The 109,268-nt window shown below is 39.0% G+C and overlaps 6 protein-coding genes across 6 annotated transcripts; 3 read left to right on the forward strand and 3 right to left on the reverse strand.

Moving 5' to 3' along the window:
• Nucleotides 1-363: 363 nt before the first annotated feature.
• tmlhe (trimethyllysine hydroxylase, epsilon) lies at nt 364-7,937 on the reverse strand. The gene is made up of 7 exons (XM_084730848.1): nt 7,529-7,937; nt 7,272-7,448; nt 2,622-2,901; nt 2,350-2,469; nt 1,286-1,522; nt 980-1,118; nt 364-610 (listed from the first exon to the last, which is right to left on the reverse strand). Exons 1-7 carry the CDS (start codon nt 7,668-7,670, stop codon nt 479-481), a joined length of 1,227 nt encoding a protein of 408 aa, XP_084586974.1. The 5' UTR covers nt 7,671-7,937; the 3' UTR covers nt 364-478.
• A 7,559-nt stretch (nt 7,938-15,496) lies between these two features.
• On the forward strand, nt 15,497-30,960 carry mpp1 (MAGUK p55 scaffold protein 1). The gene is made up of 12 exons (XM_084730849.1): nt 15,497-15,836; nt 22,393-22,521; nt 22,613-22,691; nt 23,804-23,889; nt 24,004-24,072; nt 26,195-26,391; nt 26,541-26,644; nt 26,735-26,815; nt 28,060-28,140; nt 28,229-28,431; nt 30,007-30,081; nt 30,178-30,960. The coding sequence occupies exons 1-12, from the start codon at nt 15,714-15,716 to the stop codon at nt 30,352-30,354; spliced, it is 1,404 nt and encodes a 467-aa protein (XP_084586975.1). The 5' UTR covers nt 15,497-15,713; the 3' UTR covers nt 30,355-30,960.
• Nucleotides 30,961-34,937: 3,977 nt separating this feature from the next.
• vamp2 (vesicle-associated membrane protein 2) lies at nt 34,938-49,063 on the forward strand. The gene is made up of 5 exons (XM_084730850.1): nt 34,938-35,315; nt 41,202-41,304; nt 41,875-42,033; nt 42,516-42,567; nt 44,259-49,063. Coding segments are annotated over exons 1-5 (333 nt in total). The 5' UTR covers nt 34,938-35,313; the 3' UTR covers nt 44,276-49,063.
• An 8,788-nt stretch (nt 49,064-57,851) lies between these two features.
• On the forward strand, nt 57,852-66,654 carry pcolcea (procollagen C-endopeptidase enhancer a). Its single transcript, XM_084730852.1, has 9 exons — nt 57,852-58,062; nt 60,740-60,848; nt 60,946-61,204; nt 63,557-63,681; nt 63,804-63,940; nt 64,433-64,752; nt 64,848-64,925; nt 66,049-66,219; nt 66,309-66,654. Exons 1-9 carry the CDS (start codon nt 57,974-57,976, stop codon nt 66,437-66,439), a joined length of 1,419 nt encoding a protein of 472 aa, XP_084586978.1. The 5' UTR covers nt 57,852-57,973; the 3' UTR covers nt 66,440-66,654.
• Nucleotides 66,655-67,988: 1,334 nt separating this feature from the next.
• Nucleotides 67,989-73,107, reverse strand: tmem88a (transmembrane protein 88 a). Its single transcript, XM_084730853.1, has 3 exons — nt 72,575-73,107; nt 70,170-70,480; nt 67,989-68,516 (listed from the first exon to the last, which is right to left on the reverse strand). Exons 2-3 carry the CDS (start codon nt 70,461-70,463, stop codon nt 68,232-68,234), a joined length of 579 nt encoding a protein of 192 aa, XP_084586979.1. The 5' UTR covers nt 70,464-70,480; nt 72,575-73,107; the 3' UTR covers nt 67,989-68,231.
• Nucleotides 73,108-78,891: 5,784 nt separating this feature from the next.
• On the reverse strand, nt 78,892-108,340 carry LOC146318738 (uncharacterized). Its single transcript, XM_084730854.1, has 22 exons — nt 108,170-108,340; nt 105,314-105,453; nt 101,904-101,959; nt 100,558-100,681; nt 98,450-98,506; nt 97,232-97,451; nt 96,853-97,098; nt 95,324-95,482; nt 94,953-95,237; nt 91,045-93,629; nt 90,831-90,957; nt 89,228-89,333; nt 88,219-88,424; nt 85,820-85,971; nt 85,659-85,727; nt 85,415-85,563; nt 85,215-85,329; nt 84,190-84,377; nt 83,333-83,474; nt 83,130-83,256; nt 82,877-83,047; nt 78,892-81,179 (listed from the first exon to the last, which is right to left on the reverse strand). Exons 4-22 carry the CDS (start codon nt 100,674-100,676, stop codon nt 81,156-81,158), a joined length of 5,247 nt encoding a protein of 1,748 aa, XP_084586980.1. The 5' UTR covers nt 100,677-100,681; nt 101,904-101,959; nt 105,314-105,453; nt 108,170-108,340; the 3' UTR covers nt 78,892-81,155.
• Nucleotides 108,341-109,268: the final 928 nt, after the last annotated feature.

Raw genomic sequence — 109,268 nt, forward strand, 5'->3', positions numbered from 1 at the left:
AGTACGATGCTAAGACATTCTGTGTGTCCAGGAGGACAACCATCACAGAGCAGCACTCCACTGATCTGAGTGGACAGACAGAAGCCTCTCCACAGTGAACCACACATGAAAGCCTGCTTGGAGTAACCAAGACTGAACTTTTTGGCCTCAATCTTAGGCGTCATGTCTGGAGGAAAATAGGAACTACTCATCAGCTACACAATACCATCCCAATGTTGAAGCATTGTGGTGATCAGGGTCTAAGGATCTGAAAACTTATGTCAACATGAAATTTCAGTTTTTCCTTTTTAATAATCTTGCAACAATTTCAAAAACCCTGATTCTCACTTTGTTCTATGTGTCCCAAACGTAGGTATAGATGATTTTAACATGAGTAACATAACATAAGGTTAAGAAAGTGAAGGGGTCTGAATACTTTGTGAGAGCACCATAGGTTGACTGATGAGGCACAGAAGTGAGGGGACCTTCATGTCGTAGGTCAGGCCTGCAGACCGAAGCAGCGTGCAGCGCTGAGGACGTCGTCTCTGGTCAGGTAGCAGCCACAGAGCTGCCTCAGGCCAGTGAAAGACTCTCTTCCATGCATGACTCGCCAGTTATCTATGAAAACCACCTCATGAGGACAAAAGAGAGCAAAATCCTTAGATTACACTGAATTACACATAGAATTTATAATTATCTGTCGAGATCATTTCCATAAAGATGCCAGACACTTTAAATAACAATCTGAGCCCGTCTGTGGCAAAGACAAGCATGCATACCTTGCTGTTGCATTACTCTGTGGAGAATGACACAGCTAAAAAAAACCTTCTCCCATCAGTTAACCACCAGTGTATGTGGTCGTGAGGAGTAAGTCTGACAGTTAATATAAAAGTTATATTTATGATGATGATGATGTTGTAGTGCACACTGACTGACCAAAAAAAAGACTGAATTGCTTGATGGAAGTTGAAATCTGGGCAAGAATTTATCAATGTCTTACTTTCCCTGGAGTCAGTTTCACCCACAGCTCGTTCTCTGGGCGCCTTAGTTCTGTAGTTAACTCTCGATGTGCCACGTACCATCGCTGAACAACGTCATGGGGGACAGTGTTGATCACTGATCGGTCATAATTGTTGTATCTGATGAAAAAAAGATGTAACATACTTGTTGTTGGGCATTTCATTAGACCTTACAAAACCACAAAATATTCCTTTAAAGCGACATTATAGATGGCATTTTAAGAGAATCATTGAAACATCTGAACACAAGACTGCACAAATCTGAGTGAGACGACAATCAAACGTACCGGATCAGATACAGCTCACTGTTCCAGGGATAAACGTTGAGCAAGGGGCCGATGCCTGTCATGTGGTTTCGGTGGTTGTCAGTGTTTTCGATGTACTCGTGGCGGATGGGCACACGGGCAAGCAGCTCAAAGTTTTCAGGAGACTGCTGACGTAGTTTTTCAGCAGCGTAGAAGCCATCCACAAGCAGTGTCCTTCCACCAGTTCCCTCGTGTTTGAGGCAGTGGAAAACTTGGATTCTGCAACCACAATCAATATATCGCCTGTTTCTCAAAGATGGTGCATGATTTGCTAGAAAAAAAATATCCAAAATGCTTCTTGCGTGATTCTGTTGAATAGTCAATTCTGATTGGTCAATTATGGTACTCTACGATCTGATATTTCTCAATAGCAAGTCATAGCTATAAATGACAAACTGTTATTATGGACACAGTTCTGATCATGGCAGACTTTTTCTTAGTAAACAGATGAAGTAATGTTCAATGAACTCATCATCACCCTGCATCACCCTGTCAGGATTTATTTTGCTATAATGACGTCACTTTACGTCATTCCTTACATATTTTTCTTGGCTATCATTTAAAGGACCAGTGTGTGGGATTGAGTTGCAACTAGTGGTCAGGTTGTGGATTGCAAACAACTGAATACCATACCACTCGTCTCACCCTCCCCTTCTAAGCATGTGAGAGAAACAGTAGGTGTTCACAAAAAAAACAAAACAAATTTTTTAAAAAAATTAAAGACTGTGGACCAGTGTTTGGTTTGTCTGTTCTATGTTACTCTAGAAACATGGTGTATCAGCATGGTGGCCTCAATTGGAAAGGAGCTGCACCCTCTGTAGATATAAAGGGCTCATTCTAAGATACAAAAAAACACAACAATTCAATTTTCAGGTGATTATACACTAATAAAAACATACTGATATTACCTTTCCTCCATATTCTGCCAATCGATTCCCCTAAATTTCACACTGGCTCTTTAAGACATATCAAAATTAAAACTCATAACAAAAACTGTTGACACTGATATCTGTGGATTATATTTCCTTCATGTCTCCTGGACATACCCACATGGTTCCTGAAAGTATGAGGTGTCAGTGTGACGGTCCAGAGCCAGCTGGCTGTAGGCAGTGTCTCCTCTTGAAAAGTCTGAAGTGAAACACCACATTCTTCCATATGTAGTCTCCCTTTAGGATCAGTAACACACACAGAACACAGGCTGATTAGGACTGAGTGGACGCAAATGTCACTGAATGTAAAGAGCTAATGCAGAATAGCAGCATGAGTTGTGTTCCACTGTAACACAGGCTGAAAAGGCCAAAAAAAAAAAACTTGGTACCTGATGAGGCTGACTCTCTGAGTAAGTGCCTCTGTGGCCTCGACTGTAGTCGGGACGTCATCTACAAAGGCGATCCCATACAGAACATAATTTTGAAGAAACTTCTTTAGTTCGTCATCGCTGCTCATGAACGTGTCCCATTTAGCAGATGGTACGTTTGCCTTTTTATAGATGTCCGAATTCCAGAGGACGCGAGGCTGCACAGCACTCTGCTTCTTTCCTTCATAGCTGTTCTTAGCCAGCCAGCTGAGGCTGTACTTCGACACATGACCACCAGGCCCTGACAGACAGAAACGCAAAATATTGTTATTAGGTACAATTAATGGAGAATTTCATTTAATATTAAGTATGTCGTTGACTTGGTATAAAAACCACTAACGTTTATTTTTATATTGTTAAATACTAGCAACTAAAAACATCTAAATTGATGATTACACAATAACCTAAAATGATGAGAGAATTAAAGTCAAAGCATTTTTTCTCATCTTAATTCTAATATCTTAAAGCCCTACCTTTGTAATTAATGTTTCCATGCTTACATTTTACATATGCATGAAATCCCTGAGAGGCAAATGAGGAAAAAAAAATTCTGGTGATTCATTTTTTGTCTGATTTAAACTGTTTTCTTTCATGTGGTTATGACTTGAGAACAGTTTTAAAAAGTTTTGTCAGCATAGTTTAATTTTCTTATCTGTGAAAAAAAAGGTGGAAACATTTTTTTGCAGTGGAATTGTTTTTTGTCATGAATATTTTTGAAATGTTTTTTGTTGTAATATTCATTTCAACCACAAGAGGCAACAGCGCAAAGCTACTAAATCAGACTAAAAGCATTCATGATTTCTTCCAGGAGAGTTTGAATGCCTCTATGCAGTGTAAACAGTGTTGTGAGTTAGTAACATTACTGTCTTGTCTCTATACTGACCTGTATATCTAATGCTAGTGGCAGATTAGTACACATTTCTAACCAAAAGAAAGATATGACAGTAATGTTATATAACCTCCTGACAGAATATAAGTACCTCATGTTTAGATTGCATGGAGAAACTAAAACTCACCCGGAAAAAGACATGAATGGTTTTAGTCCCATTTAGAACAAACCCCGTGTGGCTGAAATGAGTATTACAACAACAAACACTTTTTTCACCTACCAAAACTTTTTTCATCTATTTTCAGATGGAAAAAAAAGTATTCTTACAAAACAAAATGGGTTCTTATGTCACAAACACAAGACAGAAAACAGTTTAGATCAGACTTAGACAACACGTTGCCAGATTTGTTTTTCCTCACTCACCTTTCAGAGTTTCTGCTCATATGCCTTAAGAAAAGTGTTAAATTAAACTGCCAAAAACAAACTGACACACAGCATGGCAGAAATGGAATATTTAAGGAGCCCTGGTTAATTTGATGGTCGTCGTGTTGGTTTACGTATGATGGGCAGAGGAGACCAGGCAGTGTTGTAACACTGGGTTAGTTGTAACACTGTCAGTTTGACCACTAAGAAAAGAGCAGCAGTGATGTCACCAATGTCATTCCCTCCCATTTCGTTTTTGAGCTCACAGGAGAAGTGACATGTTTCTATGAGCAACATTTTAGATTTTATAACCAAAAATCTCATGTTCATTTTTTAGCAAAGTTCTTTTTGCCTGGCGTTCATTGTATTGTAGATACTATGGTCTGATGCACATAACCAAAAGCAGCAGTTTCTCTGGCTAAATATGATGCTTTGTTTTCACGCTACCATCAAGTCCACATGCTAAAACAGCTAGCTATGTAATGACTGCTTGGGGTTGTGGGAATTGTGCCAGTTCCTTAAAATGAAGATGATTTCTGCATTACGCATGGAACACTTTATAAACTCAAGGTCAAAAGAAGAGTGAATGAAGCGAGTACTTTGTTAGTTCTGGGCCCACAGTGCCAGATTCCCGGGAGCAGACATCTACAGTTGCCACAGCTGTGACAATCTTTATATGACACACACACACATTCAGAATCACAGTCCACACACACACACACACAAAGTGTTTTTATGTCACTTTAAAATGGATAGTGTGGATCTCAATTCAGCAAATTACCTCACATTGTGACATCTATCCCCAGCTAGTGGTACTGCAGTACTTGTATTTGACTTTAACTCATATAAACTGTGATTGTGTAGTAGATGTCCAATTGAGTTTTATTTGTAGCAGGCAAATATGAGTATTGTGTATCAAAGTTTGAGAGATCTATCATGAACAACCACTGAGTTACTGATGCTCAACAAAAAGTGTTACTACCATCCCGGGTCTCCCCTAATTAACACATACACATTGAAGAGAGAGAGCAAGAGCAACTGGGATGTCAACGGAGGCCCACGGCTCAATTCTGCCCAGGGCCCCCTGGTGGGTTAATCCATTAAGTCTGACTAAATACTTTGTACCACCAGTTTCTCTAAATCCAACTGCTGGATTAGTCAAGTACAACAATGGCTGAGTTCGGCTGAGCTGAGTTTGGTATTAGTGGCTACTTTATAGTGCTTTATCTCAATTACACAATGAGCATGAACAGAAACATAAAACAGCTCATAAAAGGTTACTATCTATCTGTACACACAACCGATGAGTAGATTAGCCAACCGAGCATGTGAGGGCCAATGGTCATCATAGGGTGTGACCAGCAAAACTGCTGACCTTGACTATACACCACAAACAGGGAGAGACACAACTGCCAGAAAGCCCACAGCAGTATGTGCATCATCAACTGTCCTGGGGCTGACAGGTTCCCGTTTGTCAGTTTATATAAGGTCCAGTGCCACTCTTGTGCAAAAATAAAAAACAGCCCAGTCCAGCAGCCCACAGGGAGGCATCAGTCAGTCTGAATGCAGCAGCAGAAGACACACACACAGACAGACAGACAGACAGATGAGCAGACAGACAGACAGACAGATGGGCAGACTGTCTGCACTGCTCCCCACTTTAAAAACTGAATGTACCAGCACTATAATTATCTTCCTGCTCATGTTAACATGACCCGAGCTGAGCTGTGGGGGTCACAAGGTGAGGGGGGGGGGGGGGGGGGGGGTGTCAGGGTGTGCACATGAGCAGCTGGCGAGACCCACTGTAACACCTGTTCCCTTTCCACACCTGGCTGCTGTGGGACTGTTTATTCCTCTTACTACAGAAGAAGGCAACCAAATCCCTCATGGCTTTTTCACCTCAGTTTGCAGGAGTAGGCAGAATATTAGGGATGGCTCCAGTTTAACCTGCTGGAGCCTCTCAAGGGAGCAGCTCAGGGAGGGACGTCTAGGAGGTAGTGCTGAGTAAAATAGAGGAAAAATGTTTCACAATAACACGTATTATTTCAGTGGATATCAACAATTATTTATCATTTTTAACTGAAGAAAAAGGGTGGAATTTAACCAAGTTATTTGGAATTTAACCACCTTACGCTGAATCTAACAACTTTATCAAGGCACACAGGTAATAGACTTAACAGACTACTTTTTAAAGGGATCATTATGTGGTAAGTGCGCATGCAAAAATGAGTACAGTACTGTCTAATATAATTAATTAATATACAAGCAAGTTGTTTCCCCTCATCCTCTCCACCCCAGACCCTGGGAAAGCTCTGCAGGCTGCAGGAGCACCGCAGGGGCACTGCAGGATGCATGAAACATTGTGAATTGACAATAATGAGTGACAGCAAGTCCTACAGTGTAAGGTGATCACCTGTTTGTAACTGTCAGTTATCTCACAAGTTAAGCCTGTTGTCCATTAAAACATTGTTCAATTTAACTATTTTAAACATCTAGTCATTCTAATGGGTTTTAATGATTTCTTAAACCTCATAAACAGACACAAACATTCTGCATTAATCTGAACTCTAAAAAAACGATGAAAACCAAAAACTTACAAAAATAAATAAATGTGACAGTGTCTGTTAAAAGCCACATGTTGACTGTAGCAGTTTCTTAAGCATGTTGCAGCAAATATCTTTATATTGCATACAGCTGAAACTATCTTATTTCATGACCTGACTGTACTGACAAATAAAATACTACATTTAATATCATGTGCAACTCTTAAGTTCACTATTTGGTGCAATATAACTTTTTATTATGTCTTATAACAATCCCAGCATCACTTTCAATGTAACTGCCAATACTACTTTTATTTTTTTAGCTTACTTTTGTATTTAACTGTTTCTTTGCATTTTCTCCTGACACACTTTAAATTGTATATTTCACTTTATGTTAAATACTCTACCGTTGTTATTCTTATGTTACTGTAATTTTTGGAGCACAATACTTTTTTCTGGGATTACTGAATTTGTGTCTTATCTTGCACAATAAACACTTCATGACAGTTTCCATTTATACTCATAAACAAACCAGCTGTGCTTCCTGCCAGTTATGGCAACGTGATTAAACTGTTTATTTAAGATCATGCACCAAATAAGCACAAAATTAAGTTAAGTCTTGCAATACAGCAGTTGATATTACACAATCGCCATGAAAACTTGGCATTTACATACCACTAAAGTAACGTGGAGTCTATGGAGTCTCTAGTCTCTAATAGTCCTGGGGACATTTCGGAGACGCTTTGCTTGAGATGACCTCAGCAACGCACCCTTTTTATTCGCAGGCACTTAATCATGTAGAACTGACGGACTTACACGTGAGGACGAGATGGTCATCTTGCACACTCGTCGCGTCAGGACGGACGGTCAGGTCTATACTCGCGGTGTCCAGGTTTCTCTGGTTGGTCTTGGAGTTGTACGAAGAGGCAGAGCGGCAGTGATCTCGCAGCCACACGTAGTTAAAACGCATCGGCGTCCCTCCATAGTAGAGCTCTGGTGGTTTCACAGACAGGTGTCAATGAGGAGGTTCAACCACAGATAAAATAAACTGGGTTGAAATATAATGAACTCACCGAGACAGTCCTCAAGTAACCGAAACGTTGCGGGTCGCGCAGAAAACGCTCGGCTCTGCATCTCGTGTCTCCATGATGCGGCACACAGCATCTGAGCCTGGTTCAACGCAGGTCGCAATTTTCTATTTAACGTGGCCAACATGACGACCCTAAACTATTTTTCAAACCAATAAAACAGAATCAACCCCAAACTTTGAATAACCCCGTTGATTCACGTTACGAAGTCACCGCGCGGTCGAAGGCGTGAACGCTGCCTGAAGTACAAGTCGTTAAACATAAAATTCCAAGATCAATAATTAAACGCGACATAGTTGATCTGTGATTTCAGTTCCCTGATGTAACGATAAGCTGTGAGCCATCCTCAACAGACTGGAGTTGGTGGAGCACTTCCTTTAACTCAGCACCCGGATGATTACAAAGCGTGACGCTCGTAGGCAGTTTAATAGGTACAACTAGTACCAGCTCACAGGCTCACAGCTCAGTCTTACAATAAATCCTCCTTTTGTCATGGTTATCATGTGCTGACGGTGTTATAAAGTCAATCTATGATTATTTTAGAGGTTGGAATTTTAACAACATTGTGATTTTTATTTATTTATTTATTTATTTATTTATTTTATTTTATTTATTTTTTTTACACAATAACTCAGATACCTGCTCTCTACTCTTTACTCAACTATATATAACGAAGTACATTTACTTGAGTATTTTTTTATTTGTTTGTTTATTTAATTTTTGTTTGTTTGTTTGTTTGTTTGTTTTGGAAACTTCTGACTTTCACTCCACTACATTTCAAAGACAAATATTGTACTTTTGACTCCACTACATTTGTAGGAAGGTTGTTGTTACTTTTTGACTGAGCACATCCTTGAAGTCAGCTGTAGCTGGTTTTTCTTTTCTAAAATATAATTGGTCACATGCTGTGTTCCTCACAGAAGGAAACCAATCACAGTAGCTCCTCTCAGATGGGACTGATGTAAAAGCAGAAATACGTCCAGGTGCACTAACAAGCACAAGCAAGCTCTCCCTCTTTAATTCTAACAAAACTCGGTAATGTAGATGGCAGGAGAAAGACAAAATTAAATCTCAACATGTTATTATAATTATTAATTATTCCAGGTAGCTTTTAAAGTTGGATTGTTTTTATCGGGGTGAAAAATACAGCATAATTCATGTATATCCTGCCTCTGAAGACAGAAAGAAATCTCAGTTATTTAACAGACATGGAGAACTTCTTACAGTTAGCTTCAATCTGCTTTAATGCAGTGATTTTAATACAATTACATCAGAAAATGATAATAGCTGTCCTTTTTGTTTTTGATTTCATTTCTATGCTGAAGTTTTTACAGGTGTTTCTATAGACTTTGTGTAGCAGAGTGGTTCTACAAGCAGGTCAGTGCATCATTAGATGTTTCAGAGACTTACAAGCATAGACATATATACTTAGACGCCGCATTGAGCGGGTTGGACCATTGCTGCAATACGTCAGCGTGCCTTTCTACAAAGTGATTTAACCTTCCTCTTGTGTTAGCTTTCCGTTACTATCTCTTATGTTAACAGGTCAGTTTTGACCCGTGTCTTGAATCAGCCATAAAATACCCTAAAAACAATTATTTATCATCCAATTTGTTTCTTATCTCTTGGTTACCTTGTTAGGCTTCTTTATCCATGAAAAGATTGGTTTTAATTTTTTTGTTGTGTCCCCCTGGGCCTTTCTTTTGACAGCATACCCCTCGTTTTCAATAGAAAAAAACTGTTAAATGAACCTCAAGAGAATTATATAAATAAATAAAAGGTTGTTATGTTACCTGACTGTTACTGAGGGGTATTAGAACACATCTCTTAAATGTTTTGACCCATATATATTTACTTCAAGAAAAAGGCAAAAAACAAGTCTTTTTCTTTTCCAAAATAGAACTTAATACCAAATTAAAAAGCAGAACTAGTGTCCATCCATCCATTTTCTGTAACCGCTTATTCCCGAAGGGTCGGCGGGGGCTGGAGTCTATCCCAGCTGACAATGGACGAGAGGCAGGGTTCACCCTGGACAAGTCGCCAGTTCATGACAGGACTGACACATAGAGAAAGACAACTACACACACCTACGGGCAATTTAGTCACCAATTAACCTACCATGCATGTCTTTGGGAGGAAGCTGGAGAGAACCCACGCAGACACGAGGTGAACATGCAAACTTTGCACAGACAGACCCTGACCCAGCCAGCTGGGAGATTTGAACTCAGGCCCTTCTTGCTGTGAGGCAGCAGTGCTAACCACTGCACCACCGTGCCGCCCCGCCAAGCTAGTAATAATACAAAATGTAGATTTGCAAGGTCAAACAAACAAAAACCAATCAAGTAAATCAAACCAACAGAAATCAAGTACTAGTTCCATAAAAACTCTGTGTGCAAGAACATGCATGTGTATTTGTGCATTTTTAGATGCATGTGTGGCAAAAAGTGACACTAGTGTGTTGTTTGCAGAGCTATTTTTTGCAGAAGAGGCACAATTCATTTGTACTAGGTCCGTAAAAAATCTCTCTGTGCAACAACATGCATGTGTATGCGTGTGTGTTTAGATGCATGTGTGGCAAAAAATGACACTTTTAGTGTGTTCTTTGCAGAGATATTTTTTGCAGGTGAAGCACAATGTGTTTGTTGCATGTTTGCATTGTTGCATGCTGTAAACTGGAGATGTGTACTCTGCAAGTCACCAACCCTAAACTGAATTGGCCTTACGTACCTGGACATGTCCGTCTTTGTTTAGTCAAACAGGCAAAGAGAGAAGCCCCTGTTGGCTGATAGTTTGTTTATGATCTCAGTTTTGGCACTTATTATTTTTTCATAATCTTATATTATAACTGGGTAGAAACCAACCCTAACAACACAAAGGTCATAATTTTAACCGTTAAGCAGAATCGAAAATGGAATTGGAATTGCAAAAATCTTATCAATTCCCATCCCTAGTGTTGATTATTATTTTTTTCTTTTAATAAAAATTCAAAAAACAGATTAAAGCTGCAAGCACTATTGTATGGGCCCTCGCACCCCTGCGCCCGTTGCGGTCTGCCTGTCTCCACTAGGTGGCGCTATGACTATGTTATGATTGTCATGTGTGCAGGGTGAGACTTTTATCAAACATGTGATGTTTGGTGCTCATTGCATCATATAAACGAAAGTTATAGCAAGTTTGTGTTTTATGGTGAGTCATCAAAACTTGACGGCCTGCCGCAGCCACACGGAGCCACACTGATCAACACTGCCCAAATCTTTTAATAACTTTTTATGACAAATTAGTCTAGATAGCACAAACTGATTTTGAAGTCAATCACATTTCTGAAGGATTTTGTTAAAATATGAGGTGTGTACAACGCCAAACTTGACCACGAAAGTAAAAATGGCTGACTTCTTGTTGAGTTTAGCCAAGAGACTCCTATCTACCAATCTCATATCCTAAGTTCAGGCCTGGACTACTATTGAACATGAGAAATTTCAGGCAGATTCAAACCAAACAACATAAGTAAATGCAACTTCCTGTGTTCTGGCAAAACATTGACCTTTGCTGTGCCGTCATGACAACGCCATTTGACAATACGTCAAGATCTTCATAATATAGCATTAGCAAGGTCTTATGGCTTTTTTGACAAGATTTTAGTATGATAAGGTAAACCTGCTTAGAGGAGCACGTCAAAGTCTAAAACATTTCATTTCCTGTTGCCAAGAGGTGGTGTTATGACGATTGCAAAATGTGTAGATGTGTTCAGGGTGGGACTGTTATGAAACACGTTAAGTTTGGTGCAGATCGGATTATTCAAACTAAAGTTATACCAATTTTGTGTTTCATGGCGAGACATCAAAATACCACACCAAGCCACATCCACAAACTTGTCACGGCAGGGTCGGGCACCCGTCAGACGTTATCTGGACATAGGAGGTACCGGCCAAGCCACGACTGTCGTGGCAAGACATAAAGAAATGTACGCCATGTCATGACCACGCCCCCCCAAAACTCATTGCAGCAAGGTCTGGCGCCTGTGAGACGCCAGCTGGACATATGAGGCGCCAGCTCATCTCTGACGCACCTATTGTCACTGTCAACTCCAGGTACCAGTTTGTCTTCGAGTTCACAGGACAAAAGGGCCTAACCAGAATCAAACCTCACAAAAGACACAGATACAGGTTTTAACACACAATACCGCTGGGTAATTTTTCACAATAAACAATTTCATGTTAGTTGAAAAGCAAGAAATACACCCTCCTGAAACAAACCCACACTGTCAGTGTAAAATTCCAAACATTACATTTAAGAACACAAAACTAGGTCAGTCCAGTTCCATGTAATTCAGTTCAATTCATATGGTAATATAAAAACTTCCCGCTAATGCAAACCTGGAAGTATACCCAATAAGAGAATCTCAGATCAATGAAAGATCTCGCAAGAGTGATTTTTGCCCATACCATGATTTTTCCACAACCCCAACCGAGTGTTTTCTGCCCTTAAACGCACCACATTAATAACAATAACATTTTTATATTTTAAATAAGATTAGAGCGTACAAGGTGCACAATGAAGAAACAAACACAAATCTTGCAAGGGTTCCACAAATCAAGGGTTCCCCTCTAGATTTTACAACAGTTCAGTTCAGTTCTCTCTCAAAGAGAAAATCAAACCACAAAAGTTTCTGAAAGAGGTCAAGCTGATTGTTGATCCTGAAGAAGATCACTTATCATGGCAGGAAACGCCCAAGTGATAACAGTAACAGTGACTCTGTTCTATTCAAGTGTCCCAGTGAGCCAGTAAGCACAAGAACAGGGGCCTAAAAGTGAAGCAGCTAAACAGAATTCAGTCATGATTTCTTTTTTTAGTTGCAACTGTACCTTTCCTATTTTGACATGACAAATATCTTCTGTGAAAAAGGCCCATAATTGCACTGCTTAAATAAAAATAAGGATTTTTTGCGTTGTCTGTGTTAAATAGTGCTGAAGGTTAACAGTTAATGTAAGAAATATGTGTATCTATGTTTTCTGGTGTCCCATCTCTGCTAAAAAATACTACTGCAGGAAACCATTGACTGACAGAGGTGGGAACCCCTGAGGAAAAGCAGTGGGCAGAAGAGATTAACTGGATGTGACATGACAGGAGGACATTAGTGATGCAACAAGACGCTGATAAAACAGAGTAAGTAGTTGGTAAATCAGCTGTGACAGAAACAGAGTTTCCTGTGCACCTGATTGCATGACAGGCATTTTCTACTTTGGGGAACTTATTGACCCGTACCTTCACAGGTAGCTGTTGTCACAGGCTCTGGTTTTGTTTCCCCTGTTTAGGTTAGGGACACGTTCATGGAAATAAATTTCAGCACAGACCATTTGGACTCAGGAAGTGACGGGCCGAGCCACGTTAGTGGTGGATGACTGATATAAACCTGCACACTGGCTCCCTCTGCAGTGTCCTCTGGAAACTGGCTGTTTATCAGGGAGCTAAAACTTACCACCTGTCTGAAAGCCCCTTTCTTCCCTGTTTCCTTTCTGTTTTGCTTCCCAACAAAGAGCAGCAGGGCTCAGTCTTCTGTACTATGAATGCACCTGAATCCAAATATGTTATTCTGGAAAGCATGGATGGAAACAGATATTTCTTCCATCCAGTTTTTCTTGTTATGTCTTCTTGTAATAATTTTTTCCTGAAGAAACTGCTATTTTTAACTTCTATTTAAATACATTTTTACACTTCATTTTAATAGTATAGTATTATTATACCATGTCATAACATTAACACATATTCTAATACTGTGAACTGCAGTAAGATCAAGACATTATGACACACGAACACAGCATCATTGCATTTTAGATTTTTCCCTTCAACTGAGGGAAATTTTTGTAACTCCACTGTAAATTGTTTCCATTTATAATGCAAAGACGAATTTTCTCATTTATAAAACATTTTTGGATTGTCTAATGAAGTAATCTTGAATTAGTTCAGTTAAAAGGGTTGTGGGGTTCAGTGCATACAACTTAATTTAGTTAAAAATAAATAAATAAAAACGTGAGCAAGAAAGATGTAAAAGCACAGTATGAGGATGTGGAAATATATTTCATAATTAATTATATGCCAATATTAAATCATTTTGATGTTTTGATGACACAAAAATTGCAATTCCAGTGAGTATTAGGTTAGAAAATGAAATATTTGCCCAATTTAATGACTTCCAGCATAATCTATGCCCATTCCTCTGATTTTGTTATGAAGTGCCACATAAAAAAACATGCTACACAGACACAGAGATGATTTGTACATATAGGCTTTTGCATATGCCAGACATAAATCATGTGTATTCCCTCTCCTCTGGTAATGGAGGATTAGGCTTTTATGTTGTTTCACGAGTATAAAGTGCAGGTTGTGTAAATGCATTTTTAATCTGAAATAAAGGACTAGAATCATTAGGGGAAATAAACTGATTTTTATGTGTAAATTTGTACCCATATTCTAATAGTTGTGCTGTTTATTTTTTGTTTGTTTGTTTTGTTTGTTTTGTTTTTTTTGGTACTTTGGGCACCACAGGACTAGTAACATCTAGTTTCATTATATTGGATAGAAGGTGCAAATCTTTACAGCTGATATCTCCAAAACCCAGCAAGTCACAACAAAACAGCATAGATGGATAAATAGCACGACAGGCCAGAGATAAAATATGTATTTTTTATTTGGGGGTGAACTGTCCCTTTAATGTCACATCTGTAGACTTTAGTATACATTCATGGGAATATATTATATGTTAAGGACCCCAGGGCTAATATTATAGGGACTGGTATTGATTTGAGGAAGATGATACTGTCGTTAGTTGGAGCTAAGGTCCTTCCACCTCTCCTGCACACAATAATAATTCTTTTCCTCACGCGCACCTTTCACCTTTCACCTCTCTCGCGCACTACATTCGCCTACATTCGTTTCCTCTCGCAGTTTTCACTCGTCTTTTGCCCGGTTTAAACTGTTGTCACTTGGCGCGAGAGTGCGTGCCCGAGACGTCACTTAATGAATGATGTAATCGATGTGTTCTCCTATCGATGCCTGTTGTATTGTGTTTAAACTATCACCAAATCTTAACGAATGATGTGCTGGGAGCAGCGTCAGTAGGACTCCGTTATTTTGCTTCCTTGTAGCCTGTTAGTGCAGCCCTGCTGAGGACGCTGCAGCAATGCTGCATTCAATGACTAACGGAAATGCTCATGTTTCCGTCGAGCGTTCATGAACAGCTGGAAGAGGAAAATATGTCAGCGGATTTGTGAGGAGATTAGGGCTCATACAACATAGCGGGCCGAGAAATTTTGATTAATAACACGTGTATCACTATACTTCAATTCCTATCAACAGTTACTGTATGCTTCCATTATTCCCTGCCGGCTGGCTCTCACACTTATGAAAATGAAATAGGCATTTAAACTTACTTGGAGCAGATTGTGAAACCAAAGGGACATGAGACTGCATTGTAGATATGAAATAAAACAATTAGAAAACATTTTTAAAAAAGTAATCAAAAAAGGCAGAGCAAAACAACCATAAATTCTTCCAGTGTTTCTTTACTAGGCTACTACCAGTTACCACTTAGTTCTTGTACTTCATTACTTGAAAATGAAATAGGGACTTAAAACACATGCTTGGACATATGCTAAAAACCATAGGGGTTCCCTAATTTTTTCATGCCTAAGCCCTGCAAATAATTAGCATTAGTCCAGGGGTCCCCTTTGGTAAAGTGTCTTTAAAAATCCATTGAAAATGCTTTTATTAACTATGAGAAATAGACACCGTGGAGAAAAGAAAAAAACATGTCTGTTACGTGGTCCACTGTGCTTTAATTTCCGTGTACAAACAGTTCAACGCATGGTAACGCAAACAACTTGAGTGCTGGTATTTCGGAGCTTACAGGGGGTCGTGAAGGCAGCATGAGCCTGCCCCTCCGAGCAGCAGTCAGTTACATGTTTACTTGCTTTGTCAGCGGTGTCCCCACAATCTCGTGTACCTCACCTGCTGCTGATCAAACCTTGGACTTTCATCTAATCACAGGGACACTTATTACACCGTCAGGGCTGCTTATCTCTGGCAGGCTTTTGTGACCAGCCTCTTGCGGACCTTTGAGCGGGGGCACATCGGGTTCACGGTTTTTTTTTTTCTTTCTAGCTAACAGGGAAAGATGACGTTAAAATCCAATAAAAACGAACCTGCCGTCATACTGGAGTCTGTCAACAGCGTCCGGACAGCCCTCTCCGATCTCTACCTGGAGCAGCTTCTTCAAAACAAACCAAAGTCTGACAAGGTACGGTGTCGTTTTTTTTTTTTTTTTTACCTTTTTTTGCCCCCCCAGATTTAGGTACTGTACATGTTTGCTTCCGGGAAGCAGAGATGGGGCACATGACCGCTGTTTGTTTCTCGACAAGATCTCTAAAAATAGATCCAGTTATGTTTTCATAATCCTGTTTACAGCAACTGAATGAGCTGGTCTCTTAAACAAAGAGCTGTACATGTAGACCTATGTATCTCTCCAGATCAGCTGGTCTGTGTTAGTGATCACTGCATTGCTCAGTGTTGCTCAGTCAGCCTGAGTTGGGACCCAGTAGACGCTGCATTAGCATTTTCACTTCTGCATTTCCATCAAAACTACATATGGAATCATTCCACAAATTGAGGAAATAAGGATACAACACACGTCAGGGTTTCTGTATTTTTAGCTGTGATCATGAGACAAATGAACCTGTTAATCAGACGTATGGAGCAGTGGATCTCAACATGGGGGTTGGGACCCTGAAAGGGGTCTCAAGAACATTTCCAAGGGTCATCAGCTGATCTTTCAGAACAGAGTGCTGCAGAAATGGTGTATTTTTGTAGGCCAACTTGGATGTTAGCGCTCTGGTTCCTCCTGTTAAAGTCAGCCAGATAATCTTCACAAATTAACAGGATTTTTATGATTTTTGAGCTGTAAATGGAATTACGAGATGTAAAAAGTTAATGTTCGATTAGGAAACTCTGCTATGGTCGTGTGGCTCAGCGTCATCTCCACTAAGTGGCTAGTATTTGGCGTGCTGACATTTAATGTCTGCAGCAGCCTCTCATTTAGCTACTTGTTGTTAACCACCGCATAAAATCTTCACAAGTCACAGTGTTTTAACTGACACATTTTATATCGGAGAACAAAATGTGAAAACAGTTTAAGCTTGTGTCAACCACAGACCTTTTTTCAGGCAAAAAATGGAAAACGCATACAAAAAAACACGCTGGCTTCAAGATGAGGGAACTGGAAGTGCTAATATGTTAACTTAGTTCAGGATTTTAGGACATTCAGCATAAGGGACAAGCACTCAAAAAATAAATATAACAGCAGCTACACTAATGATTAAAACCAGCCTATAAACCTGCACTAAACTGACAAACACTTACGAGAAATATCATTTTGTAACATAAAACAACAAACTACTCACTAGGCATGATGGGAAATGAGGATCTTGTTTTAGATTCTAGTTTTATAGGGGAGCCACTGGTATAGATAGAGTCATACAAATGATATTATATTAATCCCATAATAATCAGGTCAACATGTTAACATGTTGGTAGTAAAGTCATCTTAAAGTAACCTCAGCAGGCCCACTTTCTAGGGCAATGTCATGCAAAATAAAAGAAGACAGATAGATGATCAGTAAAGCTAATGTTAGTCCAGTGCTGTTTACTGTTGCCTACAGCTATTGATGAACTGCTGCTGAGGAATTAGTGTCAACAGTCAGCTGAGGCCACAGGTTGTTTACCACATCACAGTGTACCAGACTGTTGTTTTAGACATAAACTTAAAGTTAAGGCTGGATTATGTTGCGAAACCTCTGAATTTGTCTTAAAACCTGGCAGCGCCGTACATATTTGACCATGAAGGAGTTTAAAACAGTTGCATCTTTGACAACCTCCAGGCCTCAGTTTTGGCAGCCAGTAGTACCAAGGGAACTCTTTGTCCTAAGCTTCTTCTCTGAAATTGAACAGTCAGCACCGAGTTACTGAGGGAAATGTTGAGGGGAGGAAACTCCTTTCCTGACATCAGCAGTTCAGTTCAATAGCCTCCAGCTACAATCTTGCCAGTGTGTTCTCCTGCTCGATGCTGATTTGTGAAATCAGTGTCTTGAAGAGAGGTCACGTGGTCTGTTATCTCACAGTGCAGACTGCTGTGTGTAACGTTGTATATTATATTCTACATGATATCTGGCTGATTTACTGATTCTTTATCTTGAGTTTGTTAATGTACCTGTTCCTGCTCAGTCTTGACTTATGCTCTTCTGGAAACTCCTCCAAATACTTCAGGCTTACAAAGCACCAGCCCTACATTGACAGTCATTCATGCATTTAAACTCGAGTACAAGCACACAATTTTTCACTGTCACTATGTTATGCTTGAACTGAAGTCCAAATCTTAAGACCCAGACAAGTTTAGGCAAGTCAGAGAAGATCAAGCACAATATGGAGGACTGAACGTCTTGTTCAGGACTGGTTTTCAACGGTCCCTCCAGCTATTACTGTATAATCTATAGATTATAAATGTCAAACATTTGTTGGGTCCAGCTTCTTAAATATAAGAATTTGCTTTGTCATTTATCAAAGTAAATGATAAATGGGTTTTGGATGGATGGTTGGACAAAAGAAGCAATTTGAAGATAGGGTTTTGAGAAATTTTGATGAACATTTTTTCACAGTTTTTTGGTATTTTATAGGCTAAACAGTTATTGAAAATTATCGTGAGATTAATTTATAATGAAAATAATCATTAGTTGCGTCTTTGTTCAAAGACATTGTGGTTTAACATTTTGGGTTTGTCTGATGAGCACATTACCCACACTGTTTGTTTCTTTCTAAAAGATAGAGTCTCATCTAGGTCAATTATTGATCTCCTACTGTGTTCCTTCAAGAGATCAATACCTCTTTGCCCGTTGGCAGGAGACCCACCCTAAATCCAACAGGGGGAAAGGATTAATAATTAATATCTCCTGATTGAAAGGCAAATCATCCCATGAGAAAGAGAAGATGAGAAAGAGTCTGATTGTATTATAATGTAATCAGTCATATTAGATCATGGTTCCATATGGAGAACAGTAAGTAGAACAATAGGTACAGATTTGTAATGTCTTATCCAGAGATGCACCCGCCATGTTCTGTTTGATCTATTTCAAATTCAGCCTAACGTCTTCTTTAGATAAGATTAGCAAATGAACAGGAAGCACTCAGCTCTTTCCTGACTGCATTTTGCCTTCCACCCGCCTCTTTGTTTATCCTGTTGTATCTCCACACCCACAGCTGGCATTCAGGTCTCTGAAAGGTCTTTCTGACCCCTGTTTTTACAAGTGTGAACTGTTAGCAGTGACTGGGACACATTGTGACAAACCAGATGAACAGACTTCAGTCATGTGTGTTAATCTCCTCATGATAGTGTGAGTGATAAGAGCTGATGATGAGATACATTTAATTAAAAATGCCTTTCAGGGCCAGTCCTCATCTGTTCAAACATATTTAACATTTAGTCTTGCAACAAACTTCCTCTGTCTCTGAATATGAGAAATCTATCAGTATCCTTCCGATAGCTTCAGTTGTTCAGTAGCAGATAATCATGGTGATCATGCTCGACCTTTAGATTGAATCTTTGTCAGTTTCCTTCCTCCTCGGTTCTGAAGGTCAGCACTTTGTTTAAAGTTTCCTGCTCTGCGCCTTGAGGAAAACAACCCAATATTTGTGAATATAGGTTTCACTAGAGTTGGAACCGATCCAGTATCAATATTGGCACAATGAACTTATCTGATATGGGACTGACATCACTGATCAATGTACTGATCGAGACTCCATAGTCTGATGTGAGATTGTGTCCGACTGATACTGGATGTTTGGGGCTGATGCCCGTATTAGGAAGCAAAAAAAAATTGTACATCGATGTATTGGTTGATGTTCTTTATACAGAACATAATGTACAGAATAAAGAGTTGTGACAAAGATATGTAATGGTGGGGGTATTTTATCGTTGAACAATAAAGTTATTGTCCAGAATGACATCAGGGGAGTGAAACAGTAAACTTTCACTGGTATTATTAATAATTAGAAATAACAAAAAATAAAAAGCACAGAGCAAGATAAATGTATATATTAAACCTGAATTAAGGTTTAATGTAATTTTAAATCCATTGCCAAATGTTATAGCACAAGTTAATTCATTAATTGGTAATTTAACAATTCTACAAAGATATCCTGTAGTTCCTGTATTTTCTTGTCCCCTAAAATTCTGTGAATTCGACGTTCAGGCAGAGACTAAACCCACCATGACTTTCCATTAGACAGTCTGTAACTTACTGAGCTAGTAACAGTTAGTTAACTCAACATGTCCTTAGGTTGAAGGTAATTTAGTATCTATATATCTATATTTGGTTTTGGATAGAATTGAAATAGTGGAATGTGTGTCTCTGATAATGAGATCACAGTATAGATCACAGTATAGTATAGTTTCCCTAAATTGGGAAGAACAATTAATAACACATATAATCATCCAGGTGATACAATTTTTGTTATTTGAATGTATTTTCAGGATGTTCATACGGTAGTCTTGCGATCACAAACATATGGTCTCACATCTTTCATTTCCTGTTGTGTTTAGAGCAGGTCCAGGAGGAAATGTTTTGCTCCAGGAATAGAAATAATAAGTAAGACAGTGTGCAGTGTTTTCTGGGTAAATATGCATGTGGTGATTTTTATCTGCAGCAAAATTGCTGTACAGACTCCTTTCCTCAGAAGATGTAATTTCATCTGTTCACCAGGGGACACCATCCAAACACTCCCTCCTGGACTGGTACTGTACAGTCGTGACTTATAACAGCACGAGGCTGGTAAATAACTATCATGTTGCACAGAAAAACAGCTGCTAGACTTTCATGACTCGTGGATTCAGTCATCTCCTGACTCACTGTCAATAACAAAATAAGAAAATTGTATTCATCCTCTTTGTTATTTATCTTACTGATTAATATGTTTTACAGATCTTACCAAGAACACATATTTTTAATAATTAAGAGGACATAAATATAAACATACAGTATAAATTCCTGCCTGCTGTTCTGCACAGTATTATAGGGCTGAGGTTAAAGGCGAGGAGGAGGAGGAGGAGGACGGCGATAATGATATTTATTGGTTTATTGTAGTGCTGATGCTGGAAGATAGATAATATTTTTTTTTGCTGAGGTAGCGCTGATGTGTCATTTTCATGCAGAAAGTTTGTGCTGATGCAGGTGATTGTATCTCTGATGTCACTTTAGTGACCAGTTTATGTGCCGTTTGATATTGCGCATTCATTGTTCTATTACACAAGAGAGTGCTTTCCACACAATGCCAGTTTTACTCCACAGGGAATCATTATATGGTGTCTTATCTTGTGCTTTATACATTTAATGTGATTCTTCAATGACAGCATTGTCTTTATTTGTCAGAGGAGCTCTTTCTCATATAGCTTTAAAAATATGCAGATCTTTCTCTCTGATTGTGATACGGACTGGAAACAATCTTTGACACTCTAGAAGAAGCGGCACGGAAATTTTCTGGGGATTTCCTGCTTCTGAACTCTTCTTTGGGTTCATTTAAGTGTCAAAGCACAGCATGAATCCATAAAGCCAGACTTTGGTCTCTTCTTTGATGCCTGTATCAAATGAAAATTCACTCAAACACTACACTTTATAAGCTCATCTTCCCGTCATTAATGCTATTCTTTGATGATGATCACCTGATGAGACTGGTGGTATCCATGACCACATGAACCTGGTGGAGCAGATCGCTGGACGTGGTTAATGAGGTGTTAAAACACTGGGTTAATTTTCAACCTTGAACATATGTTGAAACTACAAATGAAACGTAGCTGTTGGCACACATTAGCAGAAAGCTTCCACTGCAGGTATTGGAAATGCCGGTGTGATAATAATGATCTGATCAGTCCAGATGAATTGACTAGGCCTGTGCGATGTAGCTGGAAAATGTGTCATGATCAAATGTTTAATTTCAGTCAATATCAATAATTATTCATTTTAATTTTTAATTGGCCATTTTTAATAAAGAATTTAATTTTGTTTGCAACACATGTCGCATACTCATCACTCTATTATCAAGGATTATGATAGGAATACGTATATGAGCCAGGGCGTATTCATTTATTGCATTTAAGTGAAACTAATGAACATTTTATTCAACAATTATCTTACTGCTATTGATGACGTGTCTACTGACTATACATGTCAATATTGTTTTATTGCATATACTCAGAACTGAAATTTTTAGAACAATGATCTCAATTATCTGCATAAAGGAAGGTTTACACTTAAGTTTCAGCAACTGAGTTTAGAGTTTTTACTTAGAAGTACGTAAGCACAAAAACAAAATCAAAACAAGCAAACAAAATCATCGGCAAACATTTTTCTAGTTTAAATTTTTTGAGCGATAAACGGTGATTTAAATGAGTTGCAATGATTAATCAATTATTATACTTATCAATTAATTGGTTTGAGTTATTTTGTAAGAGATAAAGTCAAAATTCTCTTATTCCATCTTCTTAAATGTGAATATTTTCTATTTTCTTTACTTCTCTCGGACCGTAAACTGAATATATTTGGGTTGTAGGCAAAAAAAAAAACCTTTGGCTTTGGGACACATTGATCATCATTTTTCTCTATTTTATAGGCAAACAACTATAAATCTATTAATCGTGAAAATAACTAACTGATTAATGGACCATGGAAATAATCGTTAGTTTCACCCCCAGTTGATTTGTTTTTTATGCGAGATAAAACAATAAATGTTCTATCTTTTCTTTTTTTTATCAGGTGGCTATGCAAACCTACGAGAATAAGGGCGCTGAGGTTTACACCAATGGCAGTGCTGCACACATGAACGGCGCAGAGCTGACCAGGATGAAAGAAGTAGCGTTTGAAAAGAATCCCTCAGAGCCAATGGTACACCATCTGCCTCAACACACGCACATGTTTTATAATTTCAGACCTGTGTTGGTGATTCCTCCTCACTGACCGTGCTCTGTGTCTACAGGGGGTCACTCTGAAGCTCAACGATAAACAAAGGTGCACTGTGGCCAGAATATTGCATGGGGGTATGATCCACAGACAAGGTAATTAATCACACATTCATTTGAGTGTTAGTGGGGGAGTGTGTTGACCCGGTGTGTATATGTGTGTGTTAGAAGGAAAGTTTCCTACCCAAAAGCTTTGTCGGCACAGCAAATCTGAGTTGGCAGTAGTTCCTGTGTGTACTGGAGAAGGTCTGCCTCACATCCTTATCAATGGCTGTTGGATAAGAGCACCATAAATATCTTCCACGTCAGCTCATTAAAATATTTAAGTTAAAATATTTCACACAGTTATAAATCTGTATAATATCTCTCTATATATGCTGTAGATAATATCTGTCTACTGCAATGGTCATTTTGACACATGGATCTGTTACATGTCTTGTTTTTTCTTGTCCTTTTCAATGTTCTTACTCAAACTTTAGATAGGAAGTGTTTATTTAACAAGCACATTAACTTCCCAAAATCCTAAATACACTCTTGCAACTTTAGGATAACCATGAAGCTGTCCTAATTTTACGTTTTCAATGTATAGTAGTAGCAAACTTAACTAGCTAATGTTATTGTTTGCTAACACTGGCTAACAGTAGAGTTCATTACCAATAGTTAACAGCAGTGCTTATTAACAGTAGCTAATGTTAGTGTTTGCTAATAGTAGCTGACCTTAATGTTTCTTAACAATAGAGTTTGCTAATAGTAGCTAATGATAGTATTTGCTAACAGTAGCTGATGGGAGTGTTGGCTAACTTGTTTGATGTGAATGAGTGTTGCAGTATGTTACCAACAGTTATAAAGTTGTTGTAACATTTCTGCATTTAAATGTCTAAAAACACTGGACATATGTTATATATTTTTGTTGAGTTTGTTGCTATAATACAGGATATATCACGTGTCAGAGAGTGAGGAAGGAGGTCAGCACATGTGACTAAACCTAAATGTATCTCATCTATGAACATGATTTTTGACTGAGCCATGACAGATGGATTTTCTTTAGCTATGGTGGTTGTTTAAAAGTGATGATAACGACTCCTATGGTGCTACGCTACCTTAGGAGGTCATCAAACTTTATCTTTTGTTCCTGTTTTAATGTGAGAGAGACCCCTAGCAACATATTGTGAGTTACAACACTTCTCCTTGTTTCTTCGTTTCTCCAGGGTCCTTACATGAAGGGGATGAAATCGCAGAAATCAACGGAAAAAGTGTGACAAACCAAACTGTAGATCAGCTACAAAAGATTCTGGTAAATGAATGCCTGTTAACTCAGACTCCAGCTCTAAAGTCAGTTAGATTCTTTATATAATTATTGCATTTGTACAGCAAAATATGAATGAATGTGTGTCATCTTTACACACAGAGAGAAACCAGCGGAGTTGTCACAATGAAGATCATTCCTAACCTGCAGAGTCGATCCCAAGCCTGTGAGGTAATAGCATGCACAGCAGAATACAAACTTATCTTTGGGCTTGTGGTGCGTTTTGCTTTTATTGTGAGTGAATTTTGTTTTCACCCCAATCCTTTAAATTTGCATGAATAAACCAAGAAAATTGTCTTCTCATTCAGATCCAATGATAACTTCTAGTGATATAATCTACAAATATCTACAGTTTGATTGCTTTTTTTCTTTCAGTTTTCCCCTCTGCAATTTATTTCTCAAAAGTATTTTGTTCTTTATTAGGTGAATCTTCTGTTAGTCAATGAACAACCCAGGTGAATATAAAATTAGTTTAAATCCAAAGAACATCGCTGGCAGTAGTTTTTACTAGTTTTGACTTGAGACACTGTGGTAGTGTGTTTCATCCTGCCATCTACTGGCCACAACACGTCACATTTTGTCCGGCAGCCATTCGTGTGCCTCCCGTGGCACAAAAATGGCTACTGGCTATTGATTTAACAACATATATGAATTTAAAAGAGCTTTAATTTAATGACCACAAAGAAAATGACATTGCATTAATTGATGTCACTCTTATCTTAATATACTTTATCACTGCATTAAGTTCTGTCTTTGCTGTGGTCAGTGATGGTAGTCTATTAAAAGCTTGTAGTCCATTAATATGTAGGCTTGGTTAATCTGCTTTTCATACTTTAATGCTGAAAGAACATTATTTTTGGTGATCCATATCACTCCAGTCCTGTATACTCACTTGTAGTACACAATGAGTGTATTAATTTTGTTTGTTTACCACTGGAGTGACTTGGGGAAACCATAAATGTTCATGAACTCTACTAACAACGATGATAATTTACCCTGTGGAGAATAGAAACATGTTCCTGCTGTGATCTTTAACAGTTTGATTAAGGTTTGTACATAAACTGATCTCTCTCAAAACTGAAATAACAAATCCCACGAAGCTGCTCATTTGGATATTAAAGGGTAATTCTGTTGGTTTTTTTTTTTGTTGGTTTGTTTGTTTGTTTGTTTTTACCTAGGCCCTATTTTGGTGTCTAAATGACTAATAAGTGCACATTTTTTAGAATTTATCTAGTCAGCTCAGCTGGTAAGCAATAAACAGGCTGCAATGGCTGCAACGTGATTGTTGGGGGTGAATAGACCCGTCAGAATATGTCTATTAAAAGTCCTTGTCTTTTTCAATGACAGGCTCAGACTGTGTCTGAGAACGTTATGGAAAGGGTCGTGACAGAGATAAATCTTATTGGTAGAGTAAATTCCTTTTTGTTTAACTGGAAACACCTGCTGTATCACTCTATTCAAAGCTACCTGACTCCATTTTACCTCACGGAAGATGGGAGTTGCTTTTTGTTTGTGTTATTGTGTGGCTTTGGTGTTTTAACATCTTAGTTTGGATCTGACAACATCAACATCAGTATCAGTGTTTATGTCTGATGCATGAAAAAGGTTTTTGAAAAATATAACATAGGCTAATGCAGATTGTTTTTATTTGTTTGCTTTATAGGCAGCATTTTATGTATATTTGATCCTTTTTTAAAATTATAATTTAATACATGCATGTATTTTGCTCAATTTGTGTTTTTCATATATGTAGTTATTCATTCACAGATTTAAAAACAGCAGAATTATCCTTTAACAGGATATCAAATTTGTAGTCTGTTGATTTTCCAGACAGCTGTCCTGTAGCTGGGCCTCATTTGGTTTTAAATTTACCTTCATTTTTCTCTCCTATATGTTTTCTGCAGATAAGCTACAGGAAGTAAATTGATGATAAAATAAATTAAACCTCACACCTCAACCTGGGAGAAAATGATTCACAACATGAACTGAGCTGTCCGAGATCATATCATGAACCTGTAAATTCTTTTTAAGGGTGAATTTCTCAATTAACATTTGCAGAATCCAGATATGTGTTAGAAAGTCCCACGATGAATATTTGTTTAGCTGAAAGATACTTTTAGCACATGGATGTCAGAGATTTCACAGCTGACTGAGGTGATGGGAGATTATTGGACACATTGGTAAGGTGACGATCTACAGGTTATCAGTAATGTCCAGATACATTACACCAAACACACACTGCAAATGTTATTTTTCCTCGAGTGAATACACCATATGTTCTGTTAATCTCCAGATGTACATGAGAGCCCAGTTTGACTACGACCCCGCCAAGGATGACCTCATCCCGTGCAAAGAGGCAGGCCTGAAGTTTCAAACCGGTGACATCATTCATATCATCAACAAGCAGGATCCGAACTGGTGGCAGGGCAGAGTGGAGAGCAGCGCCGCTAACTTCGCTGGACTCATCCCGTCCCCAGAGCTGCAGGAATGGTAAACAGCCCTGTCATACTGTGTGATGATGGGACCTGTCACACTTACCGTGACGTGACAGAGACTGACATAATGTTGTGTGTCACATGAGAACAGACCAGAGCAAAAATGTTCCCAGCTCAAGCTAAATCTCTTTTTCCCGCCCACAGGAGGGTGGCGAGTAAAAGCAAGGCCAGAGAGGGCAGTCAGTCCTGCAGCCCATTTGGAAAGAAAAAGAAGTGCAAAGACAAGTACCTGGCCAAACACAGCTCGAGTGAGCGAACCACTGGAATCATGTTTCCTGACATTTCCTCAGTTGTACTGTAGCAGGAGTTTGTCTAACACAAAATCCCTTCTGTTGCAGTTTTTGACCAGCTGGATGTGATTTCGTATGAAGAGGTTGTTCAGCTCCCTGCTTTTAAAAGGAAAACACTGGTGCTTATTGGTAAGCGTCCTAACTGGGTTACATTATTTATTAGCTGTATCAAGTTATTAAAAGTATTTCTGGTCATCCACACTGATCCACATGTTCCTGAGAAATCAGCTGGAACTTTCCCCTCACAATATATCTCAAAGTCCATATACTTTAGTGTTACAAATCTTCAAATACATAGAATTCTAATACAACTTCCAACTGTTTAAAGGTAGTTTTATTATCTCCACCAGGCTTATGCCTGTGGTTGAATCACAATTTGTGACATATTGTTGCTCTCTCGACCTTTGACTCCTCTCTCCTCTTAACTGGCTGGTAGGGGCTGCAAGTCATCAACAACTGCTAGGCTTAAATTTGGCTACTACTAGCTAAGCCTTGTTTTAACTGGCATCTGACGTCCATAGAAAAGATTTTGTTTCATATTAAACCGGACCGTCTGCAGATTAAATCCAGGCCTGATATGTTATGATCCACTAAAATTTGTCACAATACAAGCTGAGTAAATCACCATAGTATGTTGTGCTGTGCATCAATAGGATCACCATACTGAGGTGTTCAAAGTCCGCTGGTAAAAAAAGGAGAGATGCAGACTTAAGTACAAAATCAACTGTAATTCACTTAATTCACCAGTTTTCATGAAATATGGTTTGTTATAAATGTGAGAAATTCAACATGATAGTGGTTACTTAGTGGAATTAAATTCAGTTAAGGGGATGATCTAATCAGCTTTATGCCAAAACATTTACCTTCTGAATAGCCACAACCTCCACTGGAAAATATAGCCTCTAACCTTTGAACAGGCAACATCAAGTGTAAATTAAAATATTATATTAGCTTTTGTGCACTTCCCCAGAAATTCAGATTTCTGTATTATATCTACATTATATCTACATGTATTATGTTGCAAAGCCATCTGTTTTCTTTCATAAATAAATAATGAAATGTTTTGTGGACTGACAAAATAAACTCGACCCTCAGTTGGCATAAGGGTGAGTACATAATCACTCAATTTTCATTTTTTGGTGAACTATTCCTTTAAAGAAAACTTCATTAAAATTGTTGCACACATCTGTATAAGAAAACTCACACTATACTGTACAAAAAGCAAATCTCTGCTGGTTGCATCTGCCAGTTGTGGCATTGCAGTAGGTGCTTCACTATCTGTTACCTGGTAGAGATCTGCACTCTACTGTGTGTGCTATTGTAGTAATGTGTGTTTTTTTGCAACTACAGATCAAAATGTCTGCTCTTTTTAGGTGCACCTGGTGTAGGAAGGAGCCATATCAAAAATGCACTATTGACTAGATACCCCGAGAAATTTTCCTATCCTGCACCACGTAAGTAGACCCATAAACATTCTTTCTTTCATGAGCTAAGTTTGCATTGTTGTCCTTTTGACTAAATCTTTAAACTTCTTCTACACAGACACCACCAGGCCCCAGCGTAAGGACGAGGAGAACGGACAGGAATATTATTTCATCTCCAATGAAGCCATGACCAAGTGCATCTCCGGAAACGAGCTCCTGGAGTACGGCAGCTTCCAGGGAAACATGTTCGGTACCAAAATCGAGACCATCCAGAAGATCCACGACCAGGGCAAAATCGCTGTGCTGGATGTAGAACCACAGGTTAGTATCCATCCTGGAGACATAACATTAAAACTTACTATTATTTTAACATCACCCAGAGTCAGTTACAGGTGGCTTTTATGCATCTTTAATCGTACCTTTTTACTTTCAAACCATTTACCCATGGCTTTTAAGAGGCAGGTTAAGGCTGGTGAACAGGAAGTGAGATGTTTGAAGTATATAACCTTATTTCTTTCATTAAAAATTAATTTGTAAATGATGATTACTCTTTGTCTCTCTTTGGTGAAGTACAAGGTCACCTACAGCGAACTGCTGCTGATCCCACTAATAACAATCCTGTTAGGGTAATTTTGTTATTTTTCAACCTCGACTTTATTCTCCCATGTCTTTCTGTCTTTGTGTCTGAGTAATGGGGATAAGAACTTTTGAAATCAGTCCAGTATTGTGGGAGAGTGCTGAAGGGAAACTAAGCTTGTGGGCAGTTATCAAAGCAAGTCCACTAAAAGTACTTGTTTTGCCACTGACAGGTTCAAATCATGTCTGACAACATTAAGAAAAGGATCGCTACAGAGATCTTTTTTTAAAGAATAAGATATGTTTTGTTTAACTAGAAACAGCTGTTTCATTGATCTCATCAGACTAACCAGACTCCATTTAAAGAAACAGCAATTTTATCAATTCAACGGAGATAAAAAAAAAATCTCACCAAAAATATCTTAGCTCGTCTTTCAACAATCACCAACTCTGGTTTGGATGAAATAAACCTTTAATTCACTGCATTAGATGTGAAATTATTCTGGTTGTACACACGGTCCAACCTTTCCTTTGCTCCTCTCCTGATTTGGTTTATTTTCGACCAAACAACCACAGTTGGTGATTGCTGGAACAGTGAGAAGATGAGTTAAGGTGTTTTTAGTGAGTTTCATTTTGTTTGTGTCTAGTCTGAATGAAGATGAAGATAGCGATGATAAAATCACCATCTCTGCAAAGGGAGTCTGCTGAATTTAATGAGAGCAATAAAACAGCTGTTTCTAGTAGAGATCTCTTCCATAATGTTGTCAGACACGTATAATAACAATCTGAGCCTGTTGGTGGTACAAACACTTGTAATGTATTTTCTTTCCCAGTTGCTCATAAGAATTTGTAATTGAGTTTTTCTTCTGCTGGCTGCAGTGCTCTCTCTCAGTACTCGACCAGTTTCAACTATTGTTTTCCTCATTAGTCACTTAGACAAAAAACAAGTTACCCTTTAAATACTGCAAAATAATAATTCTGGAATAATATATTGCACCTTTCATATCAGAAATGCAGCCCAAAGTGTTTTACAACAGAGAAATTACGTGTACCAAGTGAGTCATTTAAAAAACACAGAATGAACATAAAAACAAGTATTATAAATCACCAAAATTAACATAAAGTTAGATGAAAAACCATTAATAAAATAAGATAAATGAGAATAGAATACAAATATGTATACAATATACTTGTATAATACTTTACAATTAAAGATGTATCACTCGTAGGTAAAAGTTATCCCTTTGCAGGTTCTTTCCATGTATTTAATGAGTCTGACTAATTCTACTTTTCTTTTCTTTTTTCAACATTTTACTGCAGACCTTGAAAGTCTTGCGGACTGCTGACTTTGCACCTCTTGTGGTGTTCATCGCTCCGACCAACACAGCTCCCCAGGTGCTAAATCTTTACCCGAATATACTCTGAATACTTTGAAACACCAAATACACACATCAGCCAACAGCTGCTAATCCTCTCTGTCTTGTCTCCCAGACGGAAAACCTGCAGATGATCCAGAAAGAGTCGGACGCCATTTCGGCCACGTACAGACACTTCTTTGATGTGGTTCTGGTCAACAACGATGTGGATGAAAGCGTGAAAGGTGTGGAGGAGGCCATGGAGCGCGCCACCTCCACCCCGCAGTGGGTGCCTGTATCATGGGTGTACTGACGGATGTCTGGCGCCAGAATAATACCTTTTGTTTGTTGAAAAGCAGTGCAATATCACTCCTCCTTACACAAAACCAGTTAGTGATGTCCCAGGTGTGTATGGGTTTACTTTTTGGTTCATGTTAATCGTCAATGAGATTTTTTGCACAAATGCATCCAAAAAATAAGCAATATGTAGAAAGGTTTATTTTAGAGAGTTGTGAACCTCACCAGGGATGTTTTATTGGGTTGTTTAGATGTGTGTGCTTCAGAGTTTTGAGTGGCTACTGGATAGTTTTGGTGATTGTTGGAACGTGAATAAATGCAAAACAGGACCATAACTGTGAATGAAATCCTCACTTTTAGATGGATTTTATCATGTGAAGCATTATTTCTGGATCCATTGTTCATGTTTTTCTGTTCGCATTAGATTGTGCCATGAAATCGAGATTCTGTAACTGTTTGTTCATGCAGTGAGTGTAACACGATACTATGATAATGTCATATACACAAATACCTTTGAGTCAGTCATTAACAACCTCACTTCTCGTCTCATCAAAATTGTATACCTCATGGGGTACTGTAAAGGCACTTTTAAACAAAAAATAAATTTCCCAGCTCTGTTGCAGCCGTTTTGTTGTCTGTCTTTTATGTGGAGACCTTTTCCAGAACCCTTAATTAAAACTTAAGCAGGAAATTGAAGAAATCCACTTTAAGTGCACAAATAAATCCTCCTAGATCCACATAAGACAGGAAAGTGCAGGACAATGTCAAGGAGGAGCACATCCACAAGATTTAAGAGAAATATGAAGATTGATATTTATGCTCTTGTATAGTAATAGAGAATATTTTGCCAGTTTGTTCAAACTAGACTTTATTTAATGTTTTCTGTCTATGTGTTTATCATGTCTGATCAGAATATTCCATGCTTTAAATCTTGCTACTGACATTTTATTTTGAGCTGTGGAGCAGAATCGTGAGGGCTGGGCTTGAGAGGGGGGTCATTTCTGCCTCAGTTTTTTAGAAGAAGTCTTGGCTCAAGACTTTGATCAATAATAGATCAGGTCTCGTCTGTTTGAGCTGTACAATACAAGAAGTCTACCTGTACAATTCTTCCCTCAGCCACAGTGTGGGAGAATAGATACATGTTATACATGACAATGAATTAGTCCACAGCTTTGCACAGTTCCCTGGGCTCATCGCCATGAATATGCACTTACCTGAAATCCAAATACATCATGTGAAAAATTATGTTTTGCATTCTGTTAATTACTAATGACAAGTGCACAATTATGTGTATCTGAAATCATTTGATCAGTAAGAATTTGCTATATTTAATAAGTATTTTGAATAGAATATAAACAAGTTAATATGAATAAATGGATAAATTCAACATGTCACACTGAAGTGAAAGCATCATAGAGTGACACTTCATTATTGGTGTTTGTTGAAGCCTTGGATAGATCTGTAATAACACACATACAACGACTTGATTGAACTTGAACTGATTTTTCATTCTTCTGAATGTTCTTACGCAGGAACTGACAATATAAAGGCAGGGAAACAGTAGACAGTACTGTTATGTACATACCAAATGTTCAGTAAGTTGTAAACAATACAAATAGTGCAAAGAAAGTAAACGATCAATGGATATACATGGAGTAGATCATTTCAATATGTACTGTATGCATGTATACGTACATCTATATTTTATACAAACAGTGACAGAGCCTGACATTTGACTGTTATTAGCATTTATATTTTCTCTATATTTCCAGCCCCGACACTCAGCAAAAAGAGGAATGATGAGGAAAATTTTATAATTGGGAAAAATTCCAGTGTAGCCTACAAATCTAAGAATTATTTGTATGGACCTTTTAAAAGTCAGTGTCAAAGATTTGCAGAATTAATAGTGTGATTAAAAAGACACCAGAAATACAGTATAAGAAAATCTACAGCAGCAGCAGCAAACAACACTGGTCTGTTGCTTTCATTTCTAAATTCTCCTAAAGGTGCCAGTATGCTTGTGCAACATGCCAGCTGTACATTTTCCAACACATTGAGGTCACAGCCGTGAGAGGGGACAGAAACCTCTGCACTTATTTGTCAGTGATGTTAGCAATGAAGCAAAGCTGTCCTACAGCACCACCATGTGGCCTCTGAGGAGTCTAACATCACCCATCAACTACAAGACTAAACCTACATCTATTTTAAAACCACATAACATGTACAAAGCTCGCACATACAGTCTTCAGATAGCAATTCTGTGGCAAAATAATTCAGCTTATAATGTGTGTATTAAATAACTGCAGTGAATATATGTAAATATATGGGTTATATAGTCCATCCTCACATTCATGTTTGAATATTTGTATCTTGATTTGAACAGCATGTGGAGTTTGATGTAACTTTGTTTTGAAAGCTCCTGTATGAAGAAAATGTATTATTTTTATTTTTAAGTATATAAGCATCACATATATATGTGTAGTAGTCGTGTATTTGGTTCACTGAGAGTTCATTGGTGAGATTGAGAGCGGATGCAGACACTCGCTCACATGAGATTTCAGCCTCTGTAATTTACTTGCACCTACTGGACTAATGCTGCAGAGAAAGCCAATTGATGTGTCAGGTGAGGTCAAGTTGGGTTTAGTGGGTTCAATATGTAACTGTGTTTGACTGATTGGATTTATCCTGACAAAGGATTCCTCCAGAGTTAGTTACCAGCACAACAGTAAACATTCAGGTGTACAAAACAAATATGCACTGTGAAGTATCTCTCAAAATCAGCATGATTATAATACAACATCTTTTATGAGACACTGCATTCATGCATTTAAAAAAACAGTGGCCATTTTTTCCCTTCATAATGTAGATGAATTTATTCCTGTTACAGACGTGTTAGTATAATTTTTACAGATTAAAAGGGGTCAAAGATAAAACTTCCCGAGGCCTGCTGATTTACAGCTTCTTCACAGCTGCCATTTTTACATGAAACAGCAAAGTAAACACAGGTGTTACCAAACAAATTCAGATTCAGTTCCATTCAGGTCAAACAGGGCCAGGGTGCTGCTAACATGCATGTAGGCTGTGCTACACAAAATATAGAGGGACCTTAATTAGTATCATTAATAACTCCTGTGTTTACCCTACTATTTCATATCAATATGACGGCCATGAAAAATATTGATTAGATCCAATACTAAGTGACGGTTGTTGCCACTCTTTTCAGGTTTATGGTACAGTAATTCAATTCTGCTCATGTCTTTCTGGCACTGCCTGTGAAGATAACAGATACAAGACTCTCAAGAGTAAAATGGAAATTAAATTCACACAAACAAATTAAGAAAAAAAAAACTTTAATTGACATTTGTATGTATCTCCTCATTGGCTTAGCTGAAAATAAATTTATAAAGGAAAATGTGACAGTAAAGTACTTCAGTGGAGCAGAGGTGTTCTGGCCTACAAACCTATTTTTTCTGTTAAGTTTATGATGCAGAAAAGATCATTCTCACTACTTGTTAATTATATTGCATTTGCTTTATCTGCCGAAATAATGGCAAAATGTTTTTTTTTTTTTTTTTGTTTTGTTTTTTTTAACCACATCATGCAGTCCTGGCAAATTAAAAGATATTTATGTATGATTTCTTCAGTGGCTTAGCTAAAAAGATGGTATGGCCTGCTGTTGTGGGTCATCATGCACTCCCATGCACTTTTTTTTCTGGAACAAAAAAAGTGAGTATGATTAAATTAACAGTCTATCCTTCATTCATTTTATGATTCATAAGTTTTGTTCTTATTTTTCCAAAAATCCCCAGCAGAGTTATGATATGTCTGTAGTATTTGTCAGTTTTTTATTTTTGTTTTCATTTCAGTCTAGTTTCAGTTTAGTTGTTGTTGTTTTGTTTGTTTTATTTTGTTTTACTGTAGTTTTTAGTGGGTTTACAGTATTGTATTAGGTTTTTATTATAATATTTTGTATTATAATATGGGGGTATCTGTAATGGGAAAACAGTTCAGAACAGATATTACAATACAAACAACACTGTGTGAAGGTTTTTTTTTCTAAAGTGTAGTTTTAATTTTATATCATTTAACTATTTGCTTTTTTTAACATCTATTTTAGTTTAGTTTATTAGTTAACTAGTAACCATGGTCCTAAGGGCCCCAAAGGCCAAGCTAAAGGACATATGCCTTCAAAGACCCCAGATCCCTATACACTTTTAGAGTACCATGCTAAATGTGATGCAGATACATGACAGCTTGAGAAAACAGTGGAACCCTGTTGCTCAAACAAAAGCTCGGTAAACTGCTTTCAGGTGGGTTTGCTCTCCACTACATCCCTTTCCATATTTACTATGAATGATAACCAGGCGCCCACTGCGAAGCTCGCCACACCCCCTTTCGAGGAACGCCATTTTGTTGACATCCTGACTTGCAGTCAAAATAAACTCTTTAAAAGGCGCTTTAAACCCAAGCATGACCATGACATGTACTACATGTGAATGAAACATGCGTAGAGCCCCAATAACAGCGTCTCTTGATAAAAAAAACCCCGCTGTCCTGGTCGTTAAATCGGTGTGTTTGAAGTCTCCGGCCACCCATTTCAACATGAAACTCGCCGCGATTGACGTCACCGAGCCATCTTTGTCCACCTAATCCAGGCGGCTGTTTATTACACCTTCATTACTGCACCGACTCTCACAGCGACGGGCACTGTGGTAATAATAGCCTGCAGGTGCCGCATCACTGTAGAAATAGGACGAAGAAAAGACGGTTTTTGTAGCGAGGGGACACACCTCACAGTGGCAGAGTTCCTCCTCGGCTATATAGGCAGGGAAACGCCACAATAAGCAACCAAAGGGTGCCAGAGGGTAGAGAGGAGCGCAGAAGGCAATCCACATCCATCTGCCAGCCACTTAGCAAGCGCTAACATTTCCAGTCCGGATTTCTGCACAGCTGTCCAGCCAATACTACCAGGAAAATGTGAGTATAACAAGCTCTATTTTTTATATAAAATCCTAATTTATTAACGAATTTTGTCTGATTCTGGCAGCCTGTTTGGGGATTTACGCTGTCTGAATGCCCTCTTGCGCGTCTCTGCCATTAAATACTGAGCTCATTTCGCTGGGTGTCGTGTTAATCAGTATATCACTGCTATATTTTGCTGCTTGCATTTGATTTTTCAGCTCTCTTTCTCCGATAATATGACCTGAAAGTGAATGTGAGAGGCTAACGCGTCGGCCTAACCTTGGAGCAGACGGTGGCATCGGGTTTATCTGTTATTGAACGCATAATTAGCCTCAATTTTCGTATTTACACGGTATATAAGCTCCGTGTTTGTCGCGTCTTTTATTTAATCGCCTCATCCTTTTGGTTGAGCCAGCACGCGCACATTTTTATCCAGTTTGGACTGGTTTGGTTTTGAAAAGGACACCGTCTGTGCGATTACCCACAGGCTAATTAAACCACATTAAGAAAGCATCTCGTACAATAAAGCCATTTTGTCTTTACTGGACATTTCTGGGCCTTATTTTTTATGTCGCTTATTTGTAACCGCAGGTGGCCATTATTAGAGCTTTATTCCAGAAACAGCAAGGACATGATTCTGGACATTTAAAGCTTCGACATTATTCGACGGATACTCCACAGACCTTCTTATACACGATGATATTATTAGCTCTGAAGTAAGCTTAGGCCTAGTTTACGTGATATTTGCAACCTACAGCGGGGGGTGGGGATAGCCTAGCCTCCTACTGTATGTCGTCGATTGTCGTGCGAGGGCGGACAGCTATGTATCTCTCCATATTTCAGCCCGCTTGCCTCTTCAGGGCCAAACTAATCCCGTAAAATGTTTTTTTCTTCTAAATCTTTGTGTGTCCTTTTCTGTTATTGACGGCACATAAACCAAATATATAAAGGGCAGGCCAAAGAAAGAAGGAGGCAGTTAAAACGATGAAATAGCTTGCTGCCAACACATGACATGTCATTGAGCAGTGGCAACACGTTTGTTAACACCCCCTCTGTAGGATATAAGTTATATTTGTCGCCAGCATTTGGTTATAATTGTTCATCCGAGGAGCCTCCCCGCCCTCGATGTGGTAGGCTTTCAGTGTATTTACAGGCCCTGTCGTGCTCGCCGTGAAACGTGATGTCTTATAGGACATTACGGAGGCCTGGTGTGTCTGTGAGTCTCGCGGTCAGGAGTAGATGAAGAAAAAAGGAGCGAGTGTTATTGTGGGTTAGGTTCCGGTTGAGGAACATCAAACAGACTGGGGTAGTGAGGCTGGGATCAGACTAGTTTCTGGTCTGGGCTGCTGTGGCGCTGTCCAGTGCTGAAATGTCGCTCTCCAGTGCTCAAAGTCAGACAGCATGCTTTCTCATGTCAGTCACCAAACATGCTGAAAACCATCAGTTTTATTTATTTTAGTGGTCACTTTAAATCAAATGCAGAATGATATGACGATATTCTTTCTTTCTTTCTTTCTTTCTTCAATTTAAAAATGTATGTTTTCAAAAGTTGTGAATAAAAACCACAAAAATGTATATAAATGGAAGAAATGTGGTCTTGTTCTTAGAAATATATGCATATATACTAATTAGTGAAACACTGGCTTAGAATAAAATAGAAAAAATAGATTTTCAGTTGCAAAATATAAATGCAAATAAGTGAGAACTGTATAAACACTGCAATCTTTTTCATGAATGTTTTTACAGATATTTGTCTTTATTTGCCATTGCAACCTTGTACGCCTAGTGCATGTACACCACAGCACATCATGAAACCAAATGTTCCTCAAGGTTCTACACAGAATTACAAAACAGACTACACGGTACCAACTAAGATTACACAAACCAAACATGACTATATGTATATACTACACAGGAGTACACAAAGTGCATTCATCGTGCAAACATGTAAGATGTTTTTTTTGCACCCAGTGTGACGCCTGGGTCTGGGTCACACACTTAGTATGAAGATGTCCTCCATCCATCCATCCATCCATCCATTCATCCATCCATCCATCCATCCATCCATCCATCCATCCATCTATGTATCTATCTATAGGACACATAGTGTGTAAGATAAGTGTTATTATTCTGCATGTCATCAGGGACCCTTGAATATCTTGCCCAAAGCCCTTTAATGTCGCACGAGCAGTCTTTGGAAACCACAGGGCGAGACTATTTTTATAAGCTCTCTGTCTTGAAAGAGGGTTAAATATATTTAGCTTTCATACCAAATCTGACATTAGCAGTGGACTGCAGAGAGATTAATGTGATTTCTTACCAACCCAGCATGTTAGGTTAGCTGCCCTTTTCAGATCAGAGGCATTTTTTACTTTTTTTAAAATGTCTGATTGGAAAATGAATTCCTGTTCTGCTGTTTTTTTGTATTATGCTGTGGGCATGGGCTGAATCTCTACCTCCACACACAAATTCATCAGCAGGGAGAGACAGTTTTTGTCAAAACGCCGAGATGCATGGGCTAAGCAATGATTGACTGATTTTATTCAACAACAACAAAAAGAATAAATACAGGATATGGACACCATGGACATTTTTTTCAGACTTTGTCAAGGATAAGAAAAGAAAACTAGTATGATTATTTCAATTGTGATCCAGGAGAGTTGTTAGCAAGTGACAAACTGACAGCACATACATTAAATTCCTCTATATTGCAGACACCACACAGGGAAAAATACATTAAGCAATAAATACACAAATTGGGTGGATCCTACCACAACACATCTCAGCAGTATATGAGATAATAATTTAATCTAACCTGTCCCTATACTGCTTTTTTCACAGCAGTTTTGAGCTAACCTTTTAGAATGGTATCTTTGTTGAGATTTTGAGATACAACAAGTTGACCAGGTTAGATTCACCACCAATACCTGTTGACTGCATCAGCCAAATCAAGAAATATACCAGTAAACAGGATATGACTATACCATGTGCCACACTCAGTGGAGCACGCAGAGACCCAGTTCAGTTTATCATTTTCAATTAAAAGTGAAGATTACCTATCAAAGCAGCACCGATCAGAAACAGTTGCCCCCCCACCTGGGTGTGGAGCTTCCAGTTTGTCGCTCCATCTAACACAGTGGGCGGTGTTCACAGGACGTGGAAGCTGGTGAGAAATCTTGTCACTGCACTAACAACTCTTCCTGATTGCTTGGGGTGCCAGTTCAGACGTGATGATAGCATGAACCTCCGCACACATTACACTTCTGTGGTGGTACTTGTTACTGGCAAGTGAAAAGAAGCATACAGTAATTACATAGATGTAGAGATGTAATTAAACAGTTTAATATAAGGCTGTGAATGTGGACAATTCTTTATCAGATTCTTGCACCAGTAGCTGATTAGTGAACATAATGCAACTACAGAATGATAATCGCCCTAATCTCAAGTAATAAAATAATATATGTTTTCTACTTAAGAAACAATAATAATTCACCATTATGTATATCACAGTTAGTCTTGAGTGTTTATATTGCCAGTGTCTGTGAGGGCTCGTTGGCAGCTGATAGGGACCACCAGCACCATCAGGCCAACTATTCAAAAGGATTTGTTGTTGTTAGAGGATTAGTGATGTGTGAGCGTGTAAAGGTGACCTTTATACACAGTTTTGCCTCACACTAGCAGTGTAGCTTAGTTACAGCTTTAGCTTCATCAAAGAGTATGAATTCACAATTTCACTTTCTAATGTTATTGGGGTTTTTTTGGATTAAAAAGTAACAATAAAGCATGATAAATTATGCACACTGAGCTAAATATTATTTAAATCACAATATGGCCAAATCACAGAAGCTGCAATTTTTAATAAAGGGTAAATATGCGACAAAAGAGCACCATAATGAAGTTCTGTGGTGCTGCAGAGATGCTCTGGCTTGCAAATCATCCTCTCCTGATGTGAGAAAACATTTCTGTTAGGTACAGACCCCAACACATGTAATTAAAATAAAAATTGTGATGCGAAAATGATCATTCCCACTAATGGTGAATCATATCACAACAAAAGCAATTGCAATATTTGTCAAAAATAATTATAATATGACTTTTTTACCATATCATGCAGCTCTAATCTGCTGCTTCATGAAGTTGCAGTATGTTCAGGATTTCATTTTAAGCCTATGTGAAGACTTTTAATTGATATTATTGATTGACTAAGATAATCATAAGTTATTACCAAATATTTGGTGCAATCTTGTTGTTTATTTTTTTTATTATATTTAATCAACCATTTTGTTTTTATGCTTGCTTTGTGCCTGCTGTCCATGCTGCATTTCAGAGATTATATTTCACTTAAGTGGAACCTGTATCTTTCAAAAGAAATTCAGTTTTCCATTGATTTACCTTGTGGATAGGACACAAACAGAATAAAACAAAATAAATTGTAAATATTTTTTTGCAAAATGTCATTAGTTAAGAACTAAGCTTCATTCTTGTACTATAAAAAGTCCCAGTAGGTTTAGAAAGTCAATGAATAAAATTACCCATGTCTAGACTCTTCTCTTTCAGCAACTTCTTTTAATGAAACCTTTGTACTAATGCATTTCAGAGGAAAAATACATTTAATAGTGCATTTCTAGGATGTATTTCCCTTTTTAATGTTGACAAGTCTAGCCTGTCAGTGAATTAGGAGAATAATGCATAGTTGGCAAATCTGACAAATTTGGAAATTCTGCCAATTCTATTTCAGGAGGTTGTTGCTCAGCTCCTACGTGATGCTGTGCTCTGTGTTTTTTATGAGTCTTAAATCACTAATGATTTTTCTGCATTAGATATACAGTTGTTTTATAGTTTTTGCTGTGTAGCGTAAAGCTGTCACTCAAATATAGATTTTTGTTCATCTTTCATTGTTCATCATTCATGTAACAGGATTAGAATTCATCTTGCAAAAAGAAAAAAAAAGAAGCATAAGTGATTTTGAAGTCTTTGTAAATGTTAAATTAATATGTACAAGTTACTGTATATATATTTGTTATATTTCTGATGCATTTGTTTCTCCTGATGCTAAGAACAAAGGTACAAGTACACATTAACACGAAGAAGAGGCATTTTTCATGGAGCTTTCACTTTTCAGTGTAAATGACACTCTCACTTAGACTGCCTGTCTCTCACTGAGGTCATTATGGGTGCGTACTAGTGCAGCCAAAAGAATAGGTCTATGTAGGTCACAATACAACATGACATGACAAATCAACTTGACTTCAGCAAAACCTAAAGCAATTAATTCTGTTTGTGTTAGAAGATAATTATCTGGACTCTCCAGTGCTATATATGGAATAACGTATGGAATACTAAATTTCTGGAACACAGGAAATTTTCAAAATCCTTAAAACTTGATCTGATTCTAACTTAAATCAGAATACCCACATATGAATGTTAGCACTTCACATATTCCTGATAAACAGCAAAGTACAAATAACGTCTCCATCACATTGTTACTATCGCAGAATGCTCCCAACACTGTTTAATCCACAGCAAAACTTCACACACTGAGCAAATATTCTGACATCTGAGTGAATTAAAAACAACAGATGGTCCCCCAAAAGATAAATTTGTGAGCACACCAAATTAAATATTTGTCTTTTTGCTGAGCCATTCCTGTCATTGGCACAAATGAACTTTCAACTGAGACAGACAGAATCAGACACATAATTACACATTTAAAATATGGTTGAATATGAAAATGTGTCAACTTTAATAGCTGATAGCATTCTTAATATCTTAATATCTATAACTGCTGTCTCTTGTTTTGCAAGGGGATAAATCATTGAGTTATAATTGTTAAAATAAAACTCTTGTGTTGGTTTGTATGATTTATATAATGACTGACTATTTGTATGTTTTTATCATTAGGTCTGCCCCAGCTGGAGCCCCTGCACCAGAGGGAGGGAATCAACCTCCTCCCAACCTCACCAGCAACCGTCGTCTGCAGCAGACACAGGCACAGGTGGATGAGGTGAGTGCTCACCTCTCTGCAAACCCACAGTCATGTTGTCAGGCTCAGGCATTCACAGTTTTAGCATTGTTCCTTGTTCAGTTATTGGTGATTGCGTCCTCTGTGCTCGCTAGAGCTGCAATGATTAGTCAATTAATCAATCTACTTTGATAATCAATTAATTGTTTCAGTATTTTCTAAGCAAAGTGTCAAACATTTGCTGGTTCCAGCTTCTTAAATGTGGGTTTCAGGGTTTTGGACTGTTGGTTGGACAAAACTTAATTGACTAAATGATTAACCGATTAATTGTAAAAATAATCAGCAGAGTAATCAATAATGAAAACAATCATTAGTTGCTCACATACTATACAAATCAAATTTTAGACAGAAAAACACTATCATTGTCAGGAATGGGATTGACTAGTCATTTATACAATGCTGAACCATAATTTGAGGTGAAACTTAATAAATAACTGTCAATGATCATCCATAACTAATAGTACAGCCCCCCCCCCGCCCCCACACACACACACACAGGCATTCTATCATAGTAGCTGATTACACCACATTGCTTTGCGTTTCTTTCCCCAGGTGGTGGATATCATGCGTGTAAACGTGGATAAGGTTCTGGAGCGTGATCAGAAGCTGTCAGAACTGGACGATAGGGCTGACGCCCTGCAGGCTGGAGCCTCTCAATTCGAGACCAGCGCTGCAAAACTGAAGAATAAATACTGGTGGAAGAATGCCAAGGTGAGAACATGCAGACGTGCTTACTCTGATAGCAAAGACGTATGTATAAAGGCTGCCCGAAACTGTCTTGTTTACAGGCAGATGAAAAAAATGAAAGAAAGAAATGTCTCTAGGATTGTGTGGCCAATCACAACTGTTGATTTCTGCTACTTCTGCTCACAGAAATAATTTTTGCTGCGTCACTGGGCATTTTAGGGTATAAATTCAACTTATACTATCTACATCATCATTGGATTACATAATGGAACATCACTGCTGGAATTTTAGGTCTTGAGGTTAATTTAACTGGGGATTAGATGATGTTAGAAATTCACTATATGTGAGCTTATATAATAATACAGGCAGGCAGGTGAAATTTTAATGTAATAATGAAATTTTGTCTGGGTTGCATGGCCTTTGATGTGTTTTTGTCCTTTTCAGAATTTGTTTTATCAATAGTCATGTGTGGAAAAAAAAATGACACACTTCTTTACTGATTACAGATGATGATTATCCTGGGTGTGATATGCGTGATTGTCCTCATTGTCATTATTGGTAAGAATCCTCCAACTTTTCTGTACACATTGATTTGTCTTTGTTATCTCTATAGAAGTAATCAGTTTTAATACTTTAAATAGTGTAAACATACTGTATATCAGAGGTGTAGACTCACATGACTTGGACTTAAGTCATAAATTTGATTACTTTAGAAATCAACTTGACAAAATCAAAATTGCAAATCTACTTGGACTTAAACACCTATGACTTGTGACTTCACTTGGACTTGAGCCTCTTGACTTGAAAATACTTGATACCTTCCTTCAATCCCAAAGACTTAAAAGAATATTATTTCAAACTGTGCCACAAATCAATTAATTTCCCTTCATTTCAACTAACATTAACACTATTCATTCCCAGCAAGCTGACACTTACTTCCCCATATCCATTTTGTTTAACCAATCTGACAGCGTCCAAGTAAGCTGCAGGAGAGAAAAACGAAGGACTAACTTTGTGTTAATTAGCTCCAGTTACAAAAAATGATACCAAAGATAATTTTGTTCATGTACACATACTAATTATTTTTTAAATGATTAATTAATGATTAATCATCTAATAAAAAAAAATCATTTGATCTAAAGATTTTTCTTTTTTATTATTTGATTTAACTAAGCACTGTGCCAGTCCTTTCACTGAACTGGACAGTCAGTATTTTTACTGAAGCACTTGACTTAAAATGGTCATGACATGGATTTATTTCATCACTGGAGTAGTACACAGTTAAGATAATCAATGGCAAATGTATTTTTGCATCAGTGTGGGGCAAGGACAATAATTGCTGTAATGACAGTCACCGACTGTAACAGCAGTTTGTAATTTGAGTCCTTTACCATAAAGCAAACAGAAAGTATAAAATGGATGAATAACACCATGAGATGACGCACAACGTTAGCAGTAGTGCAGGATTTACATTTAACATTAGATGAAGAAAGATCTAGAAGAGCAATTTAAAGTGACTACTACTAACAGAAACACATGCCACGTGTTGATAGTCCTGACATATACTGCTTGGATGCTGACAAACAGTAACCAGGACAGTGCTGTCCTGTCTCGCTGCATTTGTTGCTGCTGCCGCTTGACAAAGTGCCCTGATGGTTTCACTTCAGGTGCTCGTATAGAGCAGTTGTATGAATCTCACGTCAACACATTATACAAATTGACGTGTTTTTGTAATCAATTATGTTGATTACGTCAACATATCACCCCTGCCCTAGCACAAAAACTATGCAGTGGTCAGCAAGAATTGAATTGCAGTATACAAAATATGCAGGTCCAAAATTAAGGACGGAGACACAGCAACTTCCAAATTTGTTCAACATATGAGATTGCAAAAAGAATGGTAAGTTGAAGCTCTTCTGTAAAAATGCCATTACATTTGGTGAAGAAAGCATTATGACTTAAAGATGATAAACTCAAAGTTTAAGACTTGGGACTTGAGTAAAAAGACTTGAGACTTGACTTGCAAAACAATGACTTGGTCCCACCTCTGCTGTATATAATGTATAATACAGGGGATGTCTTTATATGAAAAAGACATGTTACTGAGACTAAAAATCATATTCAGTCTTAACAAATCTAAGAAAATTGTTGGTAAATGTTGATTTGATAGATTTTTATGCTGATGCATGACTTTAAACATTATGATTCAAACTTCCTCACCATTCCTTTTCCTTTCTTTCTTTCTACAGTGTACTTCAGCACCTAAGAAGAGTTGCTCCTACCCCAGTCTAATCCCAATTTCCTTGCTACAGAAAAAAAACCCTCAAATTGATGACAAAATTAACCATGAGAAAATAATTTATTATATATATCTCTCCTGATTAGCCTCGATATAACACCCCTAAACCCTTCAGGGCCCCATGGCTCCCCCACTTCCACCACCTCGCCTCTGGACCCCTTGTCAATATTTGTCCTGTGAGTGTGTGGCCCTGTCTCCTTTCTGGGTACTCTTGGCTTTTCTAACCTGCCATACCGAGAACCAAACACTTGTGACCATGCAACAACAGAAAAGGAAACAACGATTGGCGATAATTGTTACATAACTGATATATATAGTTCTTTGTAGAGTTTTATTCTGATATATACTGTTTTGTAGGTGTGTGTGCGTGTGTGTGTGTGCATTTTGTATTTTTTAATTTTTGTATTAATTTTACGTATGCTTCAGCGTTAAATACTGCCTATTAATCAAAGTGTGTATCTTGCATGTTATCATCATCTGTCCGTCCCCTGCTTACTCTCTCTTTTTGGTGTATTTTTGCACAGTGGAGTTAGTCTCCATCTATACTAACAAAATGCAAGTTAATTTTCCAGTCCATCTGTGTCAATAAGACAGTCCAAAATAAGCCAGAGATCTAAAACTTGTACTAAAAAATACATCATCAAGTTACAAAAATTTTAGCTACTATATAGACAAAACTGCCCTTGAAAATGCTCTTACTTCAGCTACAGATTTCTATAACTTGATGCCATTAAAAATTCAAGTCTTAGCTTCTTTGCTGGCTTTCTGAGAGAGTTAAAGCTCACTGATATTGATCAAACATACAAATAATGCATGAATTGTTAAACTAATCCCTCGTAATCATCATTTCCAGTCCTTTCCATCTGAGTGTCATTTCTCTTTCTCCATCTCTGTTGTCTAATAATTTCCATCTGTAATGTCTTTAACCCTCTTTCTGTCTCTCAGCATGCTTGAACACCTCAATTTCTTCTGATGATTTCAAAACTGCCATAGTACAGTTGGACCAATGTCTGTAGATGTTTCTTTTTTTTATTTAAATATTAACGTAGTGTCTTATTTCGAAAACATTCCTTCATTGCAGTCTAGTGCAAATGGTCTTACCGTAGCACATGTAAGTGTAAGTATCTTTAAGAAAAAAAAATACACGCGCGATGAAACTTGTGTCGGTCGGTCATACAAACCATAGGAGAAAATAGTTATAGTTAATAGCTGTAAGGGTCAGTTCTGGATAGACAGGATTAGACTGTCAATCTGTCCAAATTCTTTTATTTTGTAATAACAATGATAATGATGTTATCCTAACATTACACTTACAGGATACTGTGGAGATGTCAAACTGTGGATATGGGCTTGCAAAACAATTGTAAAATAGGGCCATTATATAAACTGACAATTGATTAATTTCCGTAAATGAATTTTTGCTGGCCCTACATTTAACCTACATGGACACTGAAAAGCCTTAGTCTTCAGTCACTTCTATTAGTTACTGTTGAATATTTCCAGTCAGACACACCCTCACACTTTAAGCTTGTGTTGGGGAGTGAGTGACTGGCTGCAGAATCTGTTTAAAATGCACAAACAACCTTGTTTTTGATGGCGCTGTCTGGCTGGTCTATAGCCTGGCCAACGGAGATCCTCGTGCAGCAAAACCTCTCCACATGAAGAGCACATTTTTCAAAAAAAAAAAAAAAAAGAGACAATTCAGCCTTATTTTGCAAACCCAGGAACAGAGACAGAGGCTAATGAGAAAAATTCAGTTGTGTTTTAGTTCAGCAACTTCGGGGGAAGGCTCAGAAATTCACAGTCAAAAGGTTAGCGACAAGAGACATGAGAAGCAATTATTCAAAAAAAAAAAAACTAGACACACTCCTTTGAAGAGTGTTTTGCTAACTAGCGCAGTGGTTCTGTCTCAGTGTTTCTCCCTATAGTTAAGACCTTTTTTCTTTTTTAAATATAATAGATTCTATTTTTTATTATAGTATATTTTTGTGTGAAACAGACAGGTAAAGAGGAAGTGTGTGCAATCAGTGCTATTTGCTGCTGATGGCAGCAAGCTCCTCTTTACCTCTGTCTGCTGTGTTTTTTGTAATTCAGCTCCGTGCGTTATACACTGCCAAGCAACAAGGGAGAGGCTTCTATTGTTATTTCTTTCATTGGTGCCCTCGCTGGTTTGGTCTTTGTTTTGGCATTGACTCCTGTGCATATTATACCTTATGGCTACTTTATGAGCAGGAGAGCAGGGCAATGATGATGATGCACTTGTTTTTTAATGCTCTGTCAAACTAAGGCCTTGTACACATGAACATGAGACAACAAATTCAGGAGTGTTACATGTGGTCGTGGTAAATCTAAGCTCCGAAATAATTCAATCAAATCTCTGTCTCATGAAATGAAAGAATGACACTAATGCCATTGCTAACAATCCTAAAATGTATAAATTTAGCTTAACAGTAGGCTACAGTCACTGCAAAAGACCACGAAACCACCTACAATATCAAAACAAGTGTGTGTAAAGCCTTAGTTGCCTCTTTTCAACATGACTTTTTATCTTCCCCACCAGCTGAGAAGACCAGCCTGCCCCCCTTTTGCTCAACTCACTGATTCTGAATCCTACAGTGTGTATGTGTAATGTGTGTTTGTGCCTGAGTGTGCGTGTGCGTGTGTGTTAGAATAGCTCTGTCTTGGGAATATCCCCAGTTTATCCTGACAGATTAGGCCGCTTAAATCTCAGAGTGAGGGCACGTTGTTTCCTTGACCACTGAAGTACACAAGCAGAGAGGTTACAGATCTGCCGGCTTCCAGTTCTTTTAGGAAGGACCCTAACCAACCTTAGCAAACCCGCTCCCCTCTGCTTCCCCTACTGGTTTTTTCCTCCAAACAGAGCAAAAGTAAAACTGCAGACGATTACCAAAGACCAGATTTCCATGCTTATGCTGCCAATTGCCATCAAAAACAAGTGGAGAGAAACAGGTTTATCCAAACAATCCCGGTCTCTTTTAAAATAGCTGATACCCTTACCATATTTATCCACAATTTAACTATCACACCCTGTTTATATGGTGTGTCAGTTTGGCTTGTGAGTGTGCCATTCTAACTTATGCAAATTAAACCAAACCATAAGGACCGCATGTTTCAAATCTCAAATACAGACCAAGGAAACTAAGTTTAGTTTAGCTTCCTTGATACAGACTACCCCAACATGTGTATCCAGGTCTGGTAACAAGTTTTTAGACACATGATCCTATAACTAATAATAGCACAACTTCTTTTTTTTTCTGTCTCCATAGTGCTGCCAAGTTCTCAAACGAAAAGACATAAACTATAGCTACTAGCTACATAAATCAAGAAAAACAAAAAAATCAGCATTGTTTGGTGTTGTAATATGGGGGCGTTTTGGGGAGTAGGGGGTCCTATATCCTCAGGTTTAAGGTATTAGCAATTTACCAAAATATATATGAGGACAAAAACTATATTATTAACTGAAAAATCGGGTTTTTGGCAATAGAAGATCAGGATAGGGTTACAAATGTGGTCCTTTTAGCCATCCTGCAGGAGTTAACCACACAGTGGACTTGAAGTGAAATAATACTACTGATTGGGGTAGGACTTCTGTGTTAATCCATAAAATCAAACTGTCGTGAGCGCTCAACCAATTTGATCACGACAGTGGAAATGAAGTGAGTGCTCTCTTTTTTCTGTTGCTTTATTGTCTGTATGAAAAGAAGTGCGCATATATTTTAACACCGTGGCACTTTTTCTGTTGTGATTTGTTCATTTTTTTCAGTGGGATGGGAACTTGATTCAGTGAGAAAGAATATTGTCTTATGTCAACCTCAAGAATTGTTCAGTGATCTCAACTTAACACTGTGTTCAGGTCATTTGGGGATGGTCCAAAATGTGAGTTGCCAACATAGAAAAAAGTGTTCAGACCCGTCTTCCAGGTTTGAAAGATAACTTGTGAACTTGTGATTCAGACTTGGAAGGAAACAAGCAGAGAGAAAGCTACCAACAGATGATCTAATCGTTAAATACGGCATCATGTAATATGTACAGAGTTCAGTGTCACCCCCAAATGGCACGAATGCAGTGATAGGAGGGAACCTGAGTCTCTGAATGTTCACTGGATGGCTATAAACATACAATATTCTACTTATTATATGTTAACATGTTTTATTTTTGAACCAAATATTGTGTTTTTTTTCTTTTGCATCAATTTAGTAATAACTCCAGATGTCACTGAATTGTTTGTGTGTAAGCACTGATGGGTAAAGGTAAAGAAAAATGGGAAGTTAATGGGGAAAAAAGTATTTTTACCTTCAATTGTCCAGAATGCTTAGAATGATTCTACAGTTTACATCAGATTGCCGTTTGTATCTACAAGATCTATTTTTTGTTTAAATCTGTTTATTTTTGAGGAAAGATTTTAATTTCTCTTTGGGACTGGGGTTTCCGGGACGAAGGCCCATATTGCCCCTGGTCGTCTGGCCTTACAGGAGGGACAGGACTGGACGATCATGGGCAATGTGCTCAAGCTTTATTTTATCCTGTTTCTTTTTTTCCTTTGCTTTTATTTATTGATAGATTTATTGTGCTGTCATTTGGTATGGGATTAGAAACTAAGCAAGGTTGACTCAACGTAAAGGAGAGGAGACTGAATGAAAAACTAAAGTACATAAAATAATTGTAGTGTAAATCTATCAATGTCTTATTATATTGATGAACATCATGAAATATATGTATATTGGAAAAACAGTACCTATGACAACTTGTACTTTTGTGTGTGTGCTTCATGTGCTCTGTGGATGTACAACAATGGGCAGATGCAATTTTGACTGCAATTCTGGGACCTTATCTGACCTGTATGAATAAGTATAAATTTATTATCAATACAAAGATAAACCTCTTTCTTTAATTTATCCTCACTACATGTGTTTCTAATATCTAAAATATAGAGAACTGGAGCCACAGTAGTAGGGTTGCTCCAATACCAGTAAGGAACAAGCCTAATATGCGGTATCAGTTATTGGCAAGTATGCAATCTATGCGCCGATCCAGTATTGTAACATTTATAAGCTCCATACCTTGACTCTGCTACTTCCCAGCATCATATGATATCTATACAGGGTTAGTAGTAGGGCCCGACCAATACAGGATTTTGGGGGCCAATGTTGATAACATATTAGGGAGTAAAAAAAATTCCAATATTAATATATCTACCGATATTGCAATCATCCCTCAAATGTGCCTATGAAACTCTTGTGGTAAAGATAGTAATGAAGGCAGGATTTGTTTTGCAGTTTAACAATAAATTAAATTGTCCAAAATAATATCAGGCCACTGGAACAGTGAACTTAGGTATATGGAACTTTCATTAAGGAAAAAAATATCTAATTTACATAAAATGCTGCTTTTAAAACTAAAAAACATTATGCAGTATGTTCTTATATCAGCATATATTGGACTACATATACACCCATACCGATATAGACCAACAAGCGTACGTGCGGAATTTGCACAGCACAGATGAACATTACTGAACCTTTAATATGGCTCAGGCATTAAGGCTAAAAGCATTGTAGAGGGCCATATTATGGGCCCACAGTCGTGCAAAATTATGGAGCAGTGTTTTAGCCAGCTGGTTTACTCTATTGTTAATGACAGTTATAATAGAGTCACTATCAATAAAAAACGGTCGTAGACACCTAAGTCTGCCGTAAAGGAGCAGTAGTTTGTATCCAAACCGGAAGTGTCTAGAAGGGAACCCAAGACCCTCGAAAGATCTCGCGAGAATGATCAATTAAATTAAATTAAACCCAAACCGTTACATTTTTCTAATCCAAAAAATTGTTTTCTTCCCCTAAACCTACACAGAGGTCAACCACAAAGTTGTAACATTGTAAAACATAATTATTGTGTACAAATAAGAAGTAACACTTACAAAGCTCGCGAGACCTTCACAGATATGGGGTTCCCTTCTAGATTGGCGACTCCGAAAGCTCATAACTTCTCATATTCCTTGCTTTTCTTTCGCTTTAATTTCAGTTAATAACGAACACTCTTCATTCAGTGTATAAACCGCCACATATACCCCTTGCTAGCTGTCAGAAATGCGAGTGCACACGGAAAGGAAGGCCTCATTTTGAGCATTATTGGCTATTTTTCTTACTTGTTAAAGGACAGCTGACATTGCAGCGTTGCGATTTCTCTAATTGTATTTTTCCAGTTGCTTGGTCAGCGCAAAATACTTTAAAAAAGCGTTAATTCATCTGCGCCCACGTCAGACTGACAACCTGTCTGACTATATTACTTTCAAATTAAATAATTTGTTCGTGTACATCACACCGAACTGTCAGCTCATATTAACGCTAAATGATATTAGCCGAAGCCTACAAGCTATCACTATGAAACTGACTGTTTAGTCTGGTTATATGACTTTGCTACTAGAGGACATAAGCCGTTTTGTGAGGTCGGAAAAGCCTCTTCATAGAAAGTAATGAAACTAGAACTAGAGCTGGATACGGTGATAAACCCACCTCTCACACAGCAGCTCCGCCGCCCAAGTTGTAGTTCCCAGTTTTCACCACCAGATGTCGCCATGACAACAGTGAGCTCCAGTGTGTCCCGACTGACATCAGTGTTCGGAGCACGAGCGTGAGGTAAATACAGATGCAGCTCAGCTGTAACCTTTAGTTTAGCCACATTGTTTCCTGTCATTGTTTGACAAAGCTTATCTGAAAACAGGTGAGTCAACTCTCAGCTTCATTTCAAAGAGGCTAATGAACTGACCATGAAGCTTACTCACACTACACCCCTGGTTTAAGAGTGAAAGATGTCAACTAATGCATCATAAATATAACATCTCCATTACAAAACATCTCTGCATATAAACATTACATTCCTGATTAATGGATCAGATGATTGAGTTCCAGAAACTTCTCCAATAGGAATTCACAATATTTCTCACTGTAGGTGTGCATTAAAGATGAAAACTGAATATAAATGGTGCACTGTCTGACTGACTATATAGCATACTGTGAAATATGTATGATAATGTACATTAACATGAACCCAGCCTAAATCTGCCTATTCATAAAGAAGACCCAAAACCCATTATTTTACACAACACTAACAAAAGCTTGCTAAGTCACTGTGCAGCACATCCATGACCACGAACTAGTTAGCTACATATTGCTAAAAGATTTATCTGAATTATTATCCCAAGTGTACAGACAATAAACTGTGACACACCCTCCACTTCCAAAACCACCAGCAAAAGTGTTCAGACCAAACAGCCATGACTGTGGCTACAGGTAAGGGCAAATAAGAGAAGACCCAAAAATATTCAATGCTCAGGTTTTCATCAGGTCTATTAAAGACCTGGGTTTGTGTTCAGTGCCCAGCTAGCTAGTGTGACCAAAATGTGTTGGTAAGAGATATAGAAGAGTATTTTAGTAAGAGAATAAGAGAATATTTTCAGAAATATTTTGTGGTATTTGAATGTTGAAAAGGTTTTTATTTTATGAAGGTAGCAAAAGTACATCACTGCAAAAACTTTTCCTTGACCACAGATTTTCTACCAGTCATTCCTGTAGTTAACAAAGGCGTGCATGACTGCAGATGTCTGTGATTTCTGCTCTGCTTTTCATTTTTGAAAATAGAAAGCATATTTGTGTCTATTCCTTGAGAAAAAGAGCTTCTTCATCACTTGTTCCACTGTGAAATGGACTTTCTTTACTAGTTAGGTATGATATTGTCATCATAATCCTTGGATTTACTGGCAAATGATGATGTGTCTCCTGAGCAGTTGCCATGAAAAGTGAAGCAAGGCTCACAGCATTAAGTGTGATACTGTGATTCAATTTAGCTGTTAGACAAACACGTGTGTCCACAATGTTCTTTGGGGTCCTTATTATGAGATTTCACATCAGTGTGACACCCTTTTGATGCTAAATGAGGTGCTGTGAGCTTTTTAACACATTGTCCATCCGCTGAGCGCACAATATCACATTTTCCCTTGGTGGGCACAATGATGTGTGTCCAGGAAAAAGCTATTATGCCTGATTGAGTTCCCTGTTTAAATCTGAGAGAAGCAGATTTGCTCTGTCAGATAAGTTGGATGTTGTTGGAAACTCATAACAAGTGTTGATGTTTCATACTGACTTGATGTGATTTGATTTTATTGGACCTCTTCACACAGTTTACATTATGCATGCAATGATTCATAAAAAATTTAACACAATTATTGACTCAGACATATCATATACATACATCCATACAACACGTACAACACATATACAGTGACACATGTACTGTCATGTACCTACATATATTTGTCTATATTCATATATAATGGCAATACTCTAAACCTAATGACAATACAATAGTGTGATGTTAACTACATCTTGCAATCAACAATCTAACTGCTGTGCTGTTTTTGAGTGAATTATTGTAATGAATTCCAAAATTAGTTATGAAGATAAAGTCTTTATTTTTAGTAATACATAATATTATTTTTTCTCTTATTCTTACTCACCTGTTAACTTGATGTTTATCATGTGTCAGAGACCAAGCAGTGAGGCAAAGAGGAGAACAGGAATTTGTTGAAAAACAGGGTTTTTATTTACCCCAAAAAATGCCAAACAATATAAACCAGGAACTTAATAACTAGGCCTATAAAAGAGGTCAACAGAATATAACTAGACTCAAAATGACAGCAACAAAACAAGGTGTTAACTGAACAAACTGCTCTAACAAAATGAAACATGAGGGAACATATATACTGGCTTGGCCAAACCAACTAACACAAACGGGGAAACCAAAATGGATATCCACTAAAACTAATACACAGGAAAAACTAACTAAACCCAAACCCCCCTCTGACATGGCTGGAGATGGTATGGCCTGATGAGCTGGCCACAGGATTTAACAGGTTCCACCCCTTGGCCACACCTTTTGCCTGTCCAGGAGGAAACCACCCCCACCAGCATGGTAACTCAAAAGAAGACAACAAGAAAAAAGAAAAATGATTAATACAACAGAAAATTACTAAATTTAACCTTACAGTGTGAAAATATGTGCACTCCATTTAAACAGTGTAAAGCTAAAGGAAAATAAAGAAATTATAACTCAAATAAACAGTAGTGTGGACCTGAATTGTTTGGGGTGTGGTTGACTGCAAATTAAATTAACCTGTGCATTGAACAAAGAAGTGAGGTGAGTGTGTGCATGGTTTTACCCTCAACTGTCCATTTGTGTGGCCTTGGCCATCACATCATGTACTAATTACCCTAATGCTAACTGGCCTTTTAAAGTTTAGAATTTTTTTAAAACTGGCACTTGAGCAAACATGGTACCTTGGTCTACTTTCTCCTTTTCCTGTAAAAGTGACATTCAGGGTCACTTCTTAAATTAGCTAATGTTAGCAACACACTAGCTAACTAGCTAGGTATTGTTATCAAAACTCTAACTCTAAGCTATCTAATGACCGATATAGATAAGCTGGCTAGTATTTTGCTAATATTAATTATCGTAAGATGTGATTATGTCGCTTTTACAGGTCCCCCAACATTTGAGTTTCTTTCAACCATTGATGATCCTTGTACATAGCATAGTCACGTACGAGGAACAGGAAAAAAGAAAGCTGACAAAGGTACAGATCTCGCTCAGCTGTCATTGGAGCACAGAGCGGAAATGGGTGGGACTTAGGAGGGGTCAGTTAGTGCATTTCACACGCTCCACTACTGTGGGCTATCCCATTATGATATGAAGCTGACAAAATCATTTTTCAAACCCACAACTTAAGAGCATTCTTGATTTAGTGCAATCTCGTCATATTTCTCTGAGCTGCATTGCATCACACTGTGCAGCAATAATTAATGTGACAGTAGATTAGACCAGATATTACTGAGGAATGTCTTTAGATAAAACCATTGTAATTTGTGCAGCAATTCCTGCCATTTTCATCACTCTTTTAGAAAGATCTGTTTCTGTTTGTATCTTAACTCCCAATAACATGACTTATGTAACCTCTTTAATTTGAGCACTATCAAATGTTAAGCACCGTAGCTTTAATTTCTTCCTCGGTCTTGCAGTACATATGATCATATTCTTTGTTTTATTCACATTTAATACCAATTTATTGTTTCACATCCATTTGATGACATTCAAAATCATATGCTAAATATTCGTGCAACTAAGTTTGTGAATCTGCTACTTCAGTGGTCATTGAATCCTTCAGAATCATGCTGTGTGTGCACTTGAGTTGGCTAACACTAAAGGAAGATCATTTGTGTATACAGTAAAAAACAGTGGTCCACGGCAACTCCCTTGTGGGATGCCACAGGTAAATATACTTAGAGTTTGGAGTCTTGCCTGGCTCTATCTGTAATGTTCTTGAAGGGCGTCTGTGATTAAAAGCAGGATATAATTATTTCCAGTTAAATCTTTATCTCTGTGCCTGTGTTCCTGCTGAGGTCACATGAAATTTGGCCTACAGTACTGCACTGCATAATTGGAGGATGCATCTTTTTTTAAACTGTGGAGAGTGAATATGGGAAGAACCACAATTACAGACAGCAGATGCGTCTACAATTGTTAGGAAATCATCAGTTTCGGTCCGTCACCTTCTCAGATGGATTCACAGAACTGCATGCATTCATTTTCTGTTTTCCACCTCTCCAGCACAGTGTCACATTTAATAGAGTTTTTATAAATCTTGGACATAATAGAGGAGTAATTTGCAGAGGGAGTCTATGAATTACAGTCATCTGTTGGCTCAGGGAGACACGGACATGACCTAACTCCAGGGTTCATTCAAAAACAACTTCTCACTTTGTTAGACTGCCTCTCTGTCAGATCGTTTTAGGTTTGTTTTCCATTTTGTCTGATTTCTCCAACCCTTTCTCCCCCTCGCCCATCGGTCTCCCACCTCACAACAGCCATCCACACCCCCACTGCTATCCCCTCTGACTCTCCAAAAGGAATGCACGTCCCACTTGAAGGATTCGTTAAGAGTTATTGCAGAAACCTACACCCTCAGCTTGGATTCCTGCTAAGTGTAAAGGTCACTGTTACTCCCACACAAAATGGCAGTGACTGCGCAGTTGTGCACACTCAGACGCTGTCCGCCCCCCAGCAGACTCTGCACGTCATTGCATTCCTGCCTCTGCTGCCTGTTATCTGGACTTTGGGTTAACACAAACACAGCACAGCAGGACCAGGGAATTCTCATTTCTCCGGCTCACTATGAGCACCAAAACTCAGCATCTGTGGCACCAAATCTATTGCAAGCAGTCTGAAAAAAAAGACTGTAATTTGATCTCAGTGTAAAAAGTCAGCTTAAGTCATGCCACATGTAACAGGAGGCTCGATCTCTCTGAAAACTCTTCTTTGTGGTTTTATGAGCTGTCCATCCTGCTCGCCCCAGCTTTGATCAAGATGTTGCAGCTTTGTAGTTTGTAAAAGTAAAGCATTATTGTAACAGCATCCCCCCCACAGGCCTCAGTAATGTAGGCCAGAGGGTTGGCTCATTTGTTAATCTTAACAGAGAGAAGAATACTCCCCCCTCTGGAGTGTTATTCTTGCCTTGGTGGATGGTGGGGGCAGTAGATGCTCTCTGACTCAGATGTTATGGAGACAAAGGAGTCCCTGGGGCTTGGGGAAACACAGTAAGAGTAAAGAGACCATTTTATTTTATGAGACTTAATTCCTAAGTTCTTTTGGATCCTTTATGTATACTCAACAAAAATGTAGATGCAACATTTTTGCTTTTGCTCCCATTTTTCATGAGTTGAAGTGAGCTAGATGGAAGCACCTGGGCCTCGTGCTCAACTTTAAAATCCCCACCTCTTGGCTGAGAGAGTACTCTTCTCTTGCCTTCTAGGTATTGTGAGGTGTGCCTCACATTGAAAGGCCACTCTGAAATATTAAGTTTTATATGGAAGAAAGACATTTTTAGGCACTGAATTATGGCTATTTTACATGGGGCTACAGAAACCATTTTTTTCCCGGGAGAGCAAAGTCATGACCTCTACTAGTCAGCCTCTGATTAGCTAGGAATCATTGTCTTCATTGGCTGGGTTAATTAGGTTTAGGCATGATGAGTGGATATCATGGTAAGCCAATCAGAGATAGTGTAGGGTGGATCATGACTTTGCTCTCCTGAGAAAAGAATATTGTGTCTGTAGCCCTATGTGAAATAGCCATAGTTTGTCCCAAATGCCAATTTACAGAGGATAATCTTTTCTTAATGAATTAATTGTAGTCATCTAGTTCAAACAAAATATACTCAACAAAAATGCAACTATATAATATATATATAACACTTTTGTTTTTGCTCCCATTTTTCACAATTTGAAGTAAAATGTCTTCTCTTCCTTCAAATTTTGCTCTCTGATCACAATAAAACAAACTCTAAACTGTGCAGTTTTATTTTGAAAAAATGCATTTATTATGGCTATTTCAATTTGGGCTACAAATACAAAATTCTTATCTCAGGAGGGCAAAGTCACAACCCACCATACTCTGCCTCTGATTATGTTTCCCTGATATTTTTACCCGAACCCTAACTAGTCACTCCTCATGCCTAAACCTAACCAACCCAACCAACGAAGGCAGTGAGTACAAGCCTGTCAGTCACAACTGTGCAATAATCATGCTTTTCAATCAAATACCAGATTTTTTTTTCCCAGGAGGGCAAAGTCCGATTGGCTAGTACTTGTTGACTTTGTTGGTTGGTTGGTTAGATTTATGCATGAGGAGTGTTTGGTTAGGTTAAGAATATTGGGGTAAGTCAATCAGAGGCAGAGTAGTGTGGGTCATAACTTTTGATATCTGTAGTCCTATGTGAAACAGCCATAGAATAGTGTCTTTTTTCAGGATCAGGCCTTTTATTGTGACCAGTGAATCAAAGTTGAGAGAAATAAACCTTCTGTGTGAACAGAAGTGCTAATTTTTTACCTCAACTTGAGAAAAATGGGAGCAAAAACAAAAGTGTTGCAATAATATTTTGTCTGACTGACTAAAGTTAATTCATTAAAAAAAGATAAAAGATTCTGTTCCCTAAATTATAGGTCTGAGTGATGTTGTGGAATGTAAAGATTTATGGCCCTACTAGTTGAGTACTGCAGCCTCAGGCTCTGGCCCCACCTGTGTGCCTGGACTATCCAGACACTCAGGATGGAAGTTAATGAAGGTAACAGCCATCCAGACCTAATTTCAAGCTTCTTCTTTTACCATAACATTACCGCAAGTTTCAACCATATGAGGAACCGCAAACATCTGCCATAAAAAACACACTCCTTCCTGAATGTCCACAACTTTTGACACCACCCCCTCTGCGCTTCTTTCCTCGAAACCCCCTCTGTTATATTGAAACCAGGGTTATTATGAAGAAACATCTGGCTTTAATTAAAGCCTTCTCCTCCCTCCACGCTCACGTCATCCCCCCTCATGGCTCTTTGTCGCCTCTGTTGTCCTCTCAGCATCTCTTTCCGTCTTCTTATCCATTCTCGAATTCTCTGATTCCTCCCCGCTCATTCATTCTCTCCGCCCATCCCAAGCGAGCAACCTCCTCCTTGTCCTCTCCCCACGTCTTGCACCTCTTGCCTCCTGTTACCATCTCCCTTTTCTGCACCAGTCTGCTTTGCTTTGTGTGCACGTTGCATCATGATGCATGTGGGCTGCATCTGGGGTCTCTCTTTGATCCTGTCTCTGAGTTTAGGATGGACGAAGGCTCAGCAGACCAATTTCACCAGGTGAGGAGAAGATGTATGTTTGAATGTGTCTTCTTAGAAAATCTTCATTTATGTGACTTTGCTGAGGTCAGGATTCTTAGTTTTGACAAAAATCTAACTAATAAGATTCACGAGAGCCTGCAACTTTAGAGTGAAAAGCTCTGAATTCTTTCCTCTCTCTGTAAGTGAATTCTTTCCAGTCCACTGTTTGATTGGGCACAGAGTTGTCCTGTTGGTTTTTGGCTCAGGATATGAGGCACGCTGAGTCTGCAGTGGCTAGGCCAGATGTTAATGCTTTTACTTCTTTCTGTGGGGTCGAATCAGAGTGACTTGGCTCCAGCTCTGGACATCTTGGCTCTAATCAGCAAGCGTCTGACTTTGCTGGGGTTCTGCTGTCTGAGCCCATAGTTCATGAGAAACAGTTTTTCCATTGTATATGTTTGCTTCTTCAGAATGGGGTTTGATGGACAAATGTTTTTCTAACTTTCTAATTTCTCATGAAATATCATGAATAACTTAAACAACGTATTTTTCTTATTCATGCCAAAATCAACTTTCCATCCCACAAACAGACTAAAAAGCCAAAAACTAATAACATACATGACAACAGGCATATTCTTCTTGGCTCACAAATATACAAGTGGGTCTTATGCATCCCTGCTGGCAGCAGCCTGAAATAGGAAATTTTCCCTTCTCCGAAATGAGTCTTGACATTCAGTGCACTCTGTGTGTCTGGAAAGCAACAGAATTTATTACGTGAAGTGACACAATAACGATGAGGCTGGAAAAGTCTGTCAGCTGTTAAATGTGGTTGTCAGTTGTATCTGAAAAATTGAACTGCAGATCTTTTTTGTTTTTAATTTTTATGACGTTATAGCAGCAGTTTCCTAACATTTTTAAACCATGGCACCTATCCAGACTGATTTTCCTGTTGTGAGCTCGGACTCAACTTCACATTTAACTGGGCTTTGGAGATTCAGATGTTTATTGGTGAGATTAACGTGTAGTTAAAGTATATGTTGGCCTGTTTTTAATGTGGCGGAACATTATTAATATGTAGAATGACTGAAGGAACATTTTTTCCATCAGTAATGGAGCATCTGTTTTAAAGTATTGGGTAAATATTGAAGATTGCACCATGAGAAATCTTTTCCCAACCGTCAACACTAAACTCTTCATAATATTCTCTGACAGGTTTTTATGCATTTCAACATAAAGTTTAACATTTGTACTGAAGTTGGCAAAACTATAGCTGATTGTAAATACCTGAATATCAGCTGATATCAACAATGTGTTACTTTTGTCTCTTATTTTGGACAGTTTACTGCCTCTCTGTAGACTGTGCAGCCTGACCTTAATTAACCCAAACACTTACCCAGTCACAACAGTGTCACTTCATGTCTATGGAAGCCCAAAGTGTTACATTCAATAGATTAAAAAACATATTAACATGTAAATAATCACATGAATAAATTGTGCAAAATATATAAATGAACCAACAATTTGTGAGGTAATTTAAGAAATTATTAGAACTTGAGTCATTATTATAAAATGTTATTTCATTGTTAACTTTATATTCTTTTAAAATGTAATTTTAGTCACCAAAACTACTCCAGAGTTCACTTGACAGAGTTTGTAGGTCAACCCTTCAAGGTGGACCAGACCCAGGTCATTTAGTCCAGACCAGAGTTTGAGTCTGCAGGGCAGACGCTCCAGAGTTTGAATCACCTGGACAAAACAAGGCTGGTGTGAACCTGCCCTAAGGCTGCTAAAGCTACATACCTGGCCTGCTGATTAGCCAAGGCTGGCTTTTGAGTTTAGATTATTATTATCAAAGTAAAGAGCCTGTGTTAGCAGTGTTAGCCAGCTCCTGTTAGACTCGAGGAGAGGACGGTCTTTTTTTGATGAGGTTAGCTGATGAGATAACTCTGAATTAACCAGCTACTGTATGAACCAAGCTCAAAACCTGACGATCAAATTAACCAGCTATAAAATGAAATAATACAAAACTCTTATATTGTGAAAATAATGAGTTGAGTTTGAAATTATTTCACAAATTATTTCTTCATATGTCACACAATTTATTCATCTCCGTTTTATAAATACCCATTTATTTATTTTATACTGAACACTTTAGGGCACCATACATAATGACCGGGATCATTACTTGAAATTTCAAATAAAAGAGGCCTCAGCATCTATTTTAAGGCTGCAATACTTAATGATGAAGATGGATGAGTAAACAAGGGTCTGTGTTAATAGATCATCTTCATCTTAAGATGGTCTTAATAAGGAGCTTTATTGCTGGCATAAATAACTTGGTGGTTTAACAATTTATTTTCTCTTTGTTTTTTCATGCTTTCATCTTAGGTCATCTAATTACAGACTTTAATTAGTGAAATCAAATACAAGAATAAATGTAGCAACACCCTAGACAGGCTAATAACTTGTAGTGTGAACGTCAGCTACTGGAAATCTTTCTTTATTTACTGTACACTCAGTTATTCCAGTAAATCATACAATACTTCAGTGACCTCAGCGTTTAGAGACAGACGGTTAAAGGAAGTCTGTCAAAATATCTGGGAGTTGAGAGAGTCTCAGTGGGCTCGTATTACTGCAGATCTATTGTTTTATAGATTTACAGTGCCATTAGTATTGTCCACAATATTCTCACCAGCTCACTGTCTTTCTCACACAGGCCTGTGTTCTACTGTGGAGGAGACCTGGTCGCAGACTCAGGCTTTGTCGGCAGTGAGGGGTTCCCAAACTTTTACAAACCTAACAGTAAATGCACCTGGCGTATCACCGTGAGTCACTCCCCCTGCAACATGTCTGAATACTGACTCCCTCCTTACTCAGTCTCTAGGCGTCTGACTCATATGTACGATCTCTCCTGGTTTCCAGGTCCCAGAGGGAAACGTGGTCATGCTCTCCTTCCGCATTTTTGACCTGGAGGCTGACTCACAATGCCGCTACGACTATCTGGATGTTTACAACGGCAATTCCAACTTGGTGCAGAAACTAGGTCGCTTTTGTGGAACTTTCCGACCCGGCGCTCTTATTTCTACCACAAACACCATGATGCTGGACATGGTGACTGATGGAGAGACGCAGAGCAGAGGCTTTGTGGCATATTTCAGTGGAGCCAAACCGTATGTGGATGGTATGTGGTCACATTTTACAGTGATGAGGAAGTTTTTTTTTTGTTTCTTGTTTTTTGTTTTTTTTGATTTTACAAATATGTCCAGCTTCTGCACTGGCTTACAAAACACCACAAAGTATATAGCACTCAAAGGGATTTTCCACAACATGGCAAACAAAAAATTGTTCTTCTTGCGTAGAACTGATCTATAAATGATAAGTTTTAGTTACAACTTTGAAACACATAAATTATGCCTTATTTGGAAGTGTTACTGAATATTTCAGGGTTTTGTTGAGCCATTTCACAAACAATTGACAATCTTAAACCACTGTAGTGTTTACAATAAAACTTTCTGCTTCTCCCAGACTACACAGCTTGTATCCAGCTGTAGTAGTGAGGGGAATGATGGAACTAACTACACAGGACCCAGTCATGCAGAAAAATCTACAGTCTCACTATCTGTGGCTAAATAAAGTTTTTAACAGATGATTCTGTGAATCTAAAAGAGTCATTTCCAGAGACTGGGTCATGACCCACAGGTGGGTCACAGGAGATTATATTTGGGTCACCAAATAAATAATAGTAATAATAAGACTGTGGAAGAAATTAAGCAAATTTAAGATTTATAAATATGTTTATTGTTTTGTTAATGTGAGAAAAAAAAGTGTTTATATTGTCTAATTTATAAAGTTGGCTAAAATGTCCTCTATTGTTTTCCTGTTGAGAGGAAATAAAAATAATGAAATGGCCTGTTAGCTTAGCCTAAATGCATGTATTTCTCATTTAAAATATTTAACATGTGTACATGTTTTCAATAATACATGCTGAGATTAGGGGTGCAAGTAACATGTTGATCAGTGTTTCCCAAAGCCCAAGGTGACGTCCTTAAATGTCTTGTTTTGTCCACAACCCAAAGATATTCACTTTCCTGTCATAGAGGAGTAAAAAAACTGTTAATCCATTATAAAAAATTGTTTCTGATTAATTTAATGGTCAGTTCATAATCAATTTGTCAAGATAATATAAGGTGATGTGGAAATGGCAGTCAAAATGTTCGGGAATGTTCACATATTAAGTCTTCCCAAAATTTATTGATAAAGCCTATTGTGAATTGAGTTTGTCATTTTTTTAAAAAAGGGTCCCAGAAAAGAAGTTTGGGAAACACTGATCTAAAACATATTGGAGCCTCTCAGTACTGCACGTAGTTTGGTCCACTCTTCAACAAGGGTGGACACAAACGGCTCCTATTACAGTGTAATAACAGCACAGATGTTTTTGCATCAGACTCAAAGACTTTCACATCTTTTTAAAAACCAAAGTCAGACTTCCAAATGAGAAAACAGAGACAGACAGGAGAGAGAAAGAAAGTCATTTGAGGGAAAACATCTTTGCTTTCCCTCAACTTGCTTAGCGCCTGTTTTACAAAAGTTGACTTAACCTTGCTGAATTACAGCTTTAGCTAACCTTGCTGATAAATTTAGCAGCATTTCCCTCCCTCTGTCTTCTCATGTTGCTGAGCTCATGAAGTGTTATAAGTTATTAAAAAAAATGTATCAAGCAGCAGCTTGCAGCATTTTACACTGAGAGAACACAACTTGCCAGCACTGTAAAACAAGACTCAAGTCAAATCTTGTTTAGTTGCCTTTTATCATGAAACATCAATCTTTTGATTAACATTTGCTCAAAAGTGTCTTAAAATTTCATCACCGATAACTCTAATAACCTGTATGGACGCATGGGTCAGAATCAGAATCAGGTTTCTTGTCACAAGTTTACAAATTGGAATTTGTCTTGGTATTTTCATGCATAACAATAAACACAGTAAGCAGAAAAATAAAATATAAAAAAAGACAAATGCTGAAAGTCAAGAAGAATAAATAGAAAATAGGTAATAAAGTTAGAAAAAAATATATGAAAATGCACAATGCACAATAAGACTAAACAAGTCTGCAGCGACAGCTTGAACATATGCACAAACCAGGATTTGGTGGTTATTAAGTTATTTATACATGGGTGCACCCTGGTGATTTATAGGTTAAAGTACCATAAACCACTGTGTCCCTTGTTAAAGTGAAGTTGAGGACCATTGTTCCAACTCCCCCCAAGCTTGCACAATGTACTTCCCCTCATGAATATTTTTGAATCTGCCAACATTAATAGTAAGACTAAGAATGCTAGCTCTTATTTGTGCAACTAAGATCTTCACCTTAAAGATAAGCATGATGCAACATATGATGAATAATTCCAACCTTACAAGTCAACAAGTCACAAGGAAGAAAAATGTATGAATACACTGTATATACTAGGGAGTATACTGTAGTCTACTGTTATCTTCATTCAGTGTCCTCATGGAGTGTGTGTGACTTGTTTCAGACCAGCAGTTCTGTGGGGGGAAGATAACAAAGGCCCAGGGAGAGATCAAGACCCCCAACTGGCCTGACAAGAAGTACCCACCAGGAACCAGCTGCTCCTGGCTTATCACTGTGGAGCCTGGAATGGTTGGCTGCACGCTCACTCCCAGCACAGAAACATTTTACTCTCCAAAGTCTTTTACACACTCAACAAGGAAAACAGCAAGCGCTCATTTACCATGATATTTCTCTTTCTGTTTGGGTACCAGGTAATCGTGGTGAAGTTTGATAAGTTCGTCTTGGAGGCTGACACATACTGCCGGTTTGACTATGTGGCGTTCTTTAATGGCGGCGAGAGAGATGATTCACGCCTCATTGGAAAATACTGTGGAGACCAGACCCCACAGTAAGTGACAGGGCTCTCTAAAGCTGGACTGCACCAACAGAAGCTGTCAGTCCTCTGCAGCGACTGCTGGTTAAAATCCCACCTGCGTTCCTTTGTTGCGTGTCATCCCCCTTCTCTCTACCCCCTTTCCTGTCTGCTCTTCAGCAGGCAAAAGCCTTAAAAAAGGAATACAGATCAGCCAGAAGTATTCAATTTTCCAGCATCTTTTATAACCTACTAGGTTCCAGCAGCAATCAAATCAATTTTTTATTTATTTCTTTATTTTAATCCATACTGATCACTAGACTTAATTTGGGTTACACTGTGCAACAGAGCTCTGCTTAATCTTAAATTTGGATTTACTCGTTTTAAACATAGTTTTGTTAAACTAACTAATCTTAGATTCAATTAATCTTTTTTGTGCAACTCAGTGTAAAGCTTTTTGTTTGTCCTTAAAAATTTATTTTTTAAAAACTTAACTGAAAACTTTTCTTCTACTTGTCTCCTGTCCAGGCCCATTATTACCAGCGGCAACGTGCTACTGGTCCAGTTCGTGTCCGACCTCAGTGTGACATCCGATGGCTTCTTCGCACAATACACCACTGTACCTAGCGGTTCTCAGCTACCAACAGTTGACACAGGGGTCAGTACAAGGCCCATCCCCCCAAGACCTCCAGTCAAACCCGCCGCACGTGAGCGTCCTGCCGCCCCTCCACCCCCACCCGCCCCCACCCAGGGACCCAAACCAGTGAAGCCCACGAGAGGCCGGGGACAGGGCACCACAGGCCAGGACAGGAGGGTCCCTGTGACAAGGCCAAATGGAAAGAGGCCTGGTGGGTAAAATCATGTGCAGTGCTATGCTTTTGCATCAGTGTGCAGAAGATGTGCATCTAATGTGCATTTCGTCATGTATTCTTTATCTCTTTAGTCCCTCAAAATCCTCTGTGTGCCAGGGCCTGTAAAAGAGATGGAACCATCAAGACCAGTTTCTGTGCCAGTGAATTTGGTAAGTTACTGATATTTTCCAAATCGAACAGATGAACAATACAAAGACATTTGACCAGTACCAAAGTAAAGGAAGGAAAGGTACAAGTTACAAGCAAGATGAAAACAACACAGAACGAGACAGAACCAAGACAGGAGGGACACTACAAACCAAAAGCTCATGACTAACACTAAGGACATAAATGAAATAAAATAAAATAAGATAAAATATATTCATTAGTATATGTGAATCATGTGTGAGTATGTGAATATGTGTGTAAATTGGTGAAATTCTGTCCACCAGATTTTCAGATACACATTTGTAGTGCCCCATCTGGGTCCAGCTTCCAAAGCTTTGGTAGACGTATTTCCTAACGCATCTTACAGAGACCTGCAGAATTTTAGGATTATTGGACAAATGATTATTGATATGTGCTAAGCCCCGCCCCTTGCAAAGATATTTTGACTGATGGTGGCCATGTATTTTGACCTGTCTTTTATACAATACTGTATACCCAATTTTGTATTATAGCGAAAAAATAAAAAAAAGTAAATGTCACTTTCTTGTGTTTAACTTTACACTAATTAGCAAAACATCCATCATGGTGGACCTTCATGGTCTAAGAGGCTTTTGAGTAGAGCAAATTGAGATGGACTTGTGTGTGCAGTTTCAAGTCGATTGGACTTACTGTGTGAGGGATGGCCTTTCCAAAACTGCATTAATTATAGCACCACCATGTGGCCGATTGAGCTCATATTTCTTGGAAAGCACATGCACATCACTTCCAGTTACTGGGCCAAGTTTCATGTGTCTAGCTCATTCTAGCTAAGAGCAATTTGAGGTTTTGTGGCAGACAAATAATAATAAACCAGCATCTCCAGGCTTGAACCTTAATGAAAAATAATAACAGAAAACTAAAATAGAAAGTAATGGTTGGTCTTCTGCATGTCATGTCACAGTTTAATGCTGGTAAACTACCTGATCAGTGACTCAGGAATGTCTGGGAAATCAAGCTCTAATTTGAAGAAGGGGACAGTTAGACCTTTCTTATTCAAAAATTCATAAAATCACGAAAAGGAGGTGTTGGAGATTTCCTTTTGAGCAGTTTGTAGCGTGTTCTGACTGCGCTCTCTCTTTTTTCCAGTGATAACCGGTAAGGTGACCTCTCTGTCCCCTGGGCCCAGAGGCACACTCTCTGTAAGCGTCTCCCTCATTAAGGCCTACAAGGCAGGTCGACTAACGATCACGCAGGTCGGAGAGGCCATGTCAGTTAAGCTGGTGTCCCAGTGCAAGAAGTGCCCATTGCTCCGCAGAGGTATGAGCATGCTGGATCTACACACTTACACACACATGTTTCTGTTCACTCAAAAATACTGATCAGTCTCTCTCTGATGCTTCCAACAGGTGCCAACTACATTATCATGGGTCAGGTAGATGATGACGGACGTGGTACCCTGGCACCCGGTGCATTCACAGCTCCATACAAAGCCCCACACCACAAATTATTAATGAACATCAACAACCAGCCCTGTTAACCTCATGTGTGTCCTGGCCAGAAAATTCACACGACATATCAAACACACAAACATTACAATGTGAAATTCAGACCTATTAATGCACAATATTACATTAAAACATAACATCAGTAAGTTTACCCAACATTTTAAAGGGATACACATTTATTCAAACACAGGCCAAGCCCTATCTTTGTAATTTATATATGAATAAAGGTTTTTATATCTCTTTCAAATGGTGTGACTATATATTTATCTAGAACTCTGCTGGTCTCACTCTCTCTCCACCTGTGTCTCTGGTACCACCTAGTGGATTTGGAGGGTAATATCACTCGAGCTAAACTAAAAGTTTTAAAATCTTGTCAAATGATTTTACCACTAGTCATGTGGTCTGCCATCAAGATATCAAGTCTTACATGGAGGTTAATGAGCCCAGAATGTTTGCTTGGACTTTAAAGTCTAATTGAGTGTGCAGTAAAATGAGAACAGGAATAGATATTATCTCTCAAATAACAAATTCTGACTTCTGACAATGACTTGTCCAAGATGGTCTGGGATCAGCTGTCAATCATGTTGAAAAGTCAGTAATCAGAAGAAAATAAATAAATAAACATAGTGATGTTGTTATGGTCTAAACAGTCTAATTCAGCCCTGAATAGTACAAAGTGAACAAATTACAAAAAATATTGCTATTGCAATGACTACTGATTATTAATACTACTACAACTGTAAATCATTATAGGATTATGTTATTATAATATAAAAAAAAATAATTTGTTAATAGCATTTTCACGGATTTCTCTAGTGTATATGATACATTTAATTGGATGAACAGAAAAGACACAAACTGTAAATTACAAAATAAGACACACAACACTACACTAAATGTGTATCTCCTGAACTACCCCCTGAACAAAAATGAAGTTATAATCAGCATAATCAAAGCATTACAACCTGTTTACAACAAAACCTTCATTCATCACAAAATAGAATGCTGATTACAAAATATAATCATTGTTAGACTTTAAATATTTCTGTGTAGAACATGCTAAATTTAGACTTTTTTGCTTAATGGTTTTAATTTAGAATACAAATTTACCCACTATTGTACAAGGAAAAAAAATGCAATTCCTAATAGTCACCAGTAGATGTAGCTGATGGTCAAGAATAAATTCAAACTCCTTTGTTTTGAGTAATTTCTTACCAAACCAGCTATTTGGTCTGACTTGAAATTTCTTTTTAACAAATTATTATTTGACAACATCACATTTTTAGCCTGTGATATCTCAGTGTGTGCTTGTTGCTGTGCTAAGTAGAATTCAAATGAGATAATAATTCCTGAGCCAGATAGCACATATATCTCCATGTTACATCTATTTAGATGTCAGAAGAAATATGAAAATTACTTAATGTGTCTTTGCCATGAAGACTAGCTGTAACTGGTTTGTACACAAGATTTTTAATGGCAATAAGCGACATGGTTTGGCAGGTTAAAACCAATGTCCCAAGTGTTTGTGGAATAAAATGAAATGTGAGTTCTGCAGGTTGCAGGTGTAAAACAGAAAGCTCGGCAGGTCAAGTGACACTTTATTGTAAAAAGATAAAAAATACATTCAGAACACTGAAATCGTATACAACAGGCAATATAAATTTCCAAACAAAGACTATAAATGATGAAATATGGGGATTTTTACAATGGCCTTAGAAAAAGAAATACAATAGAAACTTGGTTTAAAAAAGATCCAGACTCAAACAAGCCAACTGTCATCATTAAACAGGGATACACATCACAACCATGTAAAATCCTCTCCTGCTACACCCACACACTACCCTTCCCCTCCCTGTCAGAACCTCCCTGCTGGCCGCAGCAGCCTCCTGAAGCCCCCTGGCGGCGTGAGGCGGGCAGGTTCTTGTAGACGGCGCGGCTGTAGGGAATGAAACACATGCCCAGCTGGAGGTGTCGGGCCAGGCGGCAGTAGGCAGCGAGTGCCAGGACCAGCAGAGGGGTGAGCAGCAGAAAGCCCACAACCAGCAGAGCCACGCAGCCGGTGTCATCCAACAGGTCTGAGCAGTACAGAGACGTGCCATGAGGCTGCACCTGGAGAGCACAAGGAGGGGGGAATCAATGAATAATGGCGTGCTTGCAAAAATCAAGGAGTGTACAGGACGCAGACACTTGTTTTACTATGTTTGTGGGGATCATTGACTTAATGCATTTTCTAATCTCTTACCATAACCCTATCCATCACAACTAGGTGCCTAACCCTGCCCCTTACCCAAACCCTAACCCTAACCCTAAAACCAAGTCTTCATTCAAACAGCTTTTTAAACTTTCTGAATACAGTATGTAATGTATTCACATTGGAAACGTGAGCAATTAACTATACTCAAAAAAGTCAGTATGCTCCAGTTATGCTGTATTTTTTTAATATGTGCAGTTGGGGTACACTATTGTCCCACAATGCATTGCAGAAAGGAACCAGAGCAGCTTAGTCGCAGCTGCAAAAACATAAAATTAAGCTCTTGCAAGATCGAGTAAGATCTTGGAAAACAGTATCAAATCTCTGGGAAAACATAATGGTGGCGTTCCCAAATTCCCAGTTTGATTGACAGTCTACATCATTTCCTGCAAGGACAAAAGATTTCCTGAACCTTAACTTTACACACCATCTAATATGACATGTTTTATTATGAATATATACTATTAGGGGAGACTAGGGGCATTTGTAACAGTTTTTACACTTTCCATCATAAGTTTCAGACTACTTGAAACACTTGACCAGGAATCTTCACTGTTTTTCCATAGACCCCCTTAGCTATTGGAAAGACGGCGCAGGGACCCCCTACTGCATATTAATAATAATATTTTTTGTCTCTCTATTTCTTGTTTTTTTAGCAGCAGTTCTAGCATGGCTAATGTTAGCTGCGTTAGCCTCACCCACTGCTCTTTCTCTGGTGGTTTCTGAGGTGGAGGGGGAATTAGGGTGTTAGAGTCTCGCAAAGATGCAAAATGATCCATTGTGGCTTACAGAGTTCACTGTTCATTTGGGATAAAAAATATAGCTAATTGTCCAATAAATTTCAATAATTAGCAGCTAACTAGTTTGCTGCTATTGATAGTTGCTGCACAGTGATCTAGTCAGTTAGCTAGATCTCATGATTCCATGAGGATTCGTGAATAGCCTTTTGTCAGTGTTGTGTGAATTGAATGTTTCGTTTTTTATGAATAGGCTGATTTATCTTTGCTAATGATATGTTGGATTCATGTTAATGTGTATTTTTAGACAGGCTTCTGGCTCAGGGGCATTTGTAACACAGTGTTTGCCCCAGATCTCGTAGCCATGATAAACTCTTGTATGCTAGCAAGCAAGATTGTTAATGTTAAAAAGATAAAAAGAATGTAAGTTTAAATTTGCTGTCATCTCAAGTTTAAATAGCAGAAGAAAAGTAATGGAAATCCAAAAAGTAACTTTCATACCTAAAACTTTTTTTTTGGTTAAAAAATTCTACTGAGGGAAAATGATCTTGGTCCTTTTCCATGTGCAGAGAGGGTCCTACTACTGCTTGTGCAGCGTAATCACTCTAGCTTGTTTCTAACTGGAATAATTGAATATGTTACAGTCAGCCCACTCACAATTGCCCCTGGTCTCCCCTACAACTATTATACCTTGTCACACTTCTGTCAGTCAAAGAAAGTGAAAAAAAGAAGAAAGGGGGAAAAAAACAAGGAACTTTCACAGCAGATTCTTACTGTGGAGTGGCAGAGGAAGCCGAATATGATCATGACGAGAGCCGGGGTGAGGATGGTGCCGAACACGACGCTGGCCAGTGTGGCGTTGATCAGTGCTATGATCATGTTCTGTGCAGTGACCAGCACAGAGCATGCCCAGCAGTCCAGAGAGCCTCTTAACTCCAGGGGGGTGTCAGCTGCTTCGTACGGAGGCGGCACCACGACCCCTGACCCCGCTCGGGAAGGGGAGCCCCGCTCAGAGTGAGCATGCTCAGACATTGTCTTCTCCAGCGTCCCGTTTCGTGACAGACTCATCTTCCTTGTGGTCTATACTGCAGGGGGAAAAAATACGATTGATGAATGTAACCAGTAATGTGGATTGCTGTGTCTTTGATTTAACCCTGCTGTTGGGACTGAAAGTTTACATTTGGGGAAAAAAAACTGTATAAACTGTGTTATTGAGATAATGTGTATTTATCAGAGTATGCCAAGTATTTTAAGTGTGTGCATTTGTCTGATGTTGAAAAAGCATATCCATAAAGCAGTCTGTATATATCTTATTGCTCTCCCTGCATGCCCTAGTTTCTTCAGTCTATCCGTTAAAACCATGGAAAACTGAAGAATGTTAATCCGTTAAAGCAATTAGTTCCTTAAATAATGTGGTGAAAGGTGTGGAAAGTCAACAGAGATAACCGCAGCAGCACTAAGTGCGAGGAAATGGGCTCCAGTGACCCCACCTCCAAACTCCAGGATAACCAGAACAATGAGCCAGGAGCAGCTGGAAAGCTCTGAAAAATCGCACTAATCTCTGATCTGACTGTCGAACAATGTTATGACTTTGATTTTGACAGACGTGATGTTATGCTACAAACATTTCCACACGACAAATTAAGAGTGGTGATAAAATGACAGAGGCGACTTCCACCTTTTCCCTCAAGAGTGCTAGTAGCTACTGGTACTACGCCAAGCATTATGTGAACACGTGTTTTACGAGCAGTATTTCATTTTTGTCCCGTCAATCGACAATCGTCATTTTTCGTAAATTATAGTTTACTAAATTTGTACCACCCATTTTCATCGTCAGCTCACTAGTTCTAATAAATCTGCCCTAGAACTCATTGTACATTGTTGGATTTTGGACACGTAAGTGTATTAAATCATGAATAGTTTTTCATAGAAGGAAACGAAGGATGTAACAAACACGTCAGAAGACTTGCTATTTTTTCCTCCTACTCTGGGCATCTTTGTTGAGAAGAGGTTTTCTTAATGTGGATTTTTGTGGTTTATTGTCTTTTTTAAGATGAAGTATGAAGAGCATTAAAAATCATATTATTCTGATTCTTCCTCTTCTTTCTTTCCTCTTCTTCTTTTATAGTTTCTCCAACAATCCTACAAGCCAAGCTTAAAAAGCATTTTTTAAATTGCTTTCATTTTGAAGTGGCTCTGTGTGTGAGTGCATGCCAGCAAAGTTTGTCTGCCATTCGTTCACTGAGCAACAGAGCAACACTAGCCTTATGATGATATCATCAATACAGTTTTCATGTCGTCTTGAAATGACAGAATATGTTTCATTAGAATGAAGTATTGCATGTATTCCACAGGTGAAAAGTACTTTTACCCATTTCAGCTGGTTTATGTTCCTTCGTGGGAATTTTGAGATACTTGGACTGTACTTGAGTCTTTCAATTCAGTGCTACTTTATACTTTTATTCCATCACAGTTCAGAGGGTAATATTGTAGTTTTTACTCCACCACACTTATTTGACAGTTAAAGTTACTACTTTTCAAGATTTTACATTCAAAAACCAAAAAAATGCAGTTACTACCAGATGTCTGTGAGTTATTGATGGGATTTCCCCTCTAAACTTTTCAGATGATTTCATTTAAAAACCCATGTTGAATCCCAGATAAATCAAATTATCCAATAACTCACTAAAAATCAAAGATTGGATGTAAAAAAACAAACGTCTAAAATATTTATATTTATAGAAATTTGTATAGCAGAACTCTTTCTTGTTTCTCCCATGAATCATCTCATAACCACTCAGATTCATTTTGTGAGCGTTTGTCCAGGCCTGACCCCAACGCTGGGTACCACTGGACTAAATTACATAACTTCATTGTATGATCTGGTTAAAACTAGCTCAGCTGACTCCAGCTAGCTCATTGTTTCATGAGTATTAATAATCAAAATCCGTAAAACAATAATATATAACTTGCAGGACAACTACTTTTACTTTTAATACTTAAAATACATTTTGATTATAAAATGTCTGTACTTTGACTTAAGGAAGATTTTTAATGAATACTATTACTTGTAATGGAGTACTTTTACTTCAAGATCAGAATACTACTACTCAAGTAAACCAAGCCTTTTAGTTTTCTGTATTTTCAACATTATTTTTTTAAAAGTTCATTGTACTCACTGTGCTGTAGAGCTGCTGATGTGTCCTCCTGCGGTTCGCTGGTGGCAGCAGATGATGGGGCTGTGAAAGACCTGTGGAGCGGTGAGCGCTCAGAGACAAAGAGAATTTCAAGAATTTCCTCCTGATGTATGTCCTCTCTGTGTGAAAATCCAGATCTTGAGGGTGTTATCCAAATGTAGGTTGAGTTTCTTCTTCTTAATTAAATTTAAAAAACCTTCTCCTTTTGTGTTCTGGCCTATTTCCAAAAATACCATCAGATTATTTGCCTGTTATGAATCTGAAGTTCTCCCTCAAACCTCTAACGGAGCGGGTCAGAAAAGAGCTGTGCAGACTTGAGGAAAATTCTGCTTTCCCACTGGCTTCAGTGCTTCCTTCCCTGACATTCTGTTTCCTCACTCTGACTCCAGTTTGCGATATGATTGAGTGGTTACCAGTGTGTGTGTGAGCGTGTATCCTGTGTTGCCTCTGATGCAAATGCACAGAGAGGCAGGCTGGGCTGTGTTAAAGGCTGCTGTTAGTGTCTGGGCAGGGGAGCAGTGGAGGGTTTCTGTGATAACCCCTGGAACCAGGGGGAGGGAGACAGGGTGTTTATTTGGAGAGATTAGAGGAGTCAGGGTTTGCTGCCCAATCCACAACACTTTGCACCCTCACTGAGGACTTTCTCTACTCTACTGTCAGATACTGATAAGATGGGTTTCAAAATCCCAAACATCTGAGTCAGTTTTATATTGATGTTCTTCCAAAAAAAAAAAAAAAAAATCCAAACAGACTGCTAACAAACCCATTTTGTGGCTTTAAGACTGGCTGTTACATAACACTTTGGCCATGCTACAGTCCCCATCACACTACACTGTGCTGATGAGGTTGTGAACAATGAGACAGCACGACTCAACTGTTCCGCAAATCTCTATCTGAACAATGCAGCGTGACGTATATCCGTTTTATGAGCTGTACATTTCTGTACTTCCTATAATATTATAGTAACATTATTTTCAGCTACAGGTAGAGGCAGTGGGATTTGTCCGAGTTGCTCCTAAAAGCAAGAGGACGTCATTTATTAACAGTATATATAGTGTTTGTTTGTTTGTTTGTTTCTCTGTTTCCTGGCCAGGGATTACAGATGAAATTTAGTTTCTAGGTAACTCTGGTAAAGTTAAGGAGCTCAAATAAACGAATCATTATAAAATGATTATAAAAATACTCAAAAACACTATATACAAAACAAACAGTAAATGCTATAAACAAGTACAGCTGTTTTCCATCCTTAAGTTAGTAACTTCACTTTGCACAGTTAGCTTGGTACATTTTCTCAATATCTTTTAATATTCATTTTATATTTAACCAAGAGTTTTTGAGCAGCAACAACACAAAAATGAAACAAAACACCAAAAACATCTTTGCTCACTTTCCACTGCTCCAACAATCACTAACTCTGATTTGATCAAAACTAACCCATAATTCATAGAGGTGTGACAATATTCTGGCTGTAACACACCATTTCCCCCCACTGCTTCTCTGATGTCCCGTTTCCCTCTCACTCCTCTCCTGCTGATATTTTCACATCAAACTCAATGAATTCATTTTGACCAAACCAGAGCCAGGACGTTTTTGATGAGTTTTATTTTGTTTCTGTTGAGTTTGAATGAAGATGACTATGCTAGCTGGCTAGCTAATGTTGCTAACAGTTATCTAAGACACTGATGTGATTATCAAAATGCTCAAACACACTATAAAACACTGCACACTACAAAACGGTAAAACACCTTGAACGTTACGTACCAAACTAACTGTGAAAAGTGAAGTCATTCAGGTTGAAATATCATTACGTTTGTAAATGAAGGTGGTGGCCTGGTAGCTCAGTTGGTAGAACATTTGCCCCCGGCTCTGGCTCTTTGAGGCAATTTATTTCCCCCACTATTTCTCCCCCTTTCCTGTCTTCACTTCAGCTGTCCTATCTAAAATAAAGCCAAAAAAACACCAAAATATATATATTTTTTTTAAAGTTTGTAGATGCCTGTAATGTCACATTAACAGGAAGTAAACAGACGTGCAGCTCATTAAACGGAAATACGTCACACGACATTGTGCAAGTATTGAAAAGCATCAAGTTCTAAAATAAGAAGGTAAAGGGCGAGTCAGAGTCGCAAGACTTGCCTCAGAAGCAGGAATGACAGAGGATTGGCCCTTGACCTTCTGATGAAAAACAGAGCTCTGCTTTCAGAAAACATAAGGAAATGAGTATGTTGGGAGGAGGAGGGGAACGCTGACTAATTTGGTGGGGAAAAGAGGCTATCATGGGACTGATAAGAGACCAGAGAGGTTTAGTTCAAAGGATGAAATTAGTATTTCGATATGAAGTCTCATTTTTTTTACCACTTTGGATATCTTTGTTTATTTGTTTCTTAGATGTATTCTCTCCCTGAGGAGAATAAAGGCATTTCAGCTGAAAATGATCAAAGTCCATCCATTAGTGTTCTAGGTAAAAAAAAATGTGGGAGCAATGAGTGGTTTTGCCATTAACAATGCCACAGCACGCTGTTTATATGTGTATGTCAATGTCTGAGGGGGCTGGTAGAGGAAGAGCGGCCTTCCTGTCCTTGGAACCGGGATATCCGCTGCTGTGTCCACGTTCTATGCTGAGATGTCCCTGCATCTGCAGTTTTGGCAGTCGCATGTCCTCTAACCCTGAGATTACAATAGAAATCTATGGCAAAAATAGCAACCAGAAAAAAAACCCCTCTGGTTTACACATAGAAAAAGTTATGAGAGTGTCTGATTACATGTAGCGGCGAGATATTAGATATAGATATTGTTATTATTTGCTGTTTTTAAAATGGTGTAAATGTAGACAAACATGTATATATTTTTATGTTATTTTATGATTTATTGACTTTATTTAGAACCCAGTTTGTAGCATTGGCAGTTTATAAGCTGTAGTATGACTGTGTCCCACCTTGTTCAAATTATCTAGGCCACATATTGCTGAAAAAGAAAAAAAAAGATCTTTTATTAGTTTGATGTTGCTCCTGTCACTTTGTTACTTCTGGATTACTATTTCTTAACTAAATGGAGCAGCTGCAGCTTTCTGACAGTCATATCAGGAACATGCTGGAGGGTAAAATAAATGCTCTGAAGGTAGCCTCAAGCAAACTGGACCAGTGGAGCCACCCGGTGGCCATCAGCTGTAGACTGTGACTAAAAGACAGCTGCAACACGCACGTTTGAACTGTGTGACCACTAAAGAGGAAGTGGCCTTCGAATTATCAGCTCTTTCTAACTCACTGAGTAGACATGCACCTGCAGCTATTGTTAGAGCCATGCAGAAATAGTTTACCTTTGTGTTCGTCTGTAGAGAAGATTAAGACAACAGATCTTCAAGTCATGGAAACCCATGTTAATACACACAGCATGTGCACAACGCTGGCAAAATGAACACTATTCAGGCTCACTGTCACACACTTTCAAAAATATGAACAGAAAACCAGACTACAGCTGTGAGGATGTACCTTCAGTTAAATGCTAACATACTTACAATGACAATGATACAGATGTGACTGATGGTAACGCCATTAGTTTTGCATGTATTGGACAAATTGAAAATTTGAGCTGATGAACGCGCTTGATCAAAGGTCTGACGATCATCAGTTCATCTTGCGGGTGACATGAATGTGTGAACCAGCTTTCATGTGAACTCCTCTAACAGCTGTTGAAACATTTTACTTTAAAGCCGCTAATGTCAACCTCATGTCAGCCCTACAGGAAAAGCCAGGGGATCATCAAAGTCATTTGAATTATAGCTATTGAGATGTTTCAAGACCAAAGTAGGAGACTACCAACAATGCTATCACAAGGCTGTGTGCTAGTGTGGATTACAAAAAAAGGACCATACAATAAACCCAAGAGTCTTGATGTGTCAGTCACTTAGCAATTTAAGTCTCACTCACTCACATGACCTTTGCAGCCATAGGGGTGCCTGATGGATGCTTGAGCAGTCAGGGATCTCCATGGCTCTCGACCTTCTGCTGTGCATGTTAGGCTTCCATTCCTTGAAGTTGTCTGGCGAGGATTTTCTCTGTCTGCTTCTTCGTTGTTTGCCTTAACTGTCCCCTTTAGACTGGTCTTTGACAGGGAAGAGTGTCGTAAGGTGTCTATGTACCAGGTAAGTTTGCTGTGCATTGCGGTTGTGAGTAAAGGGTTCTCCAGCACAAGTGGTAATTATCTGTCTTACAAATTCTGTGGGCCTATGTTCCATGTAGAGCTTATGGAGCATCAGTTTGCAGCACTTGCAGTAAATGCCTGTATCCTGCCTTCAGCATCAGCTCTCCAGCTCTCACATCCAAAAACAAGAGTGGAGACGACCAGCGACATAGAGATCCACGTTCACAGGAAAGCTGGTGGGATTTCTTCTCCAGATGCTGGTAAGTCTTCTCTTGGCTGAAGTTGCAGTGTCAATTTTCGATAGTTCTGCTACTCTTATAATGCTTCAATATTTACATTGTGTTTATCAAACCAGTATCAACACTAATTTCACATAGAGGCCAGTTTCATGCCCATCAAGCAGATCACATTGCCCTAAACAACTTGCAAAATATATTTAATCCTGCAGTAAAGGTTCTTCAATGAAATAGTGAAAAAGAAAAAAGTATGTCTCACATTCCATCTTTGCAGTTGAAGGTGAACCCACCTGTACTTGCTTGAGAGATAATAAAAGATTAAATGCAGCATATCATTTTGGACATGCAGACCGTATAAGGAGAGCATGCCTGACTGCCTGCAGATCAGACTGAATCAATTAAACTCTCCACACTACAAGACGTCCGGTGAGACAACAGGATGGAATTGAGAGGCAACGACTCGGTGTTGAATAATTTATCAAAACATTTTATTTCCTTGAACAACAATACAATATGTCACAGAAAAATCACAGAGGGATTTAAGACAGGTCTGGCTCAGGTTTTCTTCTATGTGAGTTCTTTTTGAAACAATAAGTGCAGCATAAATCAAACAAGAGTCAAGAGGAAAAAGAGCATTATTACATCCTTCAAATAATACTAATAATGAGGACAAGACACACACAAAAAAAAACAAAACCTTGACGTCATCAAAAGTCACATCCCTAAAAGTCTCTGCAAAAGTGTCAAGAATTACAACTACTGCTAATGCTCATCATAAAACCACTAATGCCTCACAAGATTATGAATTTCATACAATGGAAAAAAACATTTTTAAAAAGATCTCGTATTTATCTGTTAGATACAGTACAAAGACATCATTCCATTTCTGTTACAAGCAACTGTGTTGAAATGGTTCTAAGCACCAACTGGTTGGTTTGAGTTGTATCACTGACTGCTGTTCATACATCATTATGTTGTTTAATGAGGGGGCATTGAGGCAAGGAGGGGTCTAGCACCATGGAAATTAAACCGCCCTCTCTGATTGCACTTCCCCTGTCCACACATTATGACCATACTACATTTGTGAAATACCTTGTAGCCCCTTATCAAGTGAAGTACCCTTTGATATGCAATAAATATATAAGAAAACAACCATGTACAGTATAAATAATGTCACAATTTACAATTTTCCATTTTTCTCTGTAATCCAAAAAACAGAAACTGACAACAAAAAGAGGTATAAAAGTGGGAAGAAATTCCCATTGCAGTAATTTAAACTAGAGTGAAACAGGATATTTTTAGGATGTAATATAATATAGCAACAACAAAAACAAGTGACTGAGGTGGACAAATTTGACCATATACAAATTAGATTTTTGATTGAGAACAAAACTACATAAGTCTTCTAGTAAACCTGAAAACAGATACAGTATGTACAGTAAATGGTGTGCACAGACTAATGAGGGCAGGGGTAACATCTGAAAGGTGTCATTTGTGGGGATTCATTAGAATGCTGATAGAGCGAGCAGTGATGCTGAACATTCATTTAAATGTAAAAAAAAAAAAAAAAAAACAGGCCTAACTTATGTAACCAAATCACTGCATGTGAATACAATCCAGTGTAGTACGTGATGATCAAATTTTATGTAGGAATCAAGGGTTCTGTGTGTACTTTGAAGTAGAACTAGACCGATAATTTAGCTTATTGCAAGTACCTTTGTCAAGGATGGCTGATACATCAGAGGAACTGAAATGCCAAATAATGTTTGAGGTCATTTAAAAACAACGGGTCTTATGCAAGAACGTGTCTGTGTCAAGTCAGATTCAACAGATTCTCCTAACTTCAGATAAGTGTGTAAATGATCTGTCTGTGTGTATTTCAGTGCACAAGCAACAGCCCAATAATACCATATGAGGCTGTTTACTGCCATTTATGTTAGGAAGTATTCATCCATGACAACGGCAAAAAAGGATAAGAGAAGAACTTTTTGTGTTTGGAGTTTGAAGAGATCCATAAAGGAAAGTCGATCTTTTTAACACCGTCTGCAGTGAAATTAAGGGACCTGATAGGCCGAGGAATGGGGTACAAATGACAAGTGCTGTTAATTCTGTGTTACCTGAGGGCTGTACTGCCAAGGAAATAAAGAAATGGTTTGATATCTTCAAAAAAAGAACTGTCAGGCATTGCAGCAGAGGACGTTCCCCTGGACAGGGACTTGCTTAAACCTGCATGTGAGGATACGGTCGATACGCCTGGCAGTAACGGTGATATTTAAATAGTGATAATATCATTAGGCTATATGAGTACATTTTGAACTATATTAGAATTTTCAATGCAGAGTCAAACTCGATAATGTCAACATAATTATGAATTGTAATTTATATAGGATTTTCAAACCAAAATTTCTTCCAAGTAATCAAATATACAGTTATTAGTGATTTTTTTTGTATAACCTAACAGTGGCAGACTTATTGCACAGGACTTGACAGAAAATTGTGCTCTAGCCAATATGAAAATTCAAAATACAAGAAAATTGGTGATGATGCAAGTTCTCCTAAATCACTTCCACAAAATACTCAAGAAGTAATCTGTAAGTGTGAGTGGTTCTTGCATGAGATCCATTGTCTCCAGAGATTATGCACCAAAAAGTACTGACAAAGTTGATTTCCACACTGTAAAATGTCTCTCAAATAATACTATCAATATCAGCCTCACAAATCTACTCTCAGTCCGGCTCTACTCTAAAGCTGTAGGAACGCCTGTGCATCATGACAACATTTAAGCACAAAGGATGGTCTAGCCTCAACAAGATGAGTCCTTTTATTTTGAGGGGAAAAAAAGATGACTGGGCTTTTCTTTTCTTGTCATAAATCATGTGCTCTTGAACATATTAAACTGGAAATACAGTATATTAAACCCCCTGGCAGTGCATGGAGCTGAGCCTCATCAGGACGGATGTTGGAAACACTGACGTGCCGTTCAGTCTGCTCATCTGTTTGGCCTCATTGGCTTTTGCATTACAGGATTATGATTGTGTGTCTCTTTGGACTTTTTTCAGACTGAAATGGGCACTTCACTGACACAAACATCAATGGCAACTCTCCCCCCCTCCCTCTGTAGCCTGTCTATGCACACCACTGAGTATCCCATAAATTCATTCACAATTTACAATTATTTATTTTCTCTGTCATCTAGAAACAAGAACATAGCAACAAAAAGAGGTATAAAACTGGGATTGTTTTCCCTTTCCAAAAATAAAAACGACATTGTGTCTGTTTTCTGGGTGTATCAAAGAAATCACATCAACATCAACTATTTAGCTGAACTTAGCTGGAAAATAAAAAACTGATTTTTTTTCCATCTACATACTTGACTTCCAACTAAGAGTGAAACCATATTAGTCTTCTAGTAAACCCGTATTTTAGAGAAACTCAAAGATTTTGACTCAGTTTTTTTTATACTTACATAAAACCTTATTTGTGGGTGTTTTCTAATTACCTCTCCTCTAAATACAGTTCGCAAGGCCAATGTGGTGTACTTCTAGGCTGGTAAAACTTTTTAAGTATCTAACGAGAATAAATAAGATTGGAATAGCACCTCGAAGAGTATACAGACAGGAATTACAAATGTCAGAGTTTACCTGAATACCAAAACAAAAACAGGAACCAATACGATGCCAAAATGCGACAATCAGCTACTTCTCCTGTGAAGCCATTCCCCTGCTGGTACAACAGAATCACAGCAAATTCATGGACATATAGAATAACTAGATTGGTGTAAAAAAGTTCTACTGAATTTGCATAAAAGTACCTGAATTAATACACAGAACCGGCTACTTGACGCTTTTGAATCACAGCAGTGTCCGTTGAACATATAACCTGATTTTCAGTGCTAGCAGTGCTCACATTTTTTTTTTGTACACATCTGAAAAATGCTTTTCATGAGAAGTACCAGTCTAGTCATTCTATTTCAAAACACACGTCCAATCAGCAGCTGGTATGGGGAAGACCGTGAGCTATAGTTGAATTGGCTGAGTATCCATACCTTATTGTGTGATGTAAACAATACTGAGTAAACGTGATTGGCTGATTCAGAGAGTGTTGTTCAGGAATAGATTGCCTTGAAGACAACAGTTGTGCTGCCATTAGAGTTTTGGTTATGGCTGAAAGACACCAGGGAGGAGTCGTCACTTTGAGAAGGGTGGTGGAGCCTGAAGGGGAGAAAAACAGGGGGAGACAGAGCTCAGCTGACCACTTCGAAAAGCTGAGGGTGTGTGTGTGTCTGCACAAGAAGTTATGATTTGGAAAAACTAGAAACCAATCAACAATTAGAAAACAATTTAACCAACGGATCTTCAAATTGCTGATTATGATTTGTATATTATCTGTATTTTTTTGTGAAATATTGTTTGTACTGATTTTATTTTGTGTTAAACATTCCTTCCTCCCTTTAAATTAATTTAACAAGCTCAACATATCACCCAAAAATCTTCTCTTTGCCACACAATACTTAAGCTGATACAATAACTAGTGTCAGAATGGATGATACATACTGTTGAGATCACACATGGAGGAGGCACACTGGGGTTTTGCGTGTTCAACAATGTTAAAGGGAAATTCCTGTATTTTTAAACCTGCTCCCGGCAGGTGCAAAATGGGCTGTAGTGGCTGCATCACAAGCCGAGGGGGCAAATGTGCCCATCAAAGTACGTCCACTAAAAGAGCTTGTTTTTGCCACAGACATTGTTATTATAAGTGTCTGACAACATCATGAAAAGGAGAGACCTGTTTGTCAGAGTGAGAAACAGCCTTGTTCAAAGCCACTAAACTGACAAAAACATTAATTTTTATCCTGCAAAACATGAGAGTTGCTGGTCTACTACTGCCTTGATTCATTAGTTGATGTTATTATGTTACTTTGGTTTGTTTATTATGTAAATGTAAAACTTGGGCTCAGGTTTACAAATGCCAGAATCACCTTTTAATACACATCATCTGAAGGAGCAAAGCCTCCATTAAATTTGCTCTGGACAGACATTACACTAAATTAAACTGAAAGTTAGTTTGTATTCCTGCTTTTTGACAGAGCAGCTGTGTTTGTTTTGGACTTTCATTCTCTGCACCAACAAAGCAGAATTTTTAAAACAGTTCCTGCTCAAAGCAGTCGCAAAGTACATAAAGTGGGACAACAAATAAACACAAGTATTCACTCTAATGGATCACTAATCGCAAGGAAAGGCAAACTTAAAAACTCCTAAAGCTGATTTTCTAAGATAAATTGCGCCAATGGATGACTGGAGGGGAGGAAATCAGTCTAAATTATATGGTGTCCATGGTAAAGATTAATGTAAAACAAAAACAAACTACAGAGAATGACTAAAACATGCTAAATCAATGTGCCTGAACTCATCTGCATGATGAGTTCAAGGTTTTGGTGTTTGATATGTGATTTGTAACACAGCCCTGTACCTTTGTACAATAAAAGAATGACAATATTATTTGGATGAAGCAATATGGACTCCTGTTCGTACTTGACCTGAAATGATTAGTAAACTTATCAATTAGCCAATTGAAAGGAAATTAGTTGTTAAGGATTTCCTGCTTTTCTTTGTTATTTATGATAGTGAATGAAGAATCTTTGGGTTTTGGACTGTTGGTTGGATAAAAGAAGTCTGAGCATGTCACACTGAGCTCTGGGAAATTGTGATTAGCATTTTTTACAATTTCAATTTTGATCTTGTTTTTTTTCTCTAAACAAATAATCATTAAAATAATCAGATTAAGCAATACTGAAAATAATCATTGATTGCAGCCCTACCTCATACCTGATTTATCCTCAGAACCTTTCTCAAAGTCACAACCTCTCTGCCAACACTGTTAGCATATAAGATTAGAAAGTGAGACCTACCAGCGTGAAGCTGTCATAGGTTTTCATCAGCTCCTCTATCCGATACTGTTCCAGCACGACTACTCCTGCCAGTGACGGGCTCTTAGCTCGGGCACAGTCCTCACAGTGCACCACGTAGCTCTTCTTACTGCTGTTCTCGCTGGTCACAAATAGCAGGTTAAATACCTCCACCTGCACACACACAGTTACTGTCGTTTCATATTGCGTTTGCAATGAATCTGCAAGACATACACAAGCAGGCCGGAGGACTCACGTCACACTCGTTGCAGTAGTAGGCTGGCTCGTCCTTCACACGGCTCTGGTAACAGATCTTCTTCCCTGCAGCCACCAGCTGCTGTCTGAGAATCTGGATGTGCTTGATGGACTGCATCAGGCAGTATCTGAGGGACAAAGAGGAGAACATAGTGAAAACTGTAAACAAACACACTCACAGATATGCAGAAAAAAGCATCTTACTTGATCATCTTGAAGGTATCTTGGTCGCTGATCTTGATGGTGCGAGCCACATTCCAGGAAACATGGATCATGGGAACAATTGACTTAACCTTCTTCACCTCATTCCACTCGAAGCGCTCCAGGGCGAGTTGATATTGGTATGCTGGGAGAGCAAAAAAACATAAACCATCGTGAAGCTGAAAGTAAGCAGTTAATTAAATAGCATATTTTATTTGTAATATGAGACCAACACCTGACTTGCAAGTTTTAAAGGGATAATTTAGATTATTGGAAGTGGGGTTGTATGAGGTACTTATTGATAGTCAGTATATAACCTACAGTAGATGGCTGGTGACCAGTTTGGAGAAGCAGAAAGGTGTACCAGCATGGAAGCTAAGCAATGAAGCAATGAACAGCTGTGGGCAGAGTCACAAAAAAGGTGTTTTAGCCAATGTACATTATATTTAAAATATTTTCACTGCTTTACTTTGCCGTCAGACAGGCTTTTCTAATGGGAAGCTGCCGTTACAGAGGCCAAATATCACCCTCTCCAAACTAACCAAGTTACTGGTCAAAAAAGGCCATCTGACGGCCAAGTAAAGCAGTGAAAATATTCTAAATATAGCATACATTTAAACTTATATTGATTTTTTAGGATGGGCCTTTTTAAGTGGCTAAGACACCTTTTGTGCCGACTCTGTTCAGTTCAATGCTTATTAGTGCTGGTGCTCATCTCTGCTTCTCCAAACTAGGGGTGGACCTACCAGCATCTCCTGTCTGTAATACACTATTGACAAGTTCGTTATACAACCCTACAAGTAATCTGAACTATCCCTTTAAGCTGCTACTATTCTATTGTGGTCCTCCTTGTAACTTACAGTTGAGTGGTCCCACGTTCCAGGCGATGTTGTTGCACCAGCCCACTGCCTGGACCCAGTGTACGGTCCCTGCATTGATCCACACCAGGTCTCCCGGCCTCTGAATGAAGCGGTACACAGGAATGTTGGAGCTGTAGAGGTCTTCCAGGACTGGCCACCAGGACCCCGTAAGGTAGTCTACTCCATGCCTGAGGAAAGTAATAAATCACATTCATGCAGCTTCTTGCCACAGCAGTTGTGTGTCCAGACATTATACGACGTGGCCCCACACAAATTGGAACAGAAACTCTTTCACCTGTTTGAGTCTCATTAATATGTCATTTATAACATATCAAGTCTTAAGACTTGAAAAATACTGAAATTGGTGATTTCCCATTGCTGCCCATGTAAAAAAAATGATTTATGTATGTCTTCTTGTCTGATGTCCTCACACAGAGTTCGGTGCTGTCCATAATCTACCAGAAACCGTGTTTTATATGAGACATGGAGTTGGATGCAGTACAAGGAATGTACAAAAGATGCATAAGTGGGTCAAAATTACTGAGTGGGTTAATTTTCTCGCAAGTTTATGCTCATCATACCAAGATTTATGTTGATTAGTGCCAATCTGGCAGTCATGAATATTTTGAAAGTAATAAAAAAGTGCTACTTTAATATTTCAATATTTTGTTTTATATTTATGTCAATTAGAGCAAATGTATATATGGATTAGTGCCCATTTATATCAGCTTTTATACAAGTATACTGATATAGACTGTTGATTTAAATTATTCTTGGAAGCAGCCGATAGAGCATTCACCCCATGTACTGAGGCTGTGAGTCCTCTGCTGCCGCCGTGGGTTTGACTCAGCCCTTTACTGCATGTCATCCCCCCACTCTCTCCCACTTTCCTGCTAGGATCACACTCTGGTGATTTTCAAAACTTTCCCTTCATGCAATTCCTTAAGACCCACCCCCATTTAAAACATATTTAGGACATAAAAATGAACGTTGTCAAAGGACGTCAAATCAGTGTCTTCACTCACTTCTCACAGAATTTGTTGATAGCCTCCCAGTAGTGTTCGTGGACAGCAAACCACTCACAGTCCCCTGGCCCGATGTTGATGTTGACTGAGCAGAAATTGTTGTTCTCTTGATGACCTGATGAAAAAAACGTTCTTCTTACTTCAGCACTTCTAAAATCAGGATCACTTAAGTCTCATAGTGTAGTCAGACACACACTGACCTGGCGTGCGGCTGCCTGGCACCTTCATGTACAGCTGCACAGTGTTCATGCCCAGGATGGTGTGACCAACGTGACTGAGCATGTTGTTGCTGGACTCCACTCGCATAAAAGCTGGCAGCTTCAGCAGCTCCTGCAGCTGGGGCTTCCACCTTATAAACAAAATGTGATGTAATGTGAAATGACAAGGAGCCTCAGTGAGCACAGCGAGAGTTGGAAGGATTTTTTTTTAATAACATAACCTCACCTTTTAGGTTCAGAGAGATCAATATTGGTCCCAAATTTAATGATCTTTCCCACTGATTTCTGCTCAGAGCTGTGGAGGAGAACAAAACTCTGAGCTGAGTGTTGTCAACATAGACAGACAGTGAAATATTTAAGCCAGTAGATCACAGTTTTTGTACTAACCTGAGTGCACCAATTGTGTTAACAGATTGGCCTTTGTTGGAGACAGGAGCAGTTTTACTGTTGGCTGGTGTCAGCCCAGAATTTGTGGTGGCTGATGGGTCCGAGGATTTGGCCTGTTCTCCTTCCTCTTCATTCTCGCTCTCCTTCTCCTCCTGTAACACATCTACATGAGCTTAGCTGACAGGTTGGCCAGCAGCTAAAAATGGATGCATCATTACACAGTTCACTTTCGGGGTTAGTCCTGTACAAAGATTATGTGAAATAGATCATCATTTAGCTAACATGTGTGCATTTCATGAGTCCAGACACTTGTAACAGCTGACGATGAATAAAAACTCGCTTGCATGCTTACTTTGGAAATTGCTCGAAATGAGCAGGATTATGGGAGGAATGTTCAGTAATGGATCACTGTGGTACACAGGGCTGAACTAATTATGGCAAAATATATACAAGGCACAAGGTTGATTTAATAAAATAATAAGCCCTAGAAATAAAAATAAAACAAAGAAGCTGCTCTGTACTCTGGGTATATAGCAGCAGATACTCATATCATATCAGATAGCAGCAGTGTGAACAAGCTGTGTCTGGGGTGGGTGTCATGTGTTGATCATAGTAACTGTACTGTACTGCAGTAGTGGTACGAGCATACAGTACAGTTCTGAAATATTACCTCGTTTCACTATGGTAAAAGTACATCGGGCTACATGTGCTTTTGTAATATTTACCACTGTGCCATTCTCTTCTTCTCTATTGCTGCAGCATCAAAAACAACTTGTTGAAATCAATGGAGAGCTCAAGTATTATACATCAGATCTGATATGAACTCATATATTATACTTATTCTTTGGTACTCTTCTTGATGAATAATGGGCCTCATGAAAAAACACTGTTGTAATCTTATCTTAAACCTCTCTTTTCTGTGAGCACTCCTAGTTCGATTCACCAAACTTTCTCAACTGAACAAACTTGTCATAAATCATTTGTTTCAGCGGCAACATTTACATGCAAACCAGTTTTCCACTCAAATTCAGAATATGGAAATATTCTAAATTTCATACAGGTCATGTAAACAGCATATTCCTGTTGGATATTCTGAATTAGGCCTTATTCTGATTGGAGCATATTCTGATCAAGACATGTGAGATATGCTGGTATTATCCTGGTTTTAGAAGCATTCTTTGAACATGTAAACAGAAAATCCAGAGTATGCATCTCACTTGGGGTTTTTATAGCAGTTTGGGACACACAACCTTTTCTGCTCTGTATGGTAAAAGAAAAACAACTAGTCAACAGTTGGCCAGACTGGAGTAGAGATACATGCACAAAAGTTATGGCCAGGGATAGAAACACACCTACTTTTAAATTTTTGATATCAACATGTGTCTGGATCTGTACAAACGCTGCAATCCTGACATTTCAAGAAGGTGAATAAATGAATGAAAGAAGGTCTGAGTTCACACTGTCAAAACGGAAAGAAGAGTCTGTAATAAGAGCATGCACAGCTGCATGTAATCAGGAATATTAGAGGAATATTAATTTTCATTAGGCATGTAAACAGCTGAGTAGGAATATTGTCTTTTTCAGAATAAGGGCAAAACTCAGAATATTGTGTGCATGTAAACAGTGATTCAGACGAATGTCACCAGTTTATAAGGAGATGCTTGTTGATGATATTTGATCCTTAACATAATCAAGAACTCTAAATTGGTCATATAAGACTACCTTTTAAGCTCCATTTATGGGTTTCATTCATAAAAACCTTACCAAAGAGTTAAAAGAAGTAGTTGATGCTACACTGTTGGGTCCAACAGGGGATGATGCTGGACAGAGACCTGCATAAACAGCCAGAAGCAGCTGCTGGAGTGGAATTTTTCAAACAACTGAGCTGAAATAAATTAATTGAATTCAAATTAAAGTAATAAAATCTAGAAAACCTTTAAGTAAACTGGTAAGCAATAGTGACACTAGAATATTAATTTCCATTAAGCCCGTCATCGTTTTAAATTACACTTTAGTTCATTTCAGCATCACATTTTAACTCCACATAAATTCAGATGAAGATGTTATGTTTTCAGCGTTTTTGTCCTGGAAGAAAAGCAGAATATCTACACATGACTTACAAGTTCATTCACACCAAGGAGAAAAGGAATATGAGAAAACTGGCAACAGTGAATGCCACAAATTCTCTCAAATAGCTCTCACATGCTTCTTAAGAATAAATATCTTTGTACGAGTGGTTCTTGAATGAGGCCCGAAGAATTTCTGTTTTTTGAATCAATTTGGATGAGAGTTGAAATAGAATTAACAATGCTTTTAATTATATCCTTATCCTCTTAACATTAAAGCATTTGTGTATGTGTGTGTGTGTGCATGTGTTTGCCATGAGGGAGAATGTCTACCTGCAGGCTCTCCTGGAAGCTGGAAGCCTGGTACTGGGCGTATTTGGCAATGGTGGTGTGTGAGCGGCTGCTTTCGCATGGCCACGTCTGTGCTGAACCGCTGGAATCCCAGTTCTCATCAGCGGGCTGCTGGACCTGAGTCCTCACTTCCACAGCGTGCTCCGCGTTGGCTTCCACCAGAGATTTGGTGGAGAACAGACCAAGGTCTCACATAGGGAAAAGAGAGCAGAGAGCAGGGATGATTATCAGCATTTTGGATTACTTTTTAATTTTAGATTTCTCATCGAAATGGGATTTTACACAACTCAGAAATGGTTGTTATCCCAGTTATGTTGCATTAATTGCTTTATTTTATGGCTCACACAGCAGGACAGAGAGTAGAAGGGAGTGGGAATAGAAGTTACATTAGTTTATCTGTGCAGGAAGATTGTAAAATACACACACTAAAATATGTAAATGCTTTAAAAGCAACGTCCAGCTTTCCAGTAGCCTTGCATCACCTTATGGTTGAGCAAACATGGTCTGCATTCAAATAGCATTCAAATCTTAAAGAACTGTGACTGTATGTGACTGTGACATGCAGCTGCTGTTCTATTGGCACGTTGGTTCTAGATAGTGGTAGCAGTATAGATAGTTTTCAAGACTGTATTTACATATGGTTGCAGAACTAGAGAGCCCAAAGACAGCACTTTCATTATAGAAATGATCCAAAATGATCAAACTTCTACAACGCTGAGTAAAATGTCAACTACAGCTAAAATAAACTGCACAGTTTTATGATATGCTACATTTATATCTACATAATCAATGCCTCCTTCCTTTTTCTTTCTTTTCCCCTGCTCCTCTTCCAGTCTTCACAAAACAAAAGGCCCTAATTAATGGAAATGTCTTGCTAATCACCAAAAACTCATTTAGAGTAAATGAATGGAATTTGATAAATTCTGTTGGGCTAAATAGAGTCAATGAAGTGGGATAAATGAGATGAGATGACAATGGTGGATAAACTTACTAAGGCGGAGAGAGCCAGCAAGTCCTCTGATGACAGTAACGGCATTTTTGGGATCAGTGCAGAACTGGAGCAGAACTGGGGAGAAGGCGTCCCTCTTGCTTTCCAACTGCAGGAAGAAACACAGGGTGAGTACGAACATTTGAATGAGGGAAATGAATGAATTGAAACAGAATCTTGAAAACAAGTGAAAAATACTGACAGTAGACTGGAAACCTGGAGATGTCATAAAACAAGGTACGATAAGGCAGCTCTCTCTGCTGCTATCGATCCAACCTTCCAAAAAATAATTCAAGTGATTTCATGTAATTCAGTGGAATTATGCTGGTGATTTGTAGCCTCTCATTCATACAGTGTAAGAACAAGACTAAGAGTTTAAAGCCATGCAGTGGGCTCTGTGAGCTGGAACCTAGAGGTTCTTTGAGCTAAATGTATGCTAACACAGTCCTAATGACCATGCTAGCATGCTAATGTTATAAATGTGTTGACCACGTTCACCATTACCACTAAACACAAAGCACAACTAACGCTGACGGGATCATTATTAGTTTTGGGAGTATTTAGTCAAAGTATTATGAAGTCGATATTGATTTTATAATATCAAAGTGCATATTGGAACACATTAACATGACTGTATGAATGAGGAAATGAAACAGTGTGTTTCCTTTAAGTCAGGCCTGTTTTCTAAAACGGGGCCCAGAGGTTCCCAAACTTTTTCAGCTTGAGAAACAAAAAATAAATTTGGTATCTTCCAGGGGCACAAAATTACAAAAAATACATCATGATTTGCCATAACATCTGTATTTATAAACTCTTTATGAAGAACATATCAAACCATGACTTCAAAATATATATGAAATGTATTCATTTCATTAGAATTTGCTGTTAAGTCATGACCCACATTCCCCATCATGCCTAGTCCTGGGCTGAGTAGTTTGTGTAGTTACCTTTACCTTTTTTATGTTTCAAATGGCAACTGTTACTTTTCGCTTATACTTGTGTGTCTGTTCAGAACATGGTAAGTTATGTTGATATCTTAATGGTCATCTTTGTGCTAGTTTATAGTCTTAACCATTAGTGAGGTGGCTGTTACATTTCTTGACTCTAGCTCTATTTTGCTACTGTATTTTAGAATTGAAGTCCTCTCTGTTGAATAGCATCAAAGGGCTGACTTTGCTGGGCGCTGCTCTCTGTCTATCATTCTGTGTGGCCTGTCATTATTTAAGGAAATACAGTGTGAATTTTACTCTGCGAAGACCCAGTGTAAATGGGACCATGACCCATTTTGGGTTGTGTCCTTAAATTTGGGAAATGCTGTATCGGACTGATCAAAATTTTGGCTGTGGATGCAAAGTTAAAGTATCGTCAAAGTTACTGCAAATCAGACGGAGAACAAAATGTTGGAAAATTTTGTGCTGGTCCATCACACACTTTGAGATATTTCAGTTTTAAGCAGTAAACCGACTGACGGACCTGCCTACAGGCCGACATCGGCATCTCTAGAACCATACTGGCATTGCTAAAAACATGCTTTTAGGATTCAGTACTTCATGATATTACTTGTTGGGCTGGGCCATTTCGACTATACTTATCTGTGTGGACTAACATAGATGCTTGGTGTTGGAGGGTTCAGCTTCTCTCGAGGAATGGGGATCTCAATGGCAAAGCTTGGTTTAACAGAGAAGGCAGGAAGCAGGAATGACTCCTTGAATTTCCCTTTCACGCTTGTCCCCCTGGAAAAAGATGACAGACAGACACATACAAAATGAATCAAGAGGAACAACATAGATATAAAAGCTGGACTTTGTCAGAGTACTCACTTGCAGGCTCTGATCACTTCAGCGGCTGTGTTTTCTATGCTGATCTCGGAAAGTGGGATTCTTTGCTCCTCAATCTCAGATATGTTGAATGTTTGTCTTCCAGCACTCTCCACTTTAATCAAGAGGATCTTCAGTTCCTTAGACAAGCCCATGGACAATGCTTTCAGTTTCAGTGGATCAACTGGAGCTAATGAGGAGGGAGGTTTACTTGCTGGTGTGGACACACATAATTTGGAAGTGTTGATTGTTACGGCTGAAGCTGAGCTGGGGGTCTTGGTGTTTGTGTTTTCAGCTGCTGAGGATATCATATTTTCTGACTCATCGACATCTTCCTTCTTCCTCTCTGTTTGTATTTTTCCCTCTGTGCTCCCAGTGTCCACTTTTTCTTTCTGGATGTCTTTGCCATGCGGGGTCTGATTTTCCTGAGGAGTCTGGCACTTCGTACTATCTTTCAGAGGTCTGGGTGAATTCCTGGAGATGATGAGCACCGAAGATGAAACATCCCTTTCTTCCAAACCACTTACTTCATTTCCTTTGTTTATGGGAAAGATGGCACTGCTTTCCTCTGTCTTTGTCTTGGTCTTGATCTTGCCCTCTCTTCCTCCATCGTCATCCATGTGTTTTCTTTTTCTGTCTGTACCTATGTGTTGTGTCTCCTCACTCTTTCCTCTCTCGTCCTTCGTAGACACAGTAATGAGGCTGGTGAAAGAGGCTGTATGTGTTGTGGTCGGCCTCAGCTTCGTGCTCAGTGACCTGTCCAGAAGAGACTCTGTTCTCTCAGTGAGGCTCTCTGTATCTTTACCCTCTGATTTCTCTTTTACGTCATTCTCAATCTCTTCCTGCTTCTCCTGCGCTGGTGCATCAGCGACAGGCTCCATTAGATCAGTCGGACTGTGGGGATTCAAAAGTGTGTCTGAGGTAGCGCGAGTTGGTGATTGATTGCCAGGTTTGGAAGATGCATTGGTATCCGATTTGAGGGAGAAATCCTGATGCTCATGACACTGGATCTCTGGCCCCAACGCAAGAGAAGAGGAGTACTTCACTCCTCTCACTGTGGCAGCAGGAGGCCCCCCAAATGGACCGCCTCGACATGCGACCCTCTGGCCTCCGAGAAAGGTGGCCAGGCTCTTGAAGACATCATCTAACCCTGTTTTGTGGTGGCGAAGTTCATGGAGAAGAGAGCCAGAAGTTTTACCACTGCTGTCCTCTTCTTCTTCCTTTTCTACTTCAGTGTCTTGTTCCATTGCACAAGGTAGATCACAGACTTCAGACATGCCATCGTTGGAATAATCGGCCAGTGCATCTTCACAAGGCTCATTATTCATATCATCAATGCTCTCGCTGTCGACAGGTGGAGGAGAAAAGCACTGGGTGGGGCTGGGCTGGAGTACAGGTCGACTTATCACTCCTTTTTCTAGCTCCTCCTCATCTTCTCCCAGAGTTGACACCGGAGAGCCCTGCCAGCTGAGAACAGGAGGAGTATTCGCAAGGTTGTCCCCAAGTTCCTGCAAGTTTCCCATCACGCCCACAGGCTGGAGGTCTGGGGCGTTAAGAAGCCCTCCCTGCCCACCTTCTTTACCATGGATGGGCTGCTCTAAGCTAATAGAACATGCTGTTGTGAGAGGTGCTAAGGCTTTACATAAAAGGGAGGGGAGTGTATCACTGGGCTTTGCTTTGAGTCCATCTTCTGACTGTGGTGAGATGATGGTGGGTTTCTTTCTGGTTTGGTTTGGACTGGGAAGAGACTGCATTACCTGTTCCTTGATGGGATGTTTTGGGAGACTGTTGTTCTTCTTGGGCATTTTGTGATTTTCCGATTTTGAGGATGACTGTGGTGAAGTGCAGCAAGAATGAGGCCGGTGTGTCCTTTCTGCTCGTTCACTCCTCATCCTGTGCTTGTGTTTGGGTGGCGACTGGCCTTGATTCTCTGGAGACAGAGTTGGAATCTCCATTTTACCTATTTTGGCCTCTCCTGAGGAGCTGGAAGCAAACATTTCCTTTTCTGTGACTTTACTTTTCAAGCCTAACTTTCGTTCCCTTCTTGCTGCTTTGTCCCTCTTCTTTTTCCTCTCAGCCATCCGTTTTTCCTCTTTTTTCTTCCGCCTTTTTCTTTCGTCACCCTTTCTGTTTGTCTTTTGAAGTTCACCCTTTCTCTCCTTTTTCACTAGCTTATCAGCTTTTTTGTGTTCTTCCAATTCCTTCTCAGGCTTGTTTGCTCTTGATCTGCTGTGAGGGGACTGTCGTGGGCAGAGGGGCTGTGAGGTCTTTCTGTATTTGACGTCTGAAAACCTGGATTTTGGACCCGTGGTACATGTCAGGCTTGGTCTCAGGGTGTGATTAGGGCTTCCCTGGAGCTTCTGCTGTCCGTTGAGGCCAGGACTACACTGACGTATGACTGATGGATCTTTTCTGCCAATGGACACTGTGTATGAAGAGGGGCTGGAAGGAGCACGTGGACTGCTGGCAGTAGAACCTCCATCTTTAGTACTGCAGAGGAGGGACGAATAAGGAGGAGAATCTGCACCAGACGACTTGGAGAGCACTGAATCCCTTGAAATGGCCCTTTGATGAGTGCGCTGAGGTTCCTGCAGAGTTAGTATGACATCTCGTTAGACTTTTGTTCAAGGACAGGACTCTCAAAGCCATATATATTCACTGTTACAATCAAATAGATAATATTAAATGGACAGTTTGGATTAGTTGAAGAGGCACTGTATGAAAATCTTTTCCATAGTCAGCATATTACCTACAGTACAGTAGAGGGCAATGCGCCAGTTTGGAGAAGCAGCAGGAGTGCTGGTGCAGAAAGCTAAGCAATGTACTGCTGTGGACAATAACCTAAAAAAAAAATTATATCGTTTATCAGTTGTCAGTCATATTCAGAAAATTTTCACTGTTTGACCTTGTCATCAGACACCCTTTAAAAACAGGAAACCTCTGTCATACAAGCCGAATGTAAGTCTCTCTCACTCATCCAGATTCGATTACCAAAGTCAGTCATTTTACCGTGCAGGACTCAGAGGTTGCTGGCCTACAACTACCTCGATCTCTTAGTTTGTTTGTACTACTGTGTGACTTCAGTAAATCTGAACTAATCTTTAACACCAAAGTCACACAATAACACAGACAAACGAACAGATCGAGGCAGTGGTAAGCCAGCAACGTTTGCCTAACGACTGAGAATAAAGTTGTCATTGGTTTTAGTGCTGTTTAAAGTTTAAAAAAGTATTAATTTTGATGGATGCAAGCTATATTTGAAACATTTTATTGAGAGTGGAGTCCAGTGTTCATTAATAGCTGCAGGAGCACAGGCACTCGACCAATTGAGAACACAAGTGTGTGACAGAGTGACTGTACGTGTGTGTTTAATGTAAAACAGGTCATGGGGTTTATATTCATAGTACTGGGCAGGTCCAGGTTTGACTTAGAGATTATTGCAGGTATAGAGTTGGTTCTGGGTCTCAGCTTTGTGGGCAGGGGCAAAACTGGACCCGTCCAGGACTCTGACAGTAGTTTCCTATTGGAAAAGGCTGTTTGACAGCAAGGTAAAGTGATAAAAATATTCAAAATATAGCATATGCTTAAACTAATAATGAAGTTTTTAGGTGGTAGTTTCTTTAGATGGCTAAAGTCTGTTTTCCTGCTGACCCTGTCCACAGCAGTACATTGCTTAGCTTCCTACTCTGGGACTCTTGCTCCCACAACCCCACTACAAAAAAATCCAAAGACCAGGTGACAAGGCAGGTTTGAAAAGGAAGACATATATTTAGAGACTTCATGCCTAATTTATGATCTTGATTAATGAACAAATGCTGATTTGGACACTATCTAAGTAGTAAGAGCCAAGAGAGTGTAATAGAAACTGCAGTGTTTTTGAGTGTTCATGCTTTTAAATGTGTAATTCTCACTGTGCTTTGTTTGTGGTAGTAGCTCCGTGAGTCCTTTTCTTCAAGAGGGTGCAGCAATGGGTTGTGCTGTAGGGCTCTGGGGTGACCTGTGTGCCGTTGATAGTGGTAATGATGGTTTTGGTGGCTGTAAGGCACACGGGTGTGGTCTGCTGGTGAAGACGAGATTTTCCGGTCGACCTTCCCTCTACTTCCGTGATGCAGTGGTCTGCTGCCACCACTCTGGCTTGGAGCTGTTGGATTACTATTACTGAAGCCATGTCCTCCAGCTCGCAGTTTAGAGGTTTCCTGAAAAATTCAACACGACACAACCAACAAATAGAAATCAGCAACAAAGTTTGTTTAGTGATCATGTGCTCATGATATAAGCGTACCTGTTGCTGTGTGTTTGAGGTCCTGTGGTCAGAGTGGTGGCTTGAAGGACCCCCCCTGTCATTAAGAGGCTTCCAGTCGTCTTGGTTGCAGCGGTGGTGGCGAGGTGGTGATGGTGTATGGGCAACTAAAGGTAAATGCCTTGATCCAGGATGAGATGACTAAACAGAGAAGCATTAATATCCTGTCATAGATGGGATTTTACCAAAGGGTGGTGCTGCTGCACATAAATGAAAGGCTGTGTTCAGATATGTAGGCTATATTTAAAGAGTAATTTCAGTTTCAGTTTTAAAACCTGAACTGTATTTGTTAAACACATTTTGGGGTCTACATGATTAACAGGTACGGAGTATTTTGAAATTGGTCCAGTAGATGGCCTCAGTTGGCAGCTACAAACTGGGCTTCAGTGGCTAAAATGTTATCCATGGGGGCAAATTTGCCTGTCAAAGGGTGTCCCCTAACAGTGCTTGTTTTTGCCATGGACAGACTCAGATTATTGTCTGACAACATTCTGGAAAGAGACAGAGCTTTTCAGACAGCTCCTCCAGCAGGAAATTGAAGCAACTACATTCCTTTCTTTAAGCCACCAGACTCCATTGACAAAAACAGCTAATTTGTGTTTTGTGTTCAGTGTTTTGTAAAAAAAAAAAAAAAAAAAAAGTCCTTTAAATCAGATGTTATTGTACTATTACCAACCAAAATTATTTTTATGATAGAATTCTAAAGAATTAAAATTAAAATTCAAGTGTTTTCAAGGATTTCCAGCACCTGTACAAACCTGCAATTAATACAAAGATACATTTCTTTGTCCTGCATTAAAAATAGAGAGTTGTGTCTACTCAGTTGGCCACAACTCTGCAATAATGAATCATTATTGTTCATGAAAAAAATTTAACTGATGTTTATTGTGGACAGTAAAGCTATGGAATAAATCACTTTTGGTGTGTGTGCGTGTGTGTTCAGGCTGAGGGGGATCACTTTTCCTTAAATACAAGTAGGAGGGACACCATGGAAAAAAAGGTTGGGAACCACTGTCCTAGGGGATTCCTAAGACAAAAATCCTTGGAGGTCCGTTGTATAATGTGCATGAAAAAGTTGGGGAACGCCTGTTTTAAAGGGTTGGTTTGGATCAGCAAAAACATGTTAAAATACAAAAGTCACACAAGAATACAAACTAACTGATCGAGAAAACGCTAGAACGGAAACTCCTCTGTTCTATGAGGTAAAGTTCACATTTTTGTAAAAGGAATCTGATGGCTTTGAAATAAGTAATTCAGTTATTTAGCTCCCAGTTCTCTTTAGGGATCCCTTCCCAAATGTTGTCAGACCTTAAGAATAACAATCTGAGCCTGTCAAAAATGATTATGTTGTAGCCATTACAATCCATTTTGCAGCTGCTGGCTTAGTTGATACACTGAACCAATTCCAAAATTTTTGTACCAATTAGTCATTTAGACCTCAAAATATATAAAAATGGGGCCCAGGTTTAAAAATACCAAACCCTTTACCCAGGGTATCAAAGCCGACAAACCTGATCAAGCCCAGAGTCCCTCCTCCTCTTGGCCGGACACTCTTCCCGAGGGGATAAAGGGTGCTGTGGAGGTGGACTGTGCTGGTGGAGTTGGTCTCGCCGCTGGTGGAGGGCTGGCCGCTTCCAGGGTCCTGGTCTGTTGTTTATCATTCTGCCTGGAAAGCTCCTGCGGCAGTCCGAGGGGGCCCATCTCTCTGGTGGGGACTGGAGTTCTCTGTTGTTGCGATGTAGTCGAGGACCCCCATGCTATCAGTCGAAAAGAGAAAAAGGGTAGTTGTACTCAAAAATGTCAAATGATGACACACTTCTAGCTCTAATAACAATATGAACTCATTTGAAAGCAATATTGCTCCAGAAAATGTTGCTCTGCAGGTCTCACCACAGAGCTGCTGACATTGTTGTCCCAGTTTGCGTAGCGATCTCCTGGCCCTGTTAGATAACCGCTGTTGCTGCCAGCTCGGTTGTGGAATGAGCGCGTGGAGCTGTGATGCCAGTTTTGGGCCTCAAACGGTCGCTCTTTACTATCCCAAAGACGCAGAAGCTGTCTGTGCCCCTTAGAGATACTCTTGTCCTGGACATGGTTGACTGCTCTCTCCCCCCTAAGCAAAAGAGCAACTGAACTCAGCAACAAGTATCATGATGCTGATTCAAAACAATGGTGGCACAGAGTGACACAAGAGGGACTTTATACAGCAAGTGAATATTTATATCTGTGGAGTCATGATGTGTTATACTGCTCATGAAGTTGACTCTCCAACTGCTTTAGAAAGCCATACTTCCACGTTCAGTAACAAAAGCATTGCAGTACATAACTTACATATTTACCCTTTTTACCCTTACCTGTGGGGCTATTTATCCATATAGACTATTTTGGTGTGAGTTGCCAAGCTTTGGGAAAATCAGTTGGAAAGATGTTTGCCTTCTTTCAAATATAATGAAATAGACAGCACTTCATGTGTGATGCTCAAAAAATACATCTGATAAACTCAGCAGCAATGTCTCCTTCAAGAAATCTTGACCCGGTTACTCAAAATAATCCACAGACCTTGTTGTGAGCAGTTTCATGTAGGAACTACTTTCTTTATACTGAACTGCACCTCCATGGCTACTCATGGACACAAGGTTCATGTTTCTGACAGTGCGGGATATAAACATTAATGGGGTCCTTCTTTGCTGAGCTGTAACCTCTCATCCATGAGTAGGTGCACACTTTCTTCTGCACAGTGATACAGCTGGAGGGTGAAAAAGAAGATCCTACATGAAACTGCTAACAACGAGGTTTGTGGATTATCTTGGGTACCCGTGTCATGATTTCTACAAGAGTGACAATGCGGTTGAGTTGTATTTTTTGGCACATTAAGCACCACAACATGAGTCCAATCTAGTTGCGTTGTATTTGAGAGAAGGCAGACATCTCTATGGACAATATCTCCAACATGTGGCATCTCACACCAAAACAATGTAGTTGGACAAATACAGGTAAAAGGAAATTTGCCAAATTTTGGGGTTAACTGTCCCTTAAGAAAGATTACCTACGCATTAAGATGCAAAACTGCACAATACAGTACATGACCAACGTTTCTACTTATTTACTCACCTATTATAAAGACAACTTGATTGTTGATGATGTGATTGATTGCGCCCTTCTTGGCATCTGTTGTAACAAAAAAAAACATAAAGAAAATCTACAGTGTCTCATGGTCATAACACAGCAGAGAGTTGAAAAAATAAAGGTCATGTGGGAATATAACACATCTAGGGAGGTTTCAATCTTGTTGCTAGTGGCTAGAAGTCAGGGTGACGCCAAATGTGCTTGTTTTCCTTGACTGCTAACTTAACAGCCATCAGTTCCTCTTTTCAAGTGTTTGCTTTGTATGTGTGCTCTTTCTTTGAATTAATTCAAAAGGTCCTTACTGATGATTGCTAATTTTCATGTCAACCAAAAAAATTAGATGTTACTTCAGGGCCAGTTCTTTTTAGTGACTTCTTTTTAATGTCTTAAAAGGAAAAAACATCCACTTTTGCAGCAATAAATGCCTTTGACCTCACTGAACATAAAGTACATTTGCACATCTTGTTCACAAAGCACTTCTGATTAAAGGGTCACTTAACCCCATGCAGAGCATATTGATATTTGTTCATTTTCTGCAACATCAAATAAAAAACATGCATATTGATGTCTTTATTTTGACCTTGAAAGGAAAATTGTGCAGCTTTTTCTCAGCTGGATCACATTTGCATATAACTTACTAACCTACACTGCCGTATGTTGCTTTGTGCAAAACCAGCTTGATGTTATGTGCTTTTTAGTGTTCAAAATTTAGTGTAGGGCTGCATAATTAGTTGAAATCGCTATATGGCCAAGTACAATATCCAAATCAGAGCAGAAGTTTTTTGATAAATGTATAATTTGAGACAAAACAGCACTATAATGAAGTACTATAGAGCTGCAGAGACACCTTGGCCTGCAAATCTTGTTCTCCAGATGTAAGAAAACATGCTTGTTTAACAAAAAACACAAAAAATGTCACATTGTCATGAATCTAATAGTTTTTTCAGTGAAACTGAAATTAATTGAATTGTGATGCAAAAATGATAATTGCCAAAAATCATATATCATTTTGCAATTGCAATATCTGTCAAAACTGCAATATGATTTTTTTAATCATATCATGCAACTCTACTTCAGTGTTTTATCTCTGTGGGAGTCACACCTCTTTCAGAATATCTATTATTGCTGAAACCACAACCAGACAGCTACAGATACAATCATATTCATTAGAGCCAGCCTGAACTGCTGCAGCTGAATGCTTAGACTGTGGTCTCTCTCAGCTGCAGCTGAAGAAGTTATAGTTTCATTCATTGCTTGTTTTTAAACTGCAGATGGGCTTGTGCTAACAGCTGCAGCTGAAGTAAGAGCTTTTCATGAATATGCTCATCACAGTTTCTGTTAATCAGCCAGTCCCTTAAAGTGGTGCTTATCTTGAATCAACCCAGACAACAAAGGCTGGAGTCCCACCTGCTGGAATGACCTTTGTAGGGGAAGTTCAAGCCTCAAGTTATTCCACTATCCACTCCCACTGACTTTAAATTCTTTTCAGGAAGTTCCCCCCTCCAAACTATCTAGGTATGCATTGCATTTTTATTGTATCTGCTTTCTTAACTGTTAGAGCTAACATTGCTCCCTTTGGTTGCAATAAAGGTTACTGAGGTCTTATAAGTCAGATTCCCAAACTTTTTCATGTCTAGGACACCCACAGTTGAAGCACGTTAGACTACAGAGCCCCAATTTCAGAGGATTTTGCCTTAAGGGATCTCTTCTAATTAATTTTTAAAAATTTCAAGTCTTCAGAGTCAATCAATGCATCACTATAAATTACAATAAATCAAAGCAGCGAACCCGATTTCTTCTCTTGTTATTCCATATTAAAATGTCCTATTCCTCCTTAAGCTGGAGACCTACTTCAGCCCACTTAAAGCACCCCTGCTGGTCCCCAGACCCTACTTTCAAAACCACTGGTATAAGAAGGCTTGATTTGTGTTCACATCTTAGCATCACACTGCATGACCATATTAGAAATGATGAAAAAATTACACCACAGCACAGTAAATATGTAAGAGGCTACAGTACATCCACTTCATCTGAAATTATATGTGTGTTCCACTGTGGAAACAGTAAGTGTGTATGAGGGTGCTGCTGCTGACCTCTGTGTGTGGCTCCAGGGACGACCGTTTACAGGAGCCCATTGTCCTCTGTTAGCTCCTCCAGCTGGATAGGAGTCCCATGTGTTGCGGCCAGAGTACAGCTCTGCTGGGTGATACATGCAGCCTGAAACACACAGATGTGCGTGGTGTTTGGTGTTCAGATTCTGAATAAATACAAAATATATATATTGACTAAAAGACAACTGATTACATGTAATGCAGTACCGAAGCGCTGCCACTATCAACCAATCAGATCTTAACTTGCAATGACATGCAATGACACTGTCCACCACTTTGCACTGTACAATCAATTTAATTTGTGAGAAATTATTACACTTGTAAGAATTACAAGCATGACACAAATTAAGAGAGGGTTTAGTTCCTTGATGCTTATTCACAGTGATTAATTATTTCAAAATGGCCTACAGGTAGGGCTCTGTAATCAAGTAAAGAAAAATCAAGTAAAGGAAAATCCAACAGCAGGTGAAAATATTATCAAAGCACATTTCTGCATCTTTATCATTCTACTTTCTGTGACATTTGCAATAACTGCTGAGCTTTGTTTTCACACACAATATTGTTGACAATGACCTATATCTCCATGTACTTCCTTAATTGCAGTACAACTTGGTAAAACTGTAGTTTGTTTACAAAGACTAAATATTTCAGGTTGTGCCCTTATTCTGAAAAATACAATTTCTACTTAGCTGTTTACATGGCTAATGAAAATGAATATTCCACTAACATTTCATTTACATGCAGCCATGCATATTCAGATTATAGAAAAGTAGAACGACTGGAGCCGCTCAGGACTTGTTCCACCATGCAAACACAGCTTCACTATTTCATTTGTGTTGTGATATTTGTGCACATTCAAAAACCTGTTGATATCTGTGTCTTTTATGATGTAGATGTATGATGTAGTAAGTGAGTGTCTCCTTGTGACCAGAAATGTGGGCTTTTCTTTTGTGCATGCATCTGTAGACCAGCCTTGCAAACTGCTGAAAACACCCAAAAACGTTTATTCTAATCCACTGTGCACATGACCAAAGACTGCTCCTAAAATCTGATTAATATCTGTATGTCCCACATGTCCCACAAGTCAGAATAAGACCCAATTCAGAATATCCAAACAGAATATGCTGTTTACATGGCTCATATCAAATTCAGAATACTGTCAAATTCTAAATAATAGTGGAAAATTAGTGTGCATATAAACATAGTCAATGTAAGAAGTAATACTGTGATACTATAAAGTGCTACAGTGGTGAACATACAGCATGTTTGCATGTAAACAGCCACACACACACAAAGTACAGAGACAGAAACAAGTGTTGTGTGGTTACCAGTCTTGGTCTGTGTTTGGGAGGCCCTCCACTTCACACCTGAGAGCAAAAACAGCCTGTGGACAAGACACATAGATGAGAGATACAATCCATACATGACAGGAGAGACATGTATTTCTGTACCATATGTGCACAGTAATTGCGTTTGTTCTGGCTAAATACCAAATAAGCTTTTTATCCTTCTGGGTCTGTAAAGTGTCATTTTGTGTATCTCTAACAGATTTGATTTCATCCTGCTGTATTTTCTGCTGCACTGTATCTATTGAGCAGTCATATCATCAGTCAGCCAGAGCTGCATTGTGCATTCAGCCCCTCTCTAATCACCAGTACCCAGCAGTCACCACAGCCAGTGGCTGTCCAATGAAGGCACTAAGACGAAGGACCGTGGAAACCTCGCTTTAAGAACAAAGAACAGCAGAAAAAATAAATAAATGGGTGGGATTCTGTTGTACTTTTCTCACTATAACTAGTTACTGACTGACTGGTGACTGTCTCAAATCAACAGCACCCATCTTCCATCCAATCGATCAGCTGCTAATTCAGTCATCTATGGTACAGGTAGTACACAGTAGAGCTGAAATGACTAGTCAATTAATTGATTAGATGATTCAAAGAAATAGTTTCAGTCAATTTTCAAGCAAAATGTCAAACATTATGACAAGCATTTTTCATATTTCTTTAACATTTTCTAGACTAAATAATTCATTGATTAATTGTGAAAATAATCAGCAGATTAATCGATAATGAAAATAATCATTAGTTGCAGTCCTAAGGCACAGTGACCTCTATAGCTGCCCACTGAGTACTAAACCACTAAACCATGTCAGTTATTAGACTGGATGTGTATTTTCACTTTCACTTACTGTCTGATCAGAGTTTCTAATCCTTAGCCTCTTTTGTCCCTCTGTTTTATTTTTTATCAATATGCTACCCTTTCACTAAAATATAATTGTTGTACACAGTCCTTCCTTCTATCACAGACAGGAGGACTCTTATTGCCTCTATTGCTGTTGCCAAACACTTCAACACTCAGTATATTGTGCGGAAGTGAACCAACCTCATAAAGATAAACTTTGCGTGCTGAAGCGAGTGTTGCTCTATTTGAGACTGCACCTCCACATACGTTCATTTCCCACAGCTATTTATAAATAGCATGAGCAACTGCTGCGCAGAATTTTACCACTTCCCTCGTGCTACACGTTTGTTTCATACACGTTTGTTTGTAGTGAGACAGTTGCAGCTGAGCTGTAATAACCTTTCTGTGAGTGCTGAATGAGCTAAGTGAGCCACCTCTTCAAGAGTCCATTTCCAACCAGTTGCTAGAGCAACTGAAGCCAGACGGTTCTCTGCTGTGGCTTCAGGCTTTTTAGAGTCAACTGCATTTAGATTTATTTTTAGAGTAGAAGGAAGACACAAAGGCCTTCATCTACTGTACAATGCTACACTGATAACTTACAGTGTAGCAAGAGTGCATATCTTTATTCTAACATGCAGCTCTGTATGCCATCAACGACACAGCATGTCTGGGTTATATCCACTCTAATCCTCATATCACCTCCTGTTCCACTAAAATCTGCTGTTTGAGAGACCAGCGATTCTCTGCTAAAGCTGAAATAACCTCTTCATCAGCTGCTTTAAGGCTTTCTTTGCCTGGGATCTTGGTTGTAGGACTAATTATGTTAATGTCCTAACATTCAACTATAATAAAGAAGTTCACTGTGTGCTTTATTCATGCCAAAAACTTGCCAACCAAACTGTCTTTCACGGTTTGCGCTGTGCTGCAACAGTTTTAGAGACAGTGTTACAGTTTTTCTTTCTTTGACTTGACACCTTGCTGTGCTTTTAACCCTGAGCTTGCTAGTGCTGTATTAGAGCACCACCACACAGCCAGCAGATAGACCATCTGCTGTAGACCCTCCCTGTTGAACACTGGAACATGCTCACAGCGTTGTAAGGGGAGCCGTCAGTCAGCAGCAGCTTAAATTTGACTCTACACAACAATGGCTCTGTGCTTCCAATATTAAACCCATCTGTGCATGGTTAATTCCAAACATCTGGAATTGAGCTCCAAGGCCAAATGATGTCATGTGCAACAGGGGTTAAGTTGCTGTTGGGGTAAATGCTCTGCTTCATAGTAAGATAACTTAAAGAGAAGAATGTGGAATGCAAACAGTATGATATAGGAGTGTATCTTAACACATTACACTTCTGCTCCTGACTTGCATATGCAAATATCTGCACACAAATAAAACTTAACATATAATATTTGCAACTTGTTATGCTGGTGTGTGTTTAGTTGATCTGTCTACTTGTATGTTTAAGGGATGGTTGGGATTATTTGATGCAGGGTCAGTGTATTAGCAACAGTACAGGCCAGCAGACACTCTCCCAGTTTGGAGAAGCAGAGAGGTGCACAAGCAAGGAAGCTAAGCGATGAACTGCTATGTTCGGGTCAGCAACAAAAGGTATTTTAGACACTTTAAAAAGATCCACCTAAAAAAAATCTATATCACTTTAAGTGTATGCCATATTTAGAATATTTTCACCACTTGACTTTATTTTTTCTGATGGATAATCATTGTTATATAAGCCAAATATCACTCTGAACCAACCAAACTCCATAGGGGAAATCACTTATTTATCTCACAGAAAATGAGATTTGCTGGTCGACCACTACCTCTATCTGTTTGTGTTATAGTGTTATATTGGTGTTTAAGAAGAATACCTAAGAGCCACCAAAGTCCCATTGTAACTCTAACAAATTAACACATCTAGGCAGCAGTGGACCAGGATCTCACATGTTCTGTGATTTAAAATGAGTGATTTTGCCTACAGGGTTTGGTTGGTTTGGACAGCATGATATTTGGGTCAAATAACAATGGTTTCCCATCAGAAAAGCTACCTGATGGCATACATAGCAGCACGTAAACTTAAACTAATATTAATATTTTTTGGTGGACCTTTTTAAGTAACTAACATACCTTTTGTTGCTGAACCCATCCAGAGAAGTTCACTGCTTAGCATCTGTGCTGGTGCACCTGTTTCTCAGCATCTACTGTAGGTAATACACTGACAGCTGATAAGGACTGATAAGTATATATCATACCACTCTACATCAAACAATCTGAACTATCCCTTTAAACATGCTGTCTGCACCCCTCAGTCTGCTTCCTCCCTCCCCCTTGTCACCAAGGAAACCCTGGTCATGTCTCTGTCACCACAGGGGGACAGCCATGAATGCATCCATCCATCCCCATTTGGCTGTCTAACCTTTTACAATTTCACCACACCAATCTTGTTGGCCAAGTGTAAATTGGAGACATTTATCTGAAACTTAATCGTGTGTGTGTGTGTGTGTGTGTGTGTGTGTGTGTGTGTGTGTGTGTGTACATCTCTGTCACCAATCTTACCTTTCAATGAGTACTGAGAGAACAGGGGGAGACAGATTCTGGTCTAAATTTGATGATGCGACCAGTCAGGAATAGCAAGACAGCAGACCAGTGCAGTCTCGGATCCCTTTAAATAGACACGCTCATCCTCCGCTCACTCACTGGCAAACACACACACACACACATACATACACACACACACACACACACACACACACACACACACACATAGTAGAGAGAGTGAGGAAATACCACAGTCAGTTGGTGCACAGATGTACAAGACAGGAAGGTTTTATTGTTTCAAATCAAGGGCAGTATCTCTCCTCCATCCCTCAGGTATTGCTGCCATCCCTCTTCCTTTCTATTCTTGTCTCTCATTTCCTACAACACATGCTTTCACACACATTTGCACTGTTGCAAAGCTGACCCCTTCCAGACAAAGAAAGAGAATGAAACGAGTTGAACGAAAAGAGAGGAGAGGAAGGATGGGCCAGTAACCTTTGACAGGCTGGTAAAGCTTTCTATCCTCTTCGTGGCCCTGCCCCATTACCTTTGCTATCCTCACTACTTGTTTCAACAAGGGTTCTTTTCTTTCTTGATACCCAATATCCCAGCCTCTTCCTTTCTCTTTCAGGCTATGTGTATGGCTCTGCCTATGCCTCACCCTCCCTTTTCTCTGCACGCTGTGTCCTTGTATCCCTGGCAACCGATGATATCATTTAGTCCAGAGCTGGGAGCAAGGCCTCAAGCAAGGAGGGGAGTGTTTGCGTGTGTGTGTGATTTTGACATGGAGAAAGGGGGGGGGGTGGGGGGGTGATGTAGAGAGCCTATAGGATTTGATGTATCTTCTTTTCTCTGTTCTCAGATGTGTGCAATCTTTGTGCACCCGCTCTGTCAGCTGAATAAAGAATGTTCACTAGAGGTGCACAGAGAAGTCATTATTTGTATCTGTTCAACCAACAATATTATCAGTCCAGAAGTCATGATAAATCATTAATGTATTATATTTTCTAACCTAATATTAACTGGCAATGCAATTGTTGTGCCTTCAAAGCATCAAAGTGGTTTGATATTAGTATATAATTAATTATGAAACATATTTCCCCATCCTCGAACTGTACTTTTCACCTAAGTTTTATGAACTATCTGAAGCCCACTGCTGCTTCTCCTTCAGTTTTGCATTGGAAATAGAAACTCTGTAGACATATAAAAAACATTCTTCAGTTGAATAATCTTGGTGCACTAAATAATTGATTGCTTAAGGTAGATGCAACCTTTTATAAGTCTGACAAGGTAATCATGCAGCTGACTTTTTGTAGACTTTGGATAGAAGAAATACCTGTTTCCATTGCATATTTTGTGCTTTCTGGGCTAACGTATTCAGATTTGAGTGCATCCACATAACACACACCAATCTGTGTCCTCATTTGGACAAATCAACAGTCTGTCACATTGTTCACACTATCTGGAGCTGCTCTCTAGCTCCTAAGAAGCACTGCAGATGTTCATCTCTTGCTGGGATCTTTATGTGTGTGTAAGTAGTAAGGATACTGATCCTATACCATAAAAGGAAGGATGGGCTGCAACAGACCAGGCCTGTCTCTGGTTATAGCTAACACAGGGAGCAGACACATGAAGAGAACAGATGGAAGGGAAGTGAGAAGCGACAATGTACAGACAGACCCTGAACGCATGCACAAGCATGATTTTTACTGGATTCAGGCCTGAAATAGCGCCGTGATCACAGAGAAAGTACGTACAGTATGAGGCGAATATCAATCACATTTCTAAAAATAACATCCCTGCAGCCCCGCTTCCCTCTTGCTCTATCCCCCTTCTCCCTCTCTGTGATAGCAGCTTCTCCCGGTGTATGCTCCATAAAGCACAGCCCTCTGAGGGGTACTGGAATGTACCAAGGCAAGGTCAAGAACAAGAAAGAGGGGTGTCTTTTGCAAACAATACAAAATGTACAGCTTTTTGTGAACAAAGACAATGAAGCTGGTTAACAGGTTCGAAGAAGGCGCTGGAAGCACGTGTGTGTGAGTGTGTGTGTATGTGTGTCAGACAGCTGGCTTGTGTGAGGAATGGGTAACCTAGAATTGCACGTCCAGGTGATTACCTAAGCTGGCAATCATATCAACTGGAAGCATACACTGAATACATGGTGTACGTTTGTGACAGTAACCATAGACACCTTTTGTTTGTTTGTTTGTTGTATTTTAACTTAAAAATGTGCATCTGAGACGAATATTTGAGCCAACGGTTTTATAAAAACAACACAACAAAGCCAAAAGGTGTCAGTGTGAGATGTGCTCAACAGACGGAGCTGAACTTTCAGTGAGGCCAAGTGTGTGTGTGTGACACAGTTTGGACACTGAATTAAATAGAGATTAATAATCACACCAGGTCACACTGTAGCTTCCTACTACTGTACACCTCCCACAAACACACACACATTCACAGACTCAAAGACAGGTTGATATTCAACAGTTAAACGCTCTACAGAGCTCAGATGTGACCACAACACAAGTGTAACCGCAGCAGCTCCCCTTCACTACATTCATCATTTCACATCTCTGCTCCTGCACTGTCTCTGCACGTGAGCAGTGCATGTGTGTGTGTGTTTCTGTGTGTGTGTGTTTCCCTGTGTATGTGTGTGGGCTTCATGCATGAACGTGCAGCACAGTCTGCAGACACACACACTGCAGTATGTTCAGCCAAGACAGACTGTTCAGAACAATGACACACAGAAAATCAACAAATGTAGACAAATAGAAAGACAAACACTCACACTTCTTCTTCCACAGTGCACAATGCATGGAGCACATTTACATTCAGCCAATAAGCAAATAGCACATCAAGCTGCTCCCCCTTTACCTCTTTCTTTTCTTGCCTTTGCTTCTCTTTGGTCCACTCTGCTCCCCCTCTGCTCCCCTTTTCCTCTCTTTCACTCCTCACCACCTTGTCTCACCCGATCCTCTCTCCTCTTGTCTCCTTTCTTCCCCTCTCCTCCTCTTCCTGTTTCCACTCCACTCTCTGATGCTGGGGCTCTCACAGCAGACCGATCCATGCACAGCGACCGGTGAGGCGGACCCTGCTAACTGCCAATCACAAGACGAGAGCCAATGAGAGGGAAGAATATCTTATCTGTCACATTTTGCAGAGAACTAGAGGAGGCAGGAGGAGGGGAAAAACAGCAGACAGAGGCATGGAGGGGCTCTTTATTTCCCTCTTCCTCTGTGTGTGTGTGTATATACAATGTGTGTGTGAGAGAGAGAGTAAGTGAGAGTTGGAACATGGCCAGTACAGTAGAAGAGATATTTTAAATCCCTACACAGCTGTAAAAGAATCTTCTCGAGCTCACACAGACATTTTTTCTCCCAAAACTACCACAAATGGTTGACACTTATTTTAATGCAACATTCATTGTATACTTATATGTGCAAAAAGATGCATACACATCTCATACACATTATCATGCTACCAACATTTTTACAAAATAAGATATATAATGACTTAAAGTGGGAAAAGGTCACACAATCACAATACACATCACAGTATTGGTATGAACAATGCACAAGTTTCTGTGGCTCTTGGTGGAGCTGAATGCCGAGGTGTAGAGCTGCAACAATTAATCGATTATTGAAGTATTCACCAACTATTTTAATGATTGATTACTCAGATTAGTATCAGTATTTCATTTTCATCAATATGAATATTTTCTGGTTTCTTTAGTCCTCTGTGACAGTAAACTGAATATCATTGAATTGTGGACAAAAGATCATTTTTCACTCAGTTTCTGACATTTAACAGACAAAACAACTAATTGATTAATCAAGAAAATAACTGACATTTAAAATGATCATTAGTTGCAGCCCTGCCCAGGTGTCTTTTTGGATGAAATGGGAAGTGAGGCAGAGTGAAATGGTGACAGAAGGGCTGCCAGTGTTGGCTGAGCTCAAATGTCAAGTGACAG

Source organism: Lutjanus erythropterus, chromosome 11, assembly GCF_056507025.1.
Source record: "Lutjanus erythropterus isolate fLutEry1 chromosome 11, fLutEry1.hap2, whole genome shotgun sequence".
Classification (NCBI taxonomy): Eukaryota; Metazoa; Chordata; class Actinopteri; order Lutjaniformes; family Lutjanidae; genus Lutjanus; species Lutjanus erythropterus.

Coding starts and splice junctions, on each gene's coding strand:
- tmlhe (XM_084730848.1), bottom strand. CDS start 7,670: ATGTTGGCCACGTTAAATAGAAAATTGCGACCTGCGTTGAACCAGGCT. Junction 1,523..2,349: donor TACTTTCAGGAACCATGTGG/GTATGTCCAGGA, acceptor TTGTGGTTGCAG/AATCCAAGTTTTCCACTGCC. Junction 611..979: donor TGAAACTGACTCCAGGGAAA/GTAAGACATTGA, acceptor TGTCCTCATGAG/GTGGTTTTCATAGATAACTG.
- mpp1 (XM_084730849.1), top strand. CDS start 15,714: ATGACGTTAAAATCCAATAAAAACGAACCTGCCGTCATACTGGAGTCT. Junction 22,692..23,803: donor GGGTATGATCCACAGACAAG/GTAATTAATCAC, acceptor TCGTTTCTCCAG/GGTCCTTACATGAAGGGGAT. Junction 28,141..28,228: donor ATTTTCCTATCCTGCACCAC/GTAAGTAGACCC, acceptor TCTTCTACACAG/ACACCACCAGGCCCCAGCGT.
- vamp2 (XM_084730850.1), top strand. Junction 41,305..41,874: donor CACAGGCACAGGTGGATGAG/GTGAGTGCTCAC, acceptor TTCTTTCCCCAG/GTGGTGGATATCATGCGTGT. Junction 42,034..42,515: donor ACTGGTGGAAGAATGCCAAG/GTGAGAACATGC, acceptor TACTGATTACAG/ATGATGATTATCCTGGGTGT.
- pcolcea (XM_084730852.1), top strand. CDS start 57,974: ATGATGCATGTGGGCTGCATCTGGGGTCTCTCTTTGATCCTGTCTCTG. Junction 60,849..60,945: donor AATGCACCTGGCGTATCACC/GTGAGTCACTCC, acceptor CCTGGTTTCCAG/GTCCCAGAGGGAAACGTGGT. Junction 64,753..64,847: donor GCCAAATGGAAAGAGGCCTG/GTGGGTAAAATC, acceptor TTATCTCTTTAG/TCCCTCAAAATCCTCTGTGT.
- tmem88a (XM_084730853.1), bottom strand. CDS start 70,463: ATGAGTCTGTCACGAAACGGGACGCTGGAGAAGACAATGTCTGAGCAT. Junction 68,517..70,169: donor GCTTCCTCTGCCACTCCACA/GTAAGAATCTGC, acceptor TGTGCTCTCCAG/GTGCAGCCTCATGGCACGTC.
- LOC146318738 (XM_084730854.1), bottom strand. CDS start 100,676: ATGTATCACCCAGCAGAGCTGTACTCTGGCCGCAACACATGGGACTCC. Junction 88,425..89,227: donor TGCTGGCTCTCTCCGCCTTA/GTAAGTTTATCC, acceptor TCCCTATGTGAG/ACCTTGGTCTGTTCTCCACC. Junction 85,728..85,819: donor AACACAATTGGTGCACTCAG/GTTAGTACAAAA, acceptor TCTCCTCCACAG/CTCTGAGCAGAAATCAGTGG.